Source organism: Microtus oregoni, unplaced genomic scaffold, assembly GCF_018167655.1.
Source record: "Microtus oregoni isolate MIOR12 unplaced genomic scaffold, Mior012 000001F_ref0000356, whole genome shotgun sequence".
NCBI lineage: Eukaryota > Metazoa > Chordata > Mammalia > Rodentia > Cricetidae > Microtus > Microtus oregoni.
This window is the reverse complement of record NW_024543060.1, coordinates 9877270-10017406: the sequence shown is the minus strand read 5'-3', so window position 1 is coordinate 10017406 and position 140137 is coordinate 9877270. Positions and strand designations below refer to the sequence as shown.

At 47.1% G+C, this 140137-nt stretch overlaps 6 protein-coding genes across 14 annotated transcripts; 5 read left to right on the top strand and 1 right to left on the bottom strand.

The window, feature by feature from the left end:
- The first annotated feature begins 4453 nt into the window (after nucleotides 1-4453).
- On the top strand, nucleotides 4454-50265 carry Xpo7 (exportin 7). Of its 2 annotated transcripts, none has more exons than XM_041667920.1 (28): nucleotides 4454-4510; nucleotides 5014-5160; nucleotides 7824-7917; nucleotides 9418-9584; nucleotides 10767-10832; nucleotides 15145-15249; nucleotides 16835-17000; nucleotides 18207-18280; nucleotides 19979-20098; nucleotides 21628-21774; nucleotides 23309-23481; nucleotides 25191-25384; nucleotides 25982-26087; nucleotides 28220-28355; nucleotides 28863-28936; nucleotides 30071-30151; nucleotides 30869-30932; nucleotides 31285-31393; nucleotides 32303-32409; nucleotides 35762-35850; nucleotides 37068-37175; nucleotides 40899-40981; nucleotides 41345-41559; nucleotides 41923-42061; nucleotides 44136-44296; nucleotides 45947-46045; nucleotides 47685-47812; nucleotides 48715-50265. In XM_041667920.1, the coding sequence occupies exons 1-28, from the start codon at nucleotides 4490-4492 to the stop codon at nucleotides 48806-48808; spliced, it is 3267 nt and encodes a 1088-aa protein (XP_041523854.1). In that variant the 5' UTR covers nucleotides 4454-4489; the 3' UTR covers nucleotides 48809-50265. The 2 variants fall into 2 exon arrangements, with proteins under 2 accessions (XP_041523854.1, XP_041523850.1); XM_041667916.1 differs by having other exon boundaries at nucleotides 10767-10859.
- Nucleotides 50266-60595: 10330 nt separating this feature from the next.
- Npm2 (nucleophosmin/nucleoplasmin 2) lies at nucleotides 60596-67969 on the top strand. Its single transcript, XM_041677664.1, has 8 exons — nucleotides 60596-60653; nucleotides 60768-60853; nucleotides 60945-61067; nucleotides 63506-63599; nucleotides 64765-64931; nucleotides 65122-65156; nucleotides 67778-67811; nucleotides 67925-67969. The coding sequence occupies exons 1-8, from the start codon at nucleotides 60596-60598 to the stop codon at nucleotides 67967-67969; spliced, it is 642 nt and encodes a 213-aa protein (XP_041533598.1).
- Nucleotides 67970-73171: 5202 nt separating this feature from the next.
- Nucleotides 73172-78231, top strand: Fgf17 (fibroblast growth factor 17). The gene is given in 6 exon segments (XM_041675124.1): nucleotides 73172-73206; nucleotides 73368-73404; nucleotides 76046-76168; nucleotides 76170-76191; nucleotides 76450-76556; nucleotides 77938-78231. Coding segments are annotated over 6 exon segments (618 nt in total).
- A 773-nt stretch (nucleotides 78232-79004) lies between these two features.
- Dmtn (dematin actin binding protein) lies at nucleotides 79005-112978 on the top strand. Of its 8 annotated transcripts, none has more exons than XM_041671924.1 (17): nucleotides 85302-85399; nucleotides 87327-87457; nucleotides 97004-97173; nucleotides 97374-97448; nucleotides 97987-98142; nucleotides 99469-99513; nucleotides 100056-100155; nucleotides 100488-100544; nucleotides 100801-100953; nucleotides 102714-102835; nucleotides 103347-103452; nucleotides 110626-110690; nucleotides 110856-110904; nucleotides 111063-111070; nucleotides 111248-111313; nucleotides 111563-111643; nucleotides 111760-112978. In XM_041671924.1, exons 3-17 carry the CDS (start codon nucleotides 97156-97158, stop codon nucleotides 111871-111873), a joined length of 1215 nt encoding a protein of 404 aa, XP_041527858.1. In that variant the 5' UTR covers nucleotides 85302-85399; nucleotides 87327-87457; nucleotides 97004-97155; the 3' UTR covers nucleotides 111874-112978. The 8 variants fall into 8 exon arrangements, with proteins under 8 accessions (XP_041527885.1, XP_041527876.1, XP_041527858.1 ...); XM_041671933.1 differs by lacking the exon at nucleotides 85302-85399 and adding an exon at nucleotides 87061-87194; XM_041671951.1 differs by lacking the exons at nucleotides 85302-85399; nucleotides 87327-87457 and adding an exon at nucleotides 79005-79148.
- Nucleotides 112979-117999: 5021 nt separating this feature from the next.
- On the top strand, nucleotides 118000-133651 carry Fhip2b (FHF complex subunit HOOK interacting protein 2B). The gene is made up of 17 exons (XM_041675157.1): nucleotides 118000-118124; nucleotides 123091-123169; nucleotides 125400-125572; nucleotides 126785-126889; nucleotides 126982-127104; nucleotides 128035-128277; nucleotides 128355-128551; nucleotides 128877-128985; nucleotides 129210-129286; nucleotides 129531-129720; nucleotides 130327-130472; nucleotides 130583-130711; nucleotides 130833-130923; nucleotides 131067-131210; nucleotides 131533-131673; nucleotides 131860-131960; nucleotides 132113-133651. The coding sequence occupies exons 1-17, from the start codon at nucleotides 118080-118082 to the stop codon at nucleotides 132249-132251; spliced, it is 2232 nt and encodes a 743-aa protein (XP_041531091.1). The 5' UTR covers nucleotides 118000-118079; the 3' UTR covers nucleotides 132252-133651.
- Nucleotides 133652-137006: 3355 nt separating this feature from the next.
- Nucleotides 137007-139628, bottom strand: Nudt18 (nudix hydrolase 18). Its single transcript, XM_041670365.1, has 3 exons — nucleotides 139313-139628; nucleotides 138176-138389; nucleotides 137007-137949 (listed from the first exon to the last, which is right to left on the bottom strand). Exons 1-3 carry the CDS (start codon nucleotides 139472-139474, stop codon nucleotides 137354-137356), a joined length of 972 nt encoding a protein of 323 aa, XP_041526299.1. The 5' UTR covers nucleotides 139475-139628; the 3' UTR covers nucleotides 137007-137353.
- Nucleotides 139629-140137: the final 509 nt, after the last annotated feature.

Here is a 140137-nt window from a genome sequence, read left to right as displayed (position 1 = left end):
AGCCCTAGAAGACCTGGTGCCCACTTTTGGTCCTTGTGGGCACCTGCATTAATGTGCACAGATACACACATATACACATAATTAAAAATAAAATATTCCTTAGATTTTTAGTCCGTAGCTTTGGACCAGGACTTTTTTTTTTTCTTCAAGACAGTGTTTCCTCTGTATAACCTTGGGCACGTTCTCTGCCCACATAGTTGTAAAATCATGAGAATGGAGAGATGGTTCATTGGATAAGAGTACTTACTGCTCTTCCATAGGACCTAGCTAGGTTCCTTTTCTAGTTCCAAATCATGTGGGTAGCTGCCATCTATAAGTGTGCTTTTCAGGGAATCCAATACTCTTTTGCCTCTGTGGGCACCCATACAAATATGATGTTCATAAACTCACTTAGGCACGTGCATATAAATAATATTTTTTTAATTTAAGATATAAGCAAAATATAATTACTCACTCCTGTAATTCCAGTACTCGAGTGAAGAGGCAAGTTTGAGGCCAGCCTGTTCTGCATAGCGAGTTCCAGGCCAATCAAGGCTTCATAGAAGTCTCTATTTTCTCTATTGAAAAAGAAAAAATTCAAGGGCCAGCAAGATGGCTTAGTAGATAGAGATACTTACCACCGAGTCTGACAGCCTACATTCTCTAATTGGGTCCCAAGTGGTGGAAGGCTCAAAGTCCTGTAGGTCAGGTTGTCTTTCTCTTCACTTGGCCACAGCAAGTTCACACGCATAAGTAAATTAATGTAGTTTTTAATGTAGTTTTTAAAGTCTAGTCTTCACATTATTCAAATTACAGAAGTTTCAAATCTCCCATAATCTCATTTCTCAGTTGTAACTAACTTTAGATTAAATTTTTAACTAACTTTAGATTAGATTCAGGTTTTCTTATATAATAAACATACAAATGACAATATACTTCTATTTTGCTGTTTTGGTGTGTGTATTTGTTCGTGTACATGTGCCACAGTGAGTGTGTTGAGGGCAGAGGACATCTTTGTAAAATCTGTTCTCTCCTTACACTTTTGTGTGGAATCTGGGGATCTGTGGGTTTAATATGACAGATGCCTAGCCATCCTAGAGTGAACAGGTTTGTTATAATGGATATCAACATCAGCTTGCATGGCAGGCACCTTTATCTGCCTTCTTGCTGACCTTCTGTTCTTTTAACCTATCAATAATAATTGCCAATTTTTAAGAGTTCTTTAGTTATTCCTGTGTTGACTGGATAATTCATTAACAATAAGATACCATCTTGACTCAATATTTTTTCTTGTCCATCTATCCCATTTACTTTATAAGTCTCCAGGTATCCCCTTTTCTGGCAGAAGTTCAGAAAAGTATCCTCTCTTTTAATATCCCTGACACTAATGTTTTTTTGTGTGCAGAATGCTAATGAGGATCTAAATGGATTGGACATGGCCTAATTTTTTTCTACCAATTCCTTTTTTATAGTTAAAACATCCTAATTATGAAAATTTGACTACTAATAAATTCTCTCTGGTTTTGGTTTGTTTGCTTATTTGTTTATTTGTTTTCCCATTAAGACTAGTGTCCTACACCTTTGTTTTGTAATGTCATGGTGGCTTCTATCAGACAGCAGTCAGGTCAAAGATACACTCAAAACAACATCTACGGGTCTGTTTCATGGGTTATGCTTGTTTCCAGGTAATACTTACATTTAATTAATGGAAAAGTATTTAGCTCTTCCAAAAAAAAAATCCTAATCTGTGAGTGGAAATCTCCAAAGTAGATTTTTAAAGCAGTGAGGCTAATTTAACTGTTAGGTATTTGAAAACCAATAGTATAAAAACTAATTAAGATACATCCCAAAGCCAGGCGGTGGGCTCACGCCTTTAATCCCAGCACTTGGGAGGCAGAGGCAGGCGGATCTCTGTGAGTTCGAGACCAGCCTGGTCTACAGAGCTAGTTCCAGGACAGGCTCCAAAGCCGCAGAGAAACCCTGTCTCGAAAAACCAAAAAAAAAAAAAAAAAGATACATTCCAAGCTATTTCTGCTTTGTGGTGTAATACAGTATCCAGTGTACAAACAAAATTATTTTCCTTGTGTAGAATCAGCTCTTCAACTAAATCATCACACTGTGAGGTCCGTGGTCTCAGCAGTAGTTCTTTTGTTGAAATGTGCATAATTGGGCAATATTTTATAGTTTGTATTTTATATGTGTGTATACACATAAGCGTGTATGTAGGTAATTTTTGAACATGTGACTATTGGCAAAATCAGGCTGATTCTAGGCTAGGGTTAATGGTCTGAGGTTCTTGTAATAAAGCAGTACTTTGCTAGTTTGAAGATTATCTTCTATTTCTTCTATTTTGTAACTGCTTTTCTGTTTCGGTGGCAACAGATAGAGGTTGCTATGTGGACTATAGGCATGACAGTTTCAGGAACAGAAAATAGTCCTTTACATCTGGAGGCTTGTTTTGTGACAAGAGTAGCATCATACCATGTAGCAGTAGGGAGGAGGTGACCATCGGTTCTCCTGCTGTGGTGGGTTGTTGCCGCTTCAAGTTGGAAGTAGAAGCTATGATAGCTAATCAAATAATAATAAGTTATTTTAGGTTATGTAAAAGCAAGAGACTTAAAGTCATCCTAGCTGTTAGATTTGCTGTAGAAACACTAGGAACAGAAGACCTTACATGCTTCATTCCTTTTGCCTTCTCTGGGTACTTGGGTCAACATAGAAAAGTGACTGTTAGCCCTGTGTTTTTAAGACACTGCCACTGATTTTGTGGGATCAAACTGTTAACTGTTCTGGAAACATAGAGGTGGAGCTGTCGTTCTTCAGACTTCAGTTTTGGTTTTGTTGTTTTTAATCAGCCTTATTTCATGAACTGAAGATTCATTCATTACCAGTCTTACTCCTTAGTGTGTTTTATCTGCTAAGTTAGCAAACCAAAACAGCAACCATGAACTGTTGTTGAATTTGGTAATAAGGGATGCTTAGCCATCCTAGCATGAACAACTTTGTTGAATTAAGCATAAAGAAGAGTTGATGTGGGGAAGCTATTAGAACTGATTGATCAGACCTTAAGGAGCCTCATTATACCTTAAGCAGCTGCAAGTCTATTTTGAGGGTATCTGTTCAGAGTGTGTACATTTACCTAATATCAAATTTAAAGCCACACTTTTCAGTAATGGTGTCCTTGTTGCCTGTTTTAAATAATTTGTTCCTTTTGTTATAAGGGAATCATTTTACATGAGGAAATTGAAGTCTGATATTGAAACAAAACCTGTGAAGGAGACTTTATCTTTTGTTTTAAAATGTGTGGATTAACTGAGTAGGATGGCACATGTGCAGGTGAATCTCTGAGTTCGAGGCCAGCCTGATTTACAGAGAGAATTTCAGGGCAGCCAGGGCTCTATAGAGACCCTGTCTCAAAAAAGAACAAGAAAAAAAAAATGTGGGAATTTATATATATTTTTTTTTTTTTAAGTTTTTCGAGACAGGGTTTCTCTATAGCTTTGGAGCCTGTCCTGGAACTAGCTCTTGTAGACCAGGCTGGCCTCGAACTCACAGAGATTCGCGTGCCTCTGCCTTCCGAGTGCTGGGATTAAAGGCGTGAGCCACCACCACCCGGCTATAAATAATTTATAAATAAACTGATTTCGTTGTCAGTACTGACCAGCATGTAATGACATTCCTAAGTGTTTTGTGGCATATATACAGTTAGATATCTCCTCTGTCTCTGTGTTTTTGAGCCATGTAGAATGGGAATCATGGGATCTTAGAACTTTAGACTTTGATCTGACTTCACAGCTACAAATGTCTCTGCTTTGGGCTGAAGCTAGAGAGAAGTAGCTGGAAGTCAGAAACAAGTGAGCCTCACTGAGACCCAGGACACTTGTTTGCTCCCTTTTGAGGATGAATGATGGTGTTTTACCCTTTGAGGGTTTCCTGGAGTGACGCTGGTGTCTACCTTCGTTGTCATTTGTTTAATGGTAAGGATTTATTCATCACATTGAATGAAATAGGAATCCTGCCCAAAGGGCAGGCATTTCGGGCCATTTCCACACCTTGTTTCAATATCACTCTTTTTATTCTTGTCTGAGTGATCACTTCTAATAGCCAGGTTTCTGAAACTACTTAACCCAAGCCTTGCTTACTACTTTTGAAAGTTCTTAAAGTCCAAACCATTCGTTGTTAAAGACTTACACATTTGCTGTTGTTTTCAGGCAGTGAAAGGGGGTAATTAAGTGTGGTTTTAACTAGTTTTCAACTTTTCCTTGAGCACAAGTAGAGTGGAAGTAGATTTGTTTGTGTCCCTTTGGTTGTAAACAAAGCACACGCCCAAATTTCTGCGTCTCTGGAACTGGTTCAAGATTTGGAGAGAAGGGTTTGTTTGGGGGCGTGTCCCTTGTCTTATCTCCAAGAAAGCAGATGCTAGGGTTGAATTTATTTTGACCCTTTCACTTTAAATGTGGAACTGAAGCAAGAATTTAAATCTATCAGAAGACTGTGCTGCACTTCAGACATGCGGGACCCAGGGAGAAAGGTGTGTGCCACATTCTCAAATGTTCTAGAAACTTTTTAGGGGTGATGTCTTTATCCATATAGGTAGCTGCAAGCTAGCAACTATTGCTCAAAAGGAAAATATTTAAAACCATGTAAAGTTCTGTGTTGCATTTAAATTATGTTTTATGTGCTTGATGTTAGCAACAATTCCTCTTCTACAATTGGTGACAAAATAAGTTTTGAATTTTTGTTTGAAATTTTTTTGGAAGAACTTAGGAAGTATGTATTTACAAGGGAAAGTATGTCATTTGTGTTTATTTCCCAGAGGAATGTCTCAAAACTGTATAGGTATTCTAGGCGTTATATCATTTTGTTTTCTAATGCTTCAAATAGAGCTACATGGTTATAAAATAAAGGTTACTTGATCTGATGAGTGGCAGTTATTGCTTCGCTGAGCATTGCTATCTCTGTCCAGGAATTCCAAGTGAGAGTGCAATAGATAGGTGATTGCCTAGACTGACATTTCTTACTGAACTCTTCCAGAGCCTGGCCCAGCTAGAGAATCTGTGCAAACAGTTGTATGAAACAACAGACACAACCACTCGGCTGCAGGCGGAGAAAGCCCTGGTTGAATTCACCAACAGCCCTGATTGCCTGAGCAAGTGCCAGCTGCTCCTCGAGAGGGGAAGTGTACGTAAGCGTTAACAAGTCCTAAAGAGTAACAAAAATTAAGTAAAATGCTCTGGTTCTAACTTTAGGGATAGACTGGGATAGTCTCTGCTCTGAGTCTAAAGGTATCTGTATCCATTTTAGTCTTGAACACTATTGTATCAATCAAATTGATAAACTCTTTACACATATTTCTGTCCTGCAGCAGATTTTATGCTTCAGTGTCACTTCCTGTCCCTTGTAGGATATAAGGGAGTACATAAGTCCTTGTTGTACATACTGTGTTCTCCTCAGCTCTTACTGCTTACTGAACAGATCTAAGAACACATCACCATGACAGTGGAAATTAAAGTGTTGTTTTGTTAGTTTTTTGAGGCAGTCTCAAAACAATATAGGGTAGCCACAAACTTGCTACGTAGCTGAACTCCTGATCCTACTGCATCTGACTCCCGCGCTAATTTAAAGTGTGACCACGTCTACCTAGGAAGTTTAGGTTTTAGAATTAGAATCCCTGACAACTGAGGCTGAAGAGGTGGATCAGTGGTTAAGAGCATAAACTGTTCTTGAAAAGGACCCAGAGCTTGCTTCCCAGCACCCATGTCTGTAGCTCTCAAATACCAGTAACTTCAGCTTTAGGGGAGTCAACACCTGGCCTGACTTTCCTTAGACAAAGGAACAGCATAACTTAAATTTTTTGTTTTGTTTTTCTCTTGTAGCCTTAGCTATCCTAGAACTCTTTTGAGCATACTATCTGAAATCAGAAATCCGCCTACTTCTGCCTCCCAAGTGCTGGGATTAAAGGCACGTGCTGCCACACCCAGTTGAATCCTGTTTTTTTTCTAGATGTGCATACCTATATTATCTTTTCTACAGATAAAAGGGAAGAAACTAAGAAAAGATACAAACAATAGCTGTTTTACTGTGAGCCTGGTGGAGGTGGAAATAGAAATGATGGTGCAATATTGTTTTCTGAACAAAAGTGTATCCCTAAAATATTTTATTATAAATACTTCAGGGGCAGTGAGTAGCTCGTGCCTCCAGTAATCGTAGCGGTGAGATAATTGCCGTGAGTTCAAGGCCAACTTTGGCAATAAAATTAGACCCTGTCTCAAAAAAAAAAAATCCAAAGTAATAATAATTTACTTCTAAAAAATATCCTTCAAGCCAAAAGAACATAAAAATGTGAAATGGCTAATTTGTTGAAAATTAAATTCTAATTGACTTACTGTTTAGTTTTCATTAGTATTGTCAAAATGTTAATGTAATAATTAAATTATAGTTGGTTAAAATCACCCTTTTTCAAACAACCTTCACTTCAGGGATCTGTTAAGTCTGGAGCATAGCCCTAGCCCCTGGCACCCATCCCAGCCCCTTGGCCTGGGAGTTGCTTTGGTCTGGACTCCAAATCCAATGCCAGGGAGAGGTCAGGACCACTCTCACAGGATATTTAGGTGGGTTCCCAGAGGAGAAACACGGGGTTCCGGGTTTGTATGTGCTCCTCGCTTTCCTGTCTCCCCGCCATGCACTCAGCACTGTATTTAATAAAACGATGGGCATTTTAATTTGGTTTGATCTGACCTGATTGTATTTCTTTGCTCCATCAGAGCCGCTCGTCTTAGGATTTTTTCCTAACAGATCTAACCCTTTTTCTAAATATTTGAAGATTACAAAGTGATGTCAGACTGAAGCTTTCTGCACATAGCATCTGCATTTTCTTGTAGTCACTGTGAACTGGTATGGAGCACATGTCTCGGGAGACATTACAACCAGCTCTTTCCTTCCTTGCTCCCAGAGCCCACATGCACTCTGAACTGTTGACTCTAGTTTCTCACTGACAGTTAACAACATAGACAGAAGCGGAATGAAAACAGTAATGTTGGATTCCTTGTATTTAATCTGTGTAGACTTCTCGGTGATTTGGCAAATCTATTAAAATTATGAATAAAACTTTACAGTAAACTGTGTTCAAGTATATGAGTACAAATCACATCCAAGTCACTTTTGTAACTTTTTTTCTGTTGTTTTACTCATTTTGCTGTTTTTGAGATAGGGTCTCCATGTATATAGCATTTAGCTATTTTGAACTCACAACTGTCCTCCTGCCTCAGCCTCCTGAGTGCTAGGATTGCAGGAATGCACCACCAACAATTTTTTTCTTAGTCTTAAGAATCTTTTTCTGCCTGGTAGTGTTATATAAAAATACTAACATGAATGGATGTCTTTAAGACTTAGTTTCATGGACAATTATTTTTGACCCTTAGCTAGATTATTTTCAATGATTCTGAATCTGTTCCTGTTGCATGATTTTATGTAAGGTCACCATACATGATTCCTCTTCATGTTATGACCAGTTGGGATGTTTTAGTGCTCTGAATCTAAAATTCTTTAAAAGCCTCACTGGAGAGTAAGATAATACTCCGTTATTCGGACCTAGTTTTTCTCAGCAATAGTTTTCTGAAGTTTACTGTAAAGCTATCATATGCATTCCCCCAGAGCAATGCTGATGGACATATGAACTATGCAGTGCAGCGGACTATTCTGTCCAATAGTTATTTTCTTTTTATTCTGCAGAAATGTCCCAAGGTGAAACTTTGTGAAACATCATTAAAACATCTCAAAACAAAAACCTGCAGCTGATTATCTGGTACACTCAATGTTCACTGTTTTTTCTACTCTTTTTCCAGTCATCCTACTCCCAGTTGCTAGCAGCTACATGCCTTACCAAGCTTGTGTCACGAACAAACAACCCACTACCATTGGAACAGCGAATAGATATTCGTAAGTACAGAACTTTCTGCTTTGTCTTAAAGAAATCTGGTTCATAATGTGCTAATAGTAACTAAATAGTTAAATAGTTGAATGTGATTAAGTGTATCTAGGATTCAGGCTTTTCCCAGAGTTCTGTAAACCATCCCTTTGGTTGCTAACACATTTCTTTATTCACTTTTTGTTTTTAGTTTGTTTTGAAGATGGGGCCTCACTGTGTACCTCAACTCCTCTTGTCTCACCTCACACCTATTAGGTTTATAGTGATGCACCACCACACCCAGCCTCTTTCATCTTTTTATTGTCACTGATACCTTAGGGAAAAAGTTGTGTTTGTTTGTGTTGTTCTTTTTTAAAAATGCAGCAAGATCCCCGCAGCAGTAGGCAGCAGAAATGCTGTAGGTCCCAAATGGTGGCAGTGGGCCATGTGGTGGCAGGCAGCGGTCTCTGGGAGCAGCCAGTCCCAGGCAGAAATGGCTGCCGGTCCCAGAGTGGTGGCCTGAACGGTGGCAGTGGCCATGTGGAGGCAGACAGCAGGCCCTGGGAGCAGCCAGTCCCAGGCAGAGACAGCTGCTGGTCTCAGAGCAGTGGTGGCGGGCCATGTGGCAGCAGGCAGTAGGCCCCAGGCAGAGACGGCTGCTGGTCCCTGAGCAATGGCTGGTTCCAGGCAGGGAGACACATGTCAGGCAGGCAGAAGACAGAAACACATGGAGAGACACGACATGCAGGGTGAGGTTGAATGTTTATTCAGGGGGTTATGGAGGAGGAGGGGTAAAGGGAGGACAGAGGGAGAGAGAGAGAGAGGGAGAGAGAGAGAAGGAAGAGGAGGAGGAGGAGAAAGAGAGAGAAGGGGGAAGCAGAGAAGTGGGGAGAGAGGCAGAAACGAAGCTGCCTCTCTGAGAGGAAGTTGAAAAAGAGAGCGAGCTCAGGCCGGAAGCTGAAGATCAGCCTGCCTCAGCGGATGGGGAGGGGAATGGGTGTGGCTTGTCTCTTAAAGGGAACAAAACCATAACAGTTTGTTTGTTTTTTCTTTTTTTAGTTTTCCAAAATAGGGTTTGGCTGTAGTTTTTAGAGCCTGTCCTGGAACTAGCTCTTGTAGACTAGGCTGACCTCGAACTCACAGAGATCCGCCTGTCTCTGCCTCCCAAGTGCTGGGATTAGAGGATTTTTTAGTTCTACATATGCAGTAGTATTTAGCCATTTAAGAGTACATTTAAGGCTGCTCTAACTTCAGATTCTTCATTATGGTGTTGTAAAATTCTAAATTCAAAGGCTTAGATCTTTTTTCTGAAAAAGAAAATCATGATTTTCGCCAGGCGGAGGTGATACACACCTCTAATCCCAGCACTTGGAGGAAGAGGCAGGCCAATGAGTTCAAGGCCAGCCTGGTCTACAGAGCTAGTTCCAGGACAGTTAGGGCTGTTACACAGAGAAACCCTATCTCGGGGTAGGAGGGAACCGACCCTCTGTATTTACAGCCTCCTTAACATGCAGACTGTTTCATTTTTGTAGGGAACTATGTGCTCAACTACCTTGCTACTCGGCCAAAGTTGGCTACTTTCGTGACACAAGCACTCATCCAGTTATACGCCAGAATCACAAAGCTGGGCTGGTTTGACTGTCAGAAGGATGACTATGTCTTCAGAAATGCAATCACAGATGTCACAAGGTTTTTACAGGTACAGTGTACTTATGTGAGAGAGAGAGTGAGTGAGTGAGTGAGTGAGTGAATGTGTGTGTGTGTGTATGCACACATGCATGCGTGTGCATGTACACGTACTATAATAGAAGTGGGGAAAACAACAGAAATAGATTTGATGCTTATCTGCATTTTTACATTGCGTAAAATATCATCTGAAATACTCCTCTCCATCTTTTTTTATCCTATGTGTGACCTTTTTTGCATTTAGCATAAATAAATCCTGTCTAAATAAATTCTGGAGATTCCTACATATTGTGTCAAGCTAAAATGCTATAAAATAATTAACTGGTATTCTACAGATGAGCATTTAGTTTGCTTCAATTGGGGGCTGTCAAGTATTCAGTAATTACCCCAGCACACACATCTTGTCACATATTGAATACATTTATCTGTCAGTGGACTCCTAACCTTGAAGCTGATCGATCAGGATAAAAGTATTTATAGCGTCCAAAGATATTTCCAAATAATCTTCAAAAGAGTTCAGTTTTTAAGAGTACCCTCTTTTTATCTCATCCCTATAAGCTAAGCATTTTTGTTTTTAATAACTTAGTAGGTCTACAGAGAAACCCTGTTTTGAAAAACAAAAAAATAATAATAATTAGTAGCATTGTTTGAGTTATGGATGAGACAGAACAAACTATGTTAATTTACTGCTTTATTTGTTCTTTCTGTGTAATATACATAGGTAATTAACTGCAGAGACCAGTAGAGAGAGGGCTTTGATCTCCCTGGGACTGGAGGAGTTACAGGTGGTTTTGAGCCTCCATGTGGGTGCTGGGTTTGAACCCAGGTTCTCTGGAAAACTGCTGAGCCATCTCTCCAGTCCCCCTCTTTACCTTTTTCTTAATGTTATAAAAGAAATCCCCTTTAAAACTTGGTTATGTATTTGGGATTTGCCTAAAGATATGCTTTGCAGTTTCCTTTTCAATAATTTTTATGCTGTGGTGCTTTGGAGCACTTCCATTAAAACATTAATAAGTTTAAATGCAGCAGTCTTTATGGAAGGTGGTTTTTATTTTCCATAAGGCAGCAGGTTGAAACTATTTTCGTGCTGCCTTCTCTATGCAGTTTTCCTAGTGCAAAGACTCTGTAATTAAATAGTATGAGTGCATTGCAGAGGCAGGCCATGCCAACTTTCTCCTGTGCATTTTCTTACTAGGACAGTGTTGAGTACTGCATCATTGGCGTCACAATTTTATCTCAGCTCACCAATGAAATTAATCAAGTAAGTGCTACAGCCTTCCTTATTGAAGTAAGTGACACATTTTTTTCCTTAATATTGGTGCTTTCTGCTGTGTGTGGGGTGATGTTTTTTGGCAGTTGTGTGCTTTTGCGGTAAGTGATTAATGCCTTTTTTAAACAAAATAGATTCATTTGGTTTTCCTCTGTAAATGCAGTCCACATCACTCTTTTTTAATCAGCCTGCTTCTGAGATCACCAGTACTCTCCCATATCAGTTTTTCTGATAATATCAGTGTACTTTTTAGGATGAGAATGATGTCATCTAAAGCTATAACAGAATGTGGGAAGCTAAGGAAAGCGAATCATTATGAGTTTAAGGCTGGCCTGGGCTATGTATTAAGATTAAAAAGAAAGGAAATAACTTCCTTATGCTAGTGAAAGAGTTTAATTATAAAATAGCAATGTTAAAAGTGAAATCAGTGTCATGCTTGTGGCCCATCTGCTCCTGTATACATTATTATCTGCTAAAGGTATTTAAAAATCAGGAAGTGGTGGCGTGTGCCTTTAATCCCAGCACTCAGGAGGCAGAGGCAGACGGTTCTCTGTGAGTTTCAGGACAAGCTCCACAGCTACAGAGAGAAAAGCCCTGTTTCAAACTCCCTCACATCACACCACTCTCACTCCTCCCCCCCTCAAAAAAAAAAATTTTCAGTTCCCAAGTTTAGGGTTGTTGCTCAATGGTAAAGTGCTTTTCTGGGGCATGCATCAAGCCACACCGTCCAGGCCTGGTGATGCATTTCTATAAATCCCAGCACATAGTAGGTGTAGACAGGGTGATCAGAGTTTAAGGCCAACCTGGACTAGATACCCTGTCTCCAAAAAATAGATAATATAAAATACAATTTTAAAAATATAAGTGAATATAAGTTTCCATGTATTACTACTAAAGATCTTGCTGGTGTTCTTTTGGAGTGAATAAAATGTTCCTTTTCCAGTTATTCTTTCAAGTAGCCATTGATGTCACCAAGTATTACAGAGGAAACACCAGTGGTTGTTTTCTTCCCCTTTTTTTTTCTTTTTCTTTTCACTTTTTTTCCCATTTTTGCTCTGGCTAATATCATTTTGGTTGTTTGCTTCTATATTTAGCTAGAATTTTATAATTATTGAATAAGTCAGTATTGATATTAGTTGTAACATCTCACATTAAGTTGCCAGCATATTAATTACATTGGCATTGCCATTGCTATTGCTAATAATTATGCAGATGTTTTATTAACCCTGAGAACTTTTGAATGAATTGGTGCTCTTTTAATGCTCTAGATTATAGCTTGCTCAGATTGGGAGTCTATATTGTATTAGATGGAGTTGCCATTATGAGCAGTAGTTACAAAGTATAAATAGCTTAGACTTTCAAGTAACTATGATAGGCCTGCCACCATTCTAAGCTCTAGAATGAAAATGTGCTGATTTTATTCTCAACAATCTTGTGAGGTGGGTATTATAACTGTCCCATTTTCTGGATAAGAAGACTGATACATGATAATTTGTCTACAGTTTCACAGTTACTATCTAAAGATAGTCTTATACCAGATCCTGTGTTGCTAACAACAGAATGTTCAACCACTGTTACCTGTACAGTAAAGAGAGCATCCATTAACCAAATACAAAAACCATAGGCTTAATGTTCTCTCAAAGCTCGCTCCCCACCCTCTAAATAACATGAAGGTTAGTATTTAACAAAAAGGTTTTCATCGGGCGGTGGTGGTGCACACCTTTAATGCCAGCACTTGGGATGCAGAGGTCTCTGTGAATTCAAGGCCAGCCTGGGCTACAGAGCAAGTGCCAGGACAGGCCCTTGCTACACAGAGAAACCCTGTCTTGAAAAAAAAAGAATTTAAGAAAAAAAATCTTTTTTCCTGTGTTTTACTTAAGTGATTGGGATGTGGCATGGACCATATGGTGACCATTGCTGCTCAACAAAGTTCTGTCATTTCAACTTTGCCGAGCACAGTTAATTCTCCAGCACCCTTTTACTTTTGTTTTTAATGATTGTCACTATTATACCTTTCCCTTTGGCAAATTTTGTGTAGACTTCGGTGAAGGATAATAATACATACAATGGTAGACTTTTTAAACAAAGTAATTCTTTGGGAAAAATTCCCAACACCTTGGAACCATATAGCATGATAACTTTGCCTAGTCCCATTCAAGTTAACAGCTTATAAGTAACATATGCTTGGTATTTGATGATCAAGATTTATAAATTCCTAAAGCCTGCTCATGTTCAGAGTAGTGTTTGTCTAGCTTCTTTGCTCACTTTTAAATTTTAGCTATTTGGATAAACTAAGAAACTACAATATTCTATAAGGAGTGTCTGATCCCAAAATGCCTTCATCATGTAAGACATACACAGCACAGTGGTATGGACAGTAGAATTGGAATATTTTGAACTTTAGTTAGCCGATCAGGGGCTTGAAGAAGGTACCTGCTTACCAAAAAGGAGACAAATTCTTATTTCTGGGTGGGGAATTTGTGGCCCTGCCTATTGTCAAGGTCAATGCTAGATTCCTCAAGCCACACCCCAGCTTCTACACGCAACTATAGAGTTTAAAAGATGGCAGCCTATGGACTCACCCACAAATCCTGTCTGTCTCCTACTCCATACATCTTCTTTGGGACCTAAACCCCCAGCAAAGCTGGTCACTGGCAGAAGTGATGGACATAGCTCCATGGTAGAGGGCTTACCTACAGGCACAGGGCCCTAAATTCAGTTGCCGGTACTGGTGGGGTTGGGGGATGAGGCAGTAGATGAAAATGGGCTTGACGTAGGTAACATTTTTTTTTTCTTTTTTTTGGTTTTTCAAGACAGGGTTTCTCTGTGGCTTTGGAGCCTGTCCTGGAACTAGCTCTTTGGTTTTTTGAGACAGGGTTTCTCTGTGGTTTTGGGGCCTGTCCTGGAACTAGCTCTTGTAGACCAGGCTGGTCTCGAACTCACAGAGATCCGCCCGCCTCTGCCTCCCAAGTGCTGGGATTAAAGGCGTGCGCCACCACCGCCGGGCTGGTAACATGTTTTTTATGATCACTACAACAGTATAGTACTATGTATGTATAAAATTTAGCAATGACATGGCATGGTGGCACACACCTGTAGTCCAAGAACTAGGGAGGACTGGTGGATCTCTGCGAGGTCAAGGCCAGCCATGTCTACATCTACAGAACAAGTTCTAAGGCATCCAGGGTTACATAGTGAGACCCTGTCTCAAAAACAAAGAAAAAGCATAGCTTCATCATGTAAGACATACACAGCACAGTGGTATGGACAGTAGAGTTGGAATATTTTGAACTTTAAGTAATTTTCCGTTATTTATTGGTTGGCACATTCAAATCAGAAAGTACACTTTTCTTTACCATTCCTGTTTGAACCTAGAGATGGCATTTGAAGGTTTGCTATATGACTCTTCAGTGTGACTGAAACAAATGTACCCCTCTTGGATGTGTTGACCAGTAAATCAAAGAAATTTAAGTTTCAATAAGTATCTAGACTACAAATACTATAGACAACCTTAATTCTTTTATTCTACTGTTGAGTGTCTACTACGTGTTAAAAATGCAAGATATACTATTCTATAGCAGCTGAAAAAAACAGTGGAATGAGAGACCCTTAGAACCATTTAAGATCTCATTTCCAGAGCTGGAAAGATGACTCAGAGGTAAGGAGCAGTGGCTGCTCTTCCAGAGGTCCCGAGTTAGATTCCCAGCAGAATTAAATTCCCAGTAGCCATATGGTGGCTCACAGCCATCTCAGAGGGATCTGGTGCCCTCTTCTGGAATAAAGGCATACTTGCAGATAGAGCACGCATACATTAAAATAAATAAATAATTTTTTTAAATCATTTCTATGTTGAAATAGGTTAGAGAATGAAGTGAGGCCACAGGTCATTCATTTATTTTCAAGTTCATGGCCATTAGTGACTGTTTTGTAATTGGGCAGTTGTTTCAGCCTTGATGATTTAACTTACCAAAGCCCAATCTTGCTGCTCTGTCTGGTTTTGTAGCTAAGCCACAATACAATGTGACAGTAAGTGCTGGCTATAAATACTGACAGTTTGTGTAGTTTTGCTTTTTCTCTATACCCTAGAGAGAAATGATCATGGTGGCCACGAGCAACACTCCCACACACCCCATTCTTCATATCTTCCTAGATCTGATTTAACAATAATTTAAGCTATAAAATGAATTTTGTTTTTATATTTGCATTATTGGAAATCCTTCTGGTTTATTTGAAGTCTACATGAACCACCCTCTATCTAGGAATTAATTTTAAAACTTGCATTGGCTTATTCTTTTCTACACAGGCAGACACCACCCATCCTTTAACCAAACACAGAAAAATAGCCTCTTCTTTTCGAGACTCGTCACTGTTTGATATCTTCACACTTTCCTGCAATTTACTAAAACAGGTATGGTTATATTCAGTCCTAATTCCTGTTCCCTTCTCAAGAGTAAGAGTGGGTGGGATATGTTAGAGATCATCTGACTGAGACCATCATCTCTCACATTACACACATCTGGAGGAAAAACAATTAGCCAGGTTGATCACTGACTAAGAGGAAGGATTGCATGGTTTCCCCTATTTAAACGCTATTCATCTAGGTGAAAAGCAGTAAGTGAACATTTATTCCTTGTTCCTGTCTTCAAGGAATCTAGTTTACTATAAAGTTGGAAATTTGTTACTCTATGGCCACATAAAATGTTTCTATACAGAATGGAAACCTGTTAGCTTTATGGTGTTTAAGATTCTTAAGTGTTCTGTAAGCAGGTTCAGACTACATTGTTACCATATAAAACTATGTGACTCTCTGTCCCCTGCTGAGTTAAAAGAAGCAAATAAACAAGCAACATCTGTAAAGAAGAGTAGGTTTTGAATTTTTCAGCATCCTCTTAGATTTAATAACCTAAAGGGGTAGACAGTATCATATAAGGGAATTATCTGCTTTAAATAGAGAACTGATTTTAATTTCATCCATTTATAGCATTAAATTTAATTTAAAAAGTTAGGTAGACTACTTACCATGCTTGAGAGCCTGAGTACAATCCCCATTGTCACAGAAAATGGTAAGCCTGTCACGATGCAATATGCCTAGGCTACAGAATCAAAGATTAAGGAAGGGAGCAGGGAGAGTCCTACTCATGTGTAACAGTGGTCAGGTGGCTTTTTCAACATGGGAAGTACTTGAAGATAGCCTTTGGGTTTTTAGGTTCACTTTTATGTATTTGTATTCTCATTTTCTGATATTTCCCAATTTTAGCTCTAGAAACAAATTTATTTCCTTTCTGTTGCCCCCATTAACAACACCCATCATTTACTCACTTGACTATACTCCAGATTTATAAACATTCCATTGTCCAGCACCTTGCTGGACAAAGCTCTGACATCTGAGAGAAATAGCTTTTGAGAAAACTAAGGATCAAATTCTTCTTCACGCTATCAGAAATAATTAGCCAGCTCGTCACTGAGGGCCAGCTAGTAGATCCTTGGAAACTGTTACCACAGATACTTAAGGACTGGTATCTAGCTATAAGTCTGCAGATATGTAATATACAGGAGAAATTTTTTTTTTAATTCTCATTAGAAAAGTGTTTGATAATGATAGTTTTACAAAGAGAAGGGAATTGTAAATCTTACTCTGAACTCTATCCACATTTTAAATAAACCACACTTAGAAATACTAAGATTGCAGACCCAAACACCACATCTTGTATTGCTTTAGGATTTTCTCAGTGGCCATTGTGACTACCTATGAAAAAGAAGTATTAACCAGGGGATTTCTCTAAATATCAATTTCATATTTTTACATATGTTAATACTAAAAGAGTAGATTTTTTTTTCATGATAACATTGTTAATAAAAGTGCAACATCTTTCTGGAGTGAAAATATTTACTGTGCTAAAGTAGGGCCCTCCTTTTCCAGCTTAGCAGCCTGCTTCTGAAGCAGGGGAAAGAGAAGTGTTTGGAGTTCATTCATTGTGTGAAAATTTTTCCAGGCATCAGGAAAGAACCTGAACTTGAATGATGAAAGTCAGCATGGCTTGCTGATGCAGCTGCTCAAACTCACCCATAACTGTCTGAACTTTGATTTCATCGGCACATCTACTGATGAGTCCTCAGATGACCTGTGTACAGTTCAGATCCCCACCAGCTGGAGATCAGGTAACAGAGAACTCCAACCTAAGTCTAAGCCTGCCTGCCCTGTGTCTGTAGGATAATCCAGAGAGGCCCTGTAATTCTTGATTTACTTTGAACAAAACTTAGTGTTTTTATGCCTTTGTTTACAACATGGTAAGAATTCATAGAGGAGTCTTTATGGTTTATTTGAAACAGGGTTTCTCTGTGTAACAGTACTGGCTGTCCTGGAACTCGCTTTGTAAACCAGACTGGCCTCAAGCTCACTGAGAGCTGCCTGCCTGTACCTCCCAAGTACTGGAATTAAAGGCATGCACTACTACTGCCTAGCTCATAGAAGAGTCTTATAAGATTCCCCCAAGCATAAGAGAACTTAGAATTACTGAACATCAGACTCTTGGGTGTTTGTTTTTTTAATTTTATGTATATGTGTGTTTTGCTTACACGTTTTTCTGTAAACCACTTGAGTGTCTGGTGCCCTCAGGGGCCACAAGAGGATATTGGATTTGCAAGAATGGAGTTACAGACAATTGTGAGCCACCATGTGGGTGCTGGGAACCAAACTCAAGTCTCTGGAAGAAGTGCTCTTAACTGTTTAGCCATCTCTCAAGCACTCACTTCAGTTACTTAAAAACAAGATTTCATAAAGTGTCACTTACCTGTGGTCATCCTACTTGAGGCAGGAAGATCCCAGGTTCAAGGCCACCATGTACATGGCAAGACCCAATCTTAAACAAACAAATAAAAAATAGCTCTGGAGAGATGGCTCAGCAGTTAAGAGCACTGCCTGTTCTTCCAGAGGTCCTGAGTTCAATTCCCAGCAAACACGTGATGACACATAACCATCTGTAGTAACATCTGTCACCTTCTTCTGGCCTGCAGGCATACATGCAGACAGAACACTTTGTACATAATAAATAAGTAAATAAATAAAACCTTAAATAAAATAAAAGAATTTCAATGTGTGTGTTTTTTTTTTCCTAAGGACAAACTGTGGGTTAAGATTAATAGGGGTTCTTTCAGAGTCAAAAGGATAAAAACTTCATAGAAGAGTCAAAATCAGTGCCTAACCTAAAGGGGAAAAAAGAAAACAAATCTCACTAGTTTATCACTTTCTAAGAAAATAGATATTTTTGGACAAATAATCAGAAGATTATGGCCCATAATATATAATGCTGGGAAAAGTAGACTTGTGCAACCATGGTAAAGTCATATCCTTTGTATTTTCCCTAGCATTCTTAGACTCTTCAACTCTACAGCTGTTTTTTGACCTGTATCATTCCATCCCTCCCTCATTCTCACCTTTGGTAAGTCAGAACCACGGTTTCTAAAGCAAATGTGTTCTAGAAAGTAGCATTGGTAAATAATCTTTAGGTCTGTTTTGTTTTGCAAAATCATAGAAATAAACCAAACATGATGGCTAGACGATCATTGTGAGTTCAAAGATAGCCTTGTCTACATACCAAGCTCAAGGACAGCCAGGGCTATATAGAAAAACCCTGGAATTGTTTTTGGTGTTTTGGTTTGGGTTTTTATTGTTTTGTTTTGTTTTTTATCTGGGGGGGGTGGTAGTGGTAGAAATATAGCATAGGTGTACATTATGTACGTTATGTACCCAGCATGCTGATGCTGAGGTCATAACCTAAAAGTTCTAGCAGCAGAGTCTTGATTGTTTTTAACTCGTCCTGTCTTGTCAGGTTATAGCTAACTGTCAAGCTCTTTCTGTCCTGTCTGTAACCCTAGTTAACACCACAGGCTAGTATGTGAGATATTGATACTTGTCTAGCTACACATTGAGACTGGCATAGGACGATTTTTAAATCCTTCAGGCACTTCTGTAATCCAGGCACTTGGAGACCACTGTATTGGGGATTTAAAATCATCCTATCTTCCACATACCAAATTTGAGGGAAAGAAGAAAAGAAAGTCTCTGAGGCCAGAGTTGCATATTGATAAATGATAAACTGAAAGGCCTTTCTCCCAAAAAGAATTGGGATCATATCTAGCATTAACATACCTTAAATCACAAGATTATTCAAGTTCTAAAGCCTCATTGGTCTGGAGATTTTGGACTTAAATAATATTCTACATGAAATATACATAGGAACACAGTCAAGTAAGTAATGGAGGATCTGGATGGTGTTTCTGCAGTAGATCACTCTCCTGGTCATTGTACTTTTCCAAACTAACACAGGTCTTCCCTTTAGCATAAATATAAATTCAGTGTATGTGTATCCTTAAGTCACTTCAGAAAAAGGAAGCACAGTCCAGAGGGGTAGTCAGTGAAAACACTGTTTATAGTTGAGCATACTCACAGTGACCCAACAAGGCATGGTGACATGTGCCCTTTACAGCTGGTGGGAATACAGGCCTGGGAGAGCTCAGCCTATATACTAGGAGACAGCTATACAGCAAACACTGTGGCAGTTTATAGAAGAACTGCTTGTTTGTAGTCCAGCCAGAGGGTTGAAAGGAGAGCATCTTTGTCTTTCTACCTTCTGACCTCCCTAGTGCTTCTCTGGCTGAAGCCAGCCCAAAGCAAAAGCAACAGCTGTGCTACTGCTAATATCCCTCTTCCTGGGAATGCAACATGCAGAAAAGACCAGAAACTAGATATAGAAAGACGGACAACAAAAAATTAGCACAGTGGGAAAGAGAAGAAAACTTTTTTTTTCAGGGTATAGATTTGACATGATTATTTTGTCATATAGTTCTGTGAGCAGAACTTGCTTTTATTAAGACAAAAATAATCTAAACCTCAAGCTTTATTGAAGCAATAAATTACTTGACATTTTTTGTGGCTTAAATAAATATATAAGAAAGAATCAAAGAGTGATTAGAATAATCAAAGATACTAAGAAGAATTTCCAAGCTGAATGTAGCCATGGGCCTTGCTCTGATGAATTTGGATTGGATGTTTCTTTCTTTGATAAAGCTAATGAATATTGTAGGAGGCTATGGCTGGCCGTCTTACTAAGTGTTTCTGTGCTATGCCTTGCTTGCAGGTATTGTCCTGCTTAGTACAGATTGCCTCAGTCCGGAGATCCCTATTTAACAATGCTGAGAGGGCCAAGTTTCTCTCTCATCTCGTTGATGGTGTTAAACGAATACTGGAAAATCCACAGGTAAGGTTTCTGAGAATGTGTGTATACACTGAATACATGTATGACTGAAATCTGAAGGAAGATTATCAAGAGCTACACATGGCAGGAATCCCAGGAAGCAGCATAGTCTGACTTCTGAAGATGTGTGGATAGTTGTGGGTGCATTTGCTGCAGAGAGGAACATGGGTCCTATAGCTCTAGAATACATGGGAAGAGGTCATTAGATACAAGCCAGCAGAGGTGGAACCAGCAATTCTTACTTCCTCAAGAAATTAAGAATCTAAAGATTGGTTTTGTTTCTCAGTGTTTAATATTGACATGAGTAACCTAACATAGAAGGCTATCTTTTGGTGGGAAGGGAAGTATTTCTTTTTCAAAGATACAATCTAGCCGGGCGATGGTGGCACACGCCTTTAATCCCAGCACTCGGAAGGCAGAGGCAGGCGGATCTCTGTGAGTTCGAGACCAGCCTGGTCTACAGAGCTAGTTCCAGGACAGGCTCCAAAGCCACAGAGAAACCCTGTCTCGAAAAACCAAAAAAAAAAAAAAAAAAAGATACAATCTATAATTCGATGAATTTTCTTTTCTCTCTTTTTTCCCCCAAAATTCATGTAATAACCACTTTTCTTTCAAGTATTCTCTATAATTGGGAAAAGAAATTCTAGAAACAGTGTACTTTAAAATATACTTAAACTGTTTAAAATGCCTTTTTTTTTTTCAACAAACTGTATTAAGACTTACTTTGTGGCATGATTTTGTATATGAACAAAACAAAGTTTCTGCCCTGATCATTAATAAAGAATAGTAAGCCGGGCGGTGGTGGCGCACGCCTTTAATCCTAGCACTCGGGAGGCAGAGGCAGGCGGATCTCTGTGAGTTCGAGGCCAGCCTGGTCTACAAGAGCTAGTTCCAGGACAGGAACCAAAAGCTACGGAGAAACACTGTCTTGAAAATCAAAAAAAAAAAGAATAGTATTCATAAGGAAATACAAATATACTGGCACCTTTAAATTCCTGTAGTACTCATATAGTTATATACTAGTATACGATAAATATCTGATATTTGTGATACAACATGAAAACACTTGTGCCACTTTTGTTTATAATAACTAAGGTTATTTAGCTCATTTAAGGTTATTAAGTTCATTTAAGGTCATTTAGTGATTGTTTCACATATGTTGAAATTAATTAATCCCTTTCGTCTATGAGAAGCAAACACATCAAAGATGGTGTCCATTTCTGCCATTGATCACCTTACAACCTTAGGCAAGTAGTGTGATCCTTCTAGGTTCTGTTTCTTACTCTACGCTTGAAGCTAATGATCCCATATCATGGGTGAATATTTTGAACTGATGTGATAATAAATGTGATCAAACCTTTTTAAAGTAGTACTTGACTTGTGTTGAAGCCTTCTATACCTGTGTTCTTAATCATGGATTTGCAGTCCAAAAGCTAAAAAATAGACTTTCCCATGCTGTGCCAAGCATACAGCATTCTTGGAGTGTGGTGATCATATTTTCCATTTTTATTTTCTTTCTATGCCGTTGCCAGAGTTTATCAGACCCAAACAATTACCATGAGTTCTGCAGACTACTGGCCCGATTAAAGAGTAACTACCAACTGGGAGAATTGGTAAAAGTGGAAAACTACCCTGAGGTTATCCGGTTGATAGCCAACTTCACAGTGACCAGCCTACAGGTTTGTCTTTCACCACTGTGTCTTTCTGTTTAATTATTGGGATCTCATCTCTTGCATCTTGGTTTTAACCCTATAAAAATATTATTGGAGTTTGACTATAACTTGGTGGTTGAGCACTTTCCTAATATGTATGAGGTACTGCTTCAATCCTCAGAATCACAGGAAGCCATAAAGAGTATTTTATTATACTCACACATACCTATAGCATACTCTGCAAAGTAGTTCCCATTGAAGACTACTTAAATTTATAAGAGTGTAAGGAAAGGATTGGAGTTGTAGCTCAGTGGTAAAACACTTGCTTCATATTTGTGAGACTCTGCATTTGATCCCAGCACTACAAGAAAAACAAGTTTAATGACTTTGGTTAGAGGAACATTTAGAAATTATAAAGGGCTAAGGACATAGGTCTCTAGTAGAGTGCTTGCTTAGCATACTAAAAGCCCTCCTGGGTTTATTTCAGTACTGAGAGAAGAAGTCTTTGGGGGGGGGGGGGGATGGTTTCGAGACAGGGTTTCTCTGTGGCTTTGGAGCCTGTCCTGGAACTAGCTCTGTAGACCAGGCTGGTCTCGAACTCACAGAGATCCGCCTGCCTCTGCCTCCCGAGTGCTGGGATTAAAGGCGTGCCCGGTGAGAAGAAGTCTTTTATCTCTCTGAAAAGCACAAGATAGAACTGGGGGGCCTAGACTGAAGAAGGAAAGAAACTCAGCCTTCACCTCACCCTCTTGTCACCTCACAGCACAGTTAGGGTCTCTTGCTGTGTGATTTACATCACAATCACCTGAGAGCTTGAAGGACGCAGGGTCTCATCACTAGGCTCTGGTTCACAGAGACTAGTGACTCTCCTGCATCCTAATGTCTTAGACCCACTCCCTGCATCTTTCTTGTCATCTAGATTTATAGAGCCAGCATAGACTCACCTTCTATCTCATTAAACTCTTAAGTCTGAAATAACTAATAGCAACCTACAGAAGGAAGAGTTTATTTTCAGAAGGATGAGTCCATTATGGGCCAGGCATGGTGGATCATATCTTAATCTCATCACCTAGGAGGCAGAGGCAAGTGGATCTATATGAGCCTCATCTACTTAGTGAATTCCAGGTCACCCAGGGCTGTGTAGCGTGACCCTGCCTCAAAAGAAACCAATAAAAAAGAGTCCATTGTGGTAGAGAGGCAGTTAGCAAGGGACAAGCATGATAGGGTCAGGAAGCTGAGAGCTCACATCCTCAACAGCAAAGAGAATGAACTTGGTAAAGCTATGAACTCTCAAAACCCTGCCCATGACAGACCTCCTTCAACAAGGCCATATCTCCTAAACCTTCCCAAGCAGCACCACCCACAGGGAACTAAGTGTTTAAATATCCAAGCCCACTGGAAACATCATTTAAACCACCACTAGTAGCTGCCTTAAATGAGTTACCATACACAGATTCAGGCCCCCAGAAACTTAGCTGTTTTGTTATTCTTTGTATCAAATAGCTTGGGATTTTGTGTGCAGAAATAAAAAACTTTCTTTTATTCTTTTGTTGATCCTCAGCACTGGGAATTTGCCCCAAATAGTGTGCACTATCTCCTGAGCCTGTGGCAGCGGCTGGCAGCCTCCGTGCCATATGTCAAAGCCACCGAGCCCCATATGCTGGAAACATATACTCCTGAGGTCACCAAAGCCTATATCACATCCCGTTTGGAATCTGTGCATATCATTCTAAGGTAAGGAAACATGGACTACCACCACATTCCCTAGTCAGCAACCTTGTATCAGACTTTCTAGAAGTCAGATCCCAAACTGACAAAGCTATGTTTAGTTTTGGCCGCCTGTCTCTCTTTCCTTCGATACCTTGTTCATGTCCCCTGATATTACCTTTCCCAGCAATGTCTGTGATAGAAATGCATTGCATGTGCTTGCCCTTACCACTGATTTTCTTTAAATGTTTCTTTAAATTTTTTATTTGCTGAGCCATCATACAGGCTCAAGTTTGTGGTCTCACTGTTTATGACAAGACGTTTCAAAATATAAGTATTCATGAAGTTCACTGGAAAGCCTGTGTTCAATTCATCTAGCTTCCAGGAGACAGTGGTGGAGGGTGGAGAAATGTGTAAAGAGTCTAGACCCAGGAAACTGGTTTTAATAGCTTATACTTTTGGGTATGTTCCTGCAGTTCCTTTTTTTGTAAACTACAAATAGTAATAAGACTACCTTGTGATCTTATGAGAACCAGTATAACCTAGCATTGTACATAGCATGTGGGAAACATACAGCAGCCAGCTCTTGACTGCTGCTGCTTCTGGTCCTGGCATGCTACAGTAGAGCAGTAGAGATCTCACCATAGGGCAAGGTGTCCTAAAGTCTGAAAACCTGTAAGGTAAGGCCTAGTACAAAGCCACGGTTCTGAAATCTGAGGTGGGAAACTATATCATTTTGGTACCAAATATACATTTGGGGAAATTGGGTATAAACCAAGCCAGTTTATAGTCTTTGGGTTTTTTAAATCCCATTTAGCATGATTATTTTTATAGTTATGTGTTTGCTGTGTAACAAGATTGAGCTTAATAAGGGGTTCATCAAAGTTTTTGCATTGCTAAGAGAAACATACTGCCTTCCTCATGAAAGTTTCTGAATTCCCTGACCTCATTTAGCCACAGTAACTTCAAATGCAGGATATGTACTTAGAGTCCTAAAGTATACAGTAATCAGAAAGATTGGCCAGGGGCACCTAGGGTAGCTCAGCAGTAGAGTACTTGCCGGACATGCACAAAGCCCAAGTTCTGTCTCAGCTCCATAAAAGTAAATTTAAAAAAAGAGGGAAGAAAAATTGCTCCTTATGAGTTTCAAGATGGCCAGTAAATATAAGGTGCTTCTCTCCAAGCCTAACTACTGGTCAGTTCCCAGGAGGTAGAAGGAGGAAACTGACTCCTACAAATTATCCTCTGACCTACATATATGTGTCCTTGGGCATGCATGCATACATACATAGTTACAGTAAAAATGTAATCTTAAAACAGTTTTAAATAAGCTAGCACTTGGGAGGCAGAGGAAGGCAGATCTCTAAATTCAAAGCCAGCCTGGTCTATAGAGAAAGTTCCAGGACAGCCAAGGCTACACAGAGAAACGTCTTTCTTTCTTTCTTTCTTTCTTTCCTTCCTTCCTTCCTTCCTTCATTGTTGTTGTTGTTGTTGTTATGAAAGAAATAAGACACTGAATGCCTACAGCTCAGAGGGGTAGAAACATAATACTGCCAGGTTCAATGGCAGACAAATGCTAAGGTATTGGTAAGATTCTGTGGCAACAAAAACTTTTTAAATTTCCTTCCTTAGCAAAAATTAATGTTGATCCTCTATTGTTGGTGAGAAAGAGTTGCTGTATCAGGGAAATTAATGGGCATGTGTTTTTAAGAGGGTGCCTTCTTTCTTGGGAGTAGGGATGGCCTGGAAGATCCCCTGGAAGATACAGGTCTGGTTCAGCAACAGTTGGACCAGTTGTCCACCATTGGGCGTTGTGAGTATGAGAAGACCTGTGCGCTCCTTGTGCAGCTGTTTGACCAGTCGGCCCAATCCTACCAGGAACTACTGCAGAGTGCCAGTGCCAGCCCAATGGACATCGCAGTGCAGGAAGGTAAGTGCAGTGTCCAGGGAGCACAGAGATACTGTCAGCCCCTTCACCTCTTGCTTCTTCCATTTGTGCCCCCATCCCCGCCAGAAAAAGAGATTATTCATTATTACCTTCATGTACACAGAGTAAGTGAATGAATGAATAAGTGTCATAGGAGCCTAGGGTGGAATAACAAATCATACCTGTAGCGGGTTGTTTCAAGGAAGTACTGCACTCCAAAAATAATGGTCTTGTCTGATATAGGAATACTATCTGATCAGTTTCCCTCTTGGTATCAACCTTACTAGAGTAGAATGGTAGCCATTCTCTATCAGAAAAGTAAAATTTTATGGCTTCATTAGAATACTCTTTTAAGATTAAGGAGTCTTGCCAGGTGGTAGTGGCGCACATCTTTAATCCCAGCACTCAGGAGACAGAGGCAGGTGGGTCTCTGAGAGTTGGAGGTCATCCTGGTCTACAGAGTGAGTTCCAGGACAGACAAGACTACAGAAAAACCCTGTCACAAGGGGTTGTGAGGGTAGGGAATTGAATAGTCTTCTGGCGAGAAGTATCTTTACAACATTAGCAAGGGGACACTAAGGAGTTTTCTTCCTACTCCAGGACGACTGACATGGTTGGTTTACATCATTGGAGCTGTGATTGGTGGTCGAGTTTCTTTCGCCAGCACTGATGAGCAGGATGCTATGGATGGTGAACTTGTCTGTCGGTAAGTGTGCCCCAAGGAAGCCTCTTATTCTGCTTGACAACTCAGCGCCTGCTGGGGCCCTTCTGGTGCTTCTGAGGCAGCTGAATGCCCATGAGGATGTGGACCTACTTTGCTAAGCCAGCTAGCTCTCTTTTGTGCATGCACTAAGAACTCTACCTATGATTTACACTAAATTTTAATCAATAATCAACAAGGAAATGTTATGTATGGAATTGGGGAAACTAATGGAGGGGAGTAACTGTTGATCTATTCAGGGGCAGTATCTAAGAGTTGGAGAATATGGGCTGTATTTGCAGTGCTGACATGATCTAAAAGGAAACTGGTTCATTGATGTCACTCCTGCAGCCTGTCACAACCACCGGATTTTACATTATTTTGTATCTGTGTTCTCCTTTTGTTAAAAAAACTCTAGGTGAGTGTTAAAACTTACTGAAGATTTTCCAAGTTAAAATGGGGAGGCAGAGGCAAGCAGATCTCTGTGAGTTTGAGTCCAGTCTTGTCTACTTAGCTCTAAGCCATAGTGAGATCTTGCTTCTAAAAAAAATTCTTTTTACTGTAATAATAAGCCCACTGCATGCTAACATAACCTTCTTTCTTGTTTATTTATTTACTTGTTTCAGAGATTGATTCCAGGGTCTTATGCACATGCTCTACTACCAGACAGTATCCTTAGCCCCTTTTTCCAAAGGAGCTTTCCATCTCAGAAACAAGTAAATAAACAAACAAACAAGAAAGGTGTTTATGAGAAGAATAGTCTTATCTACAATTTCAAACCTTTGTCGTGTATAAGATAGCTGGAGTCTCATTCCTGCATCAGTCTGTGGTGATACTGCGCATCTTGCAGCTTCTGGAAAGCTGTAGATTCCTGCAGGAGTGCAAGTAGGAGGGACCAGATGTTGCCATGTGTTTTGAAGTTGTTGTAGGACCATACAGAGAGCTGCTATTGTTAGGACTTCTGAACTTTTCAGATATCTTTCCTAGGGATGACCTACAAGGAACCTGGTGTTTTACATTCTATTGGTCCCAGACATCTCAGTCTGTAAATCTTAGTTTTCTGAAAAATTCCCATTTGGAGCTAACAGAATCACAGCTTCATTTCTCCACTCTCGGGTGTGGAGGGAACAGTTGATCACGGTTACAATAAGCCTCCAGATTTCCAGTATTGAAATAATCCAAATGTAGTCTGTAGAATTCTGAGAATCATCAACAAATTGGGCCTGTTTCTCTTTGTACCCTGTATTGTTTATCAAATGTTCTTTTGACTTTGGGTGCCCTAATTGTGACAAAAGTGTGCGTGGTATTACCCCACTAGCACTTTTTAAAGGTAGTGAACAAAGATTTCTTAAGAATGAAATCTAGTACCTTTCAGATACCACATGTGTGTCATAATAAACTCAGTTTAGACAATGTCTTGTAGGCTGTTCTCTTGGATGTTGCAACACAGTGAGTCTAATTGACTCATAATATGTCACAAGTAGTTGCTGTCTTCATTCTGTCAAATGCCAGACTCACTTGTAAGAATAGCATTCTTCAGACGGATGGTAGTGCACACCTTTAGTCCTAGCACTCGGAGGGGCAGAGGCAGGCGGATTTCTGTGACTTTGCAGCCAGCTATATCTACAAAGAGAGTTCCAGGACAGTCAGGTCTACAAAGAAACCCTATCTCAAAAGAGGATACCATTCTTACTCATTCATCATTGGCCACATCCTTTGTTTGGAGAGAGAAAGGTCCAGAGCAAAGGATTAAAGGCACAGGTACATGTGCTGCTTGTTCCTGAAAGTGGTCCTTTCGACTGTGTCTCCCTTCCTTTCATGGCTAAGTGAGAAAAAAAAAGATTGAGAAGCACTAAGCTGGCTAGTCCAGTCCCATTCATCTGTATAGATGAATTTGCATGCAGAAGATCCACAATCTCACAGAAGTTCCAGAAGACAGTTACCTTTCTATTTATGTTTTACCACTGTTTATAAGCAGAAGTGGAGACTTTGTTTCCTCACCACCATTTAGAGCCTGCAGAGAAGACAGTTCCCAGAGTGGAAGAAGAGAGATGTGTGATGACTTTGAAGTAGCTTACATTGTTTAGAATGCCCAGGATATCTTGCTGTTGAGAAAATCATCACTCTTCTTCCTCCAGGGTGCTCCAGCTTATGAACCTGACAGATTCCCGCTTGGCTCAGGCGGGTAATGAGAAGCTAGAATTGGCCATGCTGAGCTTTTTTGAGCAGTTTCGTAAGATCTACATTGGGGACCAGGTGCAGAAATCCTCAAAGGTAACATACTCACTGTCAGCTTCATTTCTCACTTCTCGGGTGTGGAGTTGCATGGAGGGAAAACAGTTGATCACAGTTACAATAAGGCTCCAGATTTCCAGTATTGGAATAATCCAAATGTTTTCTCTTAGTCTGTAGAATTCTGAGAATCATCAACGAATTGGGCCTGTTTCTCTAGTGCTCCATATGCTTAACAAATGGCCAGTCAAAACATCTGTTGTACTCCTCCAAATTGGCAGTTCTTAGTCTCTATACATGAATTAATGTTGAGAACAGCCGGTAGTTTTGGCAGTGTTTGGAGAATTTCAGGATTGAAGGGGCCCAATAAGAGAACACAGCCTCTATCTAGTATTTAGAACATTGAGGCTAGCCTATCCCTTTAGTCCATACTTCCCAGAACTGTACTACATCTTTCACCTGAGTGTGGGCATGTTTTAGAAAGCTCAGGGTTGTGATTTTTCTAATCTATGTCATCTGATTATTTTCTCTTACTTTGCATGACATCAGCTGTACCGCCGACTCTCAGAAGTTCTGGGGTTGAATGATGAGACGATGGTGCTGAGTGTCTTCATAGGAAAAGTGTAAGTGTTGTGGCTCACAGTCAGCAATAGGCCCTGCAGTCCTGTTGCAACTGTGCAGTGACCCAGGCACTGTGCTGCCACTGCCTTGCTATTCCAGCCTTGATCGTTTGCGTCAGAGAATTGTGCATTTGAGTGTGTGACACGCTGTGCTTAGAGATATGGCCCGGCCCCAGAGCATTCCAGGCTTGTGTAGAATTTTACCAAATCTGCTCTTTAGCCTCTGGAATCCCAGTTGAAATACTGCCAGGCATTCACAAAATGGAGCTCCTCCCTGGTGATTGGTATTTGTCCTCTCACTCTCGGTCACTCAGATGTCCAGAATGCCCAGAGTAGGCATTTGTTTTCTGGTGCTGATTTCCAGTAGGAATGCCTGCCCCTCCGCTATGAGGAGGGCCTCACTCTCACATGGGCTTACTCTTCTCAGGAAGCATCATACCCTCCAGGAGTCTTGATCTCTAAAATACGCTCCTGCTGTTTGAACGCTTTCAAAGTTGGTGCTTCTAATTGGCCCTTTTCCTGTTTTTGTTTTTAAGTTATGTCCCTTAGTTACATTTTCCCCTTTTTAGGAGCTCAATTTATCAAAGCACACACTAGGAGTCAAATACTAATAACCCAGGGCTGTGTGCAAAGTACCATTTTGCTTCCTTGCAACTGTCCCAGCCTAAACACTGATCTCCATGAGCTGGTTAATAATTTAAGATGGAAAAAGCAAAGGGGGTCTAAAGGACTCTACCAGCCAAGGATCCAGAAGCAAGGGCTACTAGAGTTCTGCAGCTGACAGTGGATGGTGCAGGTGCAGAGTTGCATACGTCTGCATGTTATCACTGCCGCAGAAATCTCTTACCCTTGCTGCAGAAATCAGCCCTGGAGTGCCCCAGAATTCCAAGGGCCTGGGTATGGGCCAGTGTAGCTTTGGAACCAAGTAGTGAAGATTATCTGAAGGATAATTTTTCTAGTCAACCAAATGTAAGTACAGAGATTTTATACCCTTTTTTTTTTCCTGTGGTCGTGATGTCTGTGAATTGGTGATACAGATGTGTGGTGACTTTTGATTGATGCATTTCTTCTTTTGTCCCTCAAGGAAATCAGGTGCATCAAAAATTTCTCTTCTTTTTTTCTTGTTTTTTCCTCCAGCATCACCAACTTGAAGTACTGGGGGCGTTGTGAACCAATCACCTCCAAGACCCTGCAGCTTCTCAATGACCTCTCCATTGGATATCCTTTAAGCTAGACTTTGAGGAAGTTCAAGTCACTTTTTTTTCCTGCTGCTGCTTTAACTTGGGTGTAGCTTGGACTCAAGTGTCTGCTTCCATTTTCCTAGGAGCCAAAGGCAATACACACAGAAAATCTAGAATAATTCCAAGTCCCTAAAAGTGAGGCACCACACAATATAATAATTGACTATAAATGTATCCCTGACTGGTCCTAAGATTGATAAATACCAGGAGACCTAGGACCTGGCTCACTTTTCCACAGTGGTGGCTTACAGCCCTTGATCTGAATGACATCTACTGTGAAGTTTGGATTGCTCCACAGTTAGGAGCCAGTTAAGTGCAAAAAACACTGTACATTTCTTCAATAACTTTCTCATGCCTTCAACACTTTTCATAGCTAGTCCCTTTCTTAATAAGAGAGGAGTCTAATCACAGTGCACAGTGGGTACTCGTGCAGAGCTTTAAGTCATAAAGTCCCTCTTGAAATCTGGGATAGTCTGACTCTAAAGAGAAATTGCTTGCTGTGGTATTGATTTTCTTAAAAGTAGCAGTTTGGTTTGGGTGTTCTCTTATTAATTAAATGCTAACAAGCACTTTGTACTCTTCGGCAGTATTGCACTCATTTGGTTTAGAAGATAGACTTTCTAGGAAAGTGTACTAATTCTAAACATGTCTTAGTTTGTGCCACACTTTCCTTGACTGTGTCCTTTGTCTTTACATACAGTAGTGTAAGGAAGCTAGTGAAGCTTAGCGCGGTACAGTTTATGCTGAACAATCACACGGTGAGTGCTCTCAGTCCTGTTCCCCTGTCCTTCTCCAGCCACCCACATAGACTTCTCAGCACTGCAAAGCAAGTGCTTCAGTTGAGGCCCTGGGTCCTGCATCTCTGCCAGATTACACTCCCACCATCAACTGCGCAGGATGCCTGAGCTGTAGTAAAGTCACCTGCTGCTGTATATACTTGGGATAAACCAGTACAGCCAATTTAATTTTAATTTTAAAATAATTAAAGACCAATGTATCCTTAAAAAGTGACTAGTGTGCAAGGACTCAGTAATTCTGATATTACTGGCTTCCATTCTGTCTCTAACCCATGTTTTTACCTTTTTAACTTGTTTTCTTTTTTTTTAATAGAGCGAGCACTTTTCATTTTTGGGTATTAACAATCAGTCCAACCTGACAGACATGCGGTGTCGGACTACCTTCTACACAGCACTTGGGCGTCTCCTCATGGTGGATTTAGGTACTGCAACAAACTAGTGGCTCAAGAAGTATCTGGCCCTGTACTAAATTTTTCCTGAGGACAGAGTAGTAGATGTAGGAGAACTCCCTCTCTGTTATTTCAACAGTTGAAAAAAAAACACATCATGCTGTCATGCTCCCTGTACTGGAAAAGTGTGATAATATGCAGCCAAGTTTTTATCTTGATATGCCATGGTTTTAAAATTCTCCTCAAGCTGGACACAGCTTGCACCTGTTATTCCACTATTTGGAAGACTGAGACAGGAAGTCTGGGTTTGAGACCAACCAGAGCAATATAATGAGATACTTGACTAAAATTACTTTTTTGAAGCATATAAAATTCTCTCTTTGATAACCACATCTGTAAAATAAGAGAATTATTGAGCTTGGTAAGTGCATCTTGTTGGCCAGAACCACCTCCACCCCACAGTAATAAATGAACCCACCTACTCTGTCATCAGAGGCTTAGTTATGTGGGTCTCCAGTGCATAGGAGCCATGGAAGTTTAGTCTCCCGAGTAGCACTGGTGGTCCAACTAATCACTGATGGTGATGCTCAGTGGCATTTGTCATTGTAGGTTTTAAGCTACTTTAATCCTACTAAAATGACCGAGACCTAGGTTTATGAAGCACTGCTAAGGAAAGTGCACGTGAATAAAGCCTCCGGAAGCATCTAACCTGTTCTAACACAGCAGCCTTGGGCTGCTGTGTTCAGTGTGTAGTATCTTGTACAAATGCATGTTTCCACTAACATTTAACTTTTTAATTACTACTAACACCCATTGGGATAGTTAAGGGAGCCTTTGGATTGCGCTGGGACCTTCTCCTCTTCCACACCATTTTATTCCTCAAGCATTCACAGCTTGGACTTGTTGACATCAGAGTCACACCTAGGGTTATTTCCCTTGTAGGAGAGGATGAAGATCAGTATGAGCAATTCATGCTTCCACTCACAGCAGCATTTGAGGCTGTGGCCCAGATGTTCAGCACTAACAGCTTCAATGAACAAGAGGCAAAGGTGAGTCCTCCACCTATGAACCAGTTGGCTTCTGGGCAAAAGCAGAGCCTGGTAAAGCTGGGATTGGGTAGCTGCCAAAAGGGCACAGCTTATCTACAAACTATCCCCTGGTTGGCATATGAATCTCTTGTGTTCTTGAAACTTAAATTGAAGATCTAGTAGTCATAAAGTCTTTTCATATTAAAGTATATTCTTAAGTAGTGATTAGGGATTGTTGTGTATATTTTTAGGTATATCAGCATGAGGTTATGGTTTTCTTACCTTTTGGATCACTGCTATATCTTATGTCCCATTTTAATTTTTGATGGTATTTGTTAGTAATTTCACTTTTTCTAGAACAATTCTATAGGTGATTTGTCTTTGCAGAAAAAGACTTACCTGTGTTTTCTACTCTTTGTTTTTTTACTTTTCTTGGAGTAAATTCAGTTCTTTTTAGCTCTTTCTTATTGTAAAGCTGTAAAACTATAAGTATTTCTAGGCATATTCCAAAAGTTTTTCTTTGTTTGAATGTTTTTTAGTTTGACAACAGACTATATAATCTTAATTATTTTACATGTTATAGTTTAGGTGTTTCTCCATTATCATTCACAAAACTGATTTTCCTTCTTTTTTTTTTTTCCTTTTTATTTCTTTTTTTGGGGGGTGGGTATTCTCTATACTAACTCTAACTGTCCTGGACCTTACTCTGTAGACCAGGCTAGCCTCAAACGTACAGAGATTCTCCTGCCTCTACCTTTGAGTGCTAGGATTAAAGATGTACACCACCACTGCCCAGCCAGATTTTCTTTTTTAATTGGAAAAAAAAATGTTTTCACACCATATATTTTGTTCACAGTGTACTCTCCCAGAAGAAGGATCTTCTTCCAGATCCTTCCCACCTCCCCCACACCCACCCAAAACAGATTTTCAAAATCCCGGAATTTTGATTTGACATTTTTACTATCATTGTGTTCTTTGTACTTCCTTATTTCTGTAAGGAAATCTTTTGAGGTGCCTAGGAATTGTGGTTCTGTGGTAAGACGTTTACCTAGGGTGCTAGAAGCCCTGGGCTAAAACCCCAGCACCACAACAGAACAAACAAACACAGTAAGAATAGTCTTTGAATTTCCTTAATTGATGTGTAGAATTTCAAGTCAGTTTTTTAGTTTGATTTCTGGCTCTAAAGTTGTCATTTGATTGTTAGCTCTCCTGTTATTAGTTCATACATGCTTACTCTCCTGGCCTATAGATACCCATACCAAACCGGGAATACCTGAGGATGTTAATGTTGGTCATAGTGCTTTCTACAATATTCCTAAGAGCGCCCAGGCTGAGCAGAAAGACACCAAATAGCAAAAGGGTTTTGATAGGGGATAAATGTGAGGTTTTACTTGACAGTTCATCTTGTAAAACCCTCCAGGAACCAGCAAGGTGGGTAAGGACATTTGCTGCCAAGGCCGACAAACCTGAGTTCTGTCTCCATTGCCCACACAGTGAAGGGAGAGGACCAACTTCTTCAAGTTGTTTTCTGACATGCAGTGTGACATGGATGTGAACATACATGTGCATACATACACAATGAATGAATGCTGTTTGAGAACTTTTTTAGTTTCGAAAGATGGAAATCTAAGAGACTTTTTACAGCAAGGCAGTCAGAGAACAGTACCATTCTGTATAACTTCCTCAACTTTGTACTTGTGTTTGGGCATCTGAGTCATTCTAAGGGGAGTGCACTATTACAGAACATACCAGTGATTTAGGCTACAGTATCAGCCACCAAGAACTTAGTTAAGAATATCAGTGAGTACTAGCTCTGTCCTGTAATCTTAGTTTCATTCAAAGCAAGTAAAATTAGTAAAGAGTCCAGGCTGTCCATAAACTGCAGTGGTCACCCATTATTTCTGTCATGATCCTTGTAACAAGTCTTTAATATTGATGTGTCTTAGGCTAGAAAGTTGAGCTCAATGGTATCAACTCAGAATTGTTTGCTTAAAGCAGACTGTTCAGAGTATAGTGCAGCAACTTTTGCTAAACAAGAAAACATTCTCAAATTCCCAGGGATTTCAATAATATAATAAATTTTTAAAGCAGTTGTTCTGTTAATCAGGATGCCCAAGTAGAAATTCTATTGAGAAAGAGAATGCTGGATTTATAGTGTAGGAGGTGATTGCACATGCCACAGAGTGTATATGGAGGTAGGGGACAGCTTTGTGGAGTCAGTTCCCTTCTACCTGTACATAGTCCAGGGATCAAATTCAGTTCACCAACTTGCACAGAGAGTGCTTTTACCCCCTGAGCCATCTTAACCAGCACCCGATACAGGATCTTGATGCAAGTAAACGACACGCCCTACTCTGAGAAGCAGCATGATGATGGGAAAGCTACTAGACGTCATCCATAAATGGAGAGTACGACACTTTACAGCTCCATACATTCAGCCTTATTTCTAGGTACTCAGGATCCAGGGAAGGCACTATGCATACTCCCTTTCTTTTCCCCTTGATAGAATGCATAGTTGAGTTCCTTTAAGATAAAGAACTAAGAGAAAAATGCCTTTTCTGCCTTCATATAACCTTTTTTCCCTTTTGAAAAATTGGGTTATTTGGATTTCCTGATCTTTGCATATCTCTAATGTCTTAAAATTTACCGTCATCAAGAGTCTTTTCCTAGCACACATGAGGCCATGGGGAGACAGACTTAACTTCAGTTTTGCAATAATGAGCCATTACCCATACTATTTTTCTGAGTATAGAGTGTGTGTCCCTTATCTGAAATATCTGGGCCAGAGATCTTTGAGATTTCAAGGTTTGCTTATTTTTTTGTTTGTTTTGGGTTTGGGTTTGTTTTTGTTTTTTACTAGATTTTGGGGTGTGTGTGTGTGTGTGTGTAAGATAGATATATAGATATCTTGAGAATGGGATGGGACCCAATTCTAAATACAAAAATCACTTGTGTTTCTCATATACCTGTGCACTTGGCCTGAAGGTACTTCTATGTTTTTACTATTGTTTATGGGACGTTTCTTACTGTTCTGCAGTAGGGAGCTAGGGGTCAGAGCTCTGACCTGTCTCCCCTGTCCCTTAAGTCCATATGAACAGTTTCATCATGTAGCATTCTCCACTTACTGGGCATGCTGAAAGTTATTTTGTATTTTGGAAGATTTTAGATTTCGGATTTTGTTACAAGAAAACTTGAGCCTGTGTATCAGGTTTCCAAAACTAATTTTCCAGGTGAAAAGATTCCATTCTAGCATGAAGAAATGGATTTGTGGGGGAGGGTTGCTATAAAAGGAAAAATTTGATTGTAATTGTGTGCAATTCCTGTCAGAGGGTTATAGTTGGGGTGTTTCTTCTGTTTCTACATCCTGCTACAGAGAACTCTTGTTGGCCTGGTGAGAGACCTGAGAGGAATAGCTTTTGCCTTTAATGCCAAGACCAGCTTCATGATGCTCTTCGAATGGATGTATCCTAACTCGTACTAGAAACATCTGCCCAAACAATAACTGAAGGGAAGCTATGTGTTAGGAGTGGGAAGGGGAAGTGGGAAGAAGTTTGGTAAGATAAGAGAATGATTTTCCAAAAGGTCTGCTTTTTTTGTTTGTTTTATTGTTTGTTTTTCAAGATGGTACTTCTCTGTGTAACAGCCCTAGCTGTCCTGGAACTAGCTCTTGTAGAGCCTCAAACTCAGAGATCCGCCTGCCTCTGCCTCCCAAGTGCTGAGATTAAAGACTTGTGCCACCTGGCTGTGGTCTGCTGTTTTCTGTGAGCCATACTACAGTGGGCTTAGGTCACATTCTGCCCTCTGATTAGTACATAAATGAGACTGTCTGCCAGTAATGGAACCAAGTACCAATGTGGAACTGCTGTACATGGATTTTACTATATGGAAGCCACGCATTGTGGTGCATGCCTTTAATACCAGCCCTGAGGGGGAGGAGACAGAGACAGGAGAATCCTTGAGTTCGAGGCCAGGCTAGTCTACAGAGCAAGTTTCAGGGCAGCAAGGACTACACAAAAGAAACCCTCTCTCAAGAAGTGGGGAAAAGAGAAAAGAAAAAAGAGAAAACCAGACATGGTCTCCCATACCTGTAATTTCAGCACTTGAGAGCTAGACAGGAAATCACGACTTTGAGGCCAGCCTGGGCTATGTCGCAAGTTCTTCTAATGAAAGAAAAGACGGGCAGGAGGGAGACATAAAGACTTGTAGAGCTAGGAAGGAAGTTTGATCTTGAAACAGTCACCAAAATCTGAGGACCTGTTTTTCCAGTAGTTTCACTAATATAAAAGAAATAATTAATCTCCTGTCATGTATGTGGTAAGGTATAAGTGAATACAAAATACAAGGCCTGGAGAAATGGTCAGTGATTGAGAATACCAGAGACCCCAGTTCAATTCTCAGGACCAGTGTGGCAGCTTACATACAGTCAGAATGCACATAATATAAAAATATTTAAAAAATAGAAAATATGCTGTGTTCTTCAGAAGAAAGTCACTGAGAATTGAAATGTATCCCTCAATGCCTAGTGTGTGTAGGTGTGTGTGTGTGTATACATAGAAAAACTCCCCAGGTTAGCAAACAAGACAGGAAAGTAAAGAGCTATAATGTAAGTTTGTAATTTAAGTAATTTAAGCTCTGTGTCTTCTGGATTCAGAATTTCTTCCTTAGCATTTCCTTTGTAGCTATCCCTCCTACATGCCAATTCTCCAGCGGGCGATTGAGCTCTGGTACCATGATCCAGCCTGCACCACACCTGTGCTCAAGCTGATGGCTGAATTAGTTCATAACAGGTAAGCGGCATGGTAACTGCTCAACTGCTGAAGAACCCTAAGATGATTGGTTCACTTTCTTGTGCCCAGGGCAGATTGTAGAGCACTGCTATCAAATTTGAAAGCTTCTAAAAATGTGTGTGTTCTTGTTTGAAAGAAGGATACTGCCAGCCACACCAAGCTATTGCTGTCTACAGGAAATAAATCACCAGATGAGCTCGGGACGTCTTTGTTTGGTTTGTTTGTTTGTTTGGGGGTTGTTTTGACACAGGGTCTCAGTAGCCCAGGTTGACCTTAAACAATATATAACTGAGGATGACCTGAAACTGCTGATCTTTCTGCCTCCCCTGGGTGCTAGGGTAACAGAAATGTGCCAACATAACTGATTTTTGCAATGCTGGGGCTTAAACCAAGACTTCCTGCATGCTAAGAAACACTCTTACTAGCCAAGGTAGATCCCAACCCAGGGTTTCTATCTTTTTTTTTTTTTTTTTTTTTTTTTTGCCCCCTGCACCACCAGGATAGTCATTTCTAATAAGAAGTAGGCTTGGCAACCCAGGTTTGTTTTGTTTTTCTCTCCCTGCCCGAACATACACAAGTTGACATTTGGTGATGGTACTCTGTCCATCATATTTTAGAATAGTGATATATAAAAAGGATATACTTTGTTTTGTTTTTTCACTTTTTCAAATCAGAGTTTCTCTGTGTAACAGCCCTGGCTGTCCTAGAACTCACTCTGTAGACAGGGCTGACCTCAAAATCACAGAAATCTTGCCTGCCTCTTCCTCCCGAATGCTGGAATTAAAAAGGCATGTGCCACCACCACCAGGCTGAAAGATATACTGTTTTGAGTATCTTTTTTTTTAGAATTTATTTTTAATTCTGTGTATGGGTGTGTACACGAGTGCATGTGCTTGCAGAGGTCAGAGGCATTGGCTCCCTCCAAAACTGGAATGTAATTACATTCCATCTGGAATCAGATGAGCCACCCGATAACGACACTGGCAGCCAAACTCAGGTCCTCTACAAGAACAGTATATGCTCCTTAACTGCTGAGCCATCTCTTCAGCTTCTAATTTTTTTCTTTAAACCTTTTAATGGTGGCAAGTGACTCACACTTATCCTAACACTCAGGAAGCTGAGCAAGGAATATGGTCGTATGTTTCAGGCTAACCTAGGCTACAAAGTGAGATCCTGTCTCAAAACAACAGAAATGGCTTGGGAGCTGGCTTAACAGGTAAAGTGTTTGCTGTGCAAACAGGAGGACCTGTGTTTGTATTCCCATAAGCCATATAAAAGTTAGTTGTGGTTATATATCCATAATCCATACACTGAAAGGACAAAGATAGGCAAATTCTTATGATGTACCAGTCAGCCAGTCTAGACAACATTAAGCTCTGAAGTTCAGTAAAATACTTTGTCTCTAAATTTAGTGGAGGAACCAGGCATGGTAGCACATACCTTTCTTTAGTCACAGCACTCAAGGAGCAAGGCTAGCCAAAGCTACATAGTGAAACCCCGTCTCAGGGAGGGGGAGGAGGAAAAGAGGTAGAGAACAGTGTAAACAAGATCCCGATCTGAGCCTTTGGCCTCCAAACACATAGGCAAAGCATACGTGTACCCACACACAAACAGTTGCTTATTAGCCTAACTGCAGCTATAGCAAGATAAGAAAAAATTTCAATACACCAAATTTTAGATTTGTCTTACATTTTAGAGTAAAAAGAAAAAATATAACTAGTGCCTTAGCTTTGTGTCTGAGTGTATTCATCAATTTCTCCTAAGATTTTTTTTAAAAGTACTATAGTGAGGAAGTATGAAATACTCAGAAGGTACATAACCTTCTATGAAACCTACATTCAAGAGTTAATTATTTATAAAATACGTATCTGAGAATGACCAGTCTTTGTCAAGGAACTTCTTAGCTTTTATGAACAGAATCTCTGCCCTCAACTCATGTAGCATGTAGTAAGAAAGACACTAAAAATGAGTACATGCTGGACAGATGAGCTACTATGAATTTAAAGTCACACTGGGATATAGTGAGTACCAGATCAGCTTGGGCTGCAGCATAGACTCTCCCCCTGCTACCAAGTACAAAGTACAGAAGAGAATTTTAGCAATGATTAAATGCCATTTTAAAAAGTAATAGAATTGAAAGGAATAGGAGGGAGGTCAAGGGAAGCCTCTCAGAGAAGCTGATGAAGTTTGTTGTTGTTGTTGTTATTGATTTTTTTGAGACAGGGATTCTCTGTGTAACAGCTTTGACTGCCCTGGAACTCACTTTGTAGACCAGGCTGGCCTTAAACTCATAGAAATCTGCCTGCCTCTACCTCCCTAGTGCTTGGATTACAGGTGTGCGCCATTCTTCTCAGAGAAGCTGACGTTTAAAATGGGATCTGAATGATAAGATTCTGATAGAACTCCAGTGAAAGCTGTTGTAAATAGTTAATACTGCTGCAGATACCCTAAGGTAGGCCAAGCTTGCTGTAATTTGAGGCAGAGCTTGTGGCTGGATCCTAGTGAGTAAGCAGAGGACTTCCTAGTCAAGTTTGTGGGCAGAGGTGCCTTTGCCTAGAACCGTGGCACAGTGGTAGTGAAGAACTGTAGTGAAGAACGGACACTTATCCTCACTGCAGTAGAAAGTTACTAAACATTTTATGCAACTTTGTCAGTGATTTTGGTTATATCATGTAAGGGTGCCATAGCTACCTGCCATGTGAAGAGTAGACTGTAGAGAGGCAGGAGTGGGAACGGAGAGCATGTAGGAAATGAGTGGATTCAGAACTTCTTTTAGAAGTAGGTCTTGATTGTGATTAAACAGGCAGGAGTGTCAAGAAGAACCTCTAGGCCTTGAGTAGTCAGGTGCCTTTCTCTCCAAGAGAGCAGCTAAAAGAAATTCTGGCCTCATGAACAGTCAAGGACCACAACTAAGATTATTAAAATGTAGTCTTTGGGCTGGAGAGATGGCTCAGTGGTTGGTAGCATTGCCTGCTCTTCCAAAGGTCCTGAGTTCAGTTCCCAGAAACCACATGGTGGCTCACAACCATCTGTTGTCCTTTTCTGGCCTGCAGGCATGCACGCAGACAGAATATTGTATACATAATAAATAAATAAATGTTAAAAAGATGTAGTCTTCCTTGCCTAATATTTGAGTGTTCGAGCGCTTCAAGTCCCTTCGTGTTCTTAGAAAGTAGTAACAATGCTTGCACCCCACCTTCTCTTGCCACCAAAACTGTGGGTAAATGCAAACCCACAGAAGGATTGTGAGTTTGTAGCAACAAATGACTGATAAAAGCTATACCTTACATAAAATTGAGAATTTAAAAGGGTTAATTTTATCTACCATCCTGTTGTTTGGTTGTATTTTAATGTTCTCATTGTTTGAGGAGCAGAACCTGAACCTAAAATCGTGGGCTTTAAGAAATAAGTACCGTTGGCTGGGCTGTGGTGACACATGCCTTTAATCCCAGAGGCAGGTGAATCCCTATGAGTTCGAGGCCAGCCTGGTCTACAAGAGCTAGTTCCAGGACAGCTAGGACTGTTACACAGGGAAACCCTGTCTCAAAAAACAAAAAGAAAAGAAAAGGAATAGGTACCGTCACTGAATAAAAAGTTTGGCTCTCCCCTCAGTGGAGGAAGCAGTTTGTAGCAGTAGTGCTGAGTCACCTGTGGAGCACCGGTGAGAACCTGATCTGCCAAGAAAAAACTTTGATGTTTTGTCCTTCTGTATTTCCTGCTCAGATCTCAGCGACTCCAGTTTGATGTCTCATCTCCCAATGGCATCTTACTTTTCCGAGAAACCAGCAAGATGATAACAATGTATGGTGAGTGCTTTAGAGAGGCGTGTCCCTGGAAGTGAGTCCAACTGTTTGTGCTCTCAGGTTAGACTAACAGTGGCCAGGAGAGCATCCCCATGGGGTGTTGTGTTTCTTATACGAAAGTATTAGACTGCCAAATGTCACCAAAGGCCTGCTGAAATGTATTTTGTTTGTGCCTTTAGAATGGGAGGGTTGGGATGACTTAAAATCTGTGAACACCGGGTGTGGTAACAAATGCCTTTAAGTACTCAGAAGGCAGAGGCAGGAACATCTCTGTGAGTTCAAGGCCAGCCAGAACTACATAGTAGGACCCTGACTACAGTAAAAGTACTATGAACATGGGTGTATAAATATTCCCTGTTTTCTCAGGCAATCGTATCCTGACACTAGGAGAGGTGCCAAAGGATCAAGTCTATGCTTTGAAGCTCAAGGGTATCTCCATCTGCTTCTCCATGTTGAAAGCTGCTCTCAGTGGAAGTTATGTCAATTTTGGGGTCTTCCGTCTCTATGGAGATGATGCATTGGAAAACGCCCTACAGACTTTCATCAAACTGCTCCTCTCTATTCCTCACAGTGACCTCCTGGTAAGCCCTCAGCTCCCTGAGCAGCATCATGCTCAGATCATGTTAGTTTTGTGTGCCTGTGACCATGACTGAATGTTTTTCCTAAGAAACCACAACCTCATGCCTTTAATCCCAACAATCAGGAGGAAGAGGAAGGCAGATCTATGAGTTAAAGAACAGCCTGGTCAACAGCAAGTTCCAGGCCAATCAGGGCTATACAGAAAGATCATGTCTCAAACAAACAGGGAACTGCAACCTCATTCCTTTCTGCTATAACTGTCTTTTGGTTTTCCCAACTGAAGGAACTATTTTGTTAAAGACCCTCTTCCTTTGTGCTAAAGTACAAAATGATTCAGCTGATTCTTTTCCTTCTTTTTTGCCCAGGATTACCCCAAACTCAGCCAGTCTTACTATTCACTACTGGAAGTCCTGACCCAGGACCATATGAACTTTATTGCAAGCCTGGAACCTCATGTCATTATGTACATCCTCTCTTCTATTTCTGAAGGACTTACTGCACTTGGTAAGGACCTAGGATGTCTGGTGTATGCCATTTACCAGTGTCTAAAACCATTGCTGATGTAAAATGTTGACCTTGACAACCCAATATGATCCTCATGGTGTAGTCTCATCAAGCAAGTGCTTACTGATCCTGGCACAAGAGCCACTTTGAGACATTCAGGATACAGTGACAGAACATACTCCTTTTCCTTCCAGAGTTTTTTTATCTGGTGGATAAGACAGATACCTGATATTCACCATAATTACTCCTTACGTAGTGTGACAAGGGTGAGTATGGAAGAATAAGTAAGCTCCTGGTCATGAGAAGATGAGGTCAGGGAAAGCCTGGCATCAAAGTGTATGTGTAAAAGCTGGATAGGAGGTCCATGACAGTTGCAGGAACAGCAAGCACTAGCATTTATAGGCAAGAGAAAACCAGGAGCTCCAGCTGGCTTGTGCAAAAGGGTTATAGAGGAATAAGATCACACTGAAAATGAGCAGAAACAATGTACACGTGAGACAAGGTTCCCTTGGGCACATTAGGGGATTGGTACTCTCTTTTGAGCATAGTAGAAGCTATGGAAGTGGAACTATGCTCAGATAGTTCCCCAAATTCCCTTCTAGTCCAACCATTTTGGTATTAGGCTGAGCAGTCATGATAAAAAAGGACTTTTAAATTATATATTGTGAGGCCAGGTGGTGGTGGTGCACGCCTTTAAATTTAAATTGAGAATTTAAAAGGGTTAATTTTACCTACCATCCTGTTGTTTGGTTGTATTTTAATGTTCTCATTGTTTGAGGAGCAGAACCTGAACCTAAAATTGTGGGCTTTAAGAAATAAGTACTATTGGGTTGGAGAGATGGCTCAGAGGTTAAGAGCACTGACTGCTCATCCATAGGTCCTGAGTTCAATTCCCAGCAACCACATGGTGGCTCGCAACCACATGGTGGCTCGCAACCACATGGTGGCTCACAACCATCTGTAATGAGATCTGGTGCCCTCTTCTGGGGTGCAGGTTCACATGCAGGCAGAACACCGTATACTTATAATAAATAAATAAATCTTTAAAAAAAAGAAAGAAAGAAAGAAGTACTATTGACTGGGCTATGGTGGCACACACCTTTAGTCCCAGCACTAGGGAGGCAAAGGCAGGTGGATCTTTGTGAGTTCAACGCCAGTCAGGTCTACAAGAGCTAATTCCAGGACAGCTAGAACTAATACACAGAGAAACCCTCTCTCAAAAAAAAAAAAAAAAAAATGTATTGTGAGCTATCCACACCTCACTGCCACTTCCGTGATACATTCATACTTCTTTCCAGGTCAGAATCATATCTAGGACAGTCCATCCCCAAAGGTATCAGACCTTGCCTTGGGAGGCTTCCTACACACTGCCAGGTTTCTCAGATAAACTGTGACCCTCCCCAAGATGCTTTAGAGATAAAAGCCAGTACATAGCCAATTTTAACCAAGGTCAATATTGACAGACCATATAAAATTGGATTTAATGATGCCCTCCACCACCAGTAACTCGGGCTCATACTTCAGGCCCCTGGGTTCTACAGCTCTTTCTGTTTCTAGCAATATGGTTTTAAATGAGTCTCATTATCTCTCTAAGCTGGTGTGTCTGTTGTCAGAAGCCACACTTACATACCTCTTAGAGTTCTCAAGAGCATATATTAAATAAAGTACTTGTAAATTAGTGATGGCCCATGCCCTTAATCCCATTAGTCAGAGGCAGTGGCACGTGGATCCCCTGAGTTTGAGGCTAACCTAGTCTTCAGAGCTAGTTCCAAGACAGCCAGGACTACACAGAGAAACCCTGTTGTAGGGGACGCATTTAACAAAGTGTTTGGCATAAATATAGCACTCGTTGAATAGGAATTTTTTTAAGTGAAATAAAATATATTAAGCCAATAATTTAATATTTCTATTATGGATTACACTCCATTGCAAAGTTAAACTGGGCCTTTTGTATAACAGAGACCTTGGCTGAGGTCCCAGTCTGAGTACTCTTATGGGAGTGCAGCCAATATTAATCTGTTTGCTCAAGTCATCACCAGCTCAATATTCCTGCCCTCCTACATCTTTCTTCCAGACACCATGGTATGCACAGGCTGCTGTTCCTGCCTGGACCATATTGTGACATACCTCTTCAAACAGCTGTCACGAAGCACCAAGAAAAGGACAACACCCCTGAACCGGGAGAGTGACTGCTTTCTGCATATCATGCAGCAGCATCCAGCTATGATCCAGCAGGCAAGGAACCTGAGGGTTAATTGGCAGTGGTGGTATGTCGCACAGTGGATGAACTTCTACAAGAAAGGGAAGGCCAAGCAACTAATGTACATCTCACTGTAGTAATAGGAGCGGCGGGGCTGCGTCCCCAGCACCCCGGCAGCCTGGCTAGCTTATGCTCCGAAATAACAACACACAAACTGTATTCATTTAAACACTGCTTGGCCCTTTAGCTCTAGCCCTTACTGGCTAATTCTGATATCTCGATCAACCCATCTCTAATAATCTGTGAGAACCGGTCTTACCGGGAAGATTCTAGCCTATGTCCATCCTGGGTCGGAGCTTCATGGCGTGTGTCTGCCCAGGAGAGCGGAGCATGGCGTCTCTCTGAGGCCTCTGCTCCCGAGAGGAGAGCTGTGGAGTCTGAGCTCACTTTCTCTTCCTCCCAGCGTTCTGTTCTGTTTACTCCTCCCACCTATCTTCTAACCAATGAGGGCCAAGCAGTTTCTTTTTATTTAACCAATGACCTTCCTCCATCATCTCACTATGTTCATGTTCTTAAAATGGCAGTGGATTTTGAATTTTCTTGATCTGGAAAACATCTGAAATGGTCTGAGTGTCACCCACCCCACTCTTTGATTCTATCTCATGAGCACTCACTTCCATGGACATTAATTACTCTTCTCCCTCACTGCTGAGAACTGGAGCTTGAGTTAGCCACACCTAGCTTTCTTAGAGCATGTGCTCCTTTTTGCAAAGTAGGAACAAGAATATAAGACAAAGCCAGGCAGTGGTAACACATAGCTTTAATCCCAACACTTAGAAACAGAGGCAGTTGGATCTCTATAAGTTCATGGCCAGCCTGGTCTACAGAGCAAGTTCCAAGACAGCCAAAGCTACACAGAGAAATCGCCTCCCACCCCCAAAAAATTGCAAGACAGGGCTAAGATGCACAATGCCTGGGGTTCAGTTCCCAGCACTGCCAAAGAATACAGAGCAAAAGAGTTAGCAAACAAAGAAATCAGTCTGTGTATCTGTTTTTGTTTTATAAGTTTTTAAAGTAACTTGCAAAAAATACAATGCCAAACTGGGCAGCAGTGGCCCACACCTTTAATCTCAGCCCTTGGGAGACAGGGCCAAGCAGATCTCTCAACCTGGTCTGCAAAGCAAGTTCTAGAACAGCCAGGACTGTTATACAGAGAAACCCTGTCTTGAAAAACAAGAGGAAAAATAATAATAATGCCAAATAGGTAATAAAGTAGCATCAGGTCAGTAATATGACATGTTTAAGCTGATAATGTCTAAGCCAGTTTCACTATTAATCTATTACTCTCTAAAAGTAGCAGTAAAATTATTCACAATTTAATCACATTCTTAAAGTGTCATGAAATTGTATTCTCTAAGACCAGTACTTGAAAAATAATACACAGGGAGCTTCTGCTTGCTTAAATTCTCCCCATCCTATTCCCCACAAGTCAGAGTAAACAGGGAAAGACTTTACATATAAATAAAATTTTACCATAAAAATTTTCCTTGAAACAAATGGCCAAAATGAAGATTCACAAATACTTTTCTAGTTTACCCTGCATAGAAAAGGCCTATTTGGAGCCTGTCCTCCTACCTCAAGTAGCTAGATGCACACTGACTAGATCTCTGCCTTCTTGCTGCTAGATGCTGTCCACGGTGCTGAACATCATCATCTTTGAAGACTGTAGGAATCAGTGGTCTATGTCTCGACCCCTACTTGGCTTGATACTGCTTAATGAAAAGGTAGGCAAGGACCAGCAAAAGGCTCAGGAGATACGGTACTTACACCAGCCCTGACAGCCTAAGTTCGGTCTTTTTAATGAAATCTCTTCCTTATTTTACGTGTGTGGGTATTTTGTCTGCATGTATGTTTATGTGCCACTTTTGTGCCTGGTACTCTTGGAAGCTAAAAGAGGGTATCGGATCCCATGGACCTGGTTGTAAACTGCCATATGGGTGCTGGGAACCAAACCAAGGTCCTCCAGAAGAACAGCCAGTCCTCTTAACTACTGAGCATCTCTCCAGCCACCACCCCTTCTTAAGAGAGAGTATGTGTGTGCTGTTAGGTGTAGTGGTACACAATTTAAACCCAGTGCTCAGGAGGCAGAGGCAGGATAATCGGAGTTCAAGGCCAGCCTGGTCTATCCAGCAAGACAACCAGATAGTGAGACCCTGACTCTAAAAGAAAGGGGGTCAGCAGAGAATGCTCAGTGAAGAGTGTGTATGCTGTTCTCCCAGCCCCCATCAGGCAGCACTCTACCATTTGTAGCTCCATCTCCAAGGAATCTGACATTTTCCTGTCATTTGAGGGCATCCAGACACATACACATACAGAATAATAATAGCAAGGTAGGAAAGCCAGCTCCTCTCCCAGCCAGAGGTTTATACAGTAATAAGTCTTCACATGACTGTCAGTTGGCAAGGGGGTATGGGCCCTTGACTAAATATGTCCTGTTCCTACTTGCCTCTTGAAGTCTGCACAGTAGATTAGTGGCCTATTCCTATAATCTCAGCATTTGGGGGTTGAAGGCAGGAGGGTCAAAAGTTTAAGGTCATTCACAGCTATGCAGTGAGTTTGAGGGCAGTCTGGGATACATAAGACCCTGTCTTTAAAAAAAAAAAATCCACAAGTGCCAGTTAATGGAAATGAGAAGGTATAATGGTATGTTATTTGTATTTTGATAAATCTTGTCTGAAAACCAGGGGCAAAGCTAAAGCCACTGAAGGTCAGGCAATGGTGACATACACCTTTAATCCCAGGATTTGGGAGGCAGAGTCAGATGGGTCTGTGTGACCTCAAGGCCACCGTGGGCTACACAAGATCAATACAGAAACAGATCCAGGTGGTGGTGGCCTTCACTTTAATCCCAGTACTAGGGAGTCATACACTCTTAATCCCAGCACTAGAGGGAATATAAAGTGAGAGGAGAGAGAGGCTTGGGCTGCTTAGTCTGAAGTCATCCAGCCTCGGTAGAAGTAAGACTTCTGTAGTGGCCTAGCTGCTTTGCTTTTCTGGTTTTCAGGTTAAACCCCAATATCTGTCTCTGAGTTTTTATTATTTGTGCTACATGAAGGAGCACTTTCCTTTAAGTAGTGAGATTCGTCCTTTTAAAGGGGAAAGTTGTCCCTAGACATCAAAGGAGCTGAGACCTAAGCTCTAGATCCAGCTGAGATTTTCCTGAAAGGGGATCTGAAGCCCGATTTGTTAGCACACACTTACAACCCCAGCACTTGGGAAAAGGAGGTAGATCCAGAAGTTCAGGGTTGTGATGAGTCAAGGGCTTGGATTTTAGAATGTAAATTGAATTGTGGTAGACATTACCTTCCTTGGAGAACATTCATCTGCCTTCTCTCATTTTCTGTTTTACTCCTTGACCCACAGTATTTTTCTGACCTAAGAAACAGCATTGTCAATAGCCAACCACCAGAGAAACAGCAGGCCATGCATCTGTGTTTTGAAAATTTGATGGAAGGCATTGAGCGGAATCTTCTGACGAAAAACAGAGACAGGTAAGTATCTGGATCTTGCCAAGAAGTGTTGTTATTTTTCAGACCATTGAAACAAGGGCAGTTCCATAAACATCTCTGTGATCTACCTAAAACAGTGCTTGTCTAGTAGAGAGGCAAGCTGCGTGTCGAATTTCTCCATGACAAGTGTTGGTAGTAACTCAAGTAACCCAAAACGTCTAAAGTTATGTCAGTATATGATGTTGAAATTGAGATGTAAACTTTATTTTACTAAATCTTTAGAGCCATATATAGATTACACATACCTGAACTGAAATGACTAAGTTTTTGTCAGAAACACCAAATCTGAATTACATTTTATAAACTTAACACAGATTGATAGATTCCTGTACCCTGGTAATGCAAAATATATTTCTAAGTTTTCTAAGAACTTTATTAATTTTCTAGATTATCTTCATTATTTAATTTTAATGAAAACATTTTGACATAAAATTTGTTAGACTAATGGGGAATCAAATTTAAATATTATTAAGTTTGATTCAGCTCACAGTCTGACTGCTCACTAGCCATCTGGTTAGCAGCTTCTATATTGGACAACATGCTCTATCTATATTCCTGGTCTTTTAGCACTGAGCTTCCTAAGGTTAATTCCCATCTCTTGTCGAACAGTTATTGTTGCCTGTGATGATACCATGAGCCCAATGTGGCCCTCCCAGCTCTGGTTTGACTATCTCTGGCCTGCTGTGAAGTTGCCAGGAAAAAGTAGAAGCATAAACAAGGCCACCTTTCCCTAACAGTCTTAAGACTAAAGTTAACTGATTAGACACAGTTCCTGTGTTCTGCTTCTCAGTAGCTATTTCTGTGCCTAGGAAAACTAACATTTCAGGCAAAGACCTCATTTCTGCCTCTCCCCCCCCCCCCAACCCCATGCATTCTCTCTGCAGGTTCACCCAGAACCTGTCAGCATTCCGTCGAGAAGTCAACGATTCAATGAAGAATTCTACTTACGGAGTGAATAGCAATGACATGATGAGCTGACAACTCTCAGACTCTACCTGTACAGAGCAGCGTCCCTTTGGTCTGGTCCAGAGGTTGAACAGTTGCAAGGGAGAGGGCCTGACTGATCCCAGCTCCTTCCTCCAGAGGTGTGGGGGAAATGGCAATGGTCAACTAGCTATTTCCCCAGGAAATACGGGGGTGTGCGTGCACTCACTAAGGGGCAGGGCACTGCTGGTTCCTGGGGGTCTGGGTGGGAAGGGTGGTGGGAGGAGACAGAGACACAAGCATCTGAGACTCCAGCCCCCTCCTGGGGCCACCCAAGCAGGGAGAGCCCAGTGTCCTGCCACAACCTGCCTTGTATAAACATGTACATTTTTTCATAACATTTTGAACAAGGTTTATATTGACTCAAGTTTAAAAACAAAAAGTGTGACTGAAAAATTTTTACAGAGTCTAGTGCACCAATGCTGATGTGAGGGGTTATGTATGGCGAGTGAAGAAAATGTGTATTGTGGTGGCCTGAAGCTTTATTGGACAAGGATGTGTGAAAGTGCAGAGATATATTTAGTGACACAGTGTAGAGAGGCAAAAAAGGAAAAAACTCCAAATGTATATTTTTTCTTAATGCCCTTTTCCCATCCCCAATGATGCGTTCCTGTTGCTGTATTAACCCTTGTTATTAGGAACTCTGAGCCATGGGGGAGCACCATCCTCCCATCCATGGATGCTGCCCTGGGTCCCCCAGCCTCCTGCAGTGACACATAATTCCATAAAAATTTCTGATCTGCTTATCTCCATCCTTTCTCCCCATTTTACTAACCCTCATCCTCAGACAGATGCCTCTTGCTGTTAAAAATTGGATTTATGTTTTAGGATTCTTGGTCTCTGTAAGGGAGACGATGGAGAATTGAGCCATTTGCTCTCTTGTTGAGCAATTTGCATGAGTCCACCAGAGGCCTGATGTGTGTGGCCATAACTTTGTCTTCCCCAGCCCTTGAGGCAGTGTGTGTGGATGTATGTGTGGATATTTATGTATGTACCCTGCACTCATGAATGTATGAACTGGAGGAAGTTACTACAGAGGAGGGGTTCTTAATAACAAGGTCTACCTAGCATGAAGTATTTAACATTCTCCCTTGAAAAATATACATTTTATAAAATAAAAAACATAATAAATGTTTTGAATATTAAAAAAGAAAAGTGAACCTACAGAGGAAAATTCAATGGAGAAAGCTATGCCTTGTACTTTTCCACAACTGTTGCTGCTAGTTGTACACATCTCTAGTTCAGCTCTTACCCATGGGACATTAATCAATTAGGTTTTATTTTTCTTTTCTTCAACCCTCACAAACAAGCCTGTTGATTTTCCTTCTCCTCTGGCGACTGTGTGGTGAATCTTTTCTTGGGTGATCAGGTTGCGGATAGACTTGTAAGGGTGTTTGCTGCATACAGTGTAAGCATTGTGACCGCCAATAAACTTCAGTGGTTTCTACTGACATGGTTTCAGCAGTCTAGTGTAGTGTGTCCAGGGATGTGTCTCAATTAAACATGGAGATATTTAAACAGCCATGCTTTCTTTTCTAAAAGCAGTGGATACAGAAGTCCCTCTGCCTTATAAAATTAACTCAGACTGTATTTAACTCACTTCTTTAAAAAGTATGACTGGGTCAGCTGACATACTTGACATATAGTGTTATATTCTCCAGAGTTGTCCAAATGAAGCCATTCTTCCTCTTACCAGGTAATGAAATGACTACCTGCATATAAGCAGTAGCTGAAGAAAGCTCCTTTTTGTTAGTTCTTCCATCTGCTTCTCTGATATAGGCTGGGCAGATGTTTCCCCTGGAATACCACAGAATGCACAGGCTAGAGGAAGCGAATAAAGAACACTAGTTTCTAGGGTTTATGATGCTGTGCTGCACAGTGCTTTCAGTATGAGGGATCTCCATTGCCAGGAAGTATACTTGTCAGAAAAGTACAAGACAGTCGTGTGCACAGCCCCAAATGCCAATCCTGTGCACATCCTTAGGTGTACTAGTTAGTGCCTTTCTTGCTGTTTGAGCCTTTGGGAGTCGGTACTGCCTGCTTATTCCTAAAAGGCAAAAACCTATGTTTTCATGTTTATAAGGCAAGTAGAGTGTCAAGAATTTTGAGGTAACAGTTGGTCAACAAAATCCCAGTGTCCTTTCTTCTTTCCCACAAAGTAATCCCAAAGGCAAGAAACTCACTAGGGATGACAGTGTCTCTGTTGCATCACAGCGGAGTGTCTATGGCTAACATCTTCCACAGCCCCACCAAACTTTGTAAACCTTAAGGTTGTTACTCTTCAACTGACAAAGTTTCCACCCTGCTGTGGTATTGAATGTCTTTTTAACCCTAGCAATTGGGAGGCAAAGGCAGATAAATTGAGGCAGGACGATGTCTCTTAAACACACACAGAAAAAATGAAAACGGGGATGAATTAATTCAGGGTAGTCCATGAAGGCTACACGGCCATTCTGGGCTACATGATTCTCTCTCTTTCTCTTTCTTTCTCTCTCTCTCTCTCTCTCTCTCTCTCTCTCTCTCTCTCTCACACACACACACACACACACACACACACACACACACACTTTAATAGTTTCATGGGATTCAACCTAATATGAAATCCAGTTGTCTTTAACTTTCTATCTTAGTCATAGAAACTATAGGTATCTGTGCTGTCCCTGGACACTCAGAGCAAGTGTCTACATAATGATTCCAGAATCAACTTTTATGAACACCTAAGTACATAGGTGTTCTTGTACTTTGATGATTTTTAATTTTTATTGTGTCATATATATTTGTTAACCCAAATAAAGGTAATATTTTCCTACTAAATTGCAAACCAAGGAAGGGATCTTACTCAGAGTTGAAATGTTAGGTTTTTAAATTTTGTTCTTTGATACATATACTCATGTAGGCCAGGTTAGCCTCAACTTGTGACCAAGGCCAGCCTTGAATTTCTGGGCCTCTTTGGCTTCATCTCATAAGTTCTGGTGTTATATTCAGGTGCCTCCATGCCTGGTAGGCTTTGAAATTTTAAGAAGTAATGATTTTGCAGAGTGTCAGTTTTCTAATGGAAAGGGACAGTCTGCAAAGATGCTCGGCATATATGACTTTATGACAGAAGAGGGCATCAGATCCCAATATAAATGTTTGTGAGCCGGGCGGTGGTGGCGCACGCCTTTAATCCCAGCACTCGGGAGGCAGAGGCAGGCGGATCTCTGTGAGTTCGAGGCCAGCCTGGTCTACAAGAGCTAGTTCCAGGACAGGAACCAAAAGCTACGGAGAAACCCTGTCTCGAAAAATCAAAAAAAAAAAAAAAATGTTTGTGAGCCACCATGTGGTTGCTGGGAACTGAATTCAGGACTGCTGGAAGAGCAGCTAGTGCTCTGAATCGCTCAGCCGTCTCTCCAGCACCCATATTTACACTTTGAAGACTTCATAAAGCACTCAACACACAGAAGCACCTAGTAACCTAATCCATCTCATCCCTGGGTTACAAAAGAGTGCAGTCTGAGCAGAGGAGAATCACTTAACACTGCTACTGAACCACAAGTTACACCAGTGGGATTCAAGGTCTGGAGAACAAGCCCATAGGATTAAAAAAGAGAGTAAAAGCCAGAGATGGTGGCTCATGCCTGTAATGACAGTGATTAAAAGGATTCCCATGAATATCAAACCAGCCTCAACTACAAATTGAAATCCTATCCTGTCTTGGGACAGTGTTGGAGACATGGTCAAAAGCAGTTAACTGCTCTTGCTGACAATCCGAGTTCACGCCCAGCACCTACATCAGGCAGCTCACAACTGCCTGTAACTCCAGTTCCGTAGGCTCCAACTTCTGGCCCTTCACTCAAATGCACATATATACATACTTTTTGTAATTAAAAAAAAATTTTTCGAGACAGGGCTTTTTTTGTGTGTAACAGCCCTAACTGTTCTGAAACTTGCTTTCTAGACCAGGTTGGCCTTGAACTGAAGTCTACCTGCCTCTCCCAAGAGCTGGGATTAAAGACGTGCACCACCCACACCTGGCTGTAGTTCAAATTTTTTAAATAAATGGCTAATGGACAAAGTCTTAGGAAAAGCTCAGAGGAGCTTAAGCGTGGTGGTGCACACCTGTAACCCACGCAGTAAGGGAGCTGTAGAGGAGTTAAATCCTGATTGTGAGTGCCTCTCCCCATCCCAAAACTCCCACCAGGAAACACAACAGGTACTCCCCACAACTACTAAGGGCGAGAATATAGTCTTAGAGTCAGAAAATACATACCTCCCTCCAGCTCTCAAGAGCAGTTAGTAGTAAATCGTCCAAAGCCCAATTCAACTGGAAGATCAAGTAACAAGGGGGGAAGTGAAAACACGGAACACAGCCAGCCATGACTTCATCTGATTAACCACCTCTTAAATCCAGTCTGGGGCACGAGTCACAAAGAATATTGAATTAGAAACTTTATTGACAGGCTATAAACACTGCAGCAGAACCGTTCCAATCTAGACAGGTTCAACAGCGGCCTTCGCAGCCACACCTTTCCACGTGCCTTTTTCGTCTGCAAAGCCAACTTGTCAGTAGACTATACTCTGCTTATCTGCAGGCCCAGAGACCCAAAAGTCCTCCATCCCCTCCGTCCCCATCCCTAAAGTGTTAGGGCCCATTTGTTTGTTTGAGATAATCCTAATCTTGTCTTGTTCCTTATCTGTCCCAACAAGCAAACAAAATGTGCTTCCAAGCCAGGACCAAAGGATCAGGTCACATCATGATGGATAACAAGGATGTGGCTTATGGGACGCCGTTGCGTTTGCTACAGACAGTAGGCAGAGGGTGGAAAGTAGTACGGAAGTGAGTGAAGTCCCAGCGGGGAACCCAGCTTCACCCGCTGCACCTGACACCAAGCAGAGCAGCTGGAACCAAAACCTGCAGGTGCACGGCCCCGGAAGTGATCCGGCGCGTTCCTTGCGTCAGAAGGAGACGCCGCGCCTAGGTTGCAACCGGGCCGCGCAGAATCCCCAGTTCAGATCCGGTCCTTGTTCCGCGCACGCGCAGTAAGGATTTATGCGGCCGGTGGTTTCTGGCTGCTACCGAGGGGCTAACCAACGCTGGGAAGACCATTCTCTGGGCCCTGTGCTGGCAGAAATCTGAGTTCATTTGCATAGCGTCCTCTATCCTCAGCGGTAGTCTCAGAGTCCCTGTCCCAAAGTTGGAGTGCTGAACCTGTGGAGGAAGTAGCCGGCGCAGCGGGGGTTCTGCGTAGTACTGCTCCCAGGGAAGCCCTCCCTGACCAGATCAAGAAGGCGCGACAGAAAGGCGTGAAACACCTTCCAATGACTAGCAGAGATAATATGGCCAGAAGGAATAGTGCAACCTTATTTTGTCTCGGTGAAGAATTGGCCTGTAAGAGGTTGGGCTTTGATCCAAAGACCGGCTTCTAAACCTCCAAAGACACCTCAGCAAAGCAGCTCTGTAACCAGTCCCTAAACCAACCAGCCTAATGGAGAGGACGTGTGAGCCCAGACGAGGGCTGTGAGAAGTAGAGGAATCTTGAGAGGCAGGTCAACACAACTTTGTGACCCCCTGGATCTGAATGATTCTCCTCTGATTCCCTAGTTCCAGAATGGAGCGCAGCTGGCTGGGAAAGAGGAAGCACTGGGCAAAACCAAGGCGCAGGTTGTAATGTAGCGCATACTGGGGTGAACCTGAGAGAAGACCCCACTCCTGGAGATGTCAAAACATTTCTGCAAAATGAATACCAATCACACAGAAACTCAGGAGGAAAACTTCGTTTTATTAAGCAAAAATTCCTCAAATACAAAGACCAAAGACATTAAGGAATAAAATAAAAGAATGTTTAGGGATCTGGGGAGATGATTCAGCAGTTGGAAAGCAGTAGGTGCTCTTGTAGAGGACCCAGGTTCAATCCTCAGTACCCACATAGCGGCTCACAACCATCCAAACCTCCAGTTTCAGGGACCTTGAATAGGTCTGACCTCTAGCCAAGATGTGCACAGACTTACAAAATATCCATCCAGATAAATTATTTTTAATTTAAAGCTTTTAGAGTAATATGAATTTAGATACATTCTTACCAAAATGTAAATGTGTCAAAATCAACAATTTGTAAAAAAAGAATAATGCGAAATGATTACGTGCGGCTGAGTCTAGGATGCAAGTTTGATTTAACTTTCAAGAATAAGAGACCGTGAAAGACCCTCAGAGAGGACCTTTCCTCTCTGATGAAGACCCCAGAACCAGCACACTCCGAGACCAGGCCACAGGATGCAATTAGCAAGAGGTTTATTGAGTAAACACAGGTACCTGCGGGCAGCAAAGTCTTTCAGAGGACTTGCCCGCCTGCAGACTGGGGGGAGGTCTTTTTATAGGGAAGAGCAAAAAGCAAGTTTACAGAAGCAAAAGCATGGTTATCGGTCCATCGGAATGAGGCGGGGCATGAATGGTTTCCTCTCTCAGCATGGATGCCTGGCCTATCTTATAGATATCCTGTTTTGCAGTCAACCTGCTTTGTTGATGTCCTATCTTATTGACATCCTGCCTTGCAGTCTTCCTATCTCATAGACATCCTGCTCTCTCAAGCACAAGGGATGTTCTTACGAGAGCAGGCTAGCTACTGATCTGGAGAATTTTTTTTAAAGCAAACAGGACGTTCCCCTGGGAGCATGCTAGCTGCGGGTTTTGAGGAAGGGTTCTGTAGGGTCTTTCAACTGGAGTGATGGCTCGGCAGTTAAGAGTTCTTACTGCTCTGCCAGAGAGCACTGGGTTCAACTCCCAGCACCCACATGGTTGCTCACAACCATCTGTAACTCCAGTTCCAGGAGATCTAACTGCCCTTCCTGGCCTCTGTGGGCACCAGGCACTCAGGTGCCCAGATCTACCATACAGACAAAACACCCATCCATATAATTTTTTAAAATATTCTATAAAAAGCACAAATGCAATACCATATAAACTAAGGAAAAATTAGAGACCATCTCAGTAGATATAGAAGTAAAATGTGAAGAATTTTTTTTTTTTTTTTTGATTTTCGAGACAGGTTTCTTGGTAGTTTTTGGTGCCTGTCCTGGAGCTAGCTCTTATAGACCAGGCTGGCCTCAAACTCAGAGATTCACCTACCTCTGCCTTCCAAGTGCTGGGATTAAAGGTGTGCACCACCACTGCCTGGCTATAAATTTCTAAATTCATGATATCTTGCTTGGTTGGCAGAGTACTAGCCTAGCACTGGGTTCAGTCCCTAGTGCAACATAAAGTCCACCGTAGGGATTCACATTGGAAATGGAGGCAGAAAGATCAGAAGATTATTCCCACTGAGTGCAAAGCCAGCTTGGAATATATGAGACCTTATCTCAAAAACAACTCAGCAAAGAAGGAATAGAAAGAATCTTTTTGTGAGTGGCGATATTGGGGAACAAACCCAGGGCCTTCTATGCGGTACTGAGTGTAATCCCAACACACATTCTTAACTTAAAAGGTATGCAAAAATCTTACCAACAGCATATTTGGAGGTGAAAATGAGATCTTTCCCCTTAAAAGAAAAAGCTATCTGTGATAACAATGACCTGCAATTCTAACACTTGGAAGACTGAGGCAGGAAGTTTCAAACTTCAAGGTCAATGTAGGAATATATATACATTATATACATATATACGTATATACATATATACGTGTATATATATTGTGTCTTGGGCAGAAAGAGCCAGAGGGAAGAGGGGAGGAAGGAGGCAGGCCAGGTGTGGCAGTGCACACTTTTAATCCTAGCACTTGGGAGGCAGAGGCAGGTGGATCTCTGTGAGTTCGAGGCCAGTCTGGTCTATAAGAACTAGTTCCAGGGCTGGAGAGATGGATCAGTGGTTAAGAGCATTGCCTGCTCTTCCAAAGGGTCCTGAGTTCAATTCCCAGCAACCACATGGTGGATCACAATCATCTGTAACGACATCTGGCGCCCTCAACTGGCCTTCAGGCATACAGACAGAACATTGTATACATAATAAGTAAATAAATATTTAAAAAAAAAAAAAGAACTAGTTCCAGCAGGACAGGCTCCAAAGCCACAGAGAAACCCTGTCTTGAAGAACCAAAAAATAAATAAATAATAATAAACCCACTGGAACTCAAAAGACAGAGCGATACCTAAAAGTCAATTGTTTGCTCATGGATTTTTTTCTTTCCAGGCTGTTCTACAATGGCTTTCTTTATGGTTTTTCATACCAATGTGCAGCACTTTCTTCTCATTTGTTCCTCTCCCACATGTCGCTTCCACATCACCCAGGGAACTAAAACCGCCAGTTCCCTTTCTTTCCTACAAAAGCCAGTCTTATGACATGCTTCTTTAACCTGCCCAAGACCCTCGATTTGCCTCAGTTTGTTTTTGATCACTGTTGGGGTTAATGATGGTTATTTGTACGTACTAAAAATATTGAATTAAATTTTAAAAGATATAACATTTTTCATGGCATCCAAGAACATGAAATATATATGAATAATTTTATATCTAAAAGCTATTGAATAATGCCAAGATGGATTAGACTGTGATGTGTTCATAACTCGCTGACTCCAAAATCACTGTGATGTCGATTGTCTTCTTGGTGGGCTTTTTGGTGGTTTGTTGTTATAGAGACAGAACACAGGGCTTCACACATGCTAGGCAAGCACTTTACCATGAAATTACATCCTCTAGACCTGACACTGATCTCTGTATTCAATAAAATCTGAAAGTTTTGGCTGGGAAGTGGTGGCACACACCTTTAATCCCAGCACTCAGGAGGCAGAGGCAGGTGGATCTCTATGAGTTTGAGGCCAGCCTGGTCCAAAACTACAGAGAAACCCTGTCTCAAAAAACCAAAAAATAAATAAATAAACAAACAAACAAACAAATAAAATAAAAAGATGCCGAGATGAGTGGACAAAGGAAAAGGAAAGGATGGGCTTTTTCAGAACTGGTGTTAGAGGAGCTGGCTATGCATTTGGGGGAAAAGCAGGAAGTGAAACGTCAACATTGAACCTTTCCTACTACATTAATAAAAATGAACTCAAGCTGATGGGATAGCACAAGTCTGGAGTCCCAGATACTCTGGAAGCAGAGGACCAAACATTCAAGGCCATCCTTTACATCGTGAGACGTTATGGAGTTCATGACCTCTGGGGAAATCAATCTGAATTATTGGTTCAATCTATTAAAGCTGTTAGCAAGACAATCTCTGAGCCAAGGTTGGGATTGCTTCCTGAAAGGGGGAGAAGGGAGAACTTTTTTTTTCCCCCGGAGCTGAGGACAGAACCCAGGGCCCTGCACTTCCTAGGCAAGCACTCTACCACTGAGGTAAATTCCCAGTCTTGAGGGGAGGATTTGTAAAGGTAAAAAACACAAGAAGACCTGGAGCATCTGCACAGGCAAGGCAAGAGCTGTTCTCTGTCAGAACAAGTAGTCAGGGTGACCACAAAATAGTGCTGAATGCCTACAGAAGCAGGTTCCAGAAGTCTAAAAGCAGTATAGCACAACTATATATGTATCCTTGTTTTATATGATATGTGTTTGTGTGTGTGTGTGTTTTGTTTGTTTGAGACAGGGTTTCTCTGTGTTACCCTGACTGTCCTGGAACCCGCTTTGTAGACCAGGCTGGCCTTGAACTCACAGATCTGCCTGCCTCTACCTCCCAAGTGCTGGGAATAAAGGCATGTGCCACCACACCCAGCCAAGATTGTATATTTTTGCATGGGGGTGACTAAATCAGGGTTCCTGGGAACTTATCTTCCAGGGACTGGAGTCAGAGACAAGCGGTTAGTGGGTACCAGGATGGATGCCTAGCGTAAAAGGGAGTTTCTTTAGCAATCATGACACCATCTCAGAAAAGTTAACTCAAAATATATCATACACCTAAGAGTCAAAGCTAAAATTAGAGTCAGGTGTGGTGGTTCCTACCTATAATCCCAACACTTGGGAAGGAAGGGCAAAAGAATCTTGAGTTCAAGAACAGCCTTGCCACATAACAAGACCTTGTCTCAAAAAGGAAGGAAAGAGCTGGTTATGGTGGCGCACACTGGTAGGATTTGCTGAAGGAGGCAGAAGCAGGAGGATCACGAATTGGAGGCCAGCCAGGGCTACATATTTAAAAAAAAAAAAAAGGAGCCAAGTGGTGATGGCACACGCCTTTAATCCCAGCACTCAGGAGGCAGAGGCAGGCAGATCTCTGTGAGTTCGAGGCCAGCCTGGTCTACAAGAGCTAGTGCCAGGACAGCTAGGGCTGTTACACAGCGAAACCCTGTCTCGAAAAAAGGAAAGAAAGAAAGAAAAACAGAGAGACAATACATAATTTGGAGTGAAAAAAATTTTGGAATACATATATTTGGCACAGAACAAATATCCAGTATATATCAAGCACCTCTGGGGGCTGGAGAGATGCCCCAGTGGTTGAGAGCATTGGCTGCTCTTCCAGAGGACCCGGGGTTCAATTCCCAGCACTCATATGGCAGTTCTTACCTGTCTGTAACTCCAGTTCCAGGAGATCTGATGCCAATTCACATAAAATAAAGTTAAATAAATTTTAAAAAAAGAACCTCTATAACTCAATAAGAAAATAATCTCAAATAACTCAATTTTAATAATTGAGCAGGCATTTTGAAAATGTCAGTTTGCTCATAACCAACAATCACTAATATTCAATATATTGAATAGTATACATCCTTTATCATCAAGGAAATGCAAATGACAAACTAAAATGAAATACCACCATCAGGCCAAAGATAACCTCAGTGGGAGAACCTTTCCTTGGAGGGAAAGAAAAACTAAATGAAAAACACCCTCTAGAACGGCTAAATCTAAGAACACCAGCAATGCCACACGTTGGCAAAGATGCGGAGCACCTTACAACTTTCAGACCCTGTAGGTAGAAACGTATGGCGGTTGTCATTGCTGGTGTTTCCTGCCAGAAGACGGTGTCTCCAAGTAGCAAAGATATCCTCTCTCTTGGTTACCTCAGTAAGTCCCCACTGGCTGTGAACAGTGGTTCTGGCCTAGGGCCTCTTTCTAGGCCAACAGCAGCAGCTTCACCTGGAAACTAGGAAATGCACATTCTCTTGGCCCCACCTAGCCAGCTCAATGGGAAACACTGGAGGTGATGCTCAACAGTCAGGTGCCAGGTGATTCCAGCTCAGCAGGGGACTAAGGAAGGAAGAAGGGCTACCTCTTTAAGGCTAATTGGGTACCTCCCCTCCTCTTCCCCAGGCTTCTTAACAGCCTGGTGTGGGAAGCTGGTCCTTAGGTGAATCTCTGAAGTCAGATGAGGACAGCAGTTCAAGGTATGACCCACGCCTGGAGCACAGTAAGCTTGAGCAGGGGATGAGTCGGACTTGGAGCCAACTGGACACAACCCTGGTGTCTGCTCCCTCACCACGCTGGGGTTCTGGGAGGGGCCCCAAGGCTGTCAGATAGTCTCTCTGCAAGCTTCCAAGCTTGGGCTAGACAAAATCACCATTCTCTCCACTGATGTTTTGAGTGTTTGTCTCAGATCTGGGAATGCTCTGATCAGGTCCCCGGGGAAGAGGGGCGGTGGCGGGGGGGGGGGGGGGGTGGGGTGGGGTGGACGACTTGGCCTCTAGGGGTTTTCAATGGCTATCGGCTATAGCCATAATTCCCCAGGCCTCAAACAAGTTTTCCTTACAGAGAGACGGCTGAGAGCTTAGCTTCTGCATTATTCAGGAGATAGAATAGCTCTGCTCCAAAGCAGAGACCCAAGACCCTGCCTTACCCCTGACTCGCTTCTGTCCCCCAACACCTGCATCAAGCTACCCAGGAAAGCTCCATGAGTTTCCAAAGCACCAGCAGTGGGACGGAAAACACACCAAAGACCATGCTTTGGGGTAAGGGTAAGACTGTCCCCAGCAAAGGTGGAATGGGGTTGCTGGTGAACCGTGCCCCTGATGTGGGGGAGCCCACGAGCCTCCCAAACCCATGCTGCTTTCTTCTCCATGTAGGCGGCGAGCTCAATCAGGACAAGCAGACTTGCACCTTTAAACCCCAAGTGGAGAGGAGGGACAGCTGTAAACTGTTGCTCAGCACGGTGGGTGTCTCCCCAGGAGGGGAGGAAGGCTGGCACAGGAGTGGTTCTCTGGTCTCAACAGGTAACAGCTTTCTCCCATCATCCTTCTCAGATCTGCTTGGGGGAGAAAGCCAAAGAGGAGGTGAATCGCGTGGAAATCCTGCCCTCAGCAAACCAGGAAGACAGAAAACTGCCAGTCACCATTGCCTCCCTGAAGGCCTCTGTCCTGCCTATGGTGAGTCTCTCCCTTCGGGCCCAAGGAAGCTATCTGCTCTAGCGTCACCCTTCAAGGGGCCTGGACATAAATGGAGGTGCCTTCATGCCCTGGGCTTACAGCCATGTAGCATGACCCTGACCACAGTGGACAGCCATCCCAATTCCCGCTTCCCAGAAGCAAACATGAACAAGCCAAATAGCCTCTCCAACAGGGTCACGTTTGAGCTGTTTACTACTAGTCAGCGAGAGCTTGTTGGGAGCTGGTATTTGGCTCGTGTGTCTGGAGAGGCTTTTCCTTCTAGCGATGAATCTCATGGTGTCCCACAGTGAATTATTATTCGTGAATAACGGCAGGTTTGTAGTCTGGAGGTTTTAAAAAATCCTTCAGGGGTGGGGCAAGTGTGTGTTTCCGTAGCACGCGTGGTGATTGGAGGACAGCTTTCCAGGAGCTGAGTCTCTCCTGCTGTGGGTTCCAGGAATCGAACTCAGGTTGCCAGACTTAGGCAGCAAGGGCTTATACCTGCTGAGCCATCTCGCCTGCCCTTGTCTGTTTGAGACAGGCTCTCATAATCTCCAAACTATAATTTTCTGGCCTCACCTTCTCTGGTGCCGGGATTACAGATAATATGCCAACACACTGGGCCCTTTTCCCTTTTCTAGAACCTCACTGCCTTGCCCCATGGGCTCGGACTTTTGGTATAATACAAATGCTCCCTGACTTAAAACTAGGTTTGTAAGTTGGAAACTTTCACGACTGGGAAAAGCATTTACTATGCTCATCCCGTGACGCACCCTAGTTTAGCCCCCTGACTTGCTGTAGAAGCATCATTTGTTCGCCTTTGAGAAAGCGGGGTGGGGAGAGCAGAGTGTCATGAAGCTCCTTGCCATGGCCCTGACTACACAGGCTCCTATCACAATTGTCACTGGCCTAGGAAAAGATCAAAATTCAGAATGCAGATGTGTTTTCCATCAAATGGGTTTAACTTTCACTTCACCGTAAAGTCAGATCTCCAGATTGGGAACTTCAATTAGATAAATGTGAGCTGACGGTCTTTCCTCTTCCTTGATTTGAGATGACTCTCCATGAGATGATTGACAGATACCCTTCACCAAATGAATGAAGCCCCCATCTAGTCCTCCTGGGCTTTAAAGCTTTTACTTTTATTCATGAGTAGGGAGTTTAAACGTCATCAACTGCTTTTTAAAAGAAGATTTTTACTTATTTCTATTTTTCCTGTGTGAGTGTTTTGCCTGCGTATGTCTGCACACACATTTGAACCTGGTTCCCACAGAGGCCAGAGGGGGCCTGGGAACTGGAGTGGCACGTGGTCGTGAAACACTGGGTGGGTGTCCGCCCCTCTTGAAGAGCAGCCAGTCCTTCTTTCCAGCCCCTCAAATGTTTTTGACTCCCTTGATCCCAGGTCCTTCCTCCACATCCCATTACCCTGTACACATCGTCATGTTGAGAGAATAGCATTTGAGCCTTTTGGGTCCTTTACTTAATCATGTGAATTCTCGATTCACTTTAATACATTGACATCTTTTGGGGGGGTGCAGAGTTTGAAGACAAGGTTTCTCTGTGTAGCTACGGCTGCCTTGAAACTTGCTCTATAACCCAGGCTGGCCTCAAACTCAGAGATCTGCCCACCTCTGCCACCCGAGCTCAGCTTGACATCTTTCTTCACTTAAGGGTTCCTCTGGGGGGCTGGAGAGATGGTTAAGAGCATTGCTCCTCTGGGTTGGGGGGTGGTGAACATGGCACAGCTCACATGTGGCAATCAGAACAGCTTTGTGGAGTTCTTCTCCCCTCAAGCCTGCTGTGAGTTCAGGGCCTGAACTCAGGCTGCCAGGCTTGCTCAGCAGGGCCCTTTCCTCCCTGAACACCTACCAGCTGAGCCATCTCACTTCTTCCTTTCCTTTGTTTTCATTTTGTTCTTGTTGTTCTTTGAGACCCAGTCCAAAATGGTTTCAAACTGTCAGTGGTCCTTCCGGCTGTCCCTCCTCCCAAGTGCACCACAGAATTCCTTTTTGTTGTTGTTTGCTTGCTTGTTTGTTTTTTAAGACAGGGTTTCTCTTTGTAGCCCTGGCTGATCTGGAACTAGCTCTGTAGACCAGGCTGGCCTTGAACTCACAGAGATCCACCTGCCTCTGCCTCAGTGCTGGGATTAAAGGTGTGCACCACCACCAGCTTTTTTTTTTTCTCTCTCTCTTTTCTTCAGTGAAAAACAGAAAAGAGAATAATTCGGTGTGGCCATATTGTGAAGCGGATCATTTTGTGTCTGGGGTTGTTTTTGTTTTGGATGGTCTCATGTCACCCAAACTGGCTGGAACTTAAAATCTTCCTGCCTTTGCCTCTTCCATGCTGGGATGACATCATGGTGTGACCAGCCCCTACCAGGGGGCCGGGTTGAGTTCCCTGTGTCTCCTATGTTGCTCTGATGTCCCTTCCCACCACAGGTCACAATGACAGGTGTGGAGCTTTGTCCCCCAGTGACTTTCCGGCTCCGGGCTGGTTCAGGACCTGTGTTCCTCAGTGGCCAGGAATGTTATGGTAAGTTGAGGTGTCCTGGGTACCTGAGGCCTTAGGAGAGTCTTGACTTTTTTTTTACGACTCCTCCAAGGGCAAATGACTGCCAGTGAACTAGAAGGCCGTGACAGGGCTGTAGCCTTAACTTTTCACTTGCCTCTCCATGTTTGCTGTGGGCCTCAGGCCTGAGCTGTATCCGAGAGTGCTGTGGCCCTTGTTTCAGCTTCAGAGACTATTGCAGGATAAGCAGGGTCTTCCAAGACTGGCCATGGTAGCCGGGCGGTGGTGGCGCACGCCTTTAATCCCAGCACTCGGGAGGCAGAAGCAGGCAGATCTCTGTGACTTCGAGACCAGCCTGGTCTACAGAGCTAGTTCCAGGACAGGCTCCAAAACCACAGAGAAACCCTGTCTCGAAAAAAAAACAAAAACAAAAAAAAACAAAAACAAGAACAAGACTGGCCATGGTGACACAGCCTGGAATCTTAGCTCAAGGCCAGCCTGGGCTACATGGCGAGACCCTATTTGGGAGTATTTCCAAGATGGCTACTAGAAGGCATGAAGCTTATAGCAGTAGCATGGCCAACAACACAAGCCACCTGCCACGCTGTCACCTCTTAAGATCCCCCTCACAGCCTGGTGATAGTAACACATACTTTAATCCCAGCACTCAGAATGCAGAGGCAGGTGGATGTCTGAGTCTGAGGCCAGCCTGGTCTACAGTGAGTTCCAGGACAGCCAGAGCTATAGAAAAACAAACGAATAAAAAAAAAAAAAAAAACAAGAGGATCCACCTCACATTAGACACCACCTCAACATGACACACTGAGGACCAGGTTTCTAGTACATAAACCTTGGAGAGCCAAGCCATACCTTAACCCCACCATCTACATCTCCTTCCCTGCTTGTCTACCTTTAGCCTTGTCCCAGTCAGTTCTTAATACACATCCTCCTCCTGCCTGCCCTCCTTCCCTTAGTCTGCATGGAGACTTCCTGTCCCCTGCTTCACCCTGGGCCCTACCGGAGGAAGGGACAGAAAGGATATGGCTTGCTGCCAGATGGTGGTCGCGTGCTTGCGTGGGGATAAACTTAGAGCAGAAAGGGATGGTGGGGAAGGAGCTAGGCATTAACTCAGATGTTCTGGTTTCTCCCCACCCTGCCCTATTCCTGCCTACCTACCATGCCATTACAGAGACTTCAGACCTACCCTGGGAAGATGACGAGGAAGATGAGGAAGAGGAGGGGGAAGAGGAGGAGGAGGAAGAAGATGAAGATGTGGATTTGGATTTATCAATAGAAGAGACACCTACCAAACAAGTCAAAAGGGCTGCTCCCCACAAGCAGATGAGCCTGGCTAAGGTTTGGGGAAAGGAATGAGATTGGGTATGAGGATCCGAGCTAGGCCTCCCAGGTTGGGCATTTGGTGCCAGCTAAGGCCACCACCACTGAAGTTCTACGGGTCTGAGTTGGAACTGCTCAGTACTCGAGTGTGTTCTGGTTCTAGGTCTTGGGGTTGACTCTCCAAATAACACTTGGTTTTTATTTCCAGAAAAAAAAGCTAGAAAAAGAGGAGGAGGCAGCAAGGTAACTCAACACTGTTAATTCCCCACCATGGTCACCACCAAGGATTGCAAACAAGGCTTCTGGCATGTTAAGCAAACAGGGTACTATTGGGTTACAGCCCCAAACTTTGTGTTTGGCTTCGTTTGGTGCTTTGTTTTGTTTGAGACAGGGTATCAGTAAATTGCCCAGCCAGGCCTTAAACTCACTGTATAGCCCTGGCAGGCCATGGACATATGATCCTCTGGCTTCAACCTTCCTAGGAACTGGGATGACAGGCCTGGGTACCAGGCCCAGCTGAAACAGCAGAAGGTCTTCTGTGAGATAACTAGTCCTGGGGAGCAGCTATAGGCAATGTGTTTCCACACATGTGCACGTGGGGATCCAACAGCTCCAGAGGCTGACACAGCCCTTAAAGCATGAATAATCCTTCTGACCCGACTCTACCTGAGGTAACTCCCCCACCAAAAAAAAGTTCAGGATCTACACTCAAACTCAAACTGGCCTTACCTGACCATCCTGGAAAGAGTGGCATTCTAACTGTCTGCCAATGAGAGTTGACCAAACAGTCTCCTATTAATTTTTTTTTTCTTTTCTGTGGAGTAAGTCAAATGGAACATATGTTGTCTTTGAAAGCATGCTAACAACCTAGAAAGGGACATAATTAAGAGAATAGAGCATGGGTTTGGGCTCATTTGATGTCTTGTATTTTAGAAACAGCTTGGCTAAAGTTATACAAAAGATTAACATTGGGTGGGCTGGAGAGATGGCTCAGCGGTTAAGAGCATTGCCTGCTCTTCCAAAGGTCCTGAGTTCAATTCCCAGCAACCACATGGTGGCTCATAACCATCTGTAAAGAGGTCTAGTGCCCTCTTCTGGCCTGCAGGCATACAGAATATTGTATACATAATAAATAAATATAAAAAAAGATTTAACATTGGAAAGTAATGAAAAGCATAAGTAATTTTTTGTCTGTTTGCTAAATTATGTGCAGTGAGTGAGGTTAACATTAATTTTATAGTAAAAAAATCTAATATCAGCTCTTCTTTAAAGTATATTTAAGGGACAACTTATTCATCCAGATCGGACCAATTTCAATAAAACACCAGTCTCAGGACGCAGAACAATAAGCCACCAAGACTAGAGACCTCCACCTGAGAAGGAACCAAGGCAAATCCCTGAGGTTCCCAAGGCTGTGGAAGCCCCCTCTGCTAACCAGAAACTCAGACTCAATCCAATCCAAACCTTCGTCCAACTGGAGAACATTCTAAGTCCCTTAACCAGCCAGCGCCATGGGGACAGCAGGGTGCATGTAAAGATCAGGTACCTGAGGTTTGTCGAGATAAAACACTTGAGCAGTTTAAAGGGGTGAATGGCAGACTGGATGCAAGGATGGCAAATTCTGGAAAAAAAAAAAAAGAAAACTGAAAGAAAGGTGGAGACTTTTCCTCTCTGCTTACATCAGCACCGAAGTCCCAAGGCAAAAGTGAACTTGTCTCCAGGATGAAAGCCAGTAATGGCAGCGCAGCAGGCAGGACCATCAACAAGACACTTATGACACACACCCCAGGAACGTTTCAGAATCCCTGGAGTTCTGGAGTCTCTTTGGTTTGTAACTCTGAGGACAAATCTCTTCATTCCCCACCACGTAAGTCATGTCAACAAGCCTCTTAACTGTACCAAGATCCCGTCCAACACAGTCTAGAAAAACAACAGCCTCAATCTGCCTGTCCTATGATTGAAAGGAAGGAAGAAAAAGAAGAGACCAAAACATTTTGACGCTGAGCGTGGTAACACATGCCTTTAATCCCAGCATTCAGGATGCTGAAGCAGGTGTATCAGTTCTAAGCCAGCTGGGTCTTCTCTATAGGAAGGATGTCCAGGGCTACTGATAGACCCTGTCTCAAACAAAATGCATTTAAGTATATATATTGTCTATTGAACCTATACCCCTGTACTTCCTAACCATCCCTTTTATACCATCCCCCTCCCGTTATAAAAAAAAGGCTTTTTTGTTTTGTTTTTCAAGACAGGGTTTCTCTTTCTCTATAGCCCTGGCTGTCCTGAAACTCGCTCTAAAGATTAGGCCAGCCCCGAATTTACAGAGATCTGCCTGCCTCTGCCTCCCGAGTGCTGGGGTGCACCACCACCATCAGGTGATAATGGTATTCTTTCTCATACCTGAAAGAAAAACAATAGGAAGTCTAAGAAGAAAACACTCTTAAAGAGACAGAACAGAAAAGGAAACAAGCAAAGCTGCGGCTGAGCTCAGCGACAGAGGACTTGCCTAGCATGCTAGAAATCAAGTCTGTTCCCTTCCCGCAACACCGCCAAAAATTAGATTCAGATGTGGGTTGGGGATAAGGTTCAGTGGTGGAGCGTTTCCTTTGAATGCATAAAGCCTTAAGTTCAACCCTTAGCACTGAAAAAAAAAAAAAAAAACAAAAAAAAACCAACACAGGAGGGGACAGAACAGCAGGAGGGGGAGCCAGGTGGAGAGACAATCCTGCAACTTTAGCTGTCTGAGTCCGCCCCTCTCTAGATGAGCTGCCCCAGCTCTGCTCCTGCTTGCAGCTGTTGGGAGGGATCATCTATGGCATAAAGCTCCACTCTCTCTTGCCCACTCTGTCCCTATTCCTTTCCAGGCCCGGCCCTCCGGAAAAGAGCCTCTGGAGGAAGGTGGTCCATGAGAAGGTGAGCCTTGAGAAGGAAGGCTGCCAGGGAGGGAGGGAGAGAGGGAGGCAGGGAGGCCAGGGGGGAGAAAGACTCTTCAGTCTCCCTCATCTGCACAGGGGAAGGCTACACCCAAACCTAGGAAGTCAGCATCCAAGAAATGAAGAGCACCTTGGTATCTCTCAAGTCCCAGAGAGGTGACGACCAGCTGCTCTGGTGCAGGTGTCCAGCCCCTCCACCTGAACCTAAATGTAATAGTGTTGTGGGGGCCACACAGGAGCCCTACAACCTGGCCTTTCTGTTCTTGGAGAAGAACCCCCACAAGTGTGCATAAGCCACAATAAAATTTGCATGATCAGAATCTCCCTCCGTCCTTTCCCTGGGTGGATCTCCTTGTCGCTGCACTAGCTCATGTGCCCAGCAGAGGGCAACCGCGAGCAAGAAACTGGCCCCAGGTTGCTCTTCCTGGTTTCCACCCCAGGATTGGGTAAAGGCCTAGGCATCTGGCCTCTGCCCTGTCCTTTGTGAGCTGGGGCAGGTGAGGTTTAAAAGTATAGAACTCTGGGACCCAACCAGCTTTTGCTACCAGGAAGGGCCTGACCCAGGCCCAAACTGCTCCATTTCTCTCTTAGCAGGCAATTGTCACTGGGGGACAATCTAGGCTACTACAGTTGAGACTAGGCCCATACACTTAGCAGGACCCAGGCCTGTTCCAGGGTGAGACCAGCTAACAGTTGGAAAACAGCGGGTGGCTACTGCTTGGCTCTGGCTCTTTAGCCTCCTTAGCATGTTGAGGTAGCTTTGGAGCCTGTTCACGGAGGGTAGTCAAGACGTCATCCCAGATCTGAGTGAGACACAAGACAACCCCAGAGGCTGTGCTTGTGGGGGAACCCGTGCTCTTCCTGCCCCACCCCAGCATCCCTATCAGCCAGGTCAGAAACAAGCTGATGAAGAGATGTCCCCACGTATGAGTCCCAGGAAGTGGCTTCAACATGATTTCAGTTCCTGGGAAAAGCTTTGGAGGGAGGAACCCAGCAAATAAAGAGAACCTAAGGAGGTTCCTGGGAACAGGCAGCTGCCATGAAAGGAAGTGGGGGGAAGCTAACAAGGCTGTTCCTGTGAATCTGGCTGAATGGAGGAAGGAGATGGCTCCAAGCGTCCACCCAGAAGGAAGGCAGCCATGGCAGCAGGAGCTACAAGCCTAGGGTATACAGACTGTCCCAGACTTGCTCCTTTAGCCATCACAACCATCCCCCTATGTGGGTGATATTAGCTTCACTTCCTAAAGGAGAAAAGCAAAGCCGAGAAGCTAGCAGTCTACACCTAGGTCAGGGAGCAAGAGGAGGAGCAAGGGTGTCCGGCCTCAGAAGCTTTGCCTTGAGCACTCTACCCATGAGAAGGTTTCCTGCCAGTATGCAGGAACTCTTGTAAGCTGAGGGAGGGGGCTAGAGGGCAGTCCTCTGTGTGAGGGAAGCCTATTTGGCCAGGGGAAGACATAGCAGGGACTTCCCTCCTGCGGCCCCAGACAAGGCTCTACACATAGGGCACTTAAATATACCCGTTCCACACATGGGGCTGACCAACAGATACAGCATTGACCACCTGCCTGGATTTGCAGGCCTGTAGCAGGGTCAGATATCAGCCCACATTGCTAGGGGTGCCCTTTGCCCTGACCCCACTCCCAGCCCCAGTGTTCCTACAGGAAGAGGATGGCTAGGCTGAGGCCAGTAGCAAGTCTGCTGCGGAGGATGTGCTGTGCTGCAGCAGCAGGGTCGTAAGGCACCTGTGAGACAGCCCCAACTGGACTTGGCACTGAGGGTGGAGACTAACTAGAATTTTGGTACCCACCTCTCGCTCTGCTTAACACCTCTCAGTGCCCTCGGAAAATGTAAACAGACCCTCCCTCCCTAGCTCACTCCATCAGCGGAGACAAGCCAATCAAAGTTTAGGTAAACTGAGGCTGAACCACAGAGAGCCATTGTCTCCCTTTCCCCTCCTTGGCAACAGGAATCCTTTGTCTCAACTGACATTCATGATGGCAACCATTGCCTTTTTCGAAAAGAGAACCTAGAGCCAGAGAGATGAACTTTCCAAGTCACATAGTAAGGGATGGAGATAGCTCCAGAACCCACTCCCCATTCCCCACTCTTTCTCTCGTGGCCTGCTACTGCCTCCCCCAGGACAGTAAGAGAGCAAACCTGAAATCCAGGCCTGAAAGCGCCAAATGACAAGGGGCGAGATGTCAAGGATACTTCACACAAAGCAGGCCACCCTACATCCCGCTGGTACCAGACTCTGGCTGAACCTCAAGACTAAATTTCACTACTGGCATCTGTTACCATGGAGACTTCGGCTGCACGAAGGGCTAGCCAGTGAAGGACGACAGGCCCTGTCCCCAGTGACGGGGAAACAGGTGCTCAGGCTCAGAAGCCTTGAGTTCTCACTGCCTCCTAGCGGATGAACTCAAGAACACAGGGTATTGATGCCCTGGCCTGTGTCTGTCCTCTGCTTCCAGATGACACCACACCCGCTGAATTCCAAGTCTCTAGCTGTCTCCTCCCTGTACCTGACCCCTTCAGCATCAGTCCACCTGATGCCTTGGACTGAATTCAGGTGGAGGAGAGGCCTTTAAACAGCCTGCCCGGGAGCGAGCGGGCCCGGGTGAGAATGAGGTCATATGGGGGGGGGGGGGGTAGTGCCCCGCAGGGACCGAGGGGTGAGCAGGCTGGAGCTGCTTCTAAGAACATCAGACTGAGCTGCTGCACTTGTACCGTGCTAGGCACTGGGTCCTTAGCCCCTTGACCCAGCCACACATCCTGTTAGAGAGGAGGTATCATTGACCTTCTAGTTTTGACTTTTTTTTTTTTCCTTTTATTTTTGGAACACAGGGTTTCTCTTTGTAGTCCTGGCTGTCCTGCAATTTGCTCTGTAGACCAAGCTGGCCTCATACTCAGGAGATCCCCCTGCCTCTGCCTTGAGAGTGCTCCAACGAAAGGTGTGTGTACCACCACACCCAGCTCTGACTTTTTTTTTTTTTTTTTTTTAAGATATGGTTTCACGTCCCAGGCTGGTCTCAGACCTGCTGTGTAGCCAAGGAAGCTGATGACCGTGAACTGATCCCCAGATGCTTTCAACCTCTGGAGCACTGGGATTGCAGGCGTGCAAACACACCTGGTTGAAGCAGTGCTAAGGATGGGACCCAAAACTTGATGAACATTAGACCAGCCTACTACCAACTGAGCTACATCCCCAGCCAACCTCAGCTCTAATTTTCTTTAAATTTGATTCCAAATCCCTCAACTCTCCCTGATAATTCCCACCCTCTTCAAATATACTCCCAGACCCCCTGCAGAGGCATTTTGAGTCTACAGAAGAGAAAGTGGAGCTCTAAGGGACCCAGCCAGATAGAGCTGAACTGAGCCCCTGGGTGGGGAGCAGGGGAAAGAAAGTCTCTTCTAGCTTGCTTGGGAGGTGGGGGAAGAGGAGGAGCAGAAGCACAGATCACTTTGTGGATTGCTAGAACTCAGAGAGGTGAGAAGGGAGCTGGGGGAGAATGTCACCTTTCCAGTCGGCAATGGCAAAAATAAATCCACCTCCTAGCTGCTCTGAACTCTGGGGAGCCAGAGCCAGAGCTCATTCAGCCAGGTCCGCCGTCAGCCCTGGATCGCTCCTCCTTCCAGTTCACCACCCGCCCACCTTTCTGTAAGGAGAGAACTGGTCAGCAGCTCTCAGAACCTCAGCTGTCACATTACAATCCAGTTAAGCCTGTCAGATCCGGTGGGGCACACCTTTAATCCCAACACGGGAGATGGAGGCAGGTAGGTGTCTGTGAACTGGCAGTAAGGCTGGTCTACACAGTGAATTCCAGGCCAGCTGATGCTGCTTAGGGAGGCCCTGTCTCAGAAAGAAAAAAAAAGGAAAAGGGAAGGAAGGAAGGAAAAAAAGAAAGGAAGAGAAAGAGAAAGGAAGAAAGGAAGAGAAAGAAAGAGGAAGGAAGGAAGGAAGGAAGGAAAAAGAAAGGAAGAGAAAGAAAGAAAAAGGAAGAAAGGAAGAGAAAGAAAGAGGAAGGAAGGAAGGAAGGAAGGAAGGAAAGGAAAGGAAAAGAAAGGAAAGGAAAGGAAAGGAAAGGAAGGCAGGCAGTAAGGTCTCTGAGCCCAATAGTGAAAATAAGGCCTCTGGCAGGTTGGACCCTGGGGGATGAGATCACAATTTCAGGGAACAGAAAGAGACTAGATTCTGGAAATGCAGCGCCTTCAATCACCAGCTGGCTTTTTCTGAACAAATTACCTCCCTGTGGGCCTGTTTCCTATCGGCTTGGGTACCCCAGCTCCGTGAGACTAGGGGTCATATGTCCATACTGCTGAGCACTTCATCCCGGGCAACTGCTAGGGGACACTTGTAGATGGGACCTGGGAGCCTAAGGCTGAGTCTCAACCCCCAAATAAGGGGTTTCCACGTCTTAGAGATTCCCACACTGGCTCACTGTCCTCTCATTTGGCCCTCCAGTACGCCAATGATTTTCCCATTTTTCCACAGGAGACTGCACAGGCCCAGGCAAAAGTGACTCCCGCTTCTTGGGGTCTCCGTCTCAGACCAGTTTTTGTGACCTTCCAAGACCCCTAGCTACACCTGACGCCCCACCTCTGGCCCGAACCTGTTGCACCCACTGTTCGTAGCCTTACCCCTCTTTCCTGGTGGCAAGGGGTGACAGCAGAGAAGCCAAGCTAGCAGTCTCTCAAGCCAAGCCCACCCCTGCTCCCTGGAGGGAGGCTCCTCCTTTAAAGGCTGCTTCAGGGAATTCCCACCCCGAGCCAGAACTCGAGACCCCAGCCCCAGCTCGGTACCTGCAGCTCATTCTTAAAGAGATGAGGTTGGGGCATCAAACCTGAGGGCGGGAGCGGCTGACCCTGAGAGGGGGAGGGCAAGGCGCCTTCCTCCCTGTGCCTACCCCACGCCCCGCACTTCACCGAGGTCGGCAGGTCCGTGCGGGTCAGGAAAAAATCAGAAGAGATCGCAGGGGCCAGCCTCCTGATAGAGGACACTCCCGCAGCTCCATCCTTTGAGCCCGGGGACCCCCGCTCGAAGCTGGCAGCCCAAGGGTGCGAGTACGCCAATCGGACCAGCTCAGCTTCGCAGCCTCCCTGGCCCGGAAGGTGGACACCTCGCACCTCAGTCTCCCAATTACGCCCCCCTCCCCCGCACTCCCCTCCGCTAGCTTCCTCCTTCCCTCCGTCTCCTTTCATCCCCGAAAACCTGTGGCTCCGAGAGACCTGGGTTTCTCTGGGACTCTACCCCAGGCGTCTGCCCACATCCGCTCCTGAGTTTGGGGGGTAGAAGGGCAACCGCCCCAAGAAGTCTCTCCGGCGATGGGAGCCGCCCGCCTGCTGCCTAACCTTACTCTGTAAGTGTGCTGCCTGCGACTGGAGTTCTTTTGCCATTTCCAGCCCCAGGAAAATTATACCTCCCTGGGACTACCATCCGGCAGATGGGGCAAGACAAAGGTGGGGGGAACGGGTGTGCCTGGGGTATTCACACCTGGAACTGCATTGTCTCCCCAAACAGGTGCTTGCAGCTCTTGATTCTCTGCTGTCAAACGCAGGTAGGCACCCCAGCCTAGCGCCCTCTCCCGCGCCCCCCCCCCCCACACCTTTCCCACCTCACCTCAGAGGTGGGGAGGCAGGACTGGCCTCTTCCAACCCAGCAAGTGCTGGGATTTGGAGGGTCAGTTTAGAATGTGGGTTGGCAAGACAAACAGGATGGTGCATAGACTGAGGTTTGCCTCTTGGGCCCTCCGAACCACCCTGCTTGCTGGCTTTCCCTGGGTCTCCCCTCTCTCCATCCCTTTGTGATGGACTTCTGGATGGTTAAGGGCAGTGTGTTGTTTAGACTTGAGGGATAGAGCGCTGGGGCGGTTAGAAGCCAGTGGAGGCCATTGCTCAGGTGAGGTTTGTGCTGCAGGTACCTGAAGGGTTTGGGTTTGAAACCACTTGTTTGGTCCATTCACCCACCATCCACTCTTCCTGACATGCTTGGACTATAGGTGCCCGGGGTCTCAGGCACAGTTGGAGTATCTAACCGGATAGGGAAACCCATTGCCTCTAGAGTTACTAGGTCAAGCCTAAGGGTTTGTTTGGGATGGATTCGGGGCTTACCTCTCCACACTCCCCACACACACACCTCCCACCCCCAAGCCCCCAGCCCAGCCCGAGACAAGGCACAGTTCCTTTTTTGTGATCCCCCATAAAAATGCAGCTATTAAAATGCACTGGTCCAGAACCGCTCTGGGGAGAGATGGCCTGGCTTTCCCAGGCCAGAGGCCTGTTTCTCTTCCCATCCACTGGGGACTTTTTTTTTTTTTTTTTTTTTAAGGTAAATGCCTTTTCTCTGGAGTGGGAAGGGGCTGCCTTTGAAGCAGTGGGGGGGTGGGAGAGAGACAACACCCCCCTTTTTCCTTCCCCCTTTTACTTCACACATCTAGGGAGAGCAAGAAGAAAGCCCCCAGCCTGGCAGGGAGGGGGCTGGGGGTGGGTCCAACCTGTTCTGGAAAGGGAATTAGCACAATGGTGCTGCTGGCCTGGGCGTTTATGGCCTGGCTGAGGCCCCATTCAGGACTGAGGGAAGGTGGCAAGGCTGTCCTTTCCCCCTTGAAGTGCCCCCTCACCCCCCTGGGAGGGGGGGCAACAGGCTGAACCACAGCCATGCTTGAGGGGCTGTCTGACAAGCAGCTGTCTACCGTGGTAGAAGGGGAGGTCCCCCCACAGCGGGGACATGAAAGGAACAGGCAAGGTCCTGTGGGAGAGGGACTTGTGGGCTGTGGGCTGTGGGGGGTGGGGGAGGGCGTGGGCTACTTTTGTGAAAGACTTGAAGGGGGACAAGGAGAGGAGGGGGTTTGGGGGGCTGCTATCTGCCCCTGACCTGGAAGAGACTGCCAGGAGAAGGCTGCCCGCCAAGTGGGGCGGACATCCTGAACCTGGGCCAGAAGGCTAAGGCTGAGATAGACAGGAACCCACCCCTGGCAGGGAGGCCTGGGAGGGTTAAGCAGCCTATTCTCCACCACAGATGTTAGCCTCAAGTTTCTCTAGGGTGGGATGCATGGTTGGTCCCCTAGGATGCTCCCATTCTCCCAGAGTTCTGGCAACTCTTGGCCTTTAGGAACTGGAGACAGAAGAACTGGAAGGGGTCAACCCTGAGCAGGTTATACCTTGGCCGTGACGTTAAGGTTTCACTACCACCACCCTGATACACCCCACCCCTCTATCGAAGAGAGAGTAGCCCCTAATGCATACAGAGCTGGTCCTAGCTCTGCTTTGGATCAGGCCTGAGATAATTACACTGAGCATTAGGAACAGGGAAAGGTTTCCTGCTGAGGTGAGGCTATAACCAGCATCTGGCAAGTCACCCTCAAAGGCACCTCGGAGGAAGCAGGGCAGTAAGTAATGTTGCTGTCCCACTCAGGTAAGGCTGGCTAAGGCAAGCTCCAGGGTGGAGATGTGGCACCGGACTGGCTTGATGTATGGTCAAAATGGCCCCTTTTACCACCCAAGGAGGCAGGCCACTGAATGCCTAGGAAACTGCCCCAGGCCAGCAAGGAATCAGGAGAGCAGTCATTGGTACCCCCCTTTACTGCTGCCTCTACCTACTCCCCTACACTAGAGAAGTATCTCTCTCTCTCTCTCTGGAGATCCTCTAGTACGCTATGAACCTAAGGGGCCAAGAAATGCCCTCCAATAGTAAAGCCCACGTATTTAACACATCTGCTCTGTGCAGATGTGCTGGCTCTTGGACTTTTCAAAGCTAGTGGGGTGGGATGGGGGGCATCTAGAGGTCCTGATTAATGGAGCCAAGACCCCTGAGAAAGAGAAAGGAGGTCTGGTTTTGAGTTACGTGTCCCATGTACCTGTCCTATGAAACATGGGGACAGGACACACACAACCTAGGTTTCTTCTAGCAGCCTGTTATGACTGAGAATGTATGCTGTCTCACTGTGTTTCCCCAAGACTACCAGCCACGAATCCCCAAAAGCCACAGCTGGCTCATGCAACATCCCGGGACGATCATGGACACAGGCACTCTTCACCTTGTCGACTACACTGCAGGGCCCAGGGCCAGCCCCACTTCACTTACCTCTTTACCCCTCTCCCCAGATGGACCAATGGTGGTGTCACCCAAAGCAAATTGACACTATTTTTCCCTTGGTAACCGCAAAGGGGGAGAATCACCCGTCTCCTAATTTTAACCAGTACGTGAGGGACCAGGGCGCCATGACCGACCAGCTGAGCCGGCGGCAAATCCGTGAGTACCAGCTCTACAGCCGAACCAGCGGCAAGCACGTGCAGGTCACCGGGCGTCGCATCTCCGCCACCCGCCGAGGACGGCAACAAGTTCGGTAAGACCTAACCCTTGCCCAGACCACTTTATACCCCGCCAAGCCTGGCCTCCTGCTTTCTTCCCAGCTCCCCGGTTAAGGGTTTTGAGGTATGGTGGTTGGGTAGAGGAAGCCTCTTGGTCCTTCAAGCCTGATTGTACACCATTCCTTTGGTCCGACTCTGAAGGGCAGACTGCTTGGGGGGGTGGGGTAACCCTTGCACAGTCTGTGAGCCAACAGCCAATAGACAAAGGCCTTTCTTCCTTTTCCTCACCATAGCCAAGCTCATCGTGGAGACGGATACATTTGGCAGCCGGGTCCGCATCAAGGGGGCGGAGAGCGAGAAGTACATCTGTATGAACAAGAGGGGCAAGCTGATTGGGAAGGTGAGGAGAACTGGCACACAGGGCAGCAGACAGATGAGTCTCCCATACTGGAGTAAGGGCAGGCAAGGCCGCAGAGATGAACCTCCCTCTTGCCAATGACCCAGCCCACCTGGTTAAAGGGGGAGAGGGAGGTCCTGCTCGACAGAATGAAGTCTTATTTTCTTGACAACCACCCCATCCCCAATCTTTAATTTTTTAATCTTTCTACAGATTTACGCATTTTTATTTTATGTGTATGAGTGTTTATCTGCATGCATGTCTGTGTACCACATGTGTGCCTGGTGCCTATGGAGGTAAGAAGGGATCAGATAATCGGAGATACACATGGTTGTGAGCCGCCTGCCATATGGGTGCTGGGAACTGGACCCAGGTCCTCTGCTGGAACAGCCAGTGCTCTTAACCACTCGGCCATCCCTTCAGATCTCTACTAATTTTTTAAGATATTTATTTTTCTCTTAAGTGTGTGGGTGTTTGCCTGCATGGATGTCTATGCGGCACATGCTTACAGCATCCAAAAGAGGGTGTCTGATCCCTTAGAACTGGAGTTGCCCTTTTCAGCCTTCATGTGGGTACAAGGAATCAAAACAGGTCCTCTGGAAGAGCACCCAGTGATCTTCACCACTGAGCCTTCTCTCCAACCCCCTCCCCCCTCCACAGGGAACCAGTGCTGATGTAGGGACTATTTCCCCAGCAGCGGTCAGGAAGGATCTATCCACTATATGATGTTGTTTGTGATGTGCTGGAGTGGCAGCCCATGTAGGGGGCTAAACCATGATAAGGGTTGCAAGTCGGGGGGCATTCACGTATGGTAGAAGTTCTCCTAAGGTCAGTGGCGTCCATGGATGTGACCGGCAAGATACACTTACTGGTAAAGCCGCAAAGCACTGTGGGTACACAGTAGAATTGCCTGGTCTTGACTTCCAACTCTGACTGGTTCTCACCAGGCATCCTCTCTCTTCTCACCTGTAAGAAGGCAAGGCATGTGGGGTCAGGTGTCCCACGGGCTCTTTCTGACCCCTCTCTCCACCCTGTAACAGTTCACCCAGAGAGCATGGAATCCTCAAGAGCCATGTCCGCGCCCCCACCCCACCCCCAGCCCTGAACTGCATACTACCCTGATCTTGAGCATTTGAAGAAACAGATTCAATGCTTTCTTAGCGCTTCCTCAAGGGACATAAATGCCGAATGGTTTAAACTGCAGCCTGTGCACACTGCTCACAGCTGCCTCACTAGCAGAGGAGCCCCATCTCCCCAGAGAGTTTCCTGGGGGGCACAAATGGCTTCTTGCTCCCACGTGGCTCCTACACAAATAGACCCACAGGCGAACAACTCAGCCAGGGTGAGTGGACAACCTCCCCTCCTCTGCTTCTTTCTTCCATAGCCGAGTGGGAAGAGCAAAGACTGCGTGTTCACCGAGATCGTGCTGGAGAACAACTACACAGCCTTCCAGAACGCTCGGCACGAGGGCTGGTTCATGGCTTTCACTCGGCAGGGCCGGCCGCGCCAGGCCTCCCGAAGCCGCCAGAACCAGCGCGAGGCCCACTTCATCAAACGCCTCTACCAGGGCCAGCTGCCTTTCCCCAACCACGCGGACAGGCAGAAGCAGTTCGAGTTCGTGGGTTCGGCCCCCACCCGCAGGACCAAGCGTACTCGGAGGCCCCAGCCCCAAACGTAGTTAGGGAGGCCATAGTGAGCAGTGTGGGGTAGATGCCCCTCGGCAGCCTTCTTTCTCTTCTCTAACTCATCCAAAGATGGGGGCTGGGGTGGAAGGTGGGGAGCCAGATCCCCAAAGGACCCAGAGGGCATCTGATTCCCAGCTGGGAAGAGACAGCACTTGTGTACCCCAGGGTGGGCACCACACTCTGGTACAGGCTCTTTTGGGGCCAGGAGCAGATTCTAGACAAAGAAGTAGGGTCTTCCCCGACCTAAAATGCCTGCCTCCCAGCGACTGCCTTAAACAAGTGGGCAGGTCAGCAGATTACTGGTCTTGCTGAAAACTATTCAAATCTTGCTCCCAGAATCTCTCTCAGTTTGAACCAAATATCCAAAACTTCTGACCAGACAGTAGGAAAGGACTTTTGGTTTTGTTTCCAGAAACACAAGAGAGAAATCAATGCCAGCCACTCTTCCTATTTCTCGCCCCAGGCTTGCCTTCCCATCCCAAGCCCCAGAATAAAACCATTTTCCTGCAACCGGGTCCGCTGAAGAAAGGTGGGCAATCAGACCACAGAACTCAACCGCAAAGTGTCTGGTGCTGGAGGCACCGAGAAGCCAGGAGCTAGCTGGGAAAGATGGGCACCCGGGCACACAGGTGTTGCAGCCTGCGCGTCCGGCTGTGCGGTACCGGGAGGCCCAGACCCGGGGGACTGGCGGCCCCTCCCTCCACGCGTTCCGATGTCCAGGCTCAGGCGACGCGTCCCTGCTACCTGTAGGAGAGAAGAAAACCCAACCCCTAGGCGCCTCCCTGAGCGGCCGCTGGCCGGGACAGGCGTCCTGTGGGGCCCAGGCCCGGGGGAGGGGGGAGGTGGTAGCAGGAGCGCGGCCCGGGGACGACAGAAGTCACCTCGCGGGGAGCAAGATTGCTTTTTTCCGGTGAGCAGGGCTGGGAGGGGGAGGAGGTCTGGGACGAGCGGAAGCGGGTGGGGGCGAGAATGTGTCCCCTTGTTCTCGTCGGTCCCCACTGGGGGCGGAGGCGGGGGCCACACCTGAGGGCAAGCCTCAATTAGAGGCGGTCGCAGGCTGGCAGTGGAGGGGGAGGGCGCCCAGCCCCCACCGAGCTTCTGGGGTGGGCTTTCCCAGAGGCTTCCAGGTGTGCGGGGGGGGGGGGGGGGGGGGGGGGAGCGAGGGTGGAAGCCGTAAAACCGCCTCTCCTACGGTGCGCTGGTTTTTAATCTTGTCAAGGGGGAGGTTATTGTGTCTGGGACCCTCCTCTCCTTTCTCCTTTCTGCTCCTGGAATCTTCAGCCTCAGTTTCCCCCTTTAAGAAAATGTTGGGGGGGAGGAGTAATTATGAAGAGAAATGGAAAAGATTGAAAGCTAACCTTCTTGTCACTTCTCCCAAGAAATTACTTCAAAAAGTCCCGAACAGAAGTTGTAGGGCCGGGGCCTGGTTTAGTCTGAACCAGAGGTGGGCTGCCGCAGACAGAACCAACTCAGAGCTGGAACAGGGCCTGACCCCCCAACCCCGGGGCCATTTAGAAGGTGGAGCCGACAAGAGCCAAGAGGGAGGTCCCGCAGGCCTAGGATTGACATTCTCCTTCCAGTTCGTCATAATTGCTTTTCACCAGGTTGCTTTTTTTCTGTCCCCCTATCACAAAGAGCCTTAATCCCAGTGAAGACCGCCGGACGCGCTGGGGGTAGTTTTCTGGGGTGTGTGTAGGGCGGGTGGTCTGGGGCTGCAGCTGATAACTGGCGAGTTCAATGGGACTTTAAAACTGAGGCAACACCCAGCAATTACTTGAGGACAAAGAGTTGGGGCCCCCAAGGTGTGGAGTATTGGGGCTTTGGGGGGCTGGGAGGACTTTGAGAAGGAGGGGGGCTCTGATCTCTCTGATTATCGCAGGAATCTGAGACATTCTTAAGACTCTAGACTGCCTCTCCAGCCGGGCCTTGGCCCACCCCTCACCCTCCCTCTTGGGTTAGAGGCAGCTTCAAAGGTGGACTGGGCCCTTTGTCTGGCCTCGGCTTTCTTCTCAGGCCTTTCTCGGCCCCTCCCTCCCTCTTTGACCTCCCCAGCACAGACAAGCCTCTCGGGGCCAGCTCCAGAAAGCCCTCACTGTTTCCTTTCTTGCTTTTTGAGGTGAGGCCTGGCAGGCAGGGACAGAGTATGCCAAAGAGAAAGGACAGCTTTTGGAGGGCAGGGCTGAACCGGAAGCCAAGGGGCATCTCAGAGAGCCTTCAATCCAGCCCATCCCTGGCTGGGCTGAAAACCCACTCCTCACCACACCTGTTAGCCGGCAGGCTCCTTACCCTAGGTAGAGTTTCATAAACCAGAGACTTCTGGACAAGGTTAACATGGAAACTCTACAATGCCGAAGCCAGAGCCAAGCATGCTGACATACCCCAGTAATCCTAGCCCTCCGGAAGCTAAGGCAAGAAGACTGAGTTCTTGCCTGGACTGCATGAGACCCTGTTGAAGATAAATAAGTAAATAAAATGCATGGGTCAAAAGGAATTGATCTCCGGTGATAACTTGTTGGAGGGGCATAAAGGGTGTGTGGTAGGGAAGGGACTTCCCAACGATTTCAGACCCACATAGAGACTTTAGCAGCCCTGGCTGCTTCTGACGATTCCTAAGCAGATTCCTGACAATAGTCTCTTGCTAGAGAAGGCAAGATGAACCCATCCAGGGAGAGAAGGTGGAGGGAAGCCACAGGGAGCGGCCTCCAATCCTGTGTGATGTAGTATTACCATATTCTGAGAATATCCTCCACATCAATCTCTTTTGCTCTGTCTTGCCCCTTCACCATCTGTCCACTAAACTCCAAAGGAGCGGGTGTAAGGAAGTCAGGAATGATGTCCATCTCGTTCAGATACCACATGGCTGCTTCTATTTTAAGTCCCATCGTCCAGCAATGCCCCTTGGATGCCAGTGGCCAGGGGCCTCCCAGTTACCAAGCCAGAATCATCCTCCAGTCCTCAGCCTTGGACTATAGTAAACTAATCTCCCTGGCTTCACTGCCCTGTTCCCATAGAAACTTCTCTAAGGGGGGCTAAAGAGATGGCTCAGCAGTTAAGAGCACTGACTGTTTTTCCAGAGGACCCAGGTTCAATTCCCAGAACCTACATGGCAGCTAACAACTGTCTGTAACTCCAAGATCTGAAACCCTCACACAGACATACATAAAGGCAAAATAGCAATGCACATAAAATTAAAAAAAAAATAACAATAAACCTCTCTAAGCCCTCTATGGGTTTCCCTCCTGAGTATTGTCCTTGGAAGCCATGGGCAGGCACCCCTGGTAGGGCTCCCTAGGCTCTACCTACCCACCCACTTGTATGCATCCACTAATTTCCAAACACACAGGTCTGCGAGGGCCATCACTAACAAATCCCCTGTCCAGCCTTACAGACACCAGCAAAACAAGGATGCTTGCCTGATGCGTTTATCTAATTATTCTTTATCAATAGGAGTTTATAGGAGTCAAATACTCCTATCTTCCCTCAGTCCTCCAAAACATCTATGGCTAATTTCGGTCAGCTAGTGGCTAGCTCTGCCCCCTGACACAAAGCAAGCTTTATTGTCAAAACGCAATCAAAATATCATACAACACTCACCCCTCCACACTAATCACACCCCCTCTATTTTGCTTAGTTTGTTGTTTGTGTGTGTGCACAGTATGTGTGTGACACACTTGCCACGACATCCATGTAAAGGACAGAGGACAAGTGGAGTTGGTTCTCTTCCTCCACCATCAGACTTGCACAGCAAGTGCCTTTGCCTGCCAAACGGTTTCACTGGTCCTGTTGGGTTTTTGTTTGTTTGTTTGTTTGTTTGTTTTTAATAAAATTTTGTTCTTATTTTATGTGCATGGGTGTTTTGTCTGCATGTATGTCTGTGTATCACATACATGCCTAGTGACTTCAGAGAATAGAAGTAGGGGATACAAACTCTGAAGCTGGAGTCATGGGCAGCTGTGGATCACTTGAGATGGGTGCTGGGAACTGAACTTGGGTCTTCTGAAAGAACAGCAAGTGCTCTTAGATACTGAGCCATCTGCTCAGCCATCTTTCCAGCCCCTGGTCTGTGTGTGTGTGTGTGTGTGTGTGTGTGTGTGTGTGTGTGTATGATATGTGTGTATGTGTGTGGTGAGTATGTATAAGAGACCAGAGGTTGACATTGGTCTATTGTCTTCATACCCACATTCATACATACATAGTCTCATGAGACTTGGTTTGACCCTACAGTGCACACTGGTCTAGAACTCACTATGTAGCCAGGGCTAACTTCAAACTTGGAGCAGCCATCTGTCCTAACTCAGCCTCCCAGGAGCTGGGATTCCAGATGTGAGCCACCAGCACCACCCTGTTCCCACCTCTCAGCTCTGAAAGCTTTGCCCACTGGTGTGCTCTCCTCTGGCTCTGCCCCAGCGCTGTGTTCCTGGCCCTCATGATGCAGGCAGAATGGGAAGCCAGAGCCCTCAGGTGTCCTTGGGGAAGAAGGGGTCCTGAGCAGTCACTTTGAATTAAGCATTCATTTCCTCCCTTCGGTACTGAAGCACCATGAGGATCCTCCAGTTAATTAATGTTGGAGAAGATGGAGCTTTGGGGCACTTAAATTTTAATTGGAGGGATTAACCCATAAAGGCATGGCTCTTTCATTGAGATTTTTTTTTTTTTAATTCTATCTCCTTAAAATGAAGATAAGAAGGCACCCAGGTGTGGTGCCTCAGGCCTGTAATCCTATCACTTGGGAACCAGGGAATTGAGGCAGGAAGTTTCAAGTTCTAGGCCATCCTGGGCTACTTATATAATGAAAGTCTTTAAAAAAAAAATAGATATCCCAAAAGAGTAGATAAGAAGTTTCGAAGATAAATCTGGGACCATCCTCATGGCCGTAACACCAGCACTTAGGAAGCTTAAGAAGAGCTGCTGTACCCTTGAGGCTGGGCGATGAAGTCTCAGAAGGATAAAAGTTTGGAAATCAGGAACTGGAATGTACTAAGCCCTAGAGATATGCCTGGCAACGTGCAGGTATAGGCTGTGAAAATTATCCTCACTTGTCACCCCGTTGAGTCCTGCAGTCTAGATCTCTGCAGAGCCTCAGTACAAGGTCCCCTTCCTTGCCAAGGTCCAGTGTGACTGGAGCTGCGAGCGTCCATGGAGAATTAGCTAGAATGTTCCGTCAAAGTATGAAAGCTGGTTTTGGTGCTGTGGCGAGGAAGAGACCAGAAAGGGCTTTGAGAAGGGAGTGACAGGTCCGGGGGGCTGGTGGCTGAGGCTCTGGGGTCTTAGAGGTTAAGAGTCTGGTTTCTAGAAGGAAGGGGTAGTGGCTTCTAATCTCTGCTGAAAAAGAGAGACCGGGGCTGGTGAAAGAAAGATAGATACACCATGCAAAGAGAGCTGGGGTATAGAGTTGTTGTTGCTTTTGAAACAAGGTTTCTCTGTGTAGCCTAGCTGTCCTGGAACTCGCTCTCTAAATCAGGCTGACCTCAAAGTCACAGAGATCTGCCTGCCTCTGCCTTTGGCATGCTGGGGTTAAAGGCACTACCCAGCAACAGTCACTTTATAATATTTGTTTCTCTCATATATATGTATATATTAAATATATATATTTAATAATGCTGTGTAGCCTGGGCTGGCCTCAAATTCACAGCAGTTCCATCTCAGCCTCCAAGTGTCAGGATTGCAGACATGATAGCATACTCATCCTAAAACGGCTACTTTTGGCTTTCATACTCCTTTTCTTCCTCTGGTCTGGATCTTTGTCCTCTCTCCTTCCTCCCCGTGTGTCCAGGTGCCCGGGCTCAACATTTCTAGGAGTTAATATTTAGACAGCATAGGGCACCCTATGTGTTACCCGCCCCCCAACAGGTCAGTGCACGGGGTGGGGCCTGGGCACTGGAGTGAGACACGAGCAGAGAAGCTGCTGCTTCGGCCACAGTCCTCTCAGGAAGTCCAGCACCAGTGACCTTTCTGGAGAAAGTAGCCCAGAAGTAGGTGTCTGGGCCTGGAACCCTCTTTCTAAGAGAGGCAAGAGCCTCCACCCTCTACTGGGATCTCGCAAGGCCTGAGAGCTTCAGGAGGTACGTTGACCCTGTCTGAGGGAGGCCTCCTCACCTGCTAGGTTGGGTTGAGGGTATGGGAGAAGCCCACCTAGGACCAGAGTCAACTGGCACATGGGGTCAGCATTGCCAGCTCCCGGGGAAGAGAATTTACATGATACAAAGGGAAAAGGATGGAGGAGGAACCTCAGATCAACTGGGCCTTCCCAGGCTGGGGCTGGAGGGGACCCTGTTCTCCAGGACAGAGATGAGCAGAGTGGAGATAGAGACTGGCAAGGGAGAGGAGGTCTCCTGGCCTGGCTAACCTCCACCATCAGCATGCACCCATCCCCCCACTACACACAGACACACACACAGAGACACACACAGACACACCAAGATCCCTCCTAGCAAGAGATGACCTTGACAACCTCAGGTCGATAGAGGGAGCCCTAACTCTGTGGACCCTTTGGCTCCAGGGCTGATTGGACCCTAGACTATTTCTGCCTAAGGTGTCTGGTGGATGGGGGGGGGGGGGGAGACGATGTTCCCAAGTACCATGTGACTGATGTGTTGCGGGAGTGGATTTGGGCCTTGAGGGACTAGAAGAGGCTGTCTGGGACTCTGGCTTTTGTCTAGGTCAAAGGGAGAGAGAGGCAGAGCCACAGGACCAGTCCAACCAGTGACCTTCTTGGTGTAATCCCTCAGCACCAAGGCTGTTGAATCCCTTGTCCTTGTTACCTTTCCCCACCTACTCCATGGGCTGCCTGGAACAGGGCCATCATCCTTCCAACCAGCCTGTTGTCTGGCCCTGAATTATGGTTCCCTCCAGGCCAATCCTGGAACCAATCCTGGCTTACAGAGGGTGGAGGGGGGGTGGGGGGAGAGCACACTTGCTAGGGGTACGGCTGGGGGCACAGCCCCAGGATTATAGGCTCTACAGGCCCCCTCCCTCTCCCCCTGAGGAAGAAGCAATAGGAGTCAGTGTTTCTCCTCCCCCTCCCATCGCTGCTGAGCTGGGCCTGGGCTGCCAGGAGGTTGTCTTGGCAACGGGAGGCGGAGAGGAGATGCGCTAAGGGATGGAGGTGTATGTCATCGCAGAGGCTGCCGTGTTCCTGCCCCACGCCCCAGGCCCTTGAAGGTACTGAGAACCCTCCCCTCATGTTCCCCTCTTCCTGGCCTTTTCCCTGGACTCTTCCCCATTTCCCCCTACCCATAGGCTGGCTTCCATCAGAAAGGGACTCCCCTCTTTCTGGATCTTTGCCTCCTACCCAGGGCTCCTAGCCTACCTCATCCTAGGCTCCTGTCTACACCTCTCCTTTCTGACAACGTACCTCTGGAGACCCTTGTATTGGAAGACATGTCTCCTGGGGTGGGGTCTGGAAGGGGATGGTAATTGAGGGAGAAGGAAGCTAGGCAGGAGCAGAGTCAGGAGTCTGAAGGGCTGAGTGTCAGAGCCCTGGGTACCTGGACTCCCAGAGGGATGGATAATGCTTAGGAGGAGGGCCTCCCCTCCCTCCCACTCTTTCAGACCCAGACTCTGGGCTACAAGGGTGGGGTTGAAGGGACAAACCATGAGAGGCGAGGTAGAGGCCCCGGACTAGCTATGAAAAAGCCTGATAGCTCCTCCTCCAAGGCTGTGCCCCGCTTCCTGCACATTAAAGGTATACCCCATGCAGCTCTCCTGGCCTTTTCTCCCTGCTTCTGTGGATTGGATGTCCCTCCCTGACCCCAGGGTTTGTTGGGTTTTGTTTGTTTGTTTGATTTTGGTGTTCCTCTACCTTCCACAGGACCTGCCCTGACTGCACCCAGGCAGCTAAGCCAGGGTTCCTGCCCTTCTTCCCCCTTTCTCAGCCACACAGCTACCTGCCTCTGTCATTTCTCCTTCTGTCCAAGCCACCCTCAGGTTACAGTCCTCTCGTCTCCTGCTAATCCAATACACCCCTCCCTTTCTGTCCCCTCCAGTCCTCGCTGGAGCCATATTCTTACCTGTCTCCTTCACGCCCCTCCCCCTGAGATTTTTCCACTCAGAAACCCCAGAGTCCCCTCTCCAGATCCTAGCTTTGCCCCAGTAGCTGCTGATACCATCAGCTGACCGGCTGTGGGCAGCAGTTACCAGGGCAACGCAAGGCTGCCTAGGTAGGCAAGTCTGCTGCCGACATGGAGGTGGGGATGAGGCCAGTCAATGCTAATAGGGGTCAGTGTCGAGGTGTCCGATGTACCCCAAAGCCTGGAGTGGCTGACGTTTTGCCAGCGAGGGAAGGCATACCTCTGTGCTGGAATGGGTGCCATCTGTTAGGGAGCTTCCTCTTCAAAAACATCTTCCCTGGGGAGAAGCCAGGTCCTTCATTCTATCCACTGGCCCCTACTGCAATTCTCAGGAGATCAAGGTTACTGAAAATCCAATCTCAATCTTATGTAGTCATAACCTGGATTCATCCCCCTCAGGAGAGGGTTAATCCTTGGATGATCAATTCTGGTACCCCTGTTGTTTCCCCCATCCCAGAGGTGGGGACCCTCACAGAGCCTCAGCTGCTTCTGGAAGGTGGTGGAGCACTATGAATGGGGTTTGAGGTGCAGGCGCCTGGCGAGCTCCCCTCAGTTACCAGTATCTGTTGGAGGGGTTGTGGGGTGTGGATATGGCAGAGCCCGGGTATGGGAAAGGTGGAAAAGGCAGCGCAGCCAATTCTGCTTCGTCATGATGCCGGCTAATGCGCCCCTTGTTTCAAAAGGATCAGCTGCAGAAGCAGCTGACGAGGACTGGACCAGCAACACACCCAAACACACACACACACACCCTGGGGCCGGCCACTATCAGTTGTTGGTGGGGAAGGGCCCGCCCGCCCAGCGACAGCCCGTCCTGCCCGCCCACCAGACACCAGACGCGGACTCCCCGGCGTCGGGAACCCAAGCTGGTGGCTTGCGAGAGCATCAGGGTACGGGTGAAGCGGGCGGGGGTTCAGAAGGGAGATCAGACCACTGAGCTGAGACCAGCTCCCCTCCTTCGCCGACTCCCACCCCACCCACCCTAAGCCGGCTTTCTTCCTGTTATTTGTGCTTCACTAAAGCGCGGCTGGGTTCCTGGAAGAGCCGCCTCCTACCTAGATTCCGGAGAAAACGCGGCAACCCGTGGACCAGGGCCTAGGCCTTTTGCCTCTGGGGGCTTCTGGAGAGCCTGGGCCCCACTGTCTGGGAGGAGGTAGGTGGCAGGGTCCCCTGTCTCTCTTTCTTTCTGGCTTTGAGGCATGGCTTTGGGTAGCAGCAAGGATGCTAGTAGAGGATCAGCTTTGGACTCTTGATCAGTGGGAGAATGGGCCTCAGTGGCTAGACAGGAGCTTGGCTGTGTTTCTGATCAAACCCCCTCCTTTATTTGGGGGAGAAGGATCTAAAGTATTGTCATGCAAAGAGTGCATGCGACCCCCCAACATCTGTTTCCTGAGTCCCCCACCCTGCCTACCTAGCTTAATCTGGCCAAAATTTCAAGGGGTGGGGTCGTTGGGGCACAGTCGATGGAGGGCGCTATTATTTATCTCTTTGCTCATGATGCAAGGAATCCTTGCCAGCCTCCCTCCCACCGTGTCAGGTGCCCTCCCGAGTGCCAAGCGATCAGCGAGGGGCCCAACGCTGCCGGTTTACAGCCTGGAGCCCCTCCTACCTGAGGCTGGCCAGGTTGGGTGGGGACTCGACTGAAGAATGAGGCTGTGTGGCAGGGTGTGACTGCGGTTCTCACCTGGCTCTCCAGCTAGCTGCTAGTGTACTGAGGGTAGGGGTGGACGGGGACTGGGTGCTGAACAGACCCAGTAGGCGTTCGGGTCCTAAAGGCTCTTCCTTTCCCAGCACCAGACACACCAAACCCCTTTACCGGGCAGGCGCACCTGTGTATCTCGTCCCAGGGGACTGGTTGCCAGGTTGTTGCGGGTCTAAGAGAAGAAAGGCAGTGGTGGTGCCCTGGGAGTGGAAGATGTGGGGAAGCCCCCAGGGGGTGGGTCAGGTGAGGGCACTGTGAGTCTTGGGGTCCACGTGCTCAGCACAGCGGTGGGTTCAGCAAACCACACCAGCATCACTGATGCCAAGGGGAGGATCAGTGGGCGGGTGCAGGTAGGTGTCCTCGGCACCATGTGTCATTGTGTGTGTGGGGGGGGGGGGGTCCCGGCAGGGAGAGTGGGCGAGAGCTCTGGCAAGGAGGGCTGCAGAGTCCCTGTGTGCACCCGTGTGCAGGAGTTCACTCAGCAACCGCGTGTTGGGCGCAGGGCTCTTCTGTCTGTATGCTCCTGTGGGTCTGGCCTTTCTGAGGTTGGGTGAGCAACGTCTACGGAAGTCTTTCAGCACTCTTGTGTGGGGAGAGTGGAACAGGGACCTCTCCTGAATTCTGAAAGCTGGATTTAGGGTGGGTGTTTCTACCACCCCCCCTCCAGATCTGTTGAATCAGCTGTACCCCAGGTACTCAGGTCTGGCCAGAGCAGAAACATGTTGGGACCAAGCGTGAGGGACTGAGGGGCCTAGGAAGGAGGAACTTACCTCTTCTGAAGGAAGTGTACAGAAATGGCCTGCCGACCCAGTTAAGAGAGAACCTAAGTAAAGTCGAGGGAATCCAGACATAGTTGTGGGGTCAAAGGGAGAGGGGGCACTGTGAGGCTGGGCTGTTCTTACTGAGAGGGTAGGGCAGGCCCTGGAACCAATAGACTTTGTAATCTACTCCTTGTGGCTCCCTGATCTTGTTCAGTGTGACAGGTGTCACACAGTGCGGGTAATAGGAGCAGCCGTCCAAAGCCATAGGAAAAGATTAAGAAAAAATTGCATGAGAGAAGAGGAAGTAACAGAGCTTTGCCCGCTTGAGAAAAGGTCAGGGGTAAGCTTGGCCTAAGGCCTTGGCCTTTGGTGAGCCCTAAGCAGGCCCAAAGCCTGCTGTCCTGTATCTCCACCCCACCCTACAATACACACATTCATTGTAGTGCGCCTGGTCCCTGCCCTGCTGGCTACACCGCCCTTCTCCCACCCTAGGATGCTGTTTTGGGAACTGGTGACCTAGCTGGAGCCTGTCTTTATTTCTGGCATTGAGTTGTTACCACAGCAACTGTGGAGGTGGGGCTGCGAGGGGGAGAGGAAGAGAGAGTGGAAAGCAAAGAGAGAGGAGAAAAGATGAAGAAGGAAAAGGAAAGACAGGAAGAGAGACAGAGTCACTGACTGAAACAGAGGTCAGACCTCCCACCCGCCTGACCTAGCCCACATGGCTGACTTGGTTTACTTGTTCCTTCCTGTCTGTGGTCTTCTCCAACACGGCTCCATGATCCCAAATGCTCCAGGGCCAGATCCTACCATCTCATCCAATCCTTGACTCCCAGCTCCTGCTCTACAGGTGAGGTGAGAGGCAGAGAGGCCCAAGTTCATATCAAAACAGGATTTTGGGGGATGCATTGGAAAGAACAGGAAATTCCTTTGGCTTAAATACAGCCCTGGTGGAATTCCAGCTTCCTTTGGGTGGCCTTGGGGGGTTCATCTCTCAGCTCTTTTTGTCCTTATCTCAAAGTGAGCAGAATACCAATGTGTCGAGTCCAGCCAGGCTATATGAATACCCCCAGCACAGGTATCCGCACAGAGAAAGTAGTACCTGGATTAGGATGAAAGCAAAGGCTGGACCAGAGCCCACCTGCGGCGGTGGATCTGTCCACCTGTGAACCTTCATTTCTACAAGTCCAGTGGGGTCTTAATCTCGATTCCTCCCTGTCTAAGACAAAAGCCCTGGGATAGGTGGGTGAAAATTTGGGCAAGTCTTATCACCCACATCCTGTGGAGCTGCAAAGCTCTGGTTGCCGTGGAGATGAGAGGGTGGGTGGTTTGAGGTGGGGCCTGGCTGGTGGCTCAGATAAGGCTGGGGCGCCCAGCTGAAGGTGGGTGGGGCTGAGATGGGAGGATGGGGAGCCTGCTGGCTATTAACCTGAGCCTGGGAGGTTGAAGGGTGTCTTCCGACACCTGGACTAGCTTCCTCCGCTGTGCTCTACCTCCCTTCCCTTCCCTCCTCCCTCCCTTCCTGCTGCAGCCTGCCCTTTCCATCTGTGCCCATGGAGGATACAGGACTGTACTGAAGAGAACAGGACTGTGCCTAAGGATGGGAAAGGGATCAGGCCTAGAGGAAGCAAAGTGAGGCATTGGCTTGGGTGAGGGGACTCCACGTGGGTGCTGTAGGCAGATGCCTGTGCAGTGCGACTTGGCAGAAGCTGAAAAATCAGCCACCACCTACGACTCACACACCTCCTCCCTTCCCACTCCTATTTTCTTTATTTTCTCATCTTCCACTTAAAACATTTTCCCCCTGCTGGCCTTCTGACTGCCTAAAATGTCCCCAGTAAGAACCTTACAGCCTGGGATTGTATGGCGCTTAGCAGAGTGCCTAGCATGCATGAAGCCCCTGGATTGATCTCCAGCATCATGTTAAGCCAGGCCTTGCAGTGCCCCTGGTTCCCTCATCTTGAGGTGGAGAAGTTCAAGGTCATCCCTGATAAAGTTAAACAGCTAGAGAGCTCTTGCCAAAAAAAAAAAAAAAAAAAAAAACCTATGAAACACCCACCACCAAAACCTTCATTCAAATGCAAATGTCCCCACAGAGGTAAAGCTCTGCCATAAGCATTTCCCCAAAAGTTGCTGATCTGTGTGCTCTGACACCAAGGGATGCAGGACCCTGATGGAGCAGGGAAGGCACCCCAGTGCTGCAAAGGGCCTGGAAGGGGGAAGGGACAGAGGAGCTCAGAAACTCAGGCTGAAGTTTTGCATGCAGTGGTCTTGCGGTCAGTGGGCTTAAGTGTGTCCTTGACCCAGTACTTGCTGAAGTCTGTTTCTTCTTCGATGAACCTGAGGTCATAGTCAGTTCACGGGGCTAGGATGTCAGGGTGAGGACGAAATGCAGGACTGTGAAGTGCAGGGCCCAGAGCCACACATAACACAGTCTGTAAACACCCACTAGTATAACTCTGCCCATCAGCTCAAAGCCATGCTCCTGAGTATTGGGCTGTGGGGCGGGGGGGGGGGGGGCGCTAGGGTGTCTGTACGCACATGACTGTGGGTCTCCTGTCTGGCCACATCCCCTGGGACCCCTTGCTTTCCTACTCTCAGCACTCTGATGGGCAGCCACTCCATAATGCACCCCACACCTGGTATTGGGGGCGCTAGGACGTCATTTTTCCCATCTGTGCTTAGTCCTGTGTGCTCTCCAGAGGGTCCCCTCCTGGCGTCCGTGCAGGTGACTCCCCTCACTTCCCTGGAAAAATAGGAGCCTCTGAGTGACTCCCTCCAAATGCCCTGGTCTCTCATTACCCAACCTCTTGCCCTTTTCCCTTCTTTCTGAGAAGCATGTGCTTTCTCCAGAGCCTGTCCTCGGCCCACCACTCTCCCATCCTCCCACTCAGACCCCCCCCCCCCACCTCTCTACTGCAGCCACAAGCCCAGAGCTTCCCTCCTTCAAAGCCCCTTCGCTAGAGCCCTGCACAGACTCCAGCCCTGTGCATACAGCCTTCCGCCAGTTCCCTGGGAGCCTCCTGCTTCCTCCCCAGTGATGGCTTCCGACTTTCCTGGCATTCTCACTCTTTGCTCTCCTTCCCCGCCCTTAAACTTCCTTTGGAGTGTGAGACCCTCTGCCTTCACTCCCCAGAGTGGGCCCTGGGATGCTGTTTTGACTTTCTTTCCCTTTCATGTTCAGACACCTACCTCTTGGCCGATGGTTCTCAACCTGTGGGTCATGACCCCCTTGTGGTTGAATGACCCTTTCATGGGGGTCACCTACAACCATCAGAAAGCACAGACATTTATATTATGACTCATAACAGTAGTAAAATCACAGTTATGAAGCAGCAGTGTGTGTGTGGGGGGGTCACCACAACAGGAGGAACTGTATTAAAGGGTCACAGCATTAGGAAGGCTGAGAACCACTGCTCTAGGCTAACAGTCCCCAGGCCACTCTTTCCAGCCTGGGGCCTCCAGAGGCTCCTGTGTTCTGCAGTGCCCGCCTGTCCACCAGCTGCCCTGTCAGAAATGGACCCTTCCCTCCACCCCATCCCTCCTCTGTGAGTCAGTACCTGATCTGCCCTGAGGACCCCATCGTCCTGCACCCCCTCGCTGCTTTTAGCATTTCTCCACATTGCTTGCTCCTGTTCTGAGCCCCACGTCTAAATCCGGCCCTCGCCCATCTCCTCATGAAACACTGCTTCTGTCTGTAGCCTGATTCGTTTGTCACAAGCACTGTGGAGATCATGTCACGTCTTGGCGTCAAAGTTCTTAACCCTCTGTGATATGGTTGTCAGTCACAGAAAATCAGACTCCCATCTCAAATGGCTCTCATCCCTGAGTGCTATAATCCAGTCCTATCTGCTGTCCCCAGACTGACCCAGTGTGTCCCCATATCCCCACCTTCACTGTGCCTTTTTATCTTAAGAATCCTCTTTTTTGCTGAGGTGGTGGCGCCCACCTTTAATCCCAGCGCTCAGGAGACAAAGGCAGGCAGATCCTTTGTCTCAAAACAAAACACCTTCACTTTAAAAGCTGGGATTGGTGGCAGTGGCCCACTCTTGTAATCTCCGCATTTAGGGCACTAAAGCTAGAAGGTTTACAGAGTTAGAGGCCATCCTAGACCACATCCCGGGCTGTGAGGTCCCGGCCAACCTGGGCTACAGAGAGAAACCCTGTCTGTAAACAACCATCAGACAAACTAACAACTCCTCTTCCCAATTTTTGTATGACCTCAAAGTGACCACCTTTAAGCCGGTAGTTCCAACCTGTGTGGGTTGTGAGTTCTTTAGGGGTCAAACGACTCTTTCACAGGAGCTGCCTAAGACCAGCCTACATATCAGGAATTCGCATTACAATTCGTGACAGTAGCAAATTACAGTTATTATGTAGCAACGGAAGTAACTTCATGGCTGGGAAGTCATCACAACATGAGGGACTGTATTAAGGGGTGACGGCATTACGAAGATTGAGAAGCATTTCTCTCGGGCCTCCTACAAGTACCTCTTCTGAGAAACTTCTCCATTCTCCCGCAGACACCTCTCTCTTGATTACCTGCAGCCCACTGCCTTATCTGGGGTGTGTGACTCTCCACTTAAGGTAGAAATTATCTGTGGGCATGTCCTCTCCCTGGAGGAGCCTGCATCAGTCCTTTTCATCCTCATATTCTCCATGAGGCTCAGCACAGAGCTTAGTACCGTGTTCAGTGGGGAAGATAAGATGCTCCAAAGTGGGTGGGTAGGTGGATAAGTCAGTAGCAGATCTACCCCTAGGTGTAGATGGGCGGGTGGATGGACAAGTACTCACCTTTTGGGCTGAGCCACAGGCACAGACCTTATGACAATAGCTACTGATGAAGTAAAAACCAGAGCCTAGTGAGACAGAGTTGATTTCTTTTTCGTTTGTTTTTCCAGACAGGGTTTCTCTGTGGACTGTCCTGGAACTTGTTTTGTAGACCAGGCTGGCCTCAAACTCACAGAGATCTGCCTATCTTTGCCTCCCAAGTATTAGGATTACAGGCATGTGCCACCACTGCCCGGCTTGAGCTGACAGTCCTTAAGTGTATACCAGAATGCATCTTGCTCATCAGAGACCTGGTTTAAGCATCCCAAAGTCAGCACTGAGAAGGCTGGAAGAGGGTGACGCTCTAGAACAAGACTCCAGTCACCACAAACACCAGATTCCTCCTGCGTGCCTGACGGAGATGCCCAGATTCTAGAATTCTTTTTGGTTTCGTTTACTTTTCAAGTCAGGGTTTTCCTGTGTAACCCTGGCTGCCTTGGAGCTCATTTTGTTAAGTAGGCTGGTCTCACACTCAGAGATCTGCCTGTCTCCGTGTCTTGAGTGCTGACTTAAGGCATGGGACACCACAACAGCCTTTGGTTCTAGAATTTTTTTTTTCCTTTTTTGAGACAGGGTTTTTTTGTGTAACAGTCCTGGCTGTCCTGGACTTACACTGTAGACCAGGATGGCCACAAACTCACAGAGATCTACCTGCCAAGTGCTGGGATTAAAGGGGCCACCACTGCCTGGCATGGGTCTAGAATTCTAAAAAGACTTGCGTGAGCCGGGTGGTGGTGTCACACACCTTTAATCCCAGCACTAGGGAGGCAGAGACAGAAGGATCTCTGTGAGTTCGAGGCCAGCCTAGTCTCAGTGAGTTCCAGGGCGTCGGGACTGTTACACAGAGAAACACTGTCTCCAACCCCCCCAAAATAGACCCATCCCTGGGTGAGCATCCTGAATCATGCCATCATGTCCTTAACCTCCCCAAGCCTTGGTTTCCTAGTCTGTGAAATGCAAGGCTGTTGTAAGATCAATTAGAAGAATCTCTGTGTGACCTGTATCTAGCATATGATACCCAGCACAGCTACTTGAAAGCTGAAGCAGGAAAAGGCCTTCCTGGATTACGGAGTAGTTCAAAACCAGCCTGAGTAACTGATTGAGGCCCTGTCTCAAAACAAAGAATGAAGCAAAGAAGGCAAAGCCTGTGGCACAGTAGGAGGGCGCATACAATTCAGTGTCTAGCATCTCAGGCACATGCATAGTATCCTGCAGGTAACATGCAAGTGTTCACAATGACAGTAGCTTCTGCTACTGAAGCTGCCCTGTGGCCCTTAGCAACCTGCTCACTTCAGGGAGCAAAGCACCACACGCTAGGCAGCACAGCAGCCAGTGCTTAAATACCACCTTCCCTGTGACGTCACTGTTCAGAAGGGGGTTAGCACTAGCAGCAGGCACGGAACAGGATGGCAGCGTCTTTCACGCGCACCTGGGAGGATGAGTGGCATGCGGGAGGCAGAGAGGTGGACAGAGGGAAGTAGGTGTCGGGTAAGGGCTGCTGACTGTTTCGGTGACATGTGGACAGCAGAATGTTGAGACGAAGCACGGGCAGAAAAGACTGGGAGAGCCAGGCGCGATGGTCCAGGCCTCGAATCCCAGCATCTGGGAGCCTGGGCCTAAGAAGAAGAATTGAGAGTTTGAGGGTAGCCAAAGCTATGCAAGGAAGCCCTGTGTGGAGAGAGAGAGAGAGAGTTAAGAGGACAGAGCTTCACCCCCAAAGAGAGAGAGAACAAACCAGTGACCTCATTCTTTCATAACTGGCTACAGAAAAGCCCCCTAAATTCACTAATCCCTGGGGAGATAGAAATAATATTAATAGCTGGCCCTCTGTGTGGAGTAGACCATGTTCTACACACTAAGTACACCCTAATTTACATACTTCTCTGGTCCTGGAGAGATGGCTCGGTGGTTAAGAGCATTGGCTGCCATTTCAGAGGATCCGTGTTTGGTTCCTAACACTCACACGGCCACTGATTTGCAAATCCAGTTCCTGGGGATCTGTTACCCTCTTCTGTCCTCCACGGACACCAGTTTATGCATGTGGTGCACAGACAAACATGCTGGCAAAACACCCATACACACAGAAATAAACAAATCCTGGAAACTTCCCAGAGAAGTCTACGACAAGAAACTATTACCATCCCTCGTTTTGTTGCTGTTTTATTTTATTTTATTTTATTTTTAATATTTATTTATTTATTATGTATACAATATTCTGTCTGTGTGTATGCTGCAGGCCAGAAGAGGGCACCAGATTCCATTACAGATGGTTGTGAGCCACCATGTGGTTGCTGGGAATTGAACTCAGGACCTTTGAAAGAGCAGGCAATGCTCTTAACCTCTGAGCCATCTCTCCAGCCCCTTTGTTGCTGTTTTAGACAGGGTCCCACACTATAATTCAAGCTGCTTGGAACTCACTGTGTAATCTAGGCACTATGGAACCTGTGCTGGCATGTAATTCAAAGCAATCCTCCTGCCTCAGCCTCCCAAGTGCTAGGATGTAAGCACGTGCAAAGTGCAAATGACTTACCCAAGACCGCACCGAGTAGTAGTTACTTCTTAAGCCCAGGCATCCTGGCTTGAAAGGCTCTGCTTGAAGCCACACATTATCTCTTCCTTTCCCTCTGTGCCTTCCAGGGCCAGTGTTGGGAGAAGGGGAAAGGCGGATAGCCGAGGGAGTGACCAAGGAGGAGAGCCCATGGGCTATTGTCACTAGTACACAGACTGGCTTAAGTTCCTAGGATCAGACAGCCTGTGAAAGGGGGTCCAACTTGGCACTCGTGGAACAGTGTGGCAGACCCTGAGAACGTTCTGGGCACCTTGGTGCAGCAAAGATGTGGTCCAGGCCCGAGGTATTTTGCAGTGTCTGCACAGGAGTCTACCTGGCTGAAGGGAGTAGAGAAAAGTCTAAGTGGGCCAGCTTCTGAGGTCCAGCACCAGACCAGGTTAGGCATGGCCATGGCTTCCCCATTCTACTCGACCCCGTGTGTTTTTTCCCTTGGGCCTCTGGCTCCCAATGCCTCCATTCTTAACTAATGGGTCTGTCTCCTTGATAACCTTGGGGGCGGGGGGGGGGGGAGATGAAGAGGTGGCTGAGCAAACGGCAGGGAGTGGCACCAGTGGCTGGAGTGGGAGGGGCCAGCACCGCCTGGGAGCTCGCTCAGGCAAGAGAAGGGCAGGGCAGGGGTGACAGGCTTGGGGATATAAAAGCCAGTCCATCCTGGGATGCCAGCTGACCCCTGCCGTCATTTCCTCTGGAGCCAGAGAACAATGGCTTAAAAAACAAGTGCAGTCGATCCACGTAGCTGCTGCCTGGCCACACGCACACACAACTCTATGGTGCTGAGCCCAGCTCTACGGAACCTGGCAGCCTAACGTCCTCACGGCCCGCATCTCACTGTCCTTCCAGCTACCCGCGGTCAGCAGCCTGGAGAAGCCCAAGGGATGAGTAAACCACAGTTCGCTGCGACGCCCTCACTGCAGGAGCCAGGCCGAGCCTGACGTCTGTCCTCTCCGCGTGCGCGCCGGCCTCCGAGGGAGTGGCCGGCCAGTGGCTGCCGCATGGAACGTCTGCAGAAGGTGAGCGGGCTGCACCCCGGCCCCGGGTGGGGACCACTGCCCTCTCGGGCCGGCTCGGGAGTCGCCCGCGCCACCTGGTGGCCACCTCCGCACAGCACGCTGGGTTCCCCCACCCCCATCCTGAGGTTTAGGGCAAGACCCACGCCCACACCCTCGCACCCACGCACATGCCCACTCCGCCACCTTCTCGCTCTCTCCAGCAACCTCTTACCTCCCCGGGGAGCGTCAGCTCCTCCAGAGACTCCAGTGTGCCGGGCTCTCCCTCCAGCATCGTGGTGAGTACTTCTGTTGCCCACCTGCACCTCAGCTGGGAGGAGGGAGGGGCGGGACCCACTTAACCCCTGTTTGTTTCTCCTGACCTCCCCTCTACCCCCGCCACATGGAGAGAGGTCCTGTGAATTCTTGCAGGTGCAAAGACCCCAGACATCCCTGCGGAAGGTTCCTAGTGCCCTGAAAGGGCTGGTCTAGTTGCAAAAGGCCTCAAAGGCAAAAAAAAAAAAATTTTTTTTTTTTTAAAGGGACGATCTAGAGCGGAGCACGGTGAGGCAAGCCTATTGTTCCAGAATTTGGGAAGTGAAAACAAGAAGTTAAGGAAGTTCAAGGCCAATTGCAGCTACTGAGAGCCTTGACTAGATGAGATGCTGTCTCAAAATTAAGTGCTCATCCTAGATCCTTAAAGGGAATATAGTGGAGCTGTTAACTCATGAGAATTGACATCGAAAAACGTTTTCTTGATAACCAATGTGAGGTCAAGCGTCCGTCCTTAGGTGATACTTTGGGAAACTCTGTTCCATTTGGACCATTTCCCTTCAGGCCAAGATGGACAACCAGGTGTTGGGCTACAAAGACCTGGCTGCCATCCCCAAGGACAAGGCCATCCTGGACATTGAGCGACCTGACCTCATGATCTACGAGCCCCACTTCACCTATTCTCTCCTGGAGCACGTGGAGCTGCCCAGAAGCCGGGAGGTAAGGGGGAGGTAAGGTGTGTGGGGGGGGTCGTTTGCGCCTGCCTGGAGGGAGCCAGGTAAGTAATGAGTGGGGAATGCCCCTGGCAGACCTTGGAGACAGAAATGGGCTATGCCCACAGGAATGAACCCATGTTTTGGGCAAAGTGGGCATCAGACTCAAGGCTGGGGTGTGAATCAGCAGGAACAGCCCTAGCTAAACAGTGGAAACATAGAGAGAGTGGAAGGTGGTAGAAAGAACAAACCACACAACGGGAGCTCCAGAAATTCTAGCTGAGGGAGTAGACTTGTAGCCTCGTTTTATCTTTCTGTCACATAGCAGTGGTAGCTCCTCCTGTGCACCCCGGAGGGTAGTGCATGGGACAATATTGGTTAGGTACTTTGCCACTTGTGTTCAAGAAAGAAGTCCTCTCAAGTCATGGTGGCACACACCTTTAATCCCAGCAGTAGAGAAGCAGAGGCAGGCAGAGCTCTAAGAAATGGAAGCCAGCCTGGTTTATGTAGTGAGCTCCAGGCCAGCCAAAAGACTACAGAGTGAGACCCTTTCTCAAAAAACAACAAGCCGGGCGGTGGTGGTGTGGTGCATGACTTTAATCCCAGCATTTGGGGGCAGAGGCAGGTGGATCTCTGTGAGTTCAAGGCCAGTCTGGTCTACAGAGTGAGTTCCAGGACAGACTTCAAAGCTATAGAGAAGCCTTGTCTCGAAAAATGAAAACAAAACTAAACCAAAAAGAAAGAAAGAAAGAAAGAAAGGAGGGAGGGAAGGAAGGGGTCAGGAGCGCCGAGGTGGCTCAGCAGGTAAAAGGGCTTGCATGCATGCAAGCCTGACAGCCAGAGACCAATAGTGGAGGGAAAGCCCTGACTCCTGAAAAGTGACCTCTGACCTCTACACGTGTGCTGTGGCATGTATGTGCCCAAACTCACACAAAGTCATAATTAAAAGAGTAAAATTTGAATTTTAGGAAAAGAAAGAGGTCATATTGGTGTGGGCAGATTGTCAGGCTGGAAAACTTCAGTACCAAGGAGCCAAGGAGAACTGATTCCATCCTGGCTGCTTGTTGTTTGGATTTCACCATTCCTTGCCTGCCAGGCTCTGAAGTCAGGGTGTAAAGCATAGTGCTCCCAGATCTGAGCTTCATATGAAAAGACTGGGGGCTGGGAGAACACTGGGCAGAGGAAGGATGAAGGTCAGGTCAGAGATGGGCAAGGATCAAGACGGAAGAGAGGTTAGGGGAGCAGGTGAAATTGGGTGATGGGGGTGAGTCACCCCTCTGAGGTTCTAGGGTTTAGTGCCTCCCTTGACTCTGATAATCCTCTCCCTTCACAGTGCTCACTGTCACCCAAATCCACATCCCCCCCACCATCCCCAGAGGTAAGTCAGCTCTAGTCCCTCTCTACTGGGGCCCCCAGCTCCCCTCCCCCAACATGCCTTGTCTCAGCTCAGCAAAGTGCAGGGGATGATAGAATCAGCAAATCCTGACTGGTTGGTCACCAGCCAACTCATCTGTCAGCCAGACCCAGGGCGTCATTTAACCCTTTCTTTCTGGGTAGGCACACTGAGCAGGTGGATAGAGTCTTTGAATGTTCTTTTTTTTTTTAATATTTAACTTTATTTTATGTTCATGTGGTATAAAGGTGCCAGATTCACTGAAACAGTTCACAGACAGTTGTGAGCTGCCATGTGGGTGCTGGGAATTGAACCTGGGTCCTCTGGAAGAGCAGCCAGTGCTCTTAACCTCTGAGCCATTCCTCTAGTCCCTTTGAATGTTCTTCTTCTGTTATGACATTGTCCCGGGGTTGGGGTGTAGGCTGCTGGTGTGGGAGGACTTGGAAGGTGGTCGGAGGTAAAGCCACGTACAAGGGAGCGAGATGAGGTATGGTGGCGGGACCTAGGAGCTGCATACCTCTCCATAGGTATGGGCGGACAGCAGGACACTTGGACTCATCTCTCAGGCTTCAACACCAAGGACCACAGGGACCCCTAGGACCAGCCTGCCCCATTTCCACCACCCTGGTATGTTTTATTATCAGCCTAGTTATGTTCTTTCCCCGGGAGTTTATTTTTCCTTCATGACCCCATTTCCCTTCCTCTCAGTCCCTGCTCTTTGGATGTAGACCTAGCTGGACCCTCTGGGACCAGGATGCCAGGCAGAATCAGTAGCAATAGTTGTCGTGTTATGTCTTCCTTCTCACACACCCAGAAAAGGACAGGAAGTTCTACTTCATGAGGCATGATGCCAGCAGTCTTGCTCATGGCCCCATTCTGTTTGTCTCCATTCTGTTCCTGGACCCACCACCCCCTGCCATCCTGTCCCCCTTCTCATCTGCTCCTGTTCCTTCTCTCAGAGACCACCCGCCCGGATTCCAACATCTACAAGAAGCCACCCATCTACAAGCAGAGAGGTGAGGATTCCTCTGACTTCCTGGCAGTTTCTCCTGCCACCTACTGGTAGGGTGGTACTGGGCCACATGCTGAGACTTGAGAAGGGATGGGGGATAACTTTACCTGCAAGGACCCTGTGTTCTCTGCCGTGCTGGGCGTCTGAGATCTCCTGGGTGGGAAGGGAGAGCTGAGGGAGCTGGGGCTGAGGATGGGCCAGTTGACTGGCTGCATGGTTAGATGGGGTGGTGTGTGGACTGACCCTGGGCCCATCTGCAGAATCCACGGGAGGCAGCCCTCAGAGCAAGCATCTCATCGAGGACCTCATCATCGAGTCATCCAAGTTCCCTGCAGCACAGCCCCCTGACCCCAACCAGCCAGCCAAGATAGAGACTGACTACTGGCCGTGTCCCCCGTCGCTGGCCGTTGTGGGTAGGAAAAACTGGGGAAAGGGGAGAACAAGAGGTTGGGATACCTGTCTGCTATTCCTTCTTGGTCCCATGAACCCTTTTCTAACCCACCGCTTGGTTGTTACTTCCCAGCCTTTGTGCTTCCCTCGTTCGATGGCTCATTGCTTGTCTCGCCCCTGCACTTCTTCGTGTTGCTGTGCAGGGCCTGCTTGCTAATAATTCCTTCCCTTCTCATTATCATTATAGTTATTGTTATTATTATTTGGGGGTTTTGAGACAGGATTTCTCTATGTGGCTTTGGAGCCTGTCCTGGCTCCTGAGTGCTAGGATTAAAGGCGTGCGCCACCACCTCCCAACTATTATTCTTTCTTTGTGATTTATTTATTTATTATGTATACAGTGTTCTGCCTGCATGTCTGCCTGCAGACCAAGAGAGAGCACCAGATCTCGTTATGGAGAGTTGTGAGCCACATGTGGTTGTTAGGTATTAAACTCAGGAATCCTGGAAGAGCAGCCAGTGTTCTCAACTCCTGAGCCATCTCTCCAGCCCTCATTATTATTTTTTAAGGTTTTCTTTTATTTGAACTGTGTGTGGGGGGGGCGGTAATGTGCATGAGAGTGCAGTACCTGGAAACCTATGGCAAAGGCTTGCGCTGCAGCCCAGGTTACGGGAAGTTATAAAAACACCCATGTAGGTGCTATGCATGGAACCCAGGTCCCTCTGGAGCGGTGAGCAGCCTAAACCACTGAGCGTTGCTCCGGCTCCCGTTCATTCTTCAGTCACTTAACAGACAGCTTTTAAGCTTCCGCCATAGCCCAGGCCCTGTGACAGGAGATTTCAGAAAGAGAAAAATAAATGAGAGGTCTTGGTCCCCACGTAATTTAAATGTGTTTCTTATCAGTTTGTCCATCGTTATTGTCATGTTACTGATATTACATGTTATTCTGGTCCTGGGCCTTCTGCACACTAAACACATACCTACCTTCAAGTTACATGCACTCTTGGCTCTGGACTTTATATTCCAGGCTGGCCTCAAACTCACAGAGATCTGCCTGCCTCTGTCTCCCAATCCCAAGTGCTGGGATTAAAGGCATGCACCACCACCACCCAGCTTCTTTTTTAAATAAGTAGAAATAAAAAAGAATTTAGTCAGGTAGTAGTGACATACCCCCTTTAATTCCAGTACTTGGGGAAGCAGAGCCAGGTAGATCTCTTGAGTTCAGACTACAGATCGAGATCTAGGACAACCAGCGCTACATAGAGAAACCCCACCTCTGAAAATAAAAGATAGGGGCTGGAGGGATGGCTCAGCAGTTAAGAGCATTTACCTGAGCCGGGCGGTGGTGGCGCATGCCTTTAATCCCAGTACTCGGGAGGCAGAGGCAGGTGGATCTCTGTGAGTTCGTGGCCAGCCTGGTCTACAAAGGGAGTTCCAGGACAGGCTCCAAAGCTACAGAGAAACCCTCTCTCGAAAAAACCAAAAAAAAAAAAAAAAAAAAAAAAAAAAGAGCATTTACCTGCTCTTCCAAAGGTCCTGAGTTCAATTCCCAGCAACCACATGGTGGCTCACAATCATCTATAATGAGGTCTGGTGCCCTCTTCTGGCCTGCAGGCATACATGCAGACAGAATATTGTATACATAATAAATAAATAAATATAAAAAAACAAAAAAATAAATAAAATAAAAAAGAATTTATAGTGTTCTTTTCAGCCCTGTTTCACAAACTGGAGAAGTGGGTAGCTGAGAGGCCCCATTGATTCTTGGACCTCTCTCTCCTAGAGACAGAATGGAGGAAACGGAAGGCATCTCGAAAGGGGGCAGAGGAAGAGGAGGAGGAAGATGATGATTCTGAAGAGGAGCTCAGGGCCATCAGGGAGCGGCAGAAAGAGGAGCTCAGCAAGGTAGCATCTTGGCTCCCAGCCCCACCCACCCGTTGTCTAGGTGACACATGTTCTGGTCCCATAGCCAGTCTAAAAGACTCCTGCCACAGAAGCATCTGCGTTTGAACAGGTGGGAAGTGCCTCTCCTTTCCCAGGATTCCAGCTATACCTGGGCATTAGGCTGCTTTTGGAGAGGTGTGGCTGGACATTCAGACCCTAAGCCCAGGAATGGAAGGATCCACCAGGGCCAGGTCCCAGCAGGCTGACCTATGGGAGGAGAACTAGGAATCATAGAAAGGCCATTGGTTGTGCCCTTGGCGTGGTGACCTGGGAGAGAGAAGCTGCTGTGGAAGGGTACCACTGAGCATCTCTGACAAACTTAACGGGGTTGAATGAACGTGGACTCTAGTGTGGATTAGCTTCTTGGGAAAACTGTTGCTAGTCTTCTTGGATTGTACCCCAACTCTGTGTTTTTCAGAGGTGGCAAGCTGGTGTCTCAAGCTTGGTGCCATTCTCCTTCCTCCCTGAACAGGTTACCTCCAACTTGGGGAAGATGATCTTGAAAGAAGAGATGGAGAAGTCATTGCCCATTCGGAGGAAAACACGCTCTCTGCCGGACCGGACACCCTTCCATACCTGTGAGTTCTGTGTAGTGGGCTCAGGATCACCTACTTGGCCAGAGGTGGGGATGGAGTGGAGGGGTGTGTGTGTAGCTCTTGAAGAGTCCTGGTGTGAAGCCCACAGGTGTACTCCCCGAGGGCAAGCATGGGAGCTGGTAGCCATAACAGATAGAGAACAGTAGCACAGGCAGGTCGGGTTTCATTCAATGAACACCTACTATGGGTCAGGACATGCTAAGCACTGTGGATGTTGTGAGGGAGAAATACAGTTATTTTCTCCAGCAAGAGGAAAACTGACATGTAACTCAACCTGGACTTTGGAGCAGTGTGACAGGTGAGGGAACAGAGTATCAGTGGGTATTTTCAGAGGCCAGTGAGAAGCCCTGGTAAGCTCCACTGCATCTAAGAGGGAGACACAGACATGACACAGAAGATCCTTAGAAAACATCAAGCACATCATGGGAGCAAAGGCAGGGAATTTGAGCCTGTGTCGCAGCTCAGAGAGCCTGGGCACAGAAGACCGAGAAGTGAGGCAGGGAGATGGGTAAAGAGGGCTTTGAGTGCTAGGCATCTGGGCACCCCTGTGTAGCCTGGACTTCTTCTTTTTTTTTTAATTAATTAATTAATTTATTTATTTATTTAGTATACAATATCCTTTCTGCGTGTATGCCTGAAAGCCAGAAGAGGGCACTAGACCTCATTACAGATGGTTGTGAGCCACCATGTGGTTGCCGGGAATTGAACTCAGGACCTTTGGAAGAGCAGGCAATGCTCTTAACCGCTGAGCCATCCCACCAGCCCCTAGCCTGGACTTCTTGAGAGTCCGATAGCTGGAGAGGCGAGGCACAGAGCTACGCGTCCCTAAAGAGCTATGAGAACTCTTAAAACCTGATTTTGGCGCCAATCGGTGCACGTTTTTAATCCCAGCACTCGGGAGGCAGAAGCAGACGGATCTCTGGGAGTTCGAGGCCAGCCTGGTCTACAAGAGCTAGTTCAGGACAGGCTTCAAAAGCTACAGAGAAACCCTGTCTCAAAAAACAAAACAAAACAAAACAAAAAAGATTTCTGTTGTATGTCATGACCATAGTAGCTCTTTTTTTTTAAAAAAATATTTTCTTTAAAATTTACTTTTCATTTTATATACCAACCCCAGTTCTCCTTCTCTCCCCTTCCTCCACCCTCCCACCAACCACCGTAACTCTTACAAGGAAAAGGGCTGGTTTACAGTTTCAGAGGTTCAGTCCATTGTCATCATGGCGGGACATGGCCTCATGCAAGCAGACATGGTGCTGGAGAAGGAGCTGAGAGTCCTACATCTAGATCTGCAGGCAGCAGAAGCAACTGTGTCACTTGGGTATAGCTTGAGTATAGGAGACCCCAAAGCCCACCCCCATAGTGATACCCACTCCAATAAGGCCTAACCTCCTAAGAGTGCTGCTCCCTATAGGGGCCACTTCCTTTCAAACCACCACACCTACCAAGCCTCCAGATTGAATCCAAGGCTAGCCTGGACAATTTAGTAGACCCTGTTTCAAAATAAAAGCCTACTAGAGTTGTTTGGGTAGTGCATACCTTTAATCCCAGTGCTCAAAAGCAAATACAGGTAGATCTTGGTGGGTTTGAAAGGCCCATGATCTAGATTTTGAGTTCCAAGCCAGCCAGAGTGACATGGTGATACCCTGTTAAAGAGTTACTTATATGTATGGGTATTTTATCTGCATGTATGTCTGTTACTGCGTTCATGCCTGGTGTCCACAGAGGTCAGAATAAGGTATCAGATTCCCGTAGAACTAGATAGATGGTTGTGAGTGGCCATGTAGGTGCTGGAAACTGAACTGGGGGGGGGGGGGTCCTCTAGAAGAGCAGCCACTGCTCTTAATCACAGAGCTATCTCTGTAGCCTAAACTCCTACCTTTTAGGAAAGGTTTTAAGGAGCTGGAGACGTGGCTCAGAGGTTAAGAGCACTGGCTGCTCTTCCAGAGGACCCACGTGGCAGCTCACAGCTGTCTGTAACTCTTGTCCCAGAGGATCTGACGCCCTCACACAGATATATATATATACAGGTAAAACACCAATTCACGTGAAATAAAAACAAATTAAAAATAAATAAATAAATAAATAAAGGTTTTATTTTATTTGTGTGTGTGTGTGTGTGTGTGTGTGTGTGTGTGTGTGCGTGCGTGTGTACAATAGTGTAGGGTCTGTGGAAGCCAGAGGCATTGGTCCTCTGGAGCTGGAATTACAGATTGTTGTGAGCCACTGTGTGTAGGTGCTGAGAACCAAATTGATGTCCTCTGTAAGAGCAGTATGTGGGTTTTTGTTTTGTTTTGTTTTTTGTTTTCCCCAAGACAGGGTATCTCTAGGAATCCCTGGCTGTCCTGGAACTCGCTCTGTAGATCAGGCTGGCCTCGCACTCAGAGAGATCCTCCTGCCTCTGCCTCCTGAGTGATGGGATTAATGGCGGTTACTCCCACCACCCAGTGCATTATGTGCTCTTAATCGTCGAGCTGCCTCTCCATCCTTCCTTTAAAACGTCTATTTAGTCACTTATATTGTGCGTGCGTGCAGGACCCATATGTGTTTGGGCAGACATCGGAGAACAGCTTTGAGGAGTCAGCTCTTTCTTTCTACGTCTGTGGGTTCAAGGGATCAAATTTACATCGTCAGGGTTGCAAGGTGTTTGCCTTTGCTCCTTGAGCCGTCTCCTAGCCCTGTTCCTACTCTCTTAACATCGCAAGTTTTGAAGCCTTGGTGGTATACTCAAACTGTATCCTAAGGAGAACACATCTTTTTGGGTTCAGAGAAGAGGGAACAGATCTGAGAAATATACAGATCAAATCCACTGAAGTGAATCCTATAACCCTCATAACCCTTGCATGGTGGGGGCGGGGATATGGATGGATAAGGAAGAGAGAAAACCTTCAGGGCTTTATCCTGGGTGCTAGTGAGTAACAATTTACAATTAGATAAGAAAGGGGGAGGGGAAGAGACTGTTTCAGCTGTGTAGAGCACGTGGGTGAGAACTGAGTTTGGCCAGCCAGAAGCTGGAGGGTCTGCAGCAAATATGTGTAGGAATGGAAAGACAAAGTAAGATTATTCATGGAGGGCTGGAGAGATGGCTCAGAGGTTAAGAGCATTGCCTGCTCTTCCAAAGGTCCTGAGTTCAATTCCCAGCAACCACATGGTGGCTCACAACCATCTGTAATGGGGTCTGGTGCCCTCTTCTGGCCTGCAAGCATACACACAGACAGAATATTGTATACATAATAAATAAATAAATATTTTTAAAAAAAGATTATTCATGGAGAAAGGAAAAGACAACCAGGTTCCCAGGCCTGCAGAACATGCATGCCCCAGGTAGCTTGCTCAGTAATGATCTGTGTGTTCTAAGGGCTACATAGCGAGACCCTTGGATCTAGTGGTGGTGAGGAACAAGGGGAGGAAATGGAGCCCTGCGTTTTGGGAGACTACGAAAGACCTCCTCTGTGGAAGAAAGGACTGGGGCTACTGAGCCAGAGGATGCAAGCCCAGCTTGCTTGTTGGGAAATACCACAAGACCTTACCTTTGTTGTGATGCTAACCCATAGCTGTGGGGGTAGGAGAGGAAATGTGGGATGATCCAGTGCTAGTGTTTGGTAAGGAAGGTGCTGAGGGATTGCAGTTCCAGCAGTGGGCTGCAGGGCATGGCTCTTTGGAGGGGTATAGAAGATGTGGGGCCAAGAGACACACCAGGACTGGGCATTTTTTATTTATTTGCTTTGAGTTTTTGGTTTTTTTGCACTTGTTTCTTTGTTTTTCTTTTTCTTTTCTATGTATGTATTTATGTTTTAAAGTCTATAGTTGAAGCCTGGAGAATGATCGTCTCTAGGGATGGATTCAGCCTTGGTGTTTCAGATTCTTCTTCTGTTTTTAAAAATTTATTTATTTATGTGTGTGTTTAATGTATGAGTTTTCTGTCCTCATGTATGCATGCATGATGAAAGAGGTCATGCCATTATAGATGGCCGTGAGCCACCATGTGGGTGCTGGGAATTGAACTCAGGACGTCTGGAAGAGCAGCTAGTGCTCTTAACCTCTGAACCATCTCTCTAGTCCCCCAGATTCTTCTGTTTGGCCAAAAAGATGAGCACTGTGACTTCCGTTTGGCTTTGTAAAGTGAAATAGTCAAGTGCCTCCTTCACCCTCCCCTGGAACAGTCCCCGGGTGGAGGTATCAGGTGGTCATGTAGGTTCTCAATAGATCTAATGTTGTAGATGGAGCCGTGGGCTGTGTCCCGCCGCCCAACTGGCTTACACCCGGGCTGGCAGGCTGCTTGTTGTCCCAGCCACCCGGCTAGCTTATGCCCGAAATAATCACACGGAGATCTATATTAATTAAATTGCTGCCTGGCCCATTAGCTCTAGCCCCTTATTGGCTAACTCTCACATCTTGATTCAACCCATTTCTAATAATCTGTATGTCACCACAAGGCCGTGGCTTACCAGGAAAGATTCAGGTTGTCTGACCTGGCAGCTTCATGGTGGGTGGCTCTCTGCCTGCCTCCTTCCCCCCAGCATTCAGTTGTCTTTTTCCTGCCTATCTAAGTTTTGCCCTATCAAAAGGCCAAGGCAGTTTTCTTTATTCAACCAATGAAAGCAACACATAGAAAGAAGACCCTCCTACACCAATCTAATGAGGTTTAACAGCTCAGAGTCACAAACAACGATTACCTTGGGACTGTCGCTTTCAAACACAAATATTCTGTCAGTTAAAAGTTTCTGTTGCTGTGATAAAACACCACGATCAAGAGCAGCGTGGTGGGCTGGGCGGTGGTGGCGCATACCTTTAATCCCAGCACTTGGGAGGCAGAGGCAGGCGGATCTCTGTGAGTTCGAGACCAGCCTGGTCTACAGAGCTAGTTCCAGGACAGGCTCCAAAGCCACAGAGAAACCCTGTCACGAAAAACCAAAAAAAAAAAAAAAAAAAAAAAAAAAAAAAGAGCAGCGTGGTGAGGAAAGGGTTTATTTCATCTTGCAGCTTATAGTCTGTCATCCAGGGAAGTCAGGGCAGAACTCAGGCTGGGCAGGAACCTGGAGGGAGGAGCTGCTGCAGAGGCCCTGGAGGAGTTTTGCTTACTGCTTGCCCTCCATGGCTTGCCTGGTTTGTGTTCTTACACTCTCCAGGACTACCTACTAGGGGTAGCACCGCCCACAGCGGCCTGGACTCACCCACATCAATCACCCATCAAGAAAATGCTCCCCACCTCAGGCTTCCCCCACAGGCCAATCTGGTAGGAGCATTTTCCCAGTTGATTCTAGATAGTGTCAAGCTGATATAAAAACAGCCAGCAGGCAGAAAGTGATTGGGAGTGAAAAAAAAAATTATATGTACTTGATATATTGGAATTCTGTCAATCAAAATATAAATGTTCCTTATTATTGCAAGGACAAGACTTACTTCAGCAATGAACAGTGACTGTGAGAACTGATGACTTCCTCTTTGCCCTTCCCCCCATCCCTTTACTGTGTTCTAGGAACCCAGACTCGGGTCCTCGTGCTTTTGCAGCAAGCAGTTAACCCCAGCCATTTCCCAGCTCTTAGAACCAATGGCTTTCTATGCAGGCCTGTTATCCCTTCTCCAAAATGCTTAGGATCTGAAGAGTTTCAGGCTTAAGGACGGTTTTATTTTATTTCCCGGATTTTAGAATATTTGGATAAACTTTGCCAAATTGGAGACCCCCTAATCCAAAAATCTGAAACAAACACTTCCAAATCCAAAACTGAGAACTATATCAACAAGACTAGAGAAGTTTGGAACCCAGAACAGACTGGATTTCAGATTTTGAACTTTCATTTTAGAGATGCTAAATTTATTCAAAAGTAAGTGGTAGGTTCCCGGAGCCTATTTTGTTCCCACTCCCTAAACTTCCAATGGACTTTAGAGGATGCTTGTGGTGTTGACCGTGCCTAGGCCCTAGGCTAGACATTTACAAAACACCTGTCAAAGTGACTGCAACAAAATACGACCATTGTTGTTTGTTTGTGTTTTTGTTTTTCAAGACAGGGTTTCTCTGTAGCTTTGGAGCCTGTCCTGGAACTCACTCTGTAGACCAGGCTGGCCTTGAACTCACAGAGATCTGCCTGCCTCTGCCTCCCAAGGGCTGGGATTATAGGCGTGCACCACCACCGCAAGGTGTGCATGTAGTTGAAGCACACAGCTGTGCAGGTATGAGCATGTATGGAGGCCAGAAGAGGACACTGGGTGTCCTGCACTATCTCTCTCTGTGTTACTCACTTCAACAGAAGCTAGATTGGCATTGATGCCCCTGTCTCCACTCCACACAGTGGTAGGGTACACACAGCCATGCCCTGATTTTTATGTGTGTGCTAGGACGCAAACTCAGGTTCAGAGCCACTGAGCCAGCTCAAATGGGAACTATCTCGGCTGCATTCACTGTGCCAGGTGATAACTATTTGAACTATAATGTCAGATTCCAGAATCTGGCTTCTGGCTGCTGGTAATGCCGCTGTTATAACTGGGTGATTTCTTTTGGTTTTGCTTTGTTTTGTTTTTTTGTTTGTTCTTTGTTTAGTTTGGTTTGTTTTTTGTTTTTTTTAAATATTTATTTATTTATTTATTTATTTATTTATTTATTATGTATACAATATTCTGTCTGCAGCCCAGAAGAGGGCACCAGACCTCATTACAGATGGTTGTGAGCCACCATGTGGTTGCTGGGATTTGAACTCAGGACCTTTGGAAGAACAAGCAATGCTCTTAACGCCGAGCCATCTCTCCAGCCCCGGTTTTTGGTTTTTTTGAGACAGGGTTTCTCTGTAACTTTGGAGCCTGTCCTGGAACTAGCTCTTATAGACCTGGCTGGCCTCGAACTCACAGAAATCCATTTCTGTGATTTCACAGAGAGCCTGCACTTATTTTTAAACCTAGAGCTTACTTCACGGTGGCTTCTAGGACTCATTTCATGATGGCGAGCCTCACTCAGCTCTGCCTGGGATTTGTGCTAGGCCTTTGGGCTTACTTCTAGTTAGAGAAGAGGGAAGATGTAGCTTCAGCAAAATCCACAGCACACTCGCTGGAAGTCCATGGAAGCCTGCTGGGTTCTTCTGGTCAGGGAAGGCTAAGGAGGCATCCCTCTCAGGAAGGACTGTCGCGATCAAGGGACCGAACCCAGGCCTTCCTGTTCTCTTTCAGCCTTGCATTCGGGAACATCTAAGTCCTCCTCTCTTCCTTCCTACGGCAGGACTGCCCTGAGCCGGGTAAGGTTACCACCAAGCAGGGGCTGCCTGGGAGAAGTGTATGTGCATGGTGTTTCTAAGTGGACGAACACTTGAAGGCCCCCGTGTAGTGGGGAGGCCTCAGAGTAAAGGAGACTGTTGACGGTTGCCCTCTGATCTCTCTGATGTCTTTGTGTCATTTCCTAGCTACAATCCACAGAATTCAGCCCATCGGGGAGTGAGGCTAGCAGCCCAGGTGAGCAGTGGGGCCACATGTCGCTGGGAAGGGGATCTCCACAGACGTCATAGGCAGCCTGTGTCCAGTGTGGGTCGTGGTTTATTTGTCTAAGGTCAGGTGAGGGTACAGCTTCTGGAGCGGTCTCTAAATCTAAACCATGGCTCTTGTCTCCTTAGGCCTGCAGGTGAGTGCCCCCTGAGGGGGAGCAGGAAAAACCCAGGAAGCCAGGGCCAGGCATGGGCACTGGTGGGGGCGGGGCTGTGGGCCAAGAAGTTGCCTGGCGAAGACTGAAGACGCCTAGGGTAAGGTTGGGAAGGTCCCCCTGGCCCACTCTGGCTCACTGAGGCTTTGGTCTCCCCAGAACGGAGAGGGCCAGAGGGGGAGGATGGATCGGGGGAACTCCCTGCCCTGTGTGCTGGAGCAGAAGGTGAGGGCAGGGGACCTGACCGCCACAGTGGGGTGTGCTTCAGGGGGGTGGTAAAGCCCACCAAGCTGAATGCGCTCGGGGTGCTCCTGGAGATGACAAGGGGGAGGTAGCAGGGAAGCTGAGGGAGATGAATGGCAAGATGGCATGAATCCCAGTGGCCTCTGCAGGTTGACAAGGGGACCTGGGGAGTCCAGAGGGTTCTAAGGACCGGAGACTATGAATCTGAGAGAGCTATCTCTGACTCTCCAGATCTATCCCTATGAAATGCTGATAGTGACCAACAAGGGGCGAACTAAGCTGCCTCCCGGTGTGGATCGCATGAGGCTTGAGGTATGCAAGGATGCAGGGGGTGGTTGAGGGGTCACCCAGTGGGGTTGCCTTGGATTTTTGACGCTGTAAGGGCCACCTGCCTCCTCAGTCACTCAGATGCCCATGTGTCCCCACAGAGGCATCTATCAGCAGAGGACTTCTCTAGGGTGTTTGCCATGTCTCCTGAGGAGTTTGGCAAGCTGGCCCTGTGGAAGAGGAATGAACTCAAGAAGAAGGCTTCCCTCTTCTGACATCCCCGCCAGCTCACTCTGTCCGCGACAGCACCTTCCCTCTGCTGCTTCAAGGCCCTGAAGCTGGGGCTGTGAGACCCCACAGCATCCTCTTCCTCTGCAGGCTGGGAGCAGCAGGAGGCAGGGCAGAAGCGTTGGGCTCCATTCCTCAGGGAGAGAGAGAGCCAAGATGTGCACAGTCCCAGAGTCGTGAGGCATGGACTTCCTTACCCACATGGGCCAGGTGGCCTTATCTTTTCCCTGGGCTCCACTGCCTAGCCAAACCCAGCCTGGACTCCAGTACACAGTCAAATGTTTGCACCCTTTTCCTCTCTGTCTCCCCACACGAAGGTCCCCAGAAGACGGTGAGGAGAAATGAAGGGGTACTTAGTGGTGAGGTCTGTCTGCTATCCCGTACAGGGAGGTAGACCTGGCCAGGCAGTGGCAGCTTTGGGACCCTGTGCCTGTCCACCCAAAGGCTCCAGTCCACTGCACTCCTGACAGCTCCCTGCACCCGATGCTTCTCTGATTGGCAGAAGCAGGCTCTACCTGGGCCTCCAGCTGGGAAGTCATCCTCCTGCCAGCTTGTCTGTCCTGTATTCTGCAACCCCTCAGCTTCAAGCCTCTTGCTCAAGACCCAGGGCCTATTCAAAGCTGTGGCTCAGAGCAGAGGCGCTGTTCACATGACGCCTCACCACCAGCCTCCAGGCAAAACCAGCTAGGATGCACCCTTCTAGCACCTGTCCAGGGACCACGGAACCCAGGCCTCGGCCTCCCCTACATGGGATCGAGAGGCCTAGTTTGGGGCATCTCTGAGAGTCCAGGCTCCCAGGTCCCCCCTCATTGCCATGCATCCCCTATTGTGCTCTCTAAAGAATGTAATTTATTGGGGCACCCTCTGCTGCTTTTCTCCCTGACTCCCTGCCCTACCTAATTGCACTCCCCAGTCCCTGTCTCTCCACATATGTATGTGTATATAATTATATATATATATATATATATTTTGCCCAGGTCCGGGTTTTGTTTTTGCCCAGATCCTGGCACTCCCTGTCCACTGTATGTGTGATCATGCTGGGAGGGGTAACTGCTTGGAATTAAAAGGTTGCGTTGGGTCCCTAAATCTGTTTGTTTCCATCCCCACCTTTGGAGCAGAATTCATGCCCTTACATATGCTAGACAAGCTCGCACCATAACGGATATTTTTTGTTTGTTTGTCTTTGTTTTTCTAGACAGGGTTTCTCTGTGTAGTACTAGCTGTCCTCGAACTCTCTCTGTGGACCAGGCTGGCCTCAAACTCACAGAAATCCGCCTGCCTCTGCCTCCTAAGTGCTGCGATTAAAGGCGTGCACCACTATTGCCCTGCTCACAACCAATATTCTTACCCCTTTAAGAAATTTTTTTTTTTTTCTTTTTCGAGACAGGGTTTCTCCGTAGCTTTTGGTTCCTGTCCTGGAACTAGCTCTTGTAGACCAGGCTGGCCTCGAACTCACAGAGATCCGCCTGCCTCTGCCTCCCGAGTGCTGGGATTAAAGGCGTGCACCACCACTGCCCGGCCCTTTAAGAAATTTTTAATTTTGGAGTTGGGCAGTGGAGGCACACTGTAGCCCAGTTAATAAAAACCCAGTGACAGATATTGGGGTTCAACCTGAAGATGAGAAAAGCAAAACAGCCAGACACTGGTTCTTACCTCTACCTCAGTCTGAAAATGGCGATTCTGCCTCCAGGAATCCTCAGGATGAGACTGAGCCTGTCTCCTCCTGTTTTATAATCCTCTCTAGTGCTGGGATTAAAGGCATGCACCACTACTGCCCGGTTTCTATAGCAACTAGTGTGGCTACTGGGATTAAAGGTGTGTGTCACCAGTGCCTGGTCAGTAAGGGTGTTTTACTCTCTGGTCTTCAAACTTTATTTATTAAAATATAAATGAAATGCCACTACAGCGCACACCTTTAATCCCAGCACTCAGGAGGCAAAGACAGGCTGATTTCTGTGAGTTCGAGGCCAGCCTGCTCTACAGAGTGAGTTCTGGGACAGGCTCCAAAAACTACAGAGAAACCCTGTCTCAAACAAACAAACAAAAACAAAAAAAAAAGAAATTTTATATTTTGGGACAGGCTGGACCTGACCTGTCATTTCATAGCCCAGGAAGGCTTGCTCTTCTTGCTTCAGTAGCTGGGAGGATAGGCTTGGGGCACCAGTCCAGACTATTCATTTATTTTGTTTTGTTGTTTTGTTTGAGATAAAGTGTCCTGAGCAAAGGCTGGCCTTGAACTTGCTTCACAACTAAGCCTGGCTTTTCACCTTGTAAGTGCTGGGAACACAGGCATATACCACATATTTGTAGGCATTATTTATTTGCTTGTGTGAGGCAGGGCCTTCTGGAGCTCAACTGGCCTCAAACTTACCTTATATCTGAGGTTGAGCTTCTGGCCCTTCTTGCCTCGGCCTCCCAAGTGCTGGACTTGCAGGCATGCACCAACAGGTGTGGCTTATTTAGTGCTGGGGATCAAGCCCTGGGCTTCTTGCTTGCTAGGTGTGAACTCTACCTACTGAGCAACATCTGTGATTCATGTTTGTTTCTTTATAAGCAGTCGGCCCTGAGTCAGAGGGACAGGTGACATCAGGTTGAGAAAGTCATGGGAGAGGGGTTTCACACAGGCTAGAAGGGGTGGAGAGACATTGCGCACAGTAACTTCCTATGTCTAGGGCATAAAAGTAAGGGCTAGCCTAGACAGGGTGTTCTTTGCCACTTCTCCAGGGCCTCTGTGAGACAGAAACCTGTGTTTCATGCTTGGTGGACACTTGAGGGGGAACCTCAGAAGATGGCCTCAGACACCCTGCTCTCCCCAGGGCCCAGGGCGCTTATGCAGCAGGGAAGCAGAACAGCAAAAGGTTAGGGTGCGGTGAGCTGACTGGCAAGCACCAGGCAGAGGAAACAGAAGTGGGGAATGAGTGAGGGGCTGAAGAACACAAGTGGGGGGCAGGTGGAGCCAGGAAAGGAGGTAGTGACCCCCCTGCCCTCCACACGGCCTTCCCCCTACAACTGCCACGGAGCGGCAAGCCTGAGGGAGCTACCTGTGCAGTTCCACTCGAGGACCAAAAAGGAGACGAGATGTGGGTGCGTGCCGGAAGGGGCCAGAAAAGCAAATAGATCAGAATCACTCCGAATTAAACAGTGATTTCATTACTATTCGAACCGGATGTATAGTGGAAGACTGTTTTTTTTTTTTTGTTTTGTTTTTTGTTTTGTTTTGTTTTTTCGAGACAGGGTTTCTCTGTGGTTTTGGAGCCTGTCCTGGAACTAGCTCTTGTAGACCAGGCTGGTCTCGAACTCACAGAGATCCGCCTGCCTCTGCCTCCCAAGTGCTGGGATTAAAGGCATGCGCCACCACCGCCCGGCCTGGAAGACTGTTTTGAATCGCTCATTCCCCTTCTACTTCCTAAGTGTTGAGATGGCAGGCACAGGTCGTCACACCTGGTTTCTTCGGTGCTGGGGAGCTAACCCAGGCTTTGTGTGTACTAGGTAGGGAGGCACACGGCCTAGTGAGCTACTTTCCCAACCCCTGAACAGTGATCTTAAGTTGTCCTACGTCTGCAGCATTGTTTTATCCTTGAAACAAACCTGTAAGACCCATAGTTTGATTCCTTCCAGTAAATGAGAGAACATTTTATCTGAAACCCAAAGTTACATAAAACCAAGGAGTAGCTCATGGGGAAGGGGTCAGTGGTCGCTGCTGGGGATCAAACTCAGGATCTTGGGTGTGCTAGGTGAGTACTCTATCACCTAGCTACACCCCCAGCTGCCCAGCACTGGTGATATATCGCTATTTCTTCCGGGGAAGCAGGACTGGGCTTCCCACATGCTACCAGACATCCACTGACTGTGTGGAGAAGTTCCTCGTGCTGGAGCCTGTGCAGTTCCTGTCCACTTGGAACTCACGGGCCGCTGTGGAAAATGCGTGTTTCACTGGTTACCAAGGAATGCTGAAAACTACATGATCAGATGGACGGGGAAATGTGTGTGATGGGACTCCTTTTGACACTAAGCCCCAGAGGATTTAAAACTCCTGAGAATTTAGAATCCTTCAAAGTGAGGCTCTTGGCCCCTAGAGCAAAGTGTTAGGGAAGACCTCCATGCTTCCTTCCCCTGACACACAAACATATAACCTGGGAAACTTGATTCCAGTGGTTTCCAAAGCGTTGGTCTTGGTTTTATCCCATCTCCCTATTTAGAATCATGAGGTGAGGGCTTAGAATGCAGTTCAGCTGGAAGAACGCTTGCCCACCATGCGTGCGGCCCTGGGCTCTCTCCTTAGCAGTGCAGACGTTAGGCACACGCTGAATTCCACACTAGGAAAGGGAGATCAGAAGTTTAAGGTCATCCTCAGCTACACAGTGAGTTGGGGCCCCACTGGTTCACATCAGACCCTGTTTCAAAAAAAGAAATAAAGATGTCATTTTTAAAAAAAAAAAAAACACATCAACTCTACTCTTTGGGAGTTTTTGAGTTTTGTTTTGCTTTGCCTTTTTTTTTTTTTTTTGAGACAGGGTTTCTCTGTAGCCCTGGCTGTCCTGAAACTTTGCTGCCATGCCCAGCATTACTTTTTGGGTTTTTAAATGTGATGCCGAAGCCTGAACCCAAGGCCTTGAACATGTTAGCCAAGCCCTCTTACCACTGAGCTATACCTCCACTCCCCCCCCCCCCACACACACACACACACATACACAGGGCTTTTCTCCCTGTAACAGTCCTGGCTATCCTGAAGCTTTTTGTAGACCCAGCTGGCCTAGAAATCACTGAGATCCATCTGTTTCTGCCTTCTGAATGCTGGGTGCCCTAGTTACCACACCCTCCTTTTTTTTTTTTTTTTTTTTTTTTGGACTCAGGGTCTCACTAAGTAGCCTTGGCTTGCTATGTAGACCAGACTGGTTTTGGACTCATAGAGATCTGTCTGCCTTTGCCTCTTGAGTGTTGGGGTCAAAGACATATGACACCAAGCCCAATTTACATGTCCAGTTCTTTGTTTTTGAGGTCTCACTAGATTTCCAAGACTGGCCTGGAATTTACTGTGCAGCCCAGGCTATCCTTTTTTTTTTTTTTTTTTTTTTTTAAATATTTATTTATTATGCATACAATATTCTGTCTGTGTGCATGCCTGCAGGCCAGAAGAGGGCAGCAGACCTCTTTACAGATGGTTGTGAGCCACCATGTGGTTGCTGGGAATTGAACTCAGGACCTTTGGAAGAACAGGCAATGCTCTTAACCACTGAGCCATCTCTCCAGCCCCAGCCCAGGCTATCCTAAAGCTCACTAAGGGCTAAAATTATGCTTACATTATCATGTCTGGCATTTATTTATTTGTTTGCTTATTTATTTGTTACTGGGGATTGAACCAAGGGCCTTATGTTGCCCTTGCTTTTTTGTTTTTTAAGATTTTTTAATTATGTATAGTGTTCTGCCTGCAGGTATCCCTGCAGCCCAGAAGAGGGAACCAGATCTCATTACGGGTGGTTGTGAGCCACCATATGGTTGCTGGAAATTGAATTCAGGACCTCTGAAGAGTAGATAGTGCTCTTAACTCCTGAGCCATCTCTCCAGTCCCAGCCCTTGGTTTTGTTTTGTGTGTGTGTGTTTGTTTTGTTTTTTGTTTCAAACTTTTTTACAACTTCAATCTCTCCCTCCCTCGGCTTTAAGAGCTGGATTCGCTTGGAATTCAATCGGACTGCATACTTCATGGAACGTCTTTTATCATAACTACTTTTTAAAAAGAACTAAACAACAGGTGAAATTAGTATTAACCATAAATTATCCCAATATAACCAATATCCTGATTACATTTAAACGCAGCACCAATATCAATGGGAGAGCTATCTAATCCCCCCCCCCCCCTTTACTTCTTCACCTCGGGAGTGCCCCTGACAATTTAAAAGCTTCTCAGCCAAGTGTGGCCAGGGCTACTGTATTAGGCAAGGCAGTGGGGACGCATGAGAAATTAGAAGTCTCTGGGTGTCACTCCAAGGGACGTCGAAAGGCCAAGACACTGGCAGTCATCAGCTCCCCAGGGCGCCCCCCAGGGCTCCTTTACGACCCAGCCAGCCCCGTGCTTGGAGCGCCCCCAGGCCTCCGGCAGGGGCGGGGTTCCAGGGCCGGGTCCCGCCTCCCGCCCGCTGGGCCACCTCCTCCGCCACCGCCGCACCGCCACCCGGAGCCGGGCCGGGCCGCCATCATGCTGAGCCGGCTCGGGGCACTGCTGCAGGAGGCCGTGGGGGCGGTGAGCCCGGGCCCGGGGCGGGCCGGAGGGGAGGGCGCGGGCCGGGGGCCGGGTGGGTGCGGGCCCTTTGGGCAGGGCCCCTCCCCGGGCCCGACGCTGCTTCCGGGGCCTCTGTCTCCGGGTCGTGTCCCTAGTCCCCGCCGCCCAGGAGCGCCTAGCTCCGGGATTCTCTCCAGGCTGACCGCCTAGCTCCCTCGATCTTGCGCCCCCACTCCTGATCCTGAGCCACGCACGCTCCTCTGGTTCTGAGTCCGGATCCCTTGATCCTGCCTCCGCACTGCTTCCTGTTATGCTCCCTGCGCCCCACTCCCCTGATCCTGCGCGCCGCAGTGCTTCTGGTTACGTTTCCTGCGCCTGAGAGTTTCTGCTAGCCTTCTAACTCTTCTCTCCCCAAATGCACCCTTGTCACCAGCGCATTCCTCCCGGATCTGCCCCTCGCCTCCTCCTCAGCCCCTGGCAGCCTTCCTTCCTCCCTTCCTTATTCCTGTCTCTCTTCCATTCCTCTTCACCTGGGACTAAAACAGCCTTCCCCTTCCCCTCTAAGGTGCTGGAGAACTCCGGAGATCAGGAGTTCTTGCACCGAGTTCCCTTTCTCAGCCAGGGCACAGGAGTGACTAAGTCCCCCGGAAGGTGATAGAGAGCCTTGCAGGGGTGGGTGGTCTCGGGATCCCGGAAACAGTCCTCTGTGGGTCACCGGTCTGAACGCGAACTGACCTTGAGTTAGGGAGGGCCAGCCTGCCAGAGGGGCTTGCAGGGAAGAGTGTTTTGTTTTTGTTTTACGACCCTCAGCTTGGGTTTGGATCTTTTTCGTGGAGCGCAGGTCCTCCGCTACCTGCTGTGTGCGGATCACTTCATTCGGCAGCTTTGCAAGAAGCTATTTGGGAAGTTATTATTATTTCTCTTTGTATAAGAACACCTACTAATTGATATGTTTAGTCTATCAAATTGTCTCTGGAGAAACAATTTTGAGTTTGACTCCCCTTCTTTCCTCTCACCCTCTTCCTAGTCGGAACATTTATTACTATTTTTGTAATTACTTTATTTGTTTGAGACAGGGTTTCTCTGTATAGCCCTGGTACTGCTCTGTAGACCGGACTGGCCTCGAACTCACAGAGATCCGCCTGCCTCTGCTTCCCAAGTGCTCGGATTAAAGGCGTGTGCCACCACCGCCCAGCTATTACTATTACTGTTAAAAACTGCCTCAGCCTTAGAAAAACTGGTAGAGGAGACAGAGACACTTCTGTAATCTGCCTTTTCCCAGCACCCCTGTCCTGCTCTGCCCTGAGACCAGGGACTAAGGTACCCTAAGAGGGAGAGTTTCCAAAATGAACCTTTCTTCTCCTTCATGTTCCAAATAAAAACAACTGTCGTGTTAGAAAGGGATCTAATAAACTAATTCATGCTACTGGACTCGGGTCCATTACAAAGAGGGTTTGAAGGGTGGGCAGGCCTAAGCTTCCTTGGTCCTCACACTGTGATGGCAGAAGGCTCAGGCACCAGGATCTGAAGATGCAGAGTGGAGGGACATACTTTTAGGCAGGTGACCTGCACTGTGGAACACACAGACCATGTCCTGGAAGTGTGGTTTATGACACCCAAGAGTCCCTCTTTTTAGCTCCACCCACTGTTTGTCTTCCTTCAGATAGGACCAGGTCATTATGACCCATTCAAAGTACTAATTTCTGCTCCCTCTTGACAAAAGAGAATAGAAATTCCTGTGGCTCTCTCTAAAAATACTGCTATCTTTTAGAGGAAATTGCTCTGCAGTTTCTTTGGTCTGGTATCTGGTAGTAGACTCAGGTAGCGATTTCAGCCCCATTCTTTCCACCAGGTTTTGATGGCTGTCCTGCTTTGCTATGTGAATGGCCTTTTTTTCATGAAGTTTGCCACAAGGATTGTGGAACTCATAGATGAAATCTGAGGGTAGATGAGACCCTATCACAGGAACTGTGAGGTTATTATGGTGCTAGCCAAGGTTCCAAGGACTATTCAGTACAAGAAAGTATGGCAGGAGGGTCTTCGGGAGCTTCCTAAGAGTTGGTAAAAAGCCCTTCTGGGATTGCCGGGTGAAAACCACAGCCCTTGGGAAGTGCATAGTCTATCGGATCCTGAATCACAGTGTTCTATGGCTGTGAGCCAGGTCACTCCTTGTGGACGTGGTATCTTGTTATTACGTTTCTTTAGTATGTGTATATTTGGGGGTTATGTCACAAGCATGCATGTGGAGGTCAAAGGTCTTGGGATTCAGACTCAGCATCAAGGTCTTTAGCATGAGCCATCTTACTGTCTGGGGTAGGACATCTTGAAGGACTGAGTCGTGCCTTGCTGGAAGAGTCACTGACCCTGCGTGATTCTTTATTCTAGTATTCTAGTATTTTTTCCTGGAACTCGCTTTGTAGACCAGGCTGGCCTTGAACTCACTGAGATCTGCCTGCCTCCTGAGTGAGTGCCATCACACCCGGCAACTACTTTGAAAAAAGAGTCTGCTGCCTGCATGGCAGGTGGGGCTTGCTTCGAAGACTCTGTCTGATTTTGTCATGTGTGTTATCTTGCCCCCACCTCCCATTTGCCCTGGCCAGCCAACATCTTCCATCTTCCTGCCTTTGTCTCCTCTTTTGCCTGACACTGCCAGATAGATCTTCCTCTCAAAGTGGCACTGACCTTGCTGACTTGGACAGGCTTCTTGACTTGGCCTTAGACCCACGTGCTTCCGTATGCCCTTTGCCCTGATACACTCTGCCTTTTTTTTTTTTTTTCCTTCTGGGACCATCTTCCTTGCCCTGCTAAAATTTGATCCAGTTGGAGTTTTTATTCTTTGACCGGATCCTGAAAGGAACCTGTTAAGATTTATGATTTTTTTTTTCCTGGTGGTGGCAGCAGCAACGGTACATACCTTTAATTCCAGCACTCAGGAGGCAGAGGCAGGCCTCTGTGAGTCTGAGGTCAGCCTGGTCTACAGAGCACGTGTCCATACAGCCAACGCTACACAGAGAAACCCTGTCCTGAAACTGTCCCCAGAAACAGGTCTATTATTTTTACTTTGTATATGTGATATGCCTATATCACATGTGTGTGGGTTCCTATGGAAGCCAGAAGAGGGTGTTGGATCCCCTGGTGCTGGGGTTGGAGTTGTGAAGCATCTAACATGGGTGCTGGGAACCAAACTCATGTTCTCTTGAAGAGCCACAAATGCTCTTCGCTGAGCCATCTCTAGCCCTTAGAGGTGACACCGTTTCAGAAGTCCCTTTCCACTCCAGCTGCTTCTTTACAGATGAGTGTTTGGCGACTTCATATTCTTTTCTCGGTGGCGGCACGTTGACTGGGGGCTCAGTTATCATTAGACGGCTTGTGGCCTAGCGTGGCATCGCGCACCAGGCAGGCTCTCACAAGTTGTGTACCAGATACGTGGTTCTAGAGGATGCCCTGCTTTGGAGATGTCTAGTCCTTCGCTGACCTCACTGTGGAGTCGCAGGACCTAGACAAATGTAAAGGAATGATGGACCCAGGACATTGTGACCTGAGCAGAATGACCTAGAAGAAATAAACACCCATGGTAGGGACTAGAGATACATTCTATCTTGTTAACAATTTTTTCCTTTTTTTGAAAAAATAATTTTTTCTGAATTTCTTTTCTTTTTCTTTCATATATATTTTTTATTTTATATTTATTTATTTATTTTTAGTCAAGATAGGGTTTTCCAGTAGCTATGGAGCCAGTCCTAGAACTCACTTTGTAGACCAGGCTGGCCTTGAACTCACAGAGATCCACCAGTTTCTGTCTCCTGAGTCCTTGAATTAAAGGCATGCACCACCACCACCACCTGGCTTTTTTTCCCCAATTTTATATAAATACTGTATTTAGATCATTTCTACCCCTTACTCTCCCCATCAACTTTTCCTATGTCCCCACTTCCTCTCACAATCATGACTTCTTCTTTAGTTATTATTGTTACACACACACACACACACACACACACACACACACAGCAGCCATTAGCTGTTGCTCTTCATGTAGGGGTGGGGCCTTTTGAACTTTCCCCATCCCTGTTGGCATGCCAACTGATGTCATTGTTCAAGTCTTGATTAGGTGACTATACTGTTGAGATTTCATGGGTGCAACTTCTCTGTCATGTAAAAGACACTATCTTGCATCAGACAGAATGTCTGGTCCTCTGGTTCTTACAATCTTTCCACTCCCTCGTTTTCATGTTCCCTGAGCCTTAGGTGTAGGGTCATGTTGTGGATGTGTCCATCAGGACTGGGAAACCCACTATCGCCTGTTCTCTGCCCATATGAACATTCACTGTACAAGGAAAGAGGATTTGTTTTCAGGGCCGTTGGTCACTCTCAGTTCAAGGCCAGTTTCAGCTAGAGCGCCTGGAGGGAGAGGATGCTTTTGGGAAGGGGGAGTCGAGGACTTGCAGAGAGCAGGGTCCAAGCCTCCAGGTTGATGGGAGGAGGTAGGCAGGAGTTGGGGGTGCAGACTGTGGTCTGGGATAAAAGATGGAAGCACTCTCTGAGTAAGGCATTTCCTTTATCGAAGTGTTAACCCTGTTACTAAATAGAGCCTGCCATGGCCTTGAACACAGCTTTCCTAGACTCCGGCAGAGCCTGGAAGCATTTCCCCTGTGTATCATTCTTATCGTCTTCTCGGGTGCCACTGTATTGTCGGCAGTCTCTCTGTTGTAGCTTCTGTGGCTTTTGGATTGTGCAGAAATCCTGTATCTATTCCTCCTTCAGCATGCTTCCTTCTTGGGAACAGAGCCTGTGGGATGGGACATGTGGGAGAGAGAGTCCTCTGGGGAGACTACGATGTTGTGTCCTGGAGAGATGAGTCGCTCTTCCCTTTGGAAAACTGGGAACCTAGAAGTCACCCCAGTCACCTGGGCCTCTGTTCCCTTGAGTGCTGGTGCCAGCGGGTTCATGGTTGGCACTCCTACGGAGACCGTGTCTCCTCTCTCTGCAGCGGGAGCCCAGCATTGACCTCCTACAGGCCTTCGTGGAACACTGGAAGGGCATCACACACTACTATATCGAGAGCACAGGTAAGCCTGCTGCTCCCCAGACTGCGACCCAAGGAGGGAGCTGAGGAGAGGGGGCAGAGAGTGACCACAGGTGTCTTGGGAAGGTGATGGCAGGTGCTGGACCACAGGACATCTCTGGGCTGAGCCAAGGAGACAGATGGGGGCAAGACCAAGAGCCCCAGCCATCACCCGTCTTCATGGTTAAATTGTTGGTCTCACTTGACTTTTGGGAGTGGAGTTGCCTGAGTAATGAGTAGGGACAAGAAGGTTGGGAACCTAACTTATCCAACTGCTTGAATAAAGGTGGCTCCACTTGCTGTAGTTTCGCTGGGCACAGTCCCCAGGCTTTCAGTCCCAAGTGCTTGTCACTAGGACTGTTGACTAAAGGACCTGCATGTAGTTTAGTTGATAAAATGGTTGCCTGGCATTTACAGAGACCGTGTTCAGTCCTCAGTGCATAAACCAGGTGGTGGTACATGCCTGTAGTCAAGTGCTTAGGAGATGGAGAGCAAGAGGATCAGAAGTTCAAGGTCACCCTGGGATACTTGAAACTTTGTCCTAGAGAGAGGTTCAGTCGGGGAGAGGAGAAAGATGTCCAATAAGTTATTTTTTGCCTTGGCCACCCTCAGAAGTACAGTAGGACAGTTAAGGTGTGAAACATGCCTGGGTCCCTTTTCTCCTAGCTGACATCTCTCTCTCTCTCTCTTTTTTTTTAAGATTTATTTATTATTATGTATACAACATTCCTTCCATGTATGCTTGCATGCCAGAAGAGGGCACCGGATCTCATTATAGATGGCTATGAGCCACCATGTGGTTGCTGGGAATTGAACTCAGGACCTCTGGAAGAGCAGTCAGTGCTCTTAACCTCTGAGCCATCTCTCCAGCCCTCCTAGCTGACATCTCAAAGGGCCAAAGCTTTCATGCATTAACCCACTGTAATGATTTGGTGAGGCTCAGAATCTGATTGGCTGCTTTGTAGTCAATAAGCCTGGTTGCCAGGTAACAAAGTCCTGTATCCGAAGCTTTCCATCTTCCTGAGTTCAGACTATGTCTGGGCCTAAGACTTTCCTAGAGGCTTTCTTTCCAGCTTGAGCTAGCGTAGGAATTAAAATGGCCTTTGAGCACTTTGGGGGAGACTTGGAGGATTCTGTTAGAGCAGGGTCCTTCAGTCTTGGCGCAGTGGCTCCTGAGACTTGACTGTGTTAAAGGGGAATGACTGCTGTCTGTTGAGCCCGTCCCCACAAGGTCCTGCTACTACCTCTCTCTCAACTGTGATAGCCGTGAATGTCTCTAGACACTGACAGATGTTTCGGGGTCGGGAAAGAATCTCTTCCCAGTTGGGAGCCACTCTTTTAGACTAAATCATATGTTATATGTCTCTCTCTATATTGGAGATTGGTTGAACCCAGGACAGTCCTCCCCATCCCCGGGCCCCACTAAGCTACATCCCTCAGCCTTTTTAGTTTGAAACGAGAGCTCCCTAAGTTGTCTAGGCTGGCCTTGAACTACTCTGTAGCCCAGACAAGGCTTGAATTTTCACTACTTATGCCTCACCAGCCTCATGAGAAGCTGGGATTACTAACCCATGTCACCAAACCCAGCCTCAAACTGTCTAAGAATCTTCCAAGTTCCCTGGGTCTTTCTGTGCATTTGGCCTTTAATTTCCGGTGCTGTCTGGACAGTGTAACTCCCTGTCCAGAGTTACAGGGAGGGGGTGAGGCAAGCTCCTTGCTTATGCCTTAAAGGAAAGCTAGGGGGTGCTCCAGGGCCAGTTGGAAACCTCTCTCTATGGAAGTACTACAAATCCTGACAGGTTGTCTGTGCTTGCCTCTGACTGCCCTGCATGGAAACAGAACAAGAGCAGGCCTTAGGAGATGCTAGCAAGGAAGCCACTAAAATACAGCCTGGACAGTCTCAGAACAGACTCCATAGCAGCTCACTTAAGCTTGGAATGGATAGACAGCTCTCAAAACATCTCCTGTTGGCCCATGTCCTCCTCTGGGCCCATGAGGGGTCCCTGTTCTCACTTTGGTAGGGAGTGTTGCTACACACTGGGGCAAGCACACACTCAGCCAGCAGGCTTTGTCACCTACCACTTTTGTCTTTTTTAAATGTACAAGTATCAGCTGTAAACTTCCATTTTTCTGGTGGCCCTCAGCCCACCTCAGGTGTGACTTCCTCTGGGCTTGACATGAGAGGGTCTAGTGCTCTTCATGTTACCTACCCTTGTGTCTTGAATCTCGATTAGATGAAAACACCCCAGCCAAGAAAACAGATATTCCCTGGCGACTGAAGCAGATGCTGGACATCCTGGTGTATGAAGAGAGGCAGCAGGTATCCTCTGGTGAGGCCGGACCCTGTCTGGAATACTTGCTACAGCACAAGATCCTGGAGACCCTGTGCACTCTGGGCAAAGCAGAGGTGGGCATGCTCCTGGGGCATCTGGAAATTTCTACCCCAGGCAAACCCTTATTCCCTGATTTTCTATCTGTGCTTCTCTACCTTGATGGGACAATTACTGTGACTGTGTTACTTGGAGTAGCCCACCCTGTCACTCAGCAGAGAGGAACCTGCTGCTTTCTGGACTCTATTCTAGGTGCTGGGTGCTGGGAATTGAGGGACGGGATAGTCACATTCAGTGAGCCCTTGTTATTCCAGAGGTTGGTCCCCGGATCCTGCTGCCCCTCCTCTCAGATCCCAAATCTGTGACTGTTCAAGTCCTTTATATAAAATAGGATCTGAGGCTCCCCCAAAGCCAGTACGTGCCTAGGCAGTTTGGATGCTCACCTTACGAGACCTGGATAGAGGTGGGCGGTCCCTGGGCTTCCCACAGGTCAGGGAACCCTGATTGCTCTTTGAGCAGATGAGGGAGGGGGACTTGATCAGGGGAGGGGGAGGGAAATGGGAAGCGGTTGCAGGGAGGAGGCAGAAATCCTTAATAAATAAATAAATTTAAAAAAAAAAAAGAAAAAAAAATAGGATCTGAGGACCAGCAAGATGGCCCAGTGGGTAAAGGCAGTTGCTGCCAAGCCTAACGACTTGAATTCAGTTGTTGGGATCCACATGGTAGGAGAGAGCTGCCAGTTGTCCTTTGACCTCCACGTGTGCAGTGTGGCACACGCGTGTGAGTGCATACACATACGTAAGTGAATAAATAAAATAAAATTTTAAATAGGGTTCAGAAAGAAAGAGAGAGGGACAGAGATGATGGATAGGTTGGTAGAAAATAGGTAGAGTCCCAGAACCAATCTCATATGGATACCTGGGGTGGGTGTAGATAACTTACATAAGCTCTATGCCTTTAAATCATCACTAGATTGCTCATAATTATTAAATCTAAGCACTACGAAACTCCTGATGCTACATTAATTAGGTAATAAGAAAAAGGTCTGTACATGTTTTGAATATTTTTAATGTGAGGTTGATTGAACCCATACATACAAAACCAGTAGCTATGGATGCAGGACCAACTGTACTGTGTTCAGGAACGGCCCCGTCATGAAAAGCACGAATTCTGGAAAGGGGGTTGGTGGGGCAAGGGAAGAGCTGCTTTACGCACTGTGCAGAAGAGGCCTCCCCGAGGAGAAGGCCTCTGAGCCATGGCCTGACCTCTGACAGGACGCTCTGTCTCAGTACCCCCCAGGCATGCGACAGCAAGTGTTCCAGTTCTTCAGCAAGGTCCTGACCCAGGTGCAGCACCCGCTGCTGCACTATCTGAGCGTGCACAGGCCTGTGCAGGTGAGGACCAAGAAGACATGGGGTGTCTGGGCCTAGGGCCTCCGTTTCCCAGCACCCCACTCTTCCGGGTTTCTGCGCTGTTCCTCTTTCAGAAACTTCTCCGACTTGGTGGGGCAGTCCCTGGATCCCTCACGGAAAAGGAAGAAGTTCAGTTCACCACTGTCCTCTGCTCTAAGATCCAGCAGGATCCAGAGCTGCTGGCGTATATTCTGGAAGTAAGTGTTTGTGCGGGGACCAGGGTATGGTGCATAGGGGAGCCCTCTTGACCCTGCTGAGGAGGCAGAAGAGGGCGGAGCCCATAAGCACTCAAGGATGAGGCTCTTTTTTTTTTTGTTGTTGGATTTTGAACTTTTTGTGGGGGGAGGGAGTCTCATATAGCCCAGGCTGGCTTCAGATTCACAGTGTAGTCAAGGATGACCTTGAACTTCTGATTCCCGCCCCCATCTCACTATATTGTTATAGGCATGTACCAGTTTAAAGGGTGGTGAGGATAGAACCTAGGCCTCCACATGTTCTAAGCAAGTACCATGCCAACTGAGCCGTATCTCCAGCTCTTAACTTTTTTTTTTTAATATTTATTTATTATGTATGCAATATTCTGTCTGTGTCTATGCCTGCGGCCAGAAGAGGGCACCGGACCCCATTACAGATGGTTGTGAGCCACCATGTGGTTGCTGGGAATTGAACTCAGGACCTTTGGAAGAGCAGCCAATGCTCTTAACCTCTGAGCCATCTCTCCGGCCCCGCTCTTAACGTTTTTTACGTGTGCATGTGAAACTCTGTGGAGTCAGTTCTACTTTTACAGGGGCTCTGGAGATTGTACTCAGGTCTCTAAGCCTCTCGTAGCAAATGCCTTTACTCAATGAATCGACTTTTTTTTTTGAGACAGGCTCTTTCTCTATATATCCCAGGTTTGGCCCAATTTTACAATTCTCCCACCTCAGCCTCCCAAGTTCTGGAATTACAGAATGTACTACAGTGCCTGGCAAGGTGCACAGCAGACTGTGTAGCCCAGGCCGGCCTTGACCCTGGGATCTTCCTCCTTCTGCCTTTCAAGAATACTGGCTGCTCCGCCCTGCTCTTCTCTTACCCCGCACTCCCTGGGAAGCACTCTGGCCTTGACCTCACCCTCCCCTTCTTTGCAGGGTAAAAAGATGATAAGCAAGAAGACTTCCAGAGAACCTACAGCTCCATCTAAAGACATAGCTGGCTACAGGGACAAGGACTGTCCCCACAGTGCTGCTCCCGGCAGGGATCCTGGACCAGATAGTGAGCACTGTGGTATCCCGGCCTTGAGCAGCCACCTGCCTGCAGAGACCGAGGGGCCAGAAAATGGGCCTGGGGAGAGCAATCTCATCACCTCCCTGCTCGGGCTGTGCAAGAGCAAGGTCTGGCCACAGAGATGGCAGGGGTAGGGAGGGGTGAAGAGAACTCTTGTCTCAGACATCATCTCCCCATTCCCTAGAAGAGTCGGGTGGCCCTGAAGGCCCGGGAGAATGTATTGCTGCTGGTAAGCGTGGCCTCGCCAGCAGCTGCCACCTACCTGACACAAAGCACCTCCTGTTGTGTGGTGATAGCTGAGCACCTCTGCCAACTGTACCGGTCCATGCCTGCCTTCCTTGACCCAGCAGACATTGCCGCGTTAGAGGGCATCAGCTGGAGGTGGGTCCCTGACCTGGGGAGCCGGGGAAATACCTTCAGGAGCTGGTAGTACATAGGATAGGCAGCCTTGGGCTGGAGAGATAGCTCAGCCGTTAAAGGCTAGGCTCACAACCAAAAATATAACAATAGGCAACCTTGCTTGCTATCTTCTCCTGGGCGGGAGAGCTAGTCCCCAGGGCCCTTCCCAGCCTCCCAGAAGCCTCACTTCTGCAATCTAAGCATCACAGAGGTTCTAGATAGAGGGGATACCAGCTCCCGGACGTCTTTCAGGAAGGCCTGGAAACTTAGTGCTCATCCTCCAAGCTTCTGCTTCCCTTTCTCCTAGGTTACCCAGTGCCCCATCTGATGAGGCCTCTTTCCCCGGCAAGGAGGCTCTGGCTGCTTTCCTGGGCTGGTTTGATTACTGCGACCACCTTATCACAGAGGCACACACGGTGAGCAGGGGCAGGTGTGACCAGGGCTCTGTCCTAGCTCCCCTGGGTATCTCGTCTCAGGGATGGAATGGAGCTGATACGTGGTGACTTGGGGCCAGATGCCAGCTTGGCCCTGGTTAGCAAGGCCCCTCTGATATATCTGGGGCTGTAAAAGGACACCATGAATTTTTAGGAATGAATATGAGGGAGTGTGAATGTAGAAGATGTGTTTTTTTGGATCCTAGGTGGTTGCAGATGCCTTGGCGAAGGCTGTGGCCGAGAAGCTGTTTGTAGAGACCCTGCAGCCCCAGCTCCTGCACGTGTAAGTGTCTGTCCAGTTCCTTGTCCGTGGCTCTGGTCTGTGTCTCTTCTCATAACAAAGGCCAGGGACTACCTGTTATTACATGCACTGGGCTCTAAGCCCCATGGGGTGGAGCACAGCCTCCCGCCCCTAACTCTAGGACCTCATGAGAGATGGGGAGGTAGCTAGAGATATGTCAGGCAACAATGGAAGGAGAACAGGACCATTCACCCACTGACCCTCTGCTCTCCCCCTCTCCCCACAGGTCCGAGCAGACCATCCTGACCTCCACAGCCCTGTTGACAGCCTTGCTGCGACAGCTGCGCTCCCCGACGCTGCTGCAGGAGGCCATGACCTTCCTCTTGGGCACTGAGCAGCAGCCCACAGCCACAGAGGACAGTCCCCATTCTCTGGGCACACACCTCATCATGCACTGTGACCATCTGTCTGACGAGGTAAGGCGGAAGGGCCTTCATCTCAACTTGCTCCACAACCATCACTGGGCTTCCAGGGGGGGTTCCTCCAGCTTTTCTCAGCTGGCCCAGGTAGCTCAGCCTCAGGCCTCAAGTCAAACCAGTGGCAACATGTGATTGACAGCTGTGCTGTCTCTGTCATGGTTTTCTATATATTTTCCAAACGGCTTTTCTATTCATTCAGCTTTTTGGAAACTTGAGCATTCTGAAGTAGTCCCTTTTTTTTTTTTTCTAATACGGAAATGGAGGCACAGAGAAGCCCATGGGTCTGCCTGAGAGGGCACTTCAAATGAGGAATGGAACACTTCCTCCAGCCCCTGACCAACAAGGGAGGTGACCCCTACCTTAGAGGGTTCTATCTGGCATTGGTTCTCAGGCACTGAGAAGCCAGAGGAGCCGGCAGTGGTGGCACATGCCTAAAGGTGCATCCTGGCACTTGGGAGGCAGAGGGAGGGGGATCTCTGAGGCCAGCCTGGTCTACAGAGCAAGTTCCAGGATATCCAGGGCTATGCAGAGAAACTCGGTGGAGAGAGAGAGAGGCCAGCAGGGTGTGACAGGAGGGTCCCCTGCTGCCCTCTCTCATTCTAGATCAGCATCGCCACTTTGCGGCTATTTGAAGAGCTGCTTCAGAAGCCTCACGAGCGAGTCATCCGAAGTCTGGTCCTGCAAAACCTCGAGGGCCGCCTGTATGTGGCCCGAGGCTCTCCAGAGCCTGAGAGCTATGAGGACACCCTGTAAGTGGAACAGAGAGGAAGGCAGGGTGCCACCCAGGACTCAACACACACAGCCATACACGCCCCTCATCCATCTGTTCGTTGGTACATGCCGGTCTCCCTATCTGCAGAGATCTGGAGGAAGACCCCTACTTCACCGATGGCTTCCTTGACTCTGGCCTTCAGCCCTCCACAAAGCCTCCCCCAGCTCCTGCCACCAATTCAGATGGCAAAACAGCAGTGACAGAAATCGTCAACAGGTGGGGAGGAGGTTAGGACATTGGAGTCACCTGAATTTTATCTTGTCCTTGGGGTCCGATGAACAGCAGAGAGTGGGGGAGCTGGGGGAGGCGCCTCCACACTTAGGCCCCTGTCTCTTAGCTTCCTTTGCCTGGTCCCTGAGGAAGCCAAGACATCAGCCTTCCTGGAGGAGAATGGATACGACACGTATGTGCACGATGCCTACGGCCTGGTAAGTGAAGGGCCCATGGCCCCCCTCCTCTCCTGGGCCCTTTGATACCCTGATACGTCCCCAGTCCCACACGGTTTTTATGGGGTTCCTCAACTAGGCCCTTCTGGGCCGACTCCTTCAACTCTTCCTCCCCTCTGCTTCAGTTCCAGGAGTGCAGCTCCCGTGTAGCTCCCTGGGGCTGGCCCCTGGGCCCAGCACCCCTGGACTCTCATGAACCTGAAAGGCCTTTCTTTGAGGGCCACTTCCTCCAAGTGCTCTTTGATCGCATGACCCGGATTTTGGATCAGGTAGCCCAAAGACTGTGCCTAGGAGAGCTCCAAGCCTTGAGTCTTTCAGGAGAGGTGGGGTCGGTGACCAGGGTGGATCCCTGTTTGGTTCCTCAGCTCCACAGGCCTTTACCTTTCCCCAAGCGGGAAACCCTGTCTCGCCTGTTCCCCACACGCCCTAACATGCTCTGGCCCTCAGCCCCAGGGAATCCATGACATACACACATCACGTGAGCCTCCCACCCCCGCACACATTCACACCAGCCAGGCGCCTTGCTTGGGGAGTGCAAAAATGCTCACCACCCGTTGCCAACACTGGTGTTGTCCATCTTGTTCCCTACAGCCATACAGCCTGAACCTACAAGTGACCTCAGTCCTGTCCCGGCTTGCCCTGTTCCCCCACCCCCATATCCATGAGTATCTCCTGGATCCCTACATCAGCCTGGCCCCTGGCTGCAGGAGTCTGTTCTCTGTGCTTGTTAGGGTAAGGATTGGGGTGCGATGGGCGGGACAGAGCAGGGCTAGGGGTGGGAATGGAGAAGTAGACACCTGTACCCGTGCTAGGAAAAGCACAGGCTTCCCAATCCCTCTCTCAGCTCCTGTGGAATGGCAGAGCCAGGGGCAGCTGTGGGACATGGTAGTTCTCATCTTTGTCCTTTCTGGACTCTAGGTTATCGGGGACTTGATGCAGAGAATTCAGAGGGTACCCCAGTTTCCGGGCAAACTGCTCCTGGTGCGCAAGCAACTGATGGGCCAGATTCCCGGAGAACAGTAAGTGAACAAGGGAAGTGGGTGTCCAGGGTTAGGATGGTAGCATTGAGGAGGCTCCTGGGTCAAGCCTTGTGGACTTGGGCAGTCCTGCCATGTGCACACCTGCTGACTCCCCGCTATGCCACCCCCCCCACCGCACTGTCTCTTCTCAGTCTGGACCATCAGACCCTACTCCAAGGCGTGGTAGTACTTGAGGAATTCTGCAAGGAGCTGGCCGCCATTGCATTTGTCAAGTTTCCCCCACATGGTCCTTACCTGAACTTCTCTCCTCCCCCGGAAGGGCAAGTCTGAGCCAGGAGCGTGATGGGCGGGGGAAGACTCCTGTCTGTACTTCTGCCCGTGGGCAGCTTCCTGCCTGGCCATGCTGCCGCTCTGTCCTCCAGACTGGGGACTTCAGCTGCAGGAGACCTCACCTGTTGACCACGTGAGCTGAGGTTTCAGGGTGGTGTCGCGTGGCAAAAGAGCTGGCTTCTAAGGCAGTGGTATTCTTGGAGCATCTGGAGGATGGCAAGCGAGCATCGAGACCCTGCCCTGCATGTGTTGTGCGACTATCCCTGCTATACTGTGACCAGGGCCACAACATGAGACAACTCTAGGGGCAAGGGAAATGAACTGTTGCCTTTGAGGCTTGCTAGACATCCAGTCTGGAGAAACAGGGACCAAGAGCCCTGTCTGTCACATTAGGTATCATGGAAGCTGCTGAAGACTCGGTAGGTTTCTTTATGGCTTCCTTGGTGTGAACAACAGTGAAGGAGACAGAGGAGGGGACTGAGGGGAAGCCCCCTCTTCCAGCTCTGCCCTCCTGGAGACTGTTGCAAAATCCCAACTGCCTCATGGCAGATGCCCAAAGCGTGCTCCGCGCCCAGGCGGGGGCAGCTGCTAACAAGAGCCTTGGCGCAGCTGCAGCCAGGGCAGGCGAGGGCCTGGGAGCTAGGTGCCAGGCTCCAGCTCCAGCTGGTTCCTCTCTGGCGCCTTCTGAACCCGTCTTAGCAAGTCCGCAACACCTGGGCAGCGAGGTTATTGACCAGGGGTGGTGAGCCTTGTCCTCCGAATCCTGCCCAGGACCCAGGGATCCCAGTGAAATGCATTCCTGGGGGAGCACAGGCACTCAAGGTACAGATAGGATGGGACCCCCCAACTCCAGACCCCTGAGGCCTAGTGAGGAGGGACCAAGACACAAAGCAGATAGCTCTGCTATTGTTCTTCGTGTGTCCTCCATGGCTGGAGCTGCCACCCCGCCCGGCCTGAATCTGTCTCAACCTGCAAGAACACACGGGCGGCGCCAGGCATTACCTCACAACAGGCCTGCAGTTGTTGGCTTCGCTCCTGGGCAAGGAGGAGCAAGCCAGAGCCCCTTTTGCTTCCTTTTCCTGCCCATGCCGCCTCTCGAAGCCGGGCACAGGTTGCCAGGAGGTGACATGAAAGAGGAGGAAACTCAATGACCTCTACCTCTCCCGAATTCCTCCCAGCGGGGGAGGACTTGTCTGCTGCTCAGAAGATCGTCCTGCACTCCCGTGTGTACAAGCTGTGTGTGTATGTCAGGGTACACGGGTGCTGGAGTGGGAGCAGATCTTGGTGGAGTGGGTCTGTGCTCGGAGATTCTCACCGTTTAAGGGTCTGGGCAGTAATGCACTTTGGCATTTGCATGGCGTCTTCACAACAGCGCAGCAATAAACAGTGTGATTGTGTGGACACGATGACCGTTCCTCAGTCTGCTTGTCTTCTTCCCAGAGCTTTTCTGCCCCTTTCAGCCCGTCTTTCACCCCAAGGAAGACAAACTCAATTCTTTTTCCAGCACTGGAGGTGGGAGGTAATGAGTTCTGACGTTGCAAATTTGATACTCCTCAGCACCAGCCCGGAACTGACTCTTGGCTGAGCAACGTTGTTTCAATTTGCTTCACCTCCAGCCGAGCCTTCCAGCAAGAGTCGTCAGGCGGTGGGAGGGCATAGACGCAAGTCTCATCTTGTGTGTTGCTGTGTGCTGTTTGACCACGTCAGTCACGATTGGGATTGATGAAAACTTGGTTTGGAGAGGGGATTTGAAGGTATAGGTCAGAGACAAGAGTGCTTAATCAGCTGGGAAGTGGTGTGGCCTGCCTTTATTCCCAGCACTCAGGAGGCAGAGGCAGGCGGATCTCTGAGGCCAACCTGGTCTACAGAGTGAGTTCCAGGACAGCCAGGACTCCACAGAGAAACCCTGTCTCAACAACACAAAGTGCTTATTTAGCACGCCTAAAACCCGTGGGTTCGATCCTTAACACTGCTTTTTATGTTCATTTGGTGGGTTGGAGTTTTTGAGAAAGGGCCATGCTCCCAGGCAGGCTTTGAACTGGATGGTAATCCTCTGCCTCATCCTCCTGAGTGCTGGAGTTACAAGTGTGTACCATGATGTCCACCTCCCAGTTTCGTCTTAAGGGAAAAAGTGGTATGGAAAAATGGATGTTCTGAGTCATCAGGAGTACTAGAGGTCAGGCAGTCAGACTAGAGAAGCAGGCTTCAGCAGGGCTCCAGTGGTATGTGGGAGAATCACCTGGAGAGGTGGGACCTAGCTAAGAACACACGCTGCTCTTGCAGAGGACCTGGGTTTGGTTCCTAGCACCAACATTAGACTCCAGCTCCAGGGGATCTGATGTCTCAGGCCTCGGAGGGCACTGTACTGACGTGCACATACACATAGAGACATACAGAATTAAAACGAAATCTTAAAATATTCCTCCAAGGGGCTGGAGGGATGGCTCAGTGGTTAAGAGCACTGACTGCTCTTCCTGAGGTCCTGAGTTCAATTCCCGGCAACCACATGGTGGCTCTCTACCACCTGTAATGGGATCTGGTGTCCTGGCCTGCAGGCACACACATGCAGGCAGAACCCTGTATACATAATACATAAATCATAAAAAAAATTTAAAAAAAGAAGAAAATATTCTTTCAAGAATAAATCTAGGCCAGCGGTTTTCAACTGGTGGGTCAAGATCCCTTTGGAGGTCCAGCAACCCTTCCACAGGGGTCACCTAAGACCATAGGAAAGCAGGTATTTACCTTATAATTCCTAACAGTAATGAAATTACAGTTATGAAGTAACAATGAAGTAATTTTATGGTTGGGGTCAGCACAACATGAGGAACTGTACTAAAGGGTCGCAGCATTAGGAAGGTTGGGAACCACTGTCCTAGGTTCTTTTTGTGATATCGGTGCCAAGCTGGGGAAATGGTTTAGTGGGTAAGAGAAACCATTCACAAAGACATGAGTTTGAGTTCCCAGCACTCCTGTAAAAAAAAAAGGGGGGGGGGGTCTGGCTACACACACATTGGAGCCCTAGCACTGTGGGTGAAGAAGACAGGAGGATCACTGGGGCTTGCTGGGTGCCAGCCTAGCTCCAGTTTCAATGAGAGACCTGTCTCAAGGGAATAAAGTGGAAATCTACAGAGTAGGACTCCCAGCATCCTCCTCTGGCTTCTGCACATGAGCACGCATGTGTGCACACACACAAATAAAAGTGCCAGCGTCCAGCTGCCTTCAGCAGCTTAGTCAGTACAGTGGGTGGACAGCATTGTCTGAGAACTCTCCGGGGGATGGTGATGTGTACCCAGGATTAAAAATTACCAGGCTAAATAGCCCTTCTCTGTGTAGGAACTGGAGGAGGGGCCCTGAGCTGAATAAAAGGGTTTTGGTGCTAGTTGGGACCATTAGGTAGCCTGCTTACCTAGCATGTGTGAGACCCTAGGCTCAACTTGCAGCACCACAAAAATGAAAAAAAAAATTGAAACAACTTTATCATTTTTCTTGTTCTACTTTTTTGAAACAGGGTCTTTCTTTGTAGTCCTGGCTGTCCATATATATACCAGGCTGTCCTGGAACTCATAGAGATCCTCTTGCCTCTGCCTCCTGAACATTAGGATTAAAGGCATGCCCTACCAGCGGGGCGGTGGTGGTGCACCCAACAGACGCAGAGGCAAGTGGGTCTCCAATGATTAGCAACAGATGATGCATTTCCTTTGCCCCACTCTTTTGGTTTCTATTTAACATTTTTATTTTTAATTGTGTGTCTATAGAGGGGTATGTGCACATTGAGTTACAGTGTCCACAAAGGCCAGAGAGGGGGTTGGATCGCCTGGAGCTGGAGTCATAGGTGGTTATGAACCACTTAGTGTGAAAGCTGGGAACTGAACTCAGGTCCTCCGCAAGAACAGTACAAGCTCTGAATTGCTGAGCCATCTTTCCAGCCTCCAAGTTTTCATCAAATATAATAAAATAATAATAATATACTATGTCACTTGGCATGCTGAAGCACATCTGTATTCCCAGGACTCAAGAGTCAGAGGTGGGAAGATCACAACAAACTTGAGGATAGCCTGGTCTGTATGAGTGGATTCTATCTCAAGAAAACAGAATCCTGTTATGGCCTGGGAATGCCAGCCAGTTGGTAAAGTGCTTGAGTTCTGCAGACATAGGATGTCCAGAAATTCAGTGGCATCCCCAGCTACATTATAAGAGTTCACGGTCAGTCTGGGCTGCGTGAACTGAGGAAAGGGCTTGAACAAAACTCGCCCGGGCGGTGGTGGTGGCACACGCCTTTAATCCCAGCAGAGGCAGGAAGATCTGTCTGAGTTCAAGGTCTACAGAGTGAGTTCCAGGATAGCCAAAGATACACAGAGAAACCCTGTCTCAAAAAAACCAAAACCAAACCAAAACAGAGTCCTGAAGCTCAAAGAGAAGGAAGCTTGGGCTGAGAGGCCAAGGTGTCATTCTCAGTTCTTTCTTGTCCCCACATGCAATTTCACCGGACCAAACTGTTCCAACACCTGGACAGGTCTGAGCTGTGTTTTTATTAGGGGTGTGGTCACTTCAAAGTCCCACACCTACCCCAGCAGGACAGAAAGGCTAAAGAGAGCTGGGGTGGGTTGAGGCTTCAGTCAGCAGCGCTGCCTAACCTAGGAGCCCTACACCCCTGCATAACATGAGTGTGTCTATCAGGAGGAAAGACCTGGATGACTGGGGGTGGGACAGTGGCCCCACATTTTCCACACACACACACATTTAGGCAAGAAGGCAAGTTAAACAACACCTTTTTACTCAGCAATGAGGGCTCTGCCCTGAAGGACGAGTCTGCCATGTCCCAGCCCCTTCTACATTCCTAAGAGCTTGGATGGATCAACATGTGACTTTCACCAAAGTGGACAAAGAAATAAGATGGTGCCATTCGGGGCTCAAAAAGCTCCTCGCCATCTCGAGAGAAGCATTGTGTACCCTGAGAACAACGGAAACCCTTGAGCACTGGATTCCCCTTGGGCTCCACGTGGGGTCCCTGCACACAGTGCAATGAGATCTCTGATCGCCAGTCTCTTTCCAGCCCACAGAGGGAGGGTGGTGGCTCAGCTGTCACTGCCGGCGCCTCTCTATCTGCTCAGGGGGACGACGGAAGATTCCTGGAGTCTGTGTAGAAGCTGTTTTTGTAAGTCTTCCTCTAAAACCTTCCACCAAAAGTAGTTCTCACCCCGAATCTTTGGGGGCTCATCTTGGATTCCTGGGTTCCGAAAAGCCAGGGCCACTAGCACATTCAGGCAGATCCCATCCGCGTGGTCTCTGCCCAGGTGCTGCAGCCCAAGCAACCCTTTGGTCTCCACGGCCAGATTGTGGAGCGTCAGGCACTCCTGTAGCAGCCGCAGGATGGCCACCTTGACGCCACCCCTTTGCTCCATAGGGGTGAAGCCACAGGCAGTGATGGGCAAGTGAGGTGTCCCCACTGAGCCCACCAGCACCCACACTGACTGGACTGTGGTAAAGGTGGCCACCAGCCGCTGGCAGACCACACTGCAGGGAAGCTCTTGAGGCAGAGTGTGAGGATGCATGGCTTGTTGGCAGAATTTGGCACCCAGCTCTACCAGGTGCAGAACATCATGGGCTCTAAGTGGAGTGGGCAGGGAAACCCGTGGGTACCAGCCAGCCTGTAGGGACTCAGCATCGGCGTCCTTGGAAGTTTTGAGAACTCCACCTAGGGGAGATTTGGGGGATGAGGAGAGAGCCAGCATGAGAAGGATTTAGTATGAGAGAGAAGAGGGGCCACCCAAGCATTCCAGGTGGAGGACCCCTCCCTCCCCCCAGCTCTCAGCCTGTACTAGGTCAGTGGCAATTTACAGAAGCCACAGTATGACTGGCTTAGGAGAAGAAAGGGAGGAAGTGCCCGAATGCTCCCAGGTGGCATTCGTGGGCCCATGTACCTGTGGGCCGAGCAAGGAATACGAAACGGATCCAGGAGGCACCCCGCTCCTCCACAGACAGCAGTGTCACTGGCTCACAGAGCAGCCCAGCCTCCTCCTTCACCTCCCGCTGCATGGCCTCCACGATGGTCTCCCCGGCTTCCATTCTCCCGGCAGGGAGGTACCATGCTCCCCGGCACTCTCTTTTGGCCTCCTGGATCATCAACACCTCATCCTGAGAGAAAAGCGAGACAATCTTCACTCCTACCCAGCCAGTCTGGGGACTCTAGAAAGAGCAGCCCCTAGCTGGATGGATGGTGGCCCAAAGCTTCCTTCTTGGTAGACACCTTCAGGGTTGCAGGGTCGTCGGGACTCAAGAGTCCGCTGTGGTTCAGTGCGGTGGCGGCCTTCTCTATGCTGTAACATGACTTTGGATTCAAAAGGATTTCTGTTTGTAGGAAAGGGCTGAGGTCCCTGGGCGTTGCTTCAAGGAGGCCCTAAAAGATTGCCACCACTCCAATACTGACTCATATCTACACCACTGTGATGCTCTCTTGTTCCCCACAGGACTTAAAATCAGCTTGTGTCCAGTCCCCACTTTAGGGTCTGAGCTTTGAAATTCAGCTCTGCCCCCATACTGCCTACCCCTACTTGGCCAGATGTTTTCACATAGACTTGTACAGAGGGGTTCACAGATAGATAGATAGATAGATAGATAGATAGATACATAGATAGATACATAGATAGATACATAGATAGACAGACAGACAAGATAGACAGACCGACAGACAGACAGATAGATATTCTCAGAGGGTCAGAGTAAGCTCCCCATTACTAACGGTGGGGCCGGGAGGGTCTAGGAAAATCCTTCAGTAAGCCAGACATGGTGCCAGACTCCTGGTAAGGAAGGAGGTATACTGCAGGCCTCTCCTAGAGGAGGCGAGGGGGGAGGGAGGATGAGACAAACCGCCCCGGGGTCTCAGCTTCTTCCTCTGTTTTATAGTCTATAAGGACGAGCTCAGCTTAGCGGCTAGTGTGAGAGTGCTTTGCAACACTGGGAAGCGCCACGCACAGGCAGCGGCCGTTGGCTCGCCTGTTCCCACCGGGGCTGGCGGCGCGCTCCCGAGACCAGCTGAAGGCCGGCGGCCGGACGCTCACCTGCTCGTTGAGGAACACGGCCAGCACCACGTAGCAGACATTCTTCCGCAGCCGCACGGGCGACAGCGGCTTGCCAGCCGGCTCCGAGTCACAGCTCTGCACCAGCAACCCCTTACCCCCCAGCACGGTGGCCAGCGCCCCCGCCAGGCCTTCCGAGGCCATCAAGTCTCCAGGGAGGTGGCAAGCCGGGACCTGCCAGACCCCCGGAGGCAGGCGGCGGGGACCAGGGCTGCGGTGGGTCGCTAAGCCCAAAGACCCCTCCCCTGACTGGAGAGCCAAACCTAACGCGGAACCTCCAGGAGAGGCCGGGCTGCTGATAGGCTGCGCGTCACCACGGACTGCCCGGATTGGCCAGCTCACGGCGGTTACCGAGGGGGCGGGGCTCCAAGGACCCTCCCTCTGCTCCCCCCAACCCCCCCAACCCCCCCCCCCCCCCCCCCCCGCGCCTCTCTGGGGTTTCAGCGACTGGTCGCTCACTCCTTATTTTCCCCTGCTCATAGCTAATTCACCCAGCACGCACTTGTCCGCGCGGGTTGCGACGATGATGTCATCCTGCCTGTAGGGTGCTGAACCCCATCGCGACCGGGGTCGGTGGCGTCACTCGTCTGATGACATTACGGAAGCCTAGGCTCCGCCGTTAGCTCCCACTGTACTGCTGGTTTTTTTTTTTTTTTTTTTTTTTTTTTTTTTTTATCATAAACAAACTAGAGAAGCACTGGAGAGAAATAGGCCCCAAATAACTTTCTGACTTCGTTAAAATGTTCTGAACTTCAAGTTGCCGGGGTACATAACGTTGCCTTGGAGATTCTGATCTGTGTGGATCGA

Bases quoted from the DNA above. Each gene is read 5' to 3' on its own strand.
- Dmtn (XM_041671951.1), top strand. The intron at 100,545-100,800 runs GTGAGGATTCCT...GCCCATCTGCAG, and splicing joins ACCCATCTACAAGCAGAGAG to AATCCACGGGAGGCAGCCCT. The intron at 103,453-110,625 runs GTGAGTTCTGTG...GTTCTCTTTCAG, and splicing joins CCGGACACCCTTCCATACCT to CCTTGCATTCGGGAACATCT.
- Xpo7 (XM_041667916.1), top strand. From the start codon at position 4,490: ATGCGGGACCCAGGGAGAAAG. The intron at 28,356-28,862 runs GTAACATACTCA...GCATGACATCAG, and splicing joins AGGTGCAGAAATCCTCAAAG to CTGTACCGCCGACTCTCAGA. The intron at 40,982-41,344 runs GTGAGTGCTTTA...CTGTTTTCTCAG, and splicing joins CAAGATGATAACAATGTATG to GCAATCGTATCCTGACACTA.
- Fhip2b (XM_041675157.1), top strand. From the start codon at position 118,080: ATGCTGAGCCGGCTCGGGGCACTGCTGCAGGAGGCCGTGGGGGCG. The intron at 129,287-129,530 runs GTAAGTGTCTGT...CTCTCCCCACAG, and splicing joins CAGCCCCAGCTCCTGCACGT to GTCCGAGCAGACCATCCTGA. The intron at 131,674-131,859 runs GTAAGGATTGGG...TCTGGACTCTAG, and splicing joins TGTTCTCTGTGCTTGTTAGG to GTTATCGGGGACTTGATGCA.
- Nudt18 (XM_041670365.1), bottom strand. From the start codon at position 139,474: ATGGCCTCGGAAGGCCTGGCGGGGGCGCTGGCCACCGTGCTGGGGGGT. The intron at 138,390-139,312 runs GTGAGCGTCCGG...CTTTTCTCTCAG, and splicing joins CCGTGTTCCTCAACGAGCAG to GATGAGGTGTTGATGATCCA. The intron at 137,950-138,175 runs GTACATGGGCCC...AATCTCCCCTAG, and splicing joins ATTCCTTGCTCGGCCCACAG to GTGGAGTTCTCAAAACTTCC.
- Npm2 (XM_041677664.1), top strand. From the start codon at position 60,596: ATGAGTTTCCAAAGCACCAGCAGTGGGACGGAAAACACACCAAAGACC. The intron at 63,600-64,764 runs GTAAGTTGAGGT...ATGCCATTACAG, and splicing joins CAGTGGCCAGGAATGTTATG to AGACTTCAGACCTACCCTGG. The intron at 65,157-67,777 runs GTAACTCAACAC...ATTCCTTTCCAG, and splicing joins AAAGAGGAGGAGGCAGCAAG to GCCCGGCCCTCCGGAAAAGA.